This window comes from Mytilus galloprovincialis, chromosome 3 (assembly GCF_965363235.1).
Source record: "Mytilus galloprovincialis chromosome 3, xbMytGall1.hap1.1, whole genome shotgun sequence".
NCBI classification, from domain to species: domain Eukaryota; kingdom Metazoa; phylum Mollusca; class Bivalvia; order Mytilida; family Mytilidae; genus Mytilus; species Mytilus galloprovincialis.
This window is the reverse complement of record NC_134840.1, coordinates 81,807,154-81,951,332: the sequence shown is the minus strand read 5'-3', so window position 1 is coordinate 81,951,332 and position 144,179 is coordinate 81,807,154. Positions and strand designations below refer to the sequence as shown.

The following is a 144,179-nucleotide window of genomic DNA, read 5'->3' as shown; positions in this document are numbered from 1 at the left end:
GTTTTTTCATGATTTATTCCGTTTGAAATTGGAGTTTACAAATAAATTATAAGGAATGACTGTAACATTTTTCTATCTATTCGAAATGACAAATGAAAATGTGGTGCACACTTTGAAATAAACCGCTACGCGCGTTATTTTTATGTGCACCAATTCTTATATGCTACTTCTATGTATAACCTTTTTCTTAAATAGACAGAAAAACTATAAAAGTCATTCCTTAAATGCATTCAATTGTTTGATTTTTAATTTCCACCGGTTCAGTCATGTCCTAGTATTTTAAATCTAAAAAGGCTGTCTTAAATCTTTGTTTCATTTTCATGTATTAACAAAGCTCCTCTGTGAAGATTTTAATTTATTGGTTAGATAGGCTTTTATTCTCCGTTGCACTGACAAGCCTTGCATACCACTGTGCAAAATGTAAATATTATTAGTAAACCATCATTCATGTTTAGTACGATTAAAATGATATTTAATGTATAAAATCTGAAGTAATGTCGTGATAGGGAAATAAATCTTGGTAAATTTAGTACTGTTCAAATGCATTAAACACATAAAAATATCCATATAAGGCTAATTTATGGCATGGTGCACCAAATTTCGATATTAAAACACATAAAATTAAAGGAACAAAACGTCAGAATTTAAATACCCATATCTGAATGTAAATTATGACTCAAACCTACAAATGCTCAATATAAATAACACTTATTTTACATTCGGCAGATGTCCAACATCTCATAAAAGAAGAAAAATCAACAAAAGAGAAAGATGTATGGTCAATTTCTCTTCTCTTTGATTCACCTGCATGGAGAATTGAAGAAGGAAAGAAGGCGAAACATGTTGAGTATTAAAATGCGTTTGAAAGAGTTTAATCGCTATACGAAAACGATTTTTCAACAAACTTTGAACTATCAAAAAAATAAGAACGTTATTCAACGCCATAATGATACAAAATTGCAAACCATATGTGTTTATATTTGTAAAAGTTTGCATCAAAGGACAAAAATAAGTAAAAAAAACTGTTTGGTATCTGAAGAATAAAATAAATCTTGTCTCTCTATATCACTTTGCTTTGGTTTGGAACAAGGATGCCGGTCTTTAATATTTTTGGACACTTTTTTAAGAGAAAAATCATTTTAACTTCAGATTGGGGGGGGGGGGGGGTACAGTTTTTTTGTCTGTCATGTTTTGTTGCCATCTGCTTGACCACAATATTTTTTTTCTTCATCAAATTTGGGATCACAATATTATTTTTCGGACAAAACCATACCCCCTCCCTTTTTGAAGTTAAATTAAAGGCCCTGATTTGAAAAGTCAAAAAGTAATAAAAAAATATGAAAAACAAATCCTCCCTTAGATGTTATATCATACATGTATTTACTTGTATTTAATTCTTTGTTTCATATTTTTTCAGGGCTTCAAATTTCTTTCACTTGATGTAAAACAGAGGTAAAAAAAAAAATACCAAAAATAGCCTCGTTTTACTACAAATCTATCAAAATTTCAGTTTTAACCATCTTTGTTTAAAAATCATAGCATGGTCATAAATACGTCGTAATGTTGTATAAGAACAATAAAGTATGTATTTAAGTAAATAGTAAAAGACTTTTCCAAAAAGGCGCGGATGCGAAATAAAAAAGGAGGTAACATTGGTCTCTTAAAGTCCATTAATATTATTTTCAAAATTCGCTTATGTGTTAGTGTTTTACTCTGCATTTTTTGTGAAGAGCTATTGTAGTCACCTACAATCGATACAGAATTATAAATATGACAGAAATCAAAGGCACTACTAAAAGTCGTTTGACCGACACTGAAAATGTCTTATGCCAAAAATCATTAAAAGGAAAGAAGCCAAGTAAAAACTATTAAATGTGCAACACATGCATGCTTGAAGTATCAAAATGTTTAAAGTATTTTATCTACAAAAAAAAAAAACCAACATGCAAACAGCTAATGCATAAATATGTTATTCATCCTTTAGAATATGTTTTAAATTCGCAACTGCAAACCTATCTATTTTAGATAATAAAGTAAATATCAATTCAAAATCAATCCGTGTAACCTTAATATTTACAGAATTGAGTTATGAATTGATCATTTTAATCATCAAAGATACTTCTCCGTGTGCATTCAAGCTATCTCTTTATGATTCTACATAAAAATGCTAGTCATATAACCAATTTAATGCGTTTCTTTCACAAAAAAATAATTAAACGCAAGCATTACATTGAAAAAGGGGAAGAATTACGAAGACCCATACCGAGTCCATTACAGTTTTCTTTCAAACTATTATAACATTTAACAATACCTATCTTCTTTACAAAGTTTGCATCTATCAAAAGAAATATTACCGTCCCCGAGAGCAAGAAATGAACTTATTCAATCAGATTTTTAATTCCCCCTTTTTGTCTGTCTTTGGTTATATTTACTCAGCGGCAAATTACTAGTTACTTAAATGATATACATTTTTTAACAGAAAGGCACATTGTTAGCAACTTTAAAGCGTTTAAATCGTCTGGCTGCCAAAAGGCATTTTCGATTAAAATTCCAAATAATAAATGACTTATATTTATAACGAGAGCCTCACTTTGGTTTTCTCATTTTATTTATGTTCCGTTTTCAAGTTTTCAAAAATCGTTATTCCCCCCCCCCCAAAAATTAACGTCTGCTATTTTCAATTAACTGTTAATCTAAAAAGATGTTGTATTATTGCAAATGAGACTTCTCTTTACAAGAGACCAAATGACAAAGAAATTAACAAGTTTTAACTATAAGTAGACTATTTCTATGGGGAGGTATAGGCGTTTCAATAGTAAAATGTCAAAAATAACAATCGTCAGGTCAAGCACATTTTTATAGGGGAAAAACACCCCAAAAAAAATATTAGTTCATCGGTCCACAACAATCGAGGAATCCACAATACATTATGAGATGCGTTTTGTAGTATAACTATAAAGCATATAATCTATCAACATACAAATGTTTAGAAAACCATAGCAAATGGCACCAGGGAGTGAACATTTGAAATATTGCCCTTAGTAGCGACGTCTGTCTAGACTCTTTTCAGTTTTGTACTCTCAAATGTGTTTTTGTTGCGACTTGTCAATCTTTTTGTCACACTTCCTAAATCAAGTATGTAATATGCCATTCAGAAGGCGGGAAAATTGTCTACCCACAAAATAAAATGTGAAAACAATGATATAATTATTTAGAACACTTAATGAAGTATTTGCTGCTGGACATTAATGCATTAAAACCAACCAATCCCAAAATCAAACAACTATTGTCAATCATCCTACAAATAGCGTCATGTAATTATTTTAACCTGTGGTATTTTAATGATATGGAATTATTGGGCAACAAATGGAAGTAGAAAATTTAAAGCTTAACGAGGGCTATGTAATTTATAAAATATGTTGACATCTTTTTCTTTTTCACCCATAAAATATGTAACAATTTCAAAAAAATTTGTAGCTTCAATACTCTAAACTTGATCCGTACATTCATTCAATTAATTTGCAAGTCGCCCTGGTAGAAAATAACAAAACAAAAGACTGGTCCATCCGTTCTCTATCTGGCTGACCTTACTTGGATGAATTTAATTAAAGGTTGGTTTAAATCGTTTATTTTACTTTCAAAGAGACACAACTCTAAAACCGCATGTATCTTGTTTTTTGTACTTATTTAAAATCCGGCTTTGTCCATGGTGTCTGCATGAGCTATAATTATGTTTTAAATAGAAAACCTTTGTTCGTGCCAAATCTAATAAAAAAAAAAGACAAGACTTACATTAGGGAGGTAGAACACGCCTCAAAATCAATTAAGTTGGAACTCAGAACTCCGAAATATGAATGAATGAATACTTTATTCTCTTAAACAATTGTTACAGAGAACATATACATATTAACAATATACAAACTTATATAGCATGTGTGAATTACATATACATATATAAAGTGATACTAAGAAGTTTTAACCTGGAGGAACGACTTTCTCTTGGACGTTCTTAATAAATTTACATAGTTTTTCTAATACAATTACATTGTTGGAAGCAAATAGCTGTTCAAACTTATAAATGTTAACATTTTCGTGACAAAAAGGGGGAAGCAGATTTATTCTTTCATTGATAAAGTAGCTACATGTCATTATATAGTGGTATTCATCACCGATATCCATAGAGTCACACAGAGAGCACACTATTTCGCTTCTTGGCAAATTGCGCCATCTCCCGGTCTCGACCGGTAATCTGTGACTACCACATCTAAATTTACAAAGGATGTACATATAATAGGGTGATAACTCTGAGATATATTTTTCAAAACAAAAATGAGTTTTAAATAATCTATAGCACAATGCCTTAGGAGACTTGAACATTTCTGAATACCAAAATTGTATAAATTGATCCTTAAGTTTCTGTTCAATACACTTTGAAATCCATAAAGACGAAAAAACAGTTTGGTTTTGCCAAACATTTGACATACCACAATCATCTAAAATATTCTTTATAAACTTTAACCACTTAGATTCATAACCATAATCTGTGTAGTAAACATGTAACAATTTATATAATAAGGATGAAAATTTTGTTTCATTTCCTCTAACAAGTCTACACCAGAAATTTATCATACGTATCTTTATTTGTATCGATATAGGAAATATTCCTAGCTCACCATATACAATAAAGTTGGGTGTAGATTGCTTCAAGTGCAATATAATTTTAAAAAATCGCAACTGTATACTTTCAAGAACATCTAAATTTTCAAAACCCCAAATTTCTGATCCATATAATATTACAGGTTCTACTAATTTTTTAAACAAATCAATTTGACATTCAATAGATAAGTTATTTCTTCTACATTTCTTCAATAATCCAAACATAGCTTTAGTTGCCTGTTCCTTTAGATACTTTCTTGTAGACAAGAATGATCCACTTTTACAAAAGAATATACCAAGATATTTATAATCTTTAACTATTTCAAGCTCATTATTATTCAAATAAAATTTTGTGTGTTTTGACATCCTGCCTTCTGAAAAAACTAAAACTTTAGTTTTCTCTACATTTACTTAAAGTTTCCACATGAGACAATATTGTGAAAAATTATCAAGCATAAGTTGCAGATCTTCAACCGATTCTGCTAATAAAATGGTGTCATCTGCATATAAAAGCAAAAATATTTTTAAATACACTGTAAGTTCGTTTTCAGCATCTTTGCTGATAGATTCTAAACCTTTAATATCTTTTGTTTCTAAATATGATTGCAAATCATTTAAATATAGTGAAAATAATACAGGCGATAAATTTTCTCCCTGTCTTACTCCAATTTCAGAGAAAAAGATCTCCGAAGTTTCATTGTTATGTTTAATACATGATTTTACATTTTCATACATATTTTGTATAATTCTTAAAAATTTGCCAGTAATATTTGTATGAACAAGCTTAAAAAATAATGAGTTACGGTGAACAAAGTCAAATGCTTTTTCGAAGTCGACAAATGCACAGTGTAGCTTTTTCTTTCTGAGAGAGAGTAATTCAAATAATGCATACAATGCAAATATGTGATCATTTGTTGAGTAACCATGCCTAAAACCAGCTTGGTTTTCATGTAATAATTTATTTTCTTCTATAAAAATATTTAATCTATCATTCAAAATGGATGTAAAAACTTTTCCTAAACAAGATAAATATAATTTCAATCGTTTGAATTTATGAATTAGTATGAAATTATTTTCTTCTGAATTGTCTGCCCATAGGTGGCGTTTTTAGGTTATGTGTTTCATCTGATTTGGCGGTTAAATCATTCGGCACGACAGGGTCCACTCGATCGGTCACGTTTATTGTTCTAGTTGTGTTTTGTCGATTTAAGTACATTCGAATTTAATCATGGATACTGAAGGTGAGGCAGATATTTCGTTGAGAACTGTCTTAACAGATGTAAACCAACAGAGTAAAGATATCGAGGCAATTATTGACGCCAAAGTTACGGAGAAAATTGGTGGATTAAACTTTGTGGGCTATAGACAATGGGAAGGTAGATTACGCACGAGATTTGTTATCAGCTACCGTAGATAAAATCAAGCATCGTAACAAGCTGATCAAAATTGCTGACACTTCCGAGGGAGGTTGGGATACCGCTAGGCAATATGATGCTAATCCTATTGCATCTGACTCCGAGGATGAAGCAAAGATTATCCGAGCTGACAATAGAGCTGTCCGCAAGAAGAAAGGGAAGTCCAAGCAGGTTAGAGGTAATGGTTCCAAAACTAAGGCTAGTAACCAGTCTCTATTAGGACAGGCTCCCAACTTCGTTCCGCAGCCCTTTCGTGGGCCTCAGCAACCTTGGTTCAATGGAATTCCCCTTCAGCAAGGTTTCAACGCTGGAAAGATGCAGAGGGGACAATGCTACTCTTGTGGGTCTTACGCACACTACAGGTCCAGCTGTCCATATGTCAACAGCAGTAAACCAGCAACCCAAACCAGGCCCCAGTGAATTTTTAAAAGATGAGTATTTAAATTATCTTGCACTTTCACATGACAATTTAGTAGATACTCATATTGATGGCAATTTGACCAATAATTATTTTGAATACGAACTAGGTCAATCTGATATAATTGTGAAAGGTAGACTTAGAAAAAACATTCAATTTTGGATAGATATTGGTGCTCCTAAATTTATTATAGATACTATTAGACATGGTTATATTTTACCTTTCTATTCCAATCCTATATCGACTTGTTTATCTAATAATTTATCAGCTTTGAATAATGCAGATTTTGTAAAATCGGCTATTAACGATTTATTAGCTAGAGGTTTAATTGTGGAGACATTAGATATTCCATTTGTTGTGAATCCTTTAACTGTTGCTGTTCAGTCAAACAACAAAAAACGGTTAATTTTAGATTTGAGAGAAATTAACAGACATTTATGGAAGCAGAGTGTAAAATTTGAAGATATGCGTATTGCAAAACATTATATTAATGCACATTCATATATTTTTAAGTATGATGTTCATTCTGCATATCATCACGTCGATATCTTTCCGCCTCACACTAAATATCTAGGTTTTGCATGGGAATTAGACGGTGTTAAAAAATATTTCAAATTTCTGGTATTACCGTTTGGTCTCAGTACGGCTTGTTACATATTTACCAAACTAACTAGACCACTTACTAAAAAGTGGAGAGGAGAAGGCAAGCAGATTATTATGTACTTGGACGATGGGCTTGGTGTACATGATGATAAGGAATTGTGTACTCAAATGTCTATACAGGTTAAAAAAGACATAATTAGTAGCGGTTTTGTACCGAAAGCCGAAAAGTCTATGTGGACACCTACTAAAAATCTAACTTTTTTAGGCACTCATATTGATACAGATAAAGGCATTTTTACTATCCCTGACAATCGTATTGATAAGATTATGAGTACCATTTCAGATATTGATTTGTGTTTATCCAAAAGTGGTAAAGTATTTGTAAGGAAGGTAGCTTCCTTGGTAGGACAGATTATATCTACGTCTCCCGTTATAGGCAATTTAGCACATACTTACAACTTCTCGTCCAATCAAATTGCTTGAATTTGCCTTCTAATTTTCATAGTACATACTTTTTCCGTGTACTAAGTAACTACGCATGAATGACCACAAGGGTAAGATTTCATTGTATTGTAATCAAGTTATTAGAACAAAAATTGCTACTGGCTATTTTGAAATAAATGATGTGTTCCAAATTTAACTAAATAGTTTGTAATTAGTTTTCAAACAGATTTTTAACATGCTACTAAGCAATCTTTTGATCTATATTTCGTTTTGACAATTAAAAAAGTTTCTTTCATTTAAATAAAGAGTAATAATAATGGTGCCTTATACCTTGATTAAAGTACAACTCAATCTAAAATGTGTAATCCTTTATCTTCCATGCAATTACTTTGTACACAAAAAGAGTCAACCATGAATCTTTTGAAGGGAAATTATTAATAAAGCAATTTGATATATTTAGTCATAAATTGGTCGATAATTGGTTGCCTAATGTCCAGTGACAAATATTTCATGCATATAAACTATCTACTAGACTACCTATGGGTACATACCAGGGGCAGATCCAGCCATTTTTAAAAGGTGTTTCAACCAAAGATGTGGGAGGGGGATCCAACTGTTTGTACTCATTCAAAAGCTAGTTTTAGGTTTTATGTGAAATTCAAAAAATATTTTCAAGAATGTAAAGCTTTCACTGCAATTTAAGAATTGTCTGCTCTTGGTCAATTCATTTTGTTATCTTACCATGTAAATAAGTACATGTATAGTAAAACAACGCTTCGTTCATATCAATAAACATACTTACACCAGCAGCTACCTTCTTTACATTCTAAAGACAAGGGCCTTTTGAAATCCCATTTTTACAATGATATTATAGTGAGTAGATTTACAAAACTACGTAAATGAGCTACATCCAGTCAGCCAAAACATATCAATAGACTTATTACAGGATTACTCAAGTTTTAAATATGTGCTAAATTGGATATTGTATAGAAAGGTATATACTATGAAAATAAGAGCTTGGGGCAAAGCCCCTCGCTCTAATTTTCATAGTATATACCTTTCTATACAATAACCGAGACGTATGGTATGGGACGAATAACTGGACACTTCATTGATGAGTTTATCCAAAAACTCCTGCCTATAGATGGACTGGTCTAAAATGAGAAAACTCCTTAAACCCCGCCCAGTTAAGTGAAATAAATCTAGTAATATATATACACAAAGGAGGTAAAGAAGAAGTTTTACTAAGCGAGACAAATGAGTAAGAGCCTTTGTTAACATCTCGAGACCAACTGAAGGTGTTGTAAAACTAAAATCAATCCCTAAAATTATAGCCAACCGATGGTTAAATTAAATAAAAAACTTTTTACTCCTCATTGGCTGGCAGCAAAACAAACAACCATTTTCTAAATATCTCATAAAGTCATGCGGACATTTATAGTTAAATGGTCAATATCAAAATTAAAATTGAACTCGTCTATCTAGCTAGCATTTTAATAATTGCTTTAGAATACACCAATGTAATGGGAACAGTATGACATGAAGATACATTTTGATATTCTAGTAATACAAAAAGACAAAACTAACTAACTTTATTCGTGAACATCAACATTATAACTTTGGAAGGAATTAATGCATAAAGCACATTCACGAAAGTGAAGTAGCAACACAGGAATATTAAGTGTCAAATGGATATCATGTCGTGGAAAAGGGAACTTATGTATCACCAGAGGAGAACTTGGTGACATTTTAAATGGTGAAATATTGCTGGAGATTAAAGGTCTGTACCTTCTGTCAAGTGGACACAATTGAATGAACAATTCACAGATAAAAAGTATGATCTTCAAATGAAAAAAACCTAATAGTGTTTTACTTCTAAAAGCGAAAGGAAATCGAAGATTTTGTATATGAATTCAGTGTAATATGTTTTGCACTGGACTAATTAAATATAAACTTTTAATTGTTGGCTCTATACTGATGAATTTCAGTTCAGTTCATTGATGTTCCTTATGATGAAGAATATGTTTGTGAGCATGTTGATGTATGACTGCGTACTCTGTATTTCAAGAAAATGATGAATATTGAAAAGACAGTGATTAGTTTTTAAATATGCGGTTGTGATATCATACACATTTGATCAGGATTTAAGTAATATTCATAAATGTTTGAAGTCTTTTAGTGTGTTCATTATGTTAACTACATGTAGTTAATACATCGGCTTTTTAAATGTTTTACTCCAAGAGTTGTCTAGCTTTGAACGCTCTTCTTTTTACAAATCTGGATCCGTATCTAAATTTTTATAATTAAATGTTGCTGTAAAAACCTAGCAAATTTGAAAAGTTATTTGTAAATCAAATTCTAGGTAAAAGGGTCAATGAAAAATATAGAGTAGCTTCCCTTTACCCAACAAGCTAGTTCTGTTCTGAATCACAATAAAAAGAAGAGTGAACCACACCAACAAACGACAATCACTGATCAACAGGCTCGTGTCTTGGGACAGGTGCATACAAATGCAGCGGGGTTTAAACGTCTTAACAGGCGCCAACATTCACCCTAACAGGAAACATGAATATATAAATAGATGTATAGGAAAAATTAAAAGGACTAAAAGTGATTACATTTAACAATGATTCAAATTACCAAGGACGTATAACTAACATATAATATACGTCCTTGAAATTACGGAATAAAGAATTATAAGTTAAGTTAAATTAAATTGAGAATGGAAATGGGGAATGTGCCAAAGAGACAACAACCCGACCATTGAAAAAAATAACAGCAGAAGGTCACCAACAGGTCTTCAATGTAGCGAGAAATTCCCGCAACAGGAGGCGTCCTTCAGCTGGCCCCTAAACAAATATATACTAGTTCAGTGATAATGAACGCCATACTAATTTCCAAATTGTACACAAGAAACTAAAATTAAAATAATACAAGACTAACAAAAGCCAGAGGCTCCCGACTTGGGACAGGCGCAAAAATGCGGCGGGGTTAAACATGTTTGTGAGATCTCAACCCTCCCCTATACCTCTAGCCAATGTAGAAAAGTAAACGCATAACAATACGCACATTAAAATTCAGTCCAAGAGAAGTCCGAGTCTGATGTCAGAAGATGTAACAAAAGAAAATAAACAAAATGACAATAATACATAAATAACAACATACTACTAGCAGTTAACTGACATGCCAGCTCCAGACTTCAATTAAACTGACTGAAAGATTATGATTTCATCATATGAACATCAGGCACAATCCTTCCCGTTAGGGGTTTAGTATCATACCATCATAACATATATGAGAAGAACATAACCCGTGTCATGCCAATAACTGGTTTTTGAATAAATGTGTTTAGTTCCGATGCAAACTCTTACAAAAACTGTAATAAAATTACCGATGCAAAGATTTAGTAATACAAAACAGACATAAAACAAAGCAAATAAGCGAAAATGAAACGCAAGAATACAAAAATTTACCATAGTATCAACTTCACAAATATTGCAAGATGTTCTTGAAGTATAGATTCTAGGTATTGACGTTGTTTATCATTTTAATAACGTGATAAAGTATTCTTTTGTTTGTCTTTATGAAAATTACTTTCTATGTTTAGTCTGTTTTTGGTGATATCTCTTTGACGTGACTCCGTAATTATACTTCTGATCATTGCGCTATTGCACTATGATAATATTTGTAATTATGTATTTCATTTTTGCAAATGTGATTTGTCTATATATGCCTTTTTGTGTGTTTTTATAGTGATTAAGTTGACTGCTGTACCCCTAAGTTTGACATTTTTACATATTACGTTTGTTTTGTTCACGCAGCGTTGTCAGTATAATGGCATTTGATGCCAATAGTTAAGATTTTGACAATTAACCAAGAAAAGTCAAGAAAATACAGGGTTTCATATATTGGCATACAAAAGCAGTGATAAGATATCAGTTTGATGACAGAAGAATAGACGTAATTAAGTGTTACTGCATCTGGAAAATTTGAGAGGACACTTTTTCTGTTTTATCAAACCTAATCTCATATAACACAAAAGAAAATATAAAATGATTATTCATTACTAAAAAATCTGATGTACTAGTAATCAACTCATATCTAATATTTAATATAAACATATACTATCTCTTCGTATCTATTCTCTCTCTCCCCCCACCACCACACACACACACAGTGTATTTAAACTTCGATTGGCAAATTATGATAAAGATGTGTGTCAAGTTGGTTCATTTAAGCTGGAACGGTTATAATTCATATGACGTAAGGATAATGGAATTTTTTTTTAGCTCACCTAGCCCCAAGTGAGCTTTTCTCATCACTTGGCGTCCTTCACTACTTTCAAACGCTGACCCAGAACCTACATACCCCGTCAACTGAAGTGCATTCCTTAGAACATTCAGGAATAAATGTGAATATGTATGGTGATATTCATACGCCTTTTCATAAAACTAGTATATATTGATAGGGGTTTAAATGACAAATTTTTTATTTTCGTCTCAAATCAATGCTTTAGATATGAAAACAACGCACAGTAAATTTGGAACCTTTCGGATTAGTTTTAAGATTGTAACCGCTTTTTGAATTTCACTTTACACATACTGTCTATGGTAAATCAGTTGATAATGTATACATTTTAACGATTTCTCGTGGGACCGAACAAATAAACGAATAAACTGTATGATTTTTAAAAACAAATTGATGGCAAACATTGACTTTACCTTTAAATGAGAGGTTGGCATCATTAGTTGAAACTTCTGTTTTTAAAATTGTCGTTTTATGTTCATTTTGTAAAAAAAAAAAACCAAATCCCTAAAAAACGTCACGAAAGCAAAAAAAAACTACTTTTTTTTAAACGGATTTATATTTCCATAACGATTAAGTATTATTACCTTCAATATTCGTCCTTTAAACGGAAACTTTAACTTTAATTTAAAAAAAAATCGTGAATCGTTTCTTTTGTTGACTAGTATAGTTGAATATAAAATATTTATACGTGCATATATGCTTTGCAAACGTTTATTCGAAACAACATACTATTCTATATGTGACTGTACCAAGTCAGGAGCCTATTCACTAGTTGTTGGTTCAAGTCTGTCAAATTTGTTTTTCGTAAATTACTTTGTAATGAATTAGGCCGTTAGTTTTCTTTAATTTATTGCTTCATATTTTTCATTTCGGCGCCTTTTATTGCAGACTATATGGTATGGGTTTTCTCATTCTTGAATGCTGTATGGTTGCCTATAAAATTAAAAAACCATTTTATTTGAACTTTGGTGGATAGTTGTTTTATTGGCAATCATACTACCTCTCCTTATTTTTATAATGCATCAATGATAACTGTCATCAAACATGAATGTGTGCCTGTTCAATGCTGTGGAACTATTTCATAGACTATTCGTTGTTGTCTACGCTTTGCTATTAGTTAGCAATTTTTTTGTACTAGAAATGTGAAAAGATTCAACAGGGTGTCTGCCAATATATTTTAAGTAGGGTAATTTAAGGAGAAGGATATGAGATGTATAAAAACATGAAGCACCAATCCTGTGTAAATAAACTCATCATAGATACCAGGACAAAACTTTTAAACTTACGCCAGATGCGCGGTTACGTCTACAAAAGACTCATCAGTGACGCTCGAATCAAAAAATGTTTAAAAGGCCGAATAACAAATTCCTAAAAGTTTTTCCAAATACAGCCAATGTGATCTATTCCTGAGTTGGACTAGCCTTAGTATTCAAAAATTCAAAGTTTTGTTAACAGTTAATTTATTTTTATGCACATATCAATGATAACTCAAGTCAACACAAAAGTGCTGACTACTGGGCTAGTGATACCCTCGGGGAAATAAATCTCCACCAGTAATGGCATCGACGCAGTGGTTGTAAATAAACTCACTTAAGATACCAGGACTAAAATTTTACACTTACGCAAGACGCGCGTTTCGTCTACAAAAGACTCATCAGTGACTCTTGAATCAAAAAATGTTTAAAAGACCAAATATAGTACGAAGTGATAGAGCAATGAGGACCAAAAAGTCCTAATGGTTTTGCCAAATACAGCTAAGGTGATTTATTCATGAGTAAGACAAGCCTTAGTATTTCAAAAATTCAAAGTTTTGTTCACAGTTAATTTATTTTTATGAACATATCAATGATTACTCAAGTCAACACAGAAGTGCTGACTACTGGGCTGGTGATACCCGCGGGGAAATAAATGTCTTATCGCTCATGCATAAAAAAAATTTCATAGATTTTATTTTTTTAAATATAAAAAAATAATAATGCTCGCTTGCATAAACGGTTTTCATAGATTCTTTTTTTTTTTAATATTTCAAAATTAATATCGCTCGCTAGTATAAAATACCTTCTCCTGCAAGAAAAACATTTCTCGTTAACTGTTTTTACGAAGAACTAGATATTAATTTGATGTGGCCTAATAGCCACAATTAAAGAAACACACACCAATTTGTGAGAAACATAACTTAGTACTCTTCAGAATTTAGTAAAGATCATTATCTAAATAGATTGATTAGTTAATAATCTCCTTGTTCCAAAAAAATCTAGACTAATTCGCTATACATGTATATCCATACCACCATTACATCCATCTGTCAACATTTACAGAAATGATAAGTTACTAATTATTTTCTACACAAATGTTCATTTAAGCCTTTTTTACGTTTTTTTTGTTTCGAGCGTCACTGATGAGTCTTTTGTAGACGAACCGTGGTTCTGACACAAATACAAAATTATAATCCTGGTCTTTATGATGAGTTTATTTCTCTAGACGGACAATAATGTTATAATATTTTCGTGCAGGTATTTAAGGTATGTTTCCTGTTGTTCGTGTCTCAAACGGATGGGATCTGCTAAAGTTGATAAAGACTTAAATTTAAAGATAGACTACAGAGCAAATGCTTACCATCTGATGAAAGAAAACCATATTTTAAATTAGGCTGAACACATGAAAAACAAATGACATCAAGAATTTTTCTGTTCGTTCTGAAATGAGGCATTCTAAATTTGTTCAGACGGACATAAACATTTGCTACCAATTTGCAATTTCATGATGTCGTCACTCGCAAAATGTAAGCCAAGGTGTTTTTGTGAATCTTCATTTTTTTTTTTATTATATTACTTTCCGTAATCAACCTAATGTTCAATAAGGAGATTATAAATTTGTTATTCATTAACATTCTAAAAGATTTGACATTGTTCTGAATAACGTGTATGTGTAAAACGTTTTTCTCTCTCATTAGATTCGAAACAGTTGGTAATAGCATTTTAATATAAGGCTTAAAACATTATGCTATTCAAGACCTAGACATAATATTATATAGTAGGTTATCAGAAGTGGAAAAATATGCATGATATTTATTCGTTCATAGTGTGTTAATTTACGTTTGTTGATTGAGTTAAGTCTGCCAATTGATATTTTATCGTGTGTTTTTCTATGTTGTGATGTTATGCTATTGTTTCAGAAACAGTGAAAAGGTTTGGTATCATTAAAACCTTTAATCCCGCTGCAAATGTTTGCACCTGTTCTAAGCCAGGAATCTGATGTACAGTAGTTGTCGTTTGTTTATGTAATTTGTACGTGTTTCTCGTTTCTAGTTTTTTTTATAAAGATTCGACCGTTGGTTTTCCCATTTGAATGGTTTTACACTAGTAATTTTGGGGCCCTTTATAGCTTGATGTTCGGTGTGAGCCAAGGCTCCGTGTTGAAGGCCGTACATTGACCCATAATGGTTTACTTTTATAAATTGTTATTTGGATGGAGAGTTGTCTCATTGGCACTCACATCACATCTTCCCATATATATGAAAAAAATTGGAGAAATGCAATGTCCTGACTAGGGACTATATTTGTCAAACCAAAAACAAATGAAAACGAAAGTCAACGGATGACACCTTGGGTCAAAATGACATGTGCAAATTATCATGTCTTTTCACAGTAGATATGATAGCTTATCCTTAACTTGAAATAAGAAAATTTATGATAAAAGTAATTTTCTTTCTTTTCATGTTGTTTGTTTTCAAGCCAATTGTTTCACTCCTGTCTTTTGGGTAGTAGTGCATAATTTAATGATTTATTTGGCTAAAGATGTAAGGTAAATGTTCAGTGCTAGAATATTCCCAGTCTCATTACCTCGGAACTGTCCATTACAATTTGGACACACTGCTTTTATTAATGTACCAGAGTACGTTGAAACAGGCGATACAACCCAGCAAAGTGGACATTCATAGACAGAATTTTGCAAACCTTTAAGATTTGTTATCATATTTTCAGCAACTAATGCTCCATGTTCTTTGAAATGATCTTTCTCTTTTCTAAACAGGTCATCCAATGTCCAGAACACATCAATGAAATCAATGTCAAGTACTTCTGAGTTTTGTACCCTGAAAAATCCCATATCTGCCCAGGTATCTCCCCATGAGTTCATGAAGCGGAGGCATTTGCTATTAAAACTTGTGAGAACAACGGCGTGTCCTACACATTTGTCCTTCAAATTTCGCTTCCTGATATTGATTTCTTTTTTTGTAAGAATACCAGTAGAATTCCGGTCATAAAAATCTGAGAATTTATCCCACTCAGCTTCTGTTAGACGAAATGTGGCGACAACTGGTCTTTTGGCAGTGATTGCAATCATGGCCTCCGTCATGCTGATCCTCTCACAACGCAGACGGAATGAAGGACAAATTGCCTCCAGAACCTTTAAAGTATTAGCACCCTTGGAACCAAATTGATGTATAATTTCACTTCGTAGATTATTAAATTCTGGGTAACCATCTACTCGACCAATAATTCGTTTCATTGCCAGGTGAAGGACAGCAGCAGCGGCATTTGCATAACAGGTAGATTTTTCTTGCTCTTTTGCAGTAAATTCCTTTCTGCTTTGGTTGATGTATATTTCTAGAGACACATTTGTCAAAATATCTGATAACGAATCTTGACTAAACATTATATTTTTTGCTAAATCACAGGCATCATGAATGTTTTCTGGATGATTCACATGAAAAAATAACTTAGTTTCGTTATTGTGAATGTCAATTTTCCAATCACGTTTTACGAATAAAGTTCGCGGGATTAAATCTGTTGAAGTAGATGAGCTTAATTGGAATAGAAACTTAGCTCCATCACACCATCCGCATTTTTCTTCGTTGTATAATCTTTTCGGTTCAGTATCTGCTGATTTGTCGATAAAACAGCTTATAACAGTGATACCCTCTTCTTTTAAGTTAGCAGTTATATCTGCAATGCTTCCCTCATCTGTCGGTAGACCATCAGAGAGAATGATCAAAAACCTTTCATAATGCGAATCCTTCTGGGAAAACAACAAACGTGCCTTATTTAATCCTGCATATATGGGAGTTGTACCATAAATGAAAGGTCGTACAGTATTCATCAATTCTTCTATTCTTTCATCATCAAAACAGTTTTCTCCATCGGAACCTTTTATTATTTGTGATGCCTCATGAATGGAAAATATTTTAACTTTACGTTGTACTTCGAGATGTTCTGGTTTCAATAGTTCTTTTGCTTTTTCTACAACATTTTTAATATCCTCATCGTTGGCAGGTTTAAATGTTGAGACAAGATCACTCCAGCCAGCCTGAACGCAGGTCTGAAACAATGATACAATATTGCTAGTTTTCTCTAAATTTTCGAAAACATTCAGATGCGGATTTAAAGTGTTTTTCAGGGTGACCGGGTCCCCCATTTTGTGTGGAAAATTTGGTTGATTACATTGGGAATCACTGACGCATGACTGGATCGGTACCCCTCTTAGGCAGTCAGTTTGTCCCCCCTTATGAAAATTTCCGGATCCGCCACTAACAAGGGCATCATCTCGGCTTGGATTGAATCCCCAGTCCCGACAAATTGAAGGAAGACATTCAAAAACAAATTTGCATAGAAAAATGTTATCATTTGTTAAGTTGTCTAGTATATAAACAGCAGTATCATAGGATATTGCGTTTTTTATGACTGAAGCTGAAGCCCATTTTCGAATATGTTTAGCTCCGTTTTCTTCCAATAAGTTAAAGAAGCAATTTATAATCTCGTCATAAGACTTGTTATTTAACTTTCCACTAGGTATATATATATTTTCTGACTCCTTTATTGTACCTAGTATGTCAAAAGTTCCAGTTCCACTTTTTTCTCCGATACCAATAGCAAAAACATAATTGTCTTTAGAAATGTCATAGTTAACAATGTCATCTATAACTTGAAATGCAGAACGTGCCCACTCAACCTTCTTTTCATGGAATTCTTCACCAATGCTTTCCTTCATCGAACCTGATACATCAAGAATCATACCAGCTATTACAGGCATCTTGAAGAATTCTACAATAAATTACAATTCATTGAATATATTTGAAAATCATAAATAACCAAAAAACATTTAGAAGTGAGGCATCCTTCAACAATAGACAGAAGACTTCAAATAAATGCAGACAAAGCTAAACACACACCTATTGCGTTCAGATATTGTGAATGCTTGCTGCATGTTCATGGTTATCATTTGTATTATAAGAAAAACTATCGTGAAAGAATAAATGATCGGCTTAAGTTCCAATACATTTTAAAGCTGTGAAAAAATTTGTAGTATTTTCAAAAGTTGGGAAAATCTATAAAAACGAAATAAGCTTGTCAAAATTATTCAAAATTAAGATAAGTACATGAAAAATACACTAGCAAATTTCCAATGATTATAACAATTAAGAGTTAGTTGGCTGTTAAATTATTTTTTTTCTGATCATTATAAGTCACTTATCTTCAAACTTAGTTCTAGCAACTTTATAGTTATCAACACCGAAATGTAGACTACTGGGCTGCTAGTACCCTCGGGGACGAAACGTCCACCACCAATGGCATAGACCCAGTGGTGTAAATAGTTATCAAAGGTACCAGGATTATAATTTAGTACGCCAGACGCGCGTTTCGTCTACATAAGACTCATCAGTGACGCTCATATCAAAATATTTATAAAGCCAAACAAGTTCCAAGTTGAAGCGCATTGAGGGTCCAAAATTTCGAAAAAGTTGTGCCAAATACGGCTAAGGTAATCTATGCCTGGGATAAGATAGATTTGAAAGCATATCTCGTTCTTAATGATAAGTCTCAACTATAAACTGTTTTCAAATTCACTTGCTCATATTTAAGATGCCTTATGTAGAAATACTTTTGTTAATTTAAATTATATACGTTTTCAACATTTATTCACAAGTGAACCCTATTCCCTTTTTTGACGTTCTATATCTACGTATTGAAAAAATGACATATCCATATTAATTCCAAATTTACACTTTCGAGGTCAGTTCGACAGCATTTTTACATGAACAATTATCACCCTCCAGCCTTGTGTGATTCTCTGTCACGACAGAAGGGGTTTTCATAAATTAAATTTTTGAAAGATTCGTTCATATTGATTTTGTTTAACCAGATTTCAATATATGCTAAAATGTCAAAGTATAAAAAAAAATAAACGCAAAAACTTTTATGTACATGAAAGTTCAAACAGAAGAAAAAGGACGCATACGTTCATGGATGGAATTAAATAGTTTGGAGGAATAGCGGCGACGGGGGCATGATTGATCTCTGAAAGGATAATACGAATGTGCGGGGAACTAGGAGAAAATAAAACATGAAACATTTTTCTAGACTCTTGTTGACGTGGTGTAGGTTTATTGTGTTACGATGAAATATGGTTGTTTTGTCCGGTGTTTGTTTTTGTGTGAAGTCGAGAACAGTATATCTAACAATATACCTGTATATGTTCCTGAAAGAAATACACGATGATAATTCAGAGTTATCGGTCGAGTAAAAAATAATCCAACTGCGTCGTAAATAACAACCATGCATGGTTTGTTTATATAGACATGATGAGATATGGCATGATTCCAATGAGAACGCTCTTCCAAAGCTCAAATAAAGTGGATATAACCAGTTGAAGCAACTATACGGCCCGGCTTTTACAATTTGAAATCCCCAAACAGTATCGTCGGAAATAAGCATATGAAATACATTAAAAGAGTTACAATAACTAAACAATAATCTTTTAGCTAGCACTAAGGAGGCCATTTTCCATAAATCTAATATTCTCAAGTGGCATAACTCTTTCAAAAAAGTCGATCGTCAACCATTAATGAACTCGTCTGACATATTGCTGATGTTAACCTGTAGTGCAGGTTTGATAAAAATCTGGCTAGAATTGTGCCCATGAAATCGTAAACAGGACAATTTCCATAAATTTATTAATTCCAAGGAACATTAATTTTTTTTTTAAAAGGTCGATCGGTCACAATCATAGAACTTGCCCGATATATTGTTGATATTAACATGATGATAAGGTTTATAAAAATCTGGCAAGAATTCACTACAAACCAGTAAGAGTCTGAAATTGCCCATATCTGTTCTCGACTGGACTGATTTTTACTCGCCCAGACAGAATTGGTATGAAATTTACTTGATAATACTAGATTGTAGTCTGAACCATACCTAACAGTCTGAACTTGTACTCGAACAGTACTTAACAATTTTATACGCGTCTGAACCATACTCGACCTAGTCTGAACCATAATCGACCAAGTCTTAATAACAAAATTAGTCAAGTCTTTGTATCTATCAATTGTATTTCATCAATTTAGGAACTGTTTTAAAAAATATGAAATTTAAACAAGAGTTTGTAATTAAAAATGTATTCAATATAGCATTGAAACTAAAACTTCACAACAATTAATCAATCATAATATAACTTTAACACCATGTTAATCAACACTATGTATCACCTTAAAAACAAAAATAAAACTAGCTGATCAAATAATCCAAAAAATGAATTGGAACTAATCTATTGCAGTTTTTCAAATTTTGTTTAATGTTCCAGAAATATTTTGTGGTAACTGGACTATTTTTACCATTAACTAAAGATAAAATAGTATAAAATGCAACTTAATAAATTTAAAAAATGACACCTTTGTTTTGTTCTATTAAACCAAGAATTTAATTATCTCAGAACATGTGTGTTTAACAGGTAAAAAGAAAGCCATATTTTCTTAAACTCGTGTATTACATATCTAATGAATTCGAAGGGCCTTGTTATTTAAGTTGAACAGGATACTGAAATTTTGAATAAATGTTATTTAGATATTATCACCTCTGACCAGGTGTGATCTTATTAATGAGTTTATCCCCAAGCAGAGGTAATACTTTATACTTCACAAGTAATCAGAAGAAGAATTTTATTAATTGTTTTCCCTTTTTGATATAAATCATATATAATATATCCCAAATTATAATACAACAACAACAGAAACAACAACAAATAATTTTATGAGAGTCTCAACTCTTTAAAACATTTGATTTAAATCACAAGACAATATTAACAGATCAATTTATAAAAGAGCCACTCTAAAAAGAGTTATGAGAGACTGTTAAACCACAGATTAAAATACATTTATATTAAATCTATAACATATATCAATATATCTTAACATAAAACACCACACTATTAAAAATAATTATACAAATGAAAAAAAAAACATTATATACACTAATAATATATATTACGAGTATAAAATACAATTCTCATAAAAAGTACTTCATGGCAGATTTTGGCTGTAAAATAGCAAACTCTATCATCATGAAACGTAAATATTGTATTCACCATGTTCACTCTACAGTTCCATTTTTTTACCCTATTAAAACTGATATTATTATTCCAAAGAAAAAAATTCTTGTTAATTCTACAATTTGACATCTTATTAAATCGTGACCATGGTCCTTAATATGGAAGATTCTTGTTTAATAAAAGATATATTTCTAATATAAGGCAAAACAATTCAGTGATTTTGTTGGCTGTTGTTACCTCATTAAAAAGATAATTATAAAATTATTGTATGTACATTTTAACTATGAAACCTGAATGATATTTTTATTAGTTGTTAGTGGCTTTGTACTAGCTGTCAGATAACTGCGAGTACTCTCAGATCTGTTCCTACTGTCTTTTTGTTGGCGGGATGTATAATTACCCGGCCACGTCTACTTATATTTTTGTCCATATGATGAGTTAAGCCTATTTCAACTGATTTTATAGTTCGTTCTTATGTTGTACTGTTATACCACTGTCCCAGGTTAGGAGGAGGTTTGAGATCCCGCTAACATGTTTAACCCCGCCAGTATTTATGTATGTGCCCGTCTCAAGTCGGGAGCCTGTATTTCAGTGGTTGTCGTCTGTTTATGTGTGACATATTTGTTTTTTCGTTCATTCTTTTATACAAATAAGACCGTTAGTTTTCTCGTTTGAATTGTTTTACATTGTCATATCGGGGCCTTTTATGGCTGACTATGCGGTATGGGCTTTGCTCATTGTTGAGGACCGTACGGTGACATATAGTTGTTAAAGGGAAACTTCGCAAAAAAATCAAAAATTGATATTATGTCCATTCTGTATAAAAATGCTCAAATTTATAGATATTAAAGTTTTATTCCGCTAAATAAGAGATCACCATCGATTTTAAATTTTGAGTATCAGTTCTCTACTCTCCGCCATCTTGTCACCTTCTCCGATGAAAAATCACGATATGTCAATAAACCACAAAGGAACAAAACTACAGTAAACGATGTAGTCGTAATTGCGTGTCGATATCTTGTCAATCGTACGGTTGTTTTATCTGACTGACTAACTTGATACGGAAAATGGTCTTATATTTTTAAATAACCATATAGTCTGTTATTTTTAAACTGATAATATTGTAATTAGTTAAAAAGTCAAAGTTCAAATCATAAAATGATAAATAAGTGTTCCGTGGAAATTGTTTTCGAAAATCTAATTCGTTCATAATTCTTTCAAGTAATAAACTTTATTTAAATAAATTCGGATCTTCCCTCATCTGATCACCAGCATGGCTAAACGTATTACTCCCAAAGGTATTGGAAGGGGTGTAAGGTGACACGTCCAGGTATTCAATCGATTTCCTGTCCGGCGGGCTTGCAAGTTCATGCATCGTTTCACTTCTGTAGGTATTGATCAGTGTACACGACCGTTACTTATAACTTTTCATTTTGAACTATCAGGTGCATGTATAATACACATTTTTGTCTTGCGTGTCCGAAAGTGATATAATATACTAGTCATTACTGAACTCATACGCTTGTTTATAAATAACATTTCTGGTGTAAAGAATATTATTTATAAAAAAAAAATAATACAAAAAGAAATAATTGAAGAAATACAAATCTATTTACATATTTTTCCAAGGGTTAATTTGGGAAAATGTAATATATACTCGTTGTCAATAGTTTAGGACAGATTGGAACATACCAGAATTATTGATCTAAAAAAATGTGCGCACTTGTCGACGATTCGTGTATACATACGCCTGGTAGAAAGTTACGGAACTATAGTCAGTAGCGCTATTTAAAATATGTATACATGTATACATTGAACATAAGAAAGAAACATACATTTTGTGTAAATTGTGATAAAAGTTTTGTAAATAGACTAGTCCACGTATGCCAACAGTATGTAATCAACGAATTCGATAGACTATTGTATACCAAAAGAAGAAGAAGAAAAAAAAAGAAACAATTTGATTTAAATACAGGTCAATTTATAACTTGCTTTGGTTCATCGAAGTTAAGAACATAGTAAACTCACAGATTTATATATCAATTAAATTGTTCTCGAATAAAGGACGAAATTCGTCATCATCACAATTGTTCCAACATTCATGTAAAATATATGCAACTGGACGTACACTAATAATTTCCAAGGAATGTGAATATTTTCTAGGAAAACTATTGAGTATCAATTTCGGGATTTATTTTCTTTCTTGATATTCAATGACAGCAATTTAAAGAATAAACTGCTTGTCGGATATTTGTCCGCTTTAGGGGTATTCTTGCAAGTTGAACAGACTTATAATAACATTCAAAAATAGGGAAAGATAACATTAAATTCGTTGTCTTTTAATTTTAAACATCGTTGATCAAATAGTTATTTAAGTATATATATACGTTGGGAGACGACGATTATTATAGTTGTCTCAGATTTTAATAAGGACGTTCCCGATTATGAATAAATTTGGTTGACGTTTATCACACTTGAAAAGAATATCTATTCGTAATTTTTCGATTCCATTACAAAAATATTTTTTTCTTTATTCGTACATATTATATTCCGCTTCGGTAGAGTTATCTTCAGATAGTTTCATATATTAATTAATACATGGCTTTCAAAAGTCTAAATGTAAGTGTTCTCGTACATTTTTTCGCCTAATAAAGACAAATAAAAATGATTTAGTAAAGCTATTTCTAATTTCTAAGTCCCCCTTTTTTATGAGACATAAATCAAGGACAAGACTTGTATATCATTTCATTCTGACATATGAATTAAGTTTCCCGTCTTTAACCTAAAATTGTGTATTTCTTAGTAAATTAACTTATTTGAATTCAAATAAATAATAGCACCAAATATAATTAAATAATTCCACGGCGACCAATTTTTATTTGTCACCAACTTGAATATGTATTTTTAATGTGTGTATTAAATGCTACCACTGATCCGAATAGACAGTCACACCTGGCAAGGTGTGCCCTAGAGGCGTGGTTAAATACCGAAGTGCAAATAACAATTTACCTTTCAACAAGCCATCTACGAGTATTGCCACAGAACCGTGAATACACATATCGTATAAACCTAGCCATAGCAGAGATAGTAAAAGGTCAATAATAGTACACCAACATATTGTCTTTACAGATTATTGTACTTTAATTTGTTCACCTTATCAGTCCGAAAATGCATTTATTAAAAATAAATTTATAACTTTTTGTGTTGTCTACAAAAATAATTCGAATATATACGTTTAACATAGATAATTTATCTCACGAATGAGTACAATTGAACGTCTGTGCGTTTTATCTTCTTATTATCGGATGGTTATTAGATAAAGCATAAGTCATCGGCGCGCTTACGATTACGTTAAAATATGATTAAAAACCAAGACTTTTAATGATTGTATTTTAAATCCCGGCATGCAAAAATCAGGAGAAAACGTCACGACCTACAGGAAGTAGTTGATATTTTTTCATTAATTATTGAATTTCTCCTTTATTACTGCACATATAGCGATAAAACTTTGTGAATATATATATTATGTCATAATGAACATATTTAAACCATAAGTAAAAAATCGTGAATTTTCCCTTTAAAGACAATTCACCATCTTTACACGATCTTTACTCGACTAGCTAGACCAAATCATTTTTTTCACGATCTCAGTCTGATCTCGACCAGACCAGATCGACCTGATCGTATATGGGTCGTAGGGATAATCGGGAATTGGTCGAGAATGCACAATTTTAGTATAAAAACGTCCGAAACTTTTATTCCCCACCGCTTCGGAGTGGGCAATTGGTGTTACCCTTGTCCGTCCGTACGTATGTGGCCGTTCTTGAGTAATGACCCTTTATAATGTTATATATGCTAGCTGGGGTATTATAGGTTGCCCATGGACACATTTTCCGTATATTTGGTTATATTCAGTAGAAGGTCCGAATAAAATCATACATTTAAAATATTTATATAGAAATAAAGCAATTGGATTTATGGGCAAGGTGGTAAGAGCTCAGAAAGACAGGTAAATAGCTGTAACGGAGCTTGGAGAGTGAAAAGAAGACGAACAAGCAGGTGTAGACAGCAACGGGCGCCGATAAATCTAAGTGAGGCAGTGGCTGACACGCCGACCACGTGTGGGCAGTATGAGAGACTTGCACTTACTTAACAAAGAGGAACTCAATGCTTACAAAAAATGGTAGTTGTATTGGTCTTTTTTTTTGAGTAATTTTAGACAATATTTTGAGTTATGACAAGCAAGAACACGTTTAGATAATTGATTTAATGTTAGAGTTGGAAAGAAATGCATCGTTTGAACTAACAAAACGACAAACAGGAGACGCATTAGCAGCGAGTGTATAGTTTGCCAAATTTATGCAAACTTTGCAAAAGTATGTTTGAAACAAATGATCAAAACGTGTGCACGCTGAACTGTTTGTATCGTTAGTGTAAGAACGAAATTCACTCCAAATAAAAACTAGATGCTCTAAAGAGCCTGTGTCGCTCACCTTGGTCTATGTGAATATTAAACAAAGGAAGCAGATGGATTCATGACAAAATAGTGTTTTGGTGACGGTGATGTGTTTGTACATCTTACTTTACTGAACATTCTTGCTGCTTAAAATTATCTCTATCTATAATGAACTCGGCCCAGTAGTGTCAGTGGAAAATGTTAGTAAAAATTTACAAATTTAAAGAAAATTGTTAAAAATTGACTATAAAGGACAATAACTCCTTAGGGGGTCAATTGACCATTTCAGTCATGTTGACTTATTTGTAAATCTTACTTTGCTGAACATTATTATTCACAGTTTATCTTTATCTATAATAATATTTAAGATTAATATTCTATGTTTGACAGATATTGCCTAGAAATTAAACTGTTTTAAATAGTATTTTTCGCCAGATATATGTTTTAATGTAATTAATCGATTTTCAAAGTTTAATTTTTATTAACGGAATTTCTATATGTGTTGTACAAGTAGACATGGGTATCGTACATTTAGCATTAAGTCAACGGAGAAATAACGAGCAAAGACGGTACATGATTTTACGATTCTCGACTGACAGAATTTAATCAAAAATTAAACTGTTAAGACCAACGTTGTTTGATAGAAATATGTTTTAATATCAAGGATTGATTTGCAAAAGTTAGAAAACGGGTCAGGTTAATGAGAAATTTACTTTATTGAAGCACCTATGCATTTGATATGGAGCAATATAATACAAAATGGCAGCTAGTATACGTCACAAAAGTCACGTGATGTCTGACTTAGTTGGATAAGAAATTTAATATTTCCAAGGGCATAACTTTTATTAAAAAAATCGATCGGTATCCATTATAGAACTTGTCCGAGAAATTGCTAATATTAACCTATAGTTTAAGTTTTATAAAAATTTGACAAGAATTGCAACCCTTACAAGACCAGACGGACGGACACATAAACGGACGCCTGGTATTTCCAAGTCTAAGCGTTACGCGGTGGACGAAAAAATAAATTGAGAAAACCAACTAGTATGTTTGTTTATGTAATAACATACGTATCATTAGTATGTTTGTTTATGTAATAACATACGTATCATTAGTATGTGAATACCTGCAAATCGTTGAGAACAGTTACGTTTTTAAAACCATAAACAATCTTCTTCTAATTCCATATCAAAATAATGCTGAATATTCCTGATTGAAGATCATTGTCATAATATTTCACATTAACATCCCTTCTGTTAGTACTAAATGCACAGACCTCCGACTAAAAGAGTATTAGAAATCCGTTTTTTATTATGATATTTTAATTTCCTCTGTCGTCGAGAAACTACGTCCTCTCTTCTCAGCGCATGCGCACATTTACGTTTTCCAAAAGTGGAACACTTACCGTAGTTACAGTAAAAGATCTGTTACAAAGTCACGTATCGAGGACCTCTCCGTATATATATGACGAAATGTATATGAAGTGTTTGAGTATAAAATTATGCTTAAATGAGTATTTCATGTATTCGTAATATACACGATTTGTTAATCACTTGTCTTTTTATAAAGGAGCGAAGTGTGATAAATTCCTGAAAAGGCTGTTTGAATTCCATATCATCTATATTGAACTTTAAATAACATTGCTTTTTTGATATTCTTAGTTTATATCTATCTATACATGTATAGATAATTTATATATTGTGCACGAACTCTTGACATATTAATATCAGAATGTTTGCTTGAGTGTTTTCGTCGTCCTGTAACGTATCAGGTTTTATATAACATTTCTTAACAGTGTAAATAAACAGTTGATCGTGGCGGAAACTAGTCCAATGTTATATTCTTAATACCAAACAGAGAAATTTAAATATAAATGAAGATTATCGTGGTATTCCATTTGTATTTTAGTTAATGGTACTGCTAAGAACAAATTAATGGCTGTTGTGGTAAAACTGTTTAGTAAGAATGCATGACAGAGACCTAATGAATACCTTCATTATTAAAAGACAAAAAATTCTGACAGAATATTCGTACTTGTAGTAGTTCGTATGACAATTATAAAAAATGGAGTATAAAATTTAGCTTCATGTACCATATATGAAAATCTGGATGAAAAGAGACAATAATCCTTGTTACACAACAGGCGGGTGACACTAAGGGGACATTCAAAAGTTAAGTTTGATAGAATACTTTCTTATCTAGTATAGCTCTAGTCCTGCTTGACATATATGTATGAAATAAATATACTGCCACCACAGCTTATATATTAAGAGATATATTAATAAAATAAACATAATATTTCACATTAACATCCTTTCTGTTAGTACTAAATGCACAGACCTCCGACTGAAAGAGTATTAGAAATCCGTTTTTTATTATGATATTTTAATTTCCTCTGTCGTCGAGAAACTACGTCCTCTCTTCTCAGCGCATGCGCACATTTACGTTTTCCAAAAGTGGAACACTTACCGTAGTTACAGTAAAAGATCTGTTACAAAGTCACGTATCGAGGACCTCTCCGTATATATATGACGAAATGTATATGAAGTGTTTGAGTATAAAATTATGCTTAAATGAGTATTTCATGTATTCGTAATATACACGATTTGTTAATCACTTGTCTTTTTATAAAGGAGCGAAGTGTGATAAATTCCTGAAAAGGCTGTTTGAATTCCATATCATCTATATTGAACTTTAAATAACATTGCTTTTTTGATATTCTTAGTTTATATCTATTTATACATGTATAGATAATTTATATATTGTGCACGAACTCTTGACATATTAATATCAGAATGTTTGCTTGAGTGTTTTCGTCGTCCTGTAACGTATCAGGTTTTATATAACATTTCTTAACAGTGTAAATAAACAGTTGATCGTGGCGGAAACTAGTCCAATGTTATATTCTTAATACCAAACAGAGAAATTTAAATATAAATGAAGATTATCGTGGTATTCCATTTGTATTTTAGTTAATGGTACTGCTAAGAACAAATTAATGGCTGTTGTGGTAAAACTGTTTAGTAAGAATGCATGACAGAGACCTAATGAATACCTTCATTATTAAAAGACAAAAAATTCTGACAGAATATTCGTACTTGTAGTAGTTCGTATGACAATTATAAAAAATAGAGTATAAAATTTAGCTTCATGTACCATATATGAAAATCTGGATGAAAAGAGACAATAATCCCTGTTACACAACAGGCGGGTGACACTAAGGGGACATTCAAAAGTTAAGTTTGTAGAATACTTTCTTATCTAGTATAGCTCTAGTCCTGCTTGACATATATGTATGAAATAAATATACTGCCACCACAGCTTATATATTAAGAGATTAAAGATCTTCGTGCAAGTATTCAATGACGACAAAATGGTTTAGCGTCAGAGTCATTGTAGTGTATTAAATTGATTCAAAATAGTTCACAAGTAGATATATGATTTATATATCAACTAAAATCTAGGCTTACGTTTATGATTACAGGAGTCTATTGAGAAAATGGAAGGAAACTGATACAATGTTTATTACTAGGGACTAACTTGCACAAAACCAAATAAACATAATATACTACATTCACCGCCACTAAAAGTTAACAAAATAGTTCAATACAAATTTCAGTTGATCGTCAAATCCATATCTACATGGTTTCTTAATTTCACGTGTAGAACGTCTTATAACGGAAAACGTTTCAAAAGGGTTGTCCAGGTTGCTGGTATACATACTTGTGTTGTATTTTCAATATCGCAAAAAAACGTATTCATCAATGTCCGTAGTTCTATCGGTCAAAACTGAATGATAAAGATTGTCATTGTATATTGGTTGTCCCCTTGACGCTAGATGTCGGATAAATACAGTAGTTTCGCGTCCATCAGGTAATCTAACATGAGCATACTATGGGTTAGCTTCCAAAAGATCAACTTCAATATTTGTTTGTAAAAGATACTAACACAATGTCGACTGCTGTACCCCTAATGTTTACTTCTTAATCCCTTATGTTGGGTTCACACATTGCCGATTATTGCTCCCGTTTGAGATCAGACAGCGATACGACTCGAAAAGTGAAAAAGTCGGATTAATATCCTCAATTATCTGGAATGTCCTATTATTGTCTGAACGCAGTCGTTTAAGTTCGTAACAGATTCCTACTGGTCGGGAAGGGTCTGAATAGTTCGGCAAAGCACCCCGACAGTTAGGTGCGTCCCGTAACATTCGGGGAAACTCAGCCGATTTTGTCTAGTCGAATTACAATCGTGCCTATGTCGTGACAGATTCTGCTGTATCGGGTCGAATTCTTAACAATGTTCTGTGTATTCGGGACGGTGTCCTGTGGAACGGGAATGATCTGGAGAAGTCCCGACAATAACAGAATACAATACGACTGAGATCAGACAAAGCCGTTTGCAATGCGATAGAGCGGACCGTGATAGGATTACGTTCCGACAGTACCTGATCATCCCGATTATGCCGACAGTTTTCAAACGGATAACTTCCGTCAGCGTCGGTTCACTGTCTTGTCACTATCTGATCTCTGTCGGATAACATTCGGTAGAATCGGGACGCAGTCGTGACAGACTCGGTCGAATTTTACCTGGCGAAAGATACAAATCGAATTTCCATCCACGATTCACAGGATCTTGATCAGACTTTTGACAAATTTTAATCGGGAATGGTCCTGTCAAGGACGGCAGTAAAAATCGTGAATGTGTGACCCCAGCTTAATGTCGGTTTGTTTTGTTCACGCATCGTTGTCAATACAATGGAATTTGATGAGACTGTCGTACAAGTGAGGGGGTTAGCGCTATAAAACCAGGTTCAAACCATCATTTTTGACATAAGAAAATGCCTGTACCAAGTCAGGAATATGACAGTGGTAATCCATATGTTTGATGTGTTTGACCGTTTGATTTTGCCATTTGATAAAGGACTTTCCGTTTGAATTTTCCTCGGAGTTCAGTATTTTTGTGATTTTACTTTATCGCCTTCATGCTTAGTCGCATGCTCATGCTTTTTCATTAAAACCGTTCCAGGGTGGGCGCAAGACGACACGGAAGGTCTCATAATTTCGAAATATGCAAACTATAAAACAATATATTTACTTTATGATAATATAATACTTCCCCGTATTGCAGTGTGTGCACAGTATACATTTACATGTTTATACCCTGCTGCACATAACAAGTCTGTAATCTCGATTTACGACATCAATTTTAAAATTTTGATTATTAAAGTTAGAGCAAATCAATAAATATTTTCACAGTTTTAGGTTCATCCATTTCATTAGCCATGAGATGAATTTTGGTATCAGTTTAAAAAACAGTATTGTCAGTGTGTAATAGAAGTTCAACGGTGACCCCAATTTTCTTGATTTTTACTCGCAAACGTTCATTCTTGAATTTTTCATTGTGATACACATACTAAACAATTTTAATTAATTAACATTAATAAATATATTTGTGGATTTGCGACCCTAAGAAGACAGGATGGGTACCCTGTGCTCCTAACATATGCATAAACATGTATTTGGCAAATATTTGACATGAGAACATATACTAGATAGGGCCATATACAAACAAGAATGTGTCCAAAGTACACAGATGCCCCACTCGCACTATCCTTTACCATGTTCCATGGACCGTGAAATTGGGTAATAATCTAATTTGGCATTAAAATTAGAAAGATTATACTATAGGGAACATATGTACTAAGTTTCAAGTTGATTGGAGACCAAAAACTTTAACCTGAAACTCCCACTTTCATTTCTATGTTCAGTGGACCGTGAAATTTGGGTCAAAAGTCTAATTTGGCTTTAAAATTAAAAAGATCATATCATAAGCAACAATATTACTAAGTTTCAAGTTGATTGGACTTCAGCTTCATCAAAAACTACCTTGACCAAAAACTTTAACCTGAAACTCCCACTTTCATTTTCTATGTTCAGTGGACCGTGAAATTGGGTCAAAAGTCTAATTTGGCTTTGAAATTAAAAAGATCATATCATAAGCAACAAGTTTACTAAGTTTCAAGTTGATTGGACTTCAGCTTCATCAAAAACTACCTTGACCAAAAACTTTAAACCTGAAACTCTCACTTTCATTTTCTATGTTCAGTGGATGGTGAAATTGGGGTCAAAAGTCTAATTTGGCTTTAAAATTAAAAAGATCATATCATAAGCAACAAGTTTACTAAGTTTCAAGTTGATTGGACTACAGCTTCATCAAAAACTACCTTGACCAAAAACTTACCTGAAACTCCCACTTTCATTTTCTATGTTCAGTGGACCGTGAAATTGGGGTCAAAAGTCTAATTTGGCTTTGAAATTAGAAAGATCATAAGCAATAAGTGTACTAAGTTTCAAGTTGATTGGACTTCAGCTTCATCAAAAACTACCTTGACCAAAAACTTTTAACCTGAAACTCCCACTTTCATTTTCTATGTTCAGTGGACCGTGAAATTGGGGTCAAAAGTCTAATTTGGCTTTACAATTAAAAAGATCATATCATAAGCAACAAGTGTACTAAGTTTCAAGTTGATTGGACTTCAGCTTCATCGAAAACTACCTTGACCAAAAACTTTAACCTGAACGGACGGACGAACAGAAGCACAGACGGACGGAAGAACGGAGCCACAGACCAGAAAACATAATGCCCCTTTACTATCGTAGGTGGGGCATTAAAAGAAGTAGGTCCAATAAGAGCCGATTTTGCCCTCAAATTTCATGTTCATTTGTTGAAAGAAATTGAACACTTTTAAGATACTTAAGTGTATACTCCGATTAATTCAATTAGTTTATGTCAAAGATTGGAACTGATTAAGTTATTAAAGACACTCAAATTCAAGCTTAAATATGAAAAATCTATCAAATATCATAATATGTCACTTTTCAGATGGTTTAAAATTTTGTCAAAAATGAAAGTGACCGCATCCGTTTTCATTCTCAACCTTTATACAATTATGTTATTATCATCAAATACATTTTACATTTAATTGTTAAGAATGAACACGAATGCGGCCACTTCCATATAAGACGGAAACCGTCTAAATTTAAACTCAAATGCTAAAATTGTGAAGATTTCAGTAGCATGACTTAATGATACTATAGTACCCGAATCGATATATGTGCATTGTATTGTCAAAAACAGCCCACATGTATGTAGCAGAAGTATTTTACTTTCCAATAAATAGCTAAAAGATTAAATTTTAACAATTTTGTACAACTGCTATATTCTGGGGCTAAAAAGGGGTCTTACTGGACCTACTCCTTTCCTATAAATCATCTCGGCCGATTAGATAAGTTTATCCCCCTCTTAATCCATGCTATGATCCATGTTTAGCCGATCAGTCATGCCATATTTCGTTCTACAAAAGCAACAGGCTCTTTTGGAATGAAATCCTTTTTTCTAAATATTGTTCAAGTTTAGTTAATGTATTCTTCCTCTTTTCCATGCGATATTACTATAACAGTAGTTTATAAATTTGAATCCTCCTTTATTCATGCATTATTTTCCACTAATGATAGATGATGTTTTACGTAATTAAGAAATTCTGTAAAATATAAATACAAAAATATATGTATTATACTTACTCTTTCAGTGCATTATAATTGTGTGCTGTTATCTAACAAACTGTCAAACAAAATGTAATGCATGTTTACTTAATGATATTCAATCTATACTTCCCCATATTTTACCTTGTTTTATGGTTATTTATATAAAAAAAAGAAAATTATGCACTACTACATGCAGCATGTCTACTGAAATATTTTCTATATCAAAAACTTCCCGTGATGGCAAATTTAGAAAGGATGCAATTTAAATTTATTTAGGGAATGTGGCGCACACTGAATAACCCGCGTAGCAAGTTATTTTAAAGTAGGCACCACATTTTGTTAGTTATTTCAAATAAACAGAAACAATATTAAAGTCAATCCTTATAATTTAATTCTATTTCCACTGGAGTAAAACATTTAAAAACGTTGATGACGTCACGGTCACATGACGAAATTACGTCTATGAGCTGAGAGACAAAACACTGTCAGTCAATCAGAAGACGTGTTACATCCAAAATTAAATGATTTCAGAATAAATGTAGCTTTCTACTCATGGTGATTATGTTTTCTACCAAAGCAGTGGCATGCCGTTGGTCTATAGCGGAGAGTTGTCTCATTGGCAATCATACCACATTTTCTTATTTTTTGTAAGATGCGCTGAAAAGGCTACCTAATGACCAATCAAAAGATATGTCGAAGGAATTCTTTAAGGTGGTACTTAAAATTTCATTGGTTATATAAGCAGCTCGAGATCGACAAACACTAATTTTGATCATGGAGTAGCTTAATATTTCCTAAGAACATAGAACGTGGTTAAAACATTCAGCTGATTTTTACAGAGTAATGTACCACCTTAACGCGCTGTCTCTTCATAATAAACTCATCATAGACATCAAGCATAAATGTTGTGCATGCCAGGCAGACGCGTTACGCCTCCAATAGACTAACAGAAACGCTCGAATCAAAATTGTTCCTGATGCAGTCCAATAAGTGATAGTCTGAAAATATCTTTAAATATAAGAAATGAAGGTATGTGACCGTACATGGCATTGCAGAAGGGCTAGGGTAGACTTTTGATGCTGGCTTTGAATGTCTTTCTGATATATACTCTAAAATTGGAAAATATTTCAAACTATCAATAAAAAATTTAAAAAATCGTCGGTTTCTGACATTTTCAAGAAGTTTGTTTATCTTTTCAATATAGATGAAGTTATTACAAACGCAAATCGAACTACTCCAGTAATACTCACAGACAAGCCAAAGGACAAACTTCAAATCAGCGTATTATTAAAAACTTAATATGTACGGCTTTCAGTCATCAACTTTTAAAACTATCGGTTAACCGGTTAATCGGTCGAACCATAATCCGAGTAACCGGTCAGTCAAAACTATTCGATTCGACAATATATGAACAAAACTAAGAGAAATAAAAAAAAACTATGCTAAAAAAATAAAGAACAGAGAATAATGGAATGGTAGAATACACGGTAAAAAGAATAGAAAAGGTGTGCAAAAACAGAAAAAATGACCTAGTTATTTTTCCTTTTAAATACAGAACTGATCACGAAGGACCCCTATCCGAACACTTTTATTGTGGGAACTTGTTGTTTGGCATCCCATCAGTTTAAAATATTTACCTATATCGACCATAAATGCAGAACAATTTCCAAATTTACTATATTAGATGACCTTGATGAAATACAATGTAATGACTTCATATTTCCTCATAAAAATCGAAAGAAATTTATTAACAAATCAGGTGGTATTGCCCTTGGGTATAAAAGTTATTTGGAAAGTTTTATCAAACCAATTACAACCGACTGTCAATTTGTACTTTGGTTCAGTATCGATAAAAAAAATTTTGATTCACCGGAAAATGTTATATTTGGTATTGTTTATGTACCGCCTGAAAATAGTTCATACTCGTCGGTTGAGGCATTTAATGATATTGAAAGAGAATTTCATAAATTTAATGAAAATACAAACCTGATTTGTTTAGTTGGAGATTTTAATGCTCGAACGGGAAATATAAGAGATTATATAGAAGATAATGATACAGAAGATTATTTTGTCAATAATGTTATAGATATCACAGAACTTACTGATACTAAAATTTTAGACGAATTGTGTATTCCAAAACATAGAAATAGTCCTGATTTAGTTGTCAATAATTTTGGGAGAAAACTTGTAGATTTTTGTAAAAATAATAATGTATTTATATACAATGGCAGAATTGGAAATGACAAAGCTGGGAAATCAACCAGAAAAAACTTGAGTGTAGTAGATTATGCCTTGAGCACAGCTCATTTATTAAAATTTGTAAAACATTTTGAAGTGCTAGAATTTAGCAAACTGTACTCAGATATTCATTCGCCACTCTCACTTGTTTTAGGAGAGATTAGGCCTGAATGTATACATCAAAACGAATGTGATAGAAACATTCCAGTAAGAATTAAACCATGGAAATTTGAGAAATCATTGGATTTTAAAAATAGTATTGATCTTTCACGAGTTAAAGCAGTTCTAGAAAATTTAGACATTTTGAATACAAATACGACGGATATTCAGAAAGACAGCGTGAATCAAGTTGTACAAGAAATTTCTAATATACTTTTAGAATCTGCAAAAAAAACTCTTGGTTTAACTTGCGGAAAGCAAAATTCTGAAAATTCTAAAAAGCAACCAAACAAGTTATGGTTTAATTCTGACTGTTATAAAGCTAGAAAAGAGCTTAGGAGAGCTAAGCGGCTATATAAACATTATAGTTAAAATGTATTTAAACATAGAGTTAAAATATCGGAAATGTATTATAAAAATATTATGGATGAAAATATAATTAAATTTAATCGTGATATGCGTAAAAAGATGAAATATATGAGAGTAAAAAATTCGAAAGAATTTTGGAAAATTCTTAATCAAGATAGAAAAAGAGAGAAATCAAAAATTTCTCTGGAAACATTATTCCATTTTTTTAAAGATCTGAATAAAAACAAGCATGACAAAAGAGAAGATTTTAGTATACAAAATAACATGGATCCAGAAAACTCCAATGACATTTTAAATGGGAAAATTACTAAAGATGAGATAAAAAAAGCTGTAAAAAATGCCAAAAATAATAAAGCACTAGGAGAAGATAAAATAATTAACGAATATATTTGTTCTTCTTTGGATAGTATGATAGATATTTATGTTCAATTATTTAACTTAGTTTTTGATTCAGGTATTTTGCCTGAAGCATGGCTTATAGGTCACATGATACCAGTATACAAAAACAAAGGAGACAAGATGAATCCTAAAAATTATAGACCTATTACATTGTTCTTCTTCCGTTAATACACATATATCAAAACCACATATTATTCTCATAATAATAATAACAAGAAATAGTAAAGTGCAATACCACACGACAGAGCCGATGGCTGGTTTAATTACCATTTAATAATAATATATCTCATGTACATAATATAAACATCTTTATAATGTCCTCGTATAAATATGTAAATAGTTCATTCAGTGAACCCACTCATGTAAAGCAAAATAATCTCTTAATGCATGATACAAAATCTATGAAAACCGTAGTATTAAAAAATAAACGTGACCGATCGAGTGGACCCTGTCGTGCCGAATGATTTAACCGCCAAATCAGATGAAACACATAACCTAAAAACGCCACCTATGGGCAGACAATTCAGAAGAAAATAATTTCATACTAATTCATAAATTCAAACGATTGAAATTATATTTCTTCTTCCGTTAATACCCATATATCAAAACCACATATTATTCTCATAATAATAATAACAAGAAATAGTAAAGTGCAATACCACACGACAGAGCCGATGACTGAAACACAAAGAACGGGAAAATTTTAAAGAAAGTTTTATATCATGCAATAAAAGAATTCAAAATTCAAGCAATAAATCTATAACCCTAAATTTTTGGAGACTTCAAGCAAATCTTCTAACGAGTCCTTAACATAACCATCTTTGGCCGTTTCAGAACGCCATCTACCGTGCCTCTTAAAAAGGCGGTCTGGTAAACCCAAATTAGCACAAACACTAGCACCCCCAGACCTCAAACTGTGCAATCCATATCGCTTTATGTTATGAACAAAAGGCTTGAAAGCCTCAATAAAGAGCTCACGCATCCTTGAATACGACAAAGGGGTATTTTCTTTACGCAAAACATAGGCATCTTTACATTTTGTTAGATTTCGAAAAATAAACTCATCAGAATCACATGAAATATCAGCCCACTGCAAATATAATTCCATGTTTTTAACGGGACACTTATTTGAATGTGTACGAGCGATTAATACTGAATTTCCATCTCTATATACATCTGTTTTACTATGTTGTATTAGAATTGACATATAACACTCTAAAATAACTATATCACTACTTCTAATATTAAGCATCTCAGAAACTCTTAAAAAACAGCAAATGCAGTGAAACACGCACAAATTATATGTTGATTATACAAGTTACCAAAAGAAAACATGGCATCATACATTTTATGCAGCAATTCCATCGAAATAGGTTCCTTTTTATTCGTAGGAGTAGCCAAACTGCGTTTCGCACCTTCTAACACATTAATAACTAAAGACGAATCAGTCGGTGAACATAAAGATCCAATTAGTGAATGTATCCACTTTAAAGAATAAAACGCCTGAACAACTGGACTAGCAGTATTGCTCGACTGTGTCAGAGAAGCTAAATATATAGCTACGTGAAAAGCTTTAAGCCCCAGTCCCACTAGACCACGATCGCACCACGCTCACCGCGATCTAAAATAAATTTAGATCGTGGTAAGGTCGCGGTATGAGCGGCATGAAAATGTAAATTTTCGTTGCTTTCACGATGCTACTACGTCCTCTCTACGCTTCTACAAAGATCCCGCTACGATTATACCACGTTCTCACCGCGCTTATTCTGCGACCTCACTACGCTTATCAAGATCTTTCTACGTTCTTCACGTTCTCACTACGACCATACCACGAGTTATCCGATTGCAACACGATCTTACTGCGATTATTACACGTTCTTACCACGATTATACTACGTTCATACTCATAGCGCGATCTTACTACGTTCTCAGCAATAACGTCAACATCGTGTTCCATATCAATACAGTTCAATTCCTTCTATTTCTGATTAAATCGTAGATTTCTCGGAAACAATACAGTCATGCCACCAAAATCTACCAGAACACGTGGGCATAGTGGTAGGAGTTGATGTAGAGGCAGAGGGAGCAAAGTAACGAATCCTGATCAAGCAGAGATGTCGGACCGACCAATCCAACCTAAATTACAACCTATTGCTGGTCCATGAAGCTCAATGACGATATTTTAGTGAACGATAACAGAGATGACATAGATGTATCAATATATATAGGAAGATGTGGTATGAGTGCCAATGAGACAACTCTCCATCCAAGTAACAATTTATAAAAGTAAACCATTATAGGCCAAGGTACGGCCTTCAACGCGGACCCTTGGCTCACATCAATCAGCACGTTATATTACTAGTGTTAAACCATTTAAACGGGAAAACCAACGGTGTAATCTATATAAAAACGAGAAGCATGGTTGAGCCGTTAGAGCAAATGGATAATTACATTCAAACAAACAAAATCTAGGGAGCTTTTTTATATATTTTATGTAAAAATGACAATGAGAATGATGATCGTAGTGTGAACGTAGTCAGGTCGTAAGAAGAGCGTGATGAGGACGGCAAGGGCGTACTAGAATCGTACTATGGTCTTGAACAGCGTGGTATAGTCGTAGAGGAAGCGTAGTTGGGTCGCAGTGAGAACGTGATGGTCGTAGTGAGGTCGTGATAACGTCGCTGTGCGATCGTAGCGCAGTCTCTCCGAATAGAATCACGCTTTCGCTACGCTCTCGCTACGATTGTACAGCGACCTTTGCGATCTTACTACGATCTTAGTGCGCTCTCACTACGCTTCTACTACGACCTGATTGCGCCACGACCGCACCACGATTGTTTTGAACATGTTCAAAGTTGGCCACGCTCTTCGCGATCTTGAAGACCTCACCACGACCGTGATACGACCTTACTGCGATCTACACGATCGCACTACGATCATCAAAATTTGCATTTTTTTCACAGATCGTAGTGCGATCGTGGCCTAGTGGGACTAGGGTATTAGCTGGTAGAATATCACAATTTTCAATTCCGTTCAATATAGCCCATTTTTTCCATCGTAAAAAACTTTGATAATACCCTTTTGTTGTAGATGCTGCTCGAGATTCCGAAAGTAATTCTGGAAGTAAATTCACTTTACTAAGTAAAGAGACAGGTAGATTCTGCAATTCTCCAGCGAATGCCTGCAAAAATATATGTGTAATTGAAAGGAAACATTAATAATGAAAATCATTGAAAATCATTACAATCATCTTAATACTACAATCTAAATGTCACTGTAATATTCGCCACTGTCAACACAAACACACAAGAAATACATGTTAAACAACATTCTATAAGAAAAGATCAAGAGAGATCTATAATACATGCTCACATCAAAATGAGCTAACTGGATGAAAAATCCATCCGTAATGCTAACATGCGAAAAGTTAAATCAACATTGCCAAATATGGCCTTCTTACTCTTACCAGCTATATAAGCATTTTTGTAAGTAGGAAGATCTATACAATTTATCACCTCAGAAATAAACCCATCACCAAAAGGACAAAGCATTGGCCAAAAACTGGCAGAGGGCCAGTAAGGTAAAATTAAAGTACCAACAGCTTTACACTGCCGCATATACATCAATACACGTGGGATCAAAGAAACAGATGGAACAAATAACCCGTTGATCCCTCGCCAATCAACCGTGAACGCATCAACACCTGATGAATCACATTCCAAAATCTGGAATAAAAAAACGTGCAATTTAAAATTGTCGTCAGAGGCAAACCAATCAACCTCGTGAGGTCCCCAAAGGGATTCAACTATCTGAAATACAAATTCAGAAATAGCCCAATCATCTGAATCAATAATTCTACTTAGATAATCAGCTCTCTCGTTCTCAGTACGTGGGATCCATACCATATCTATATTAACATTGTGTTTAATACATGTGCTAAAAATGTCTAAAGCTAACTTTTACAGAACTGATTTAGTGCTCCCTTTACTAACAATGCTAACAACATTTTGATTGTCAGTAAACCATTTTACATTCTTGCCATTTAAAAGGTTTATAAACGACAAAAATACATTTTTCACCGCAGTCAACTCCTTCCATGTAGAACTAGTAGAAACTTCAGATTCTAACCACGTACCATAAGCAATATTATATGGGTTTTCCACGATATAACCACCGTAACCCGTATTACTTGCATCACTATATACAATAGTCTGCCAAGATACATCAGTCTTAAAAGGTTTAACATTGGCTTCATGTAAATTAAACCTCCAAAAATTAATTTGATCAATTCTGTCTACAGATAAATGTATATAACTGTTCCATGAATGAACACTATTAATGTCAATAGACAAATGTTTAGTCATTAAATATACTAAACTGATTTCATTTGTATATACGTTTGGTGACACTTACAGGTAATTATAATTCAATATCAATTATAACGGCAATCATCCTTATCACACACATCTTCAAATAGACTGTCCTTATGCATATTAAAACATAAGCTCCGCCCGATCAGTTGAAATAACATTGGTAATACCTAACCTTTTTTCTAAATATTTGAAAACAAAGATACTCATCAGCTGTAATCAACAAACATAATTGATAAATTAGGATATACTAAAAAAAAACCACTTACAACTCCTTTTATGAATGTGGAAAATATACTGAATTCCGAGGAAAATTTAAAACGGAAAGACCCTTATCAAACGGCAAAAGGAATATAAAACAAATAATGATAGCTGTTTTAGGAAGTTGGGATTATAGTGTCTAGATTATTTGAGGGTTTCATAAACGTTAGAATTCTTGTTTAGATCTTATTTCTTTAAAGCGCTGCGATAAATATATTGAAAGAATATTATTATTTCTAAAATGAATTTGAAATAACACATTCTGAGGAAAAATAAAACAAATAAAACAAATTGTATGTAACAATTATATATAATTTAAATCAATTAAAATGAACTAATATGATAGCAATATGTTGCAACAAAAAAAACAAAAAAAAAACATGAATTTATCCAGAAAAACATAGATTAAATAGATGCATGAAAACATTCACAGTTAGGGGCATTGAATAAACAAGTTGTTTTTAATTTTTTTTTATAAAATTACTTTTATTAGAAAGAGGGACGAAAGATACCAAAGGGACAGTCACACTCATAAATCTAAAACAAACTGACAACGCCATGGCTAAAAATGAAAAAGACAAACAGAAAAACAGAAAAACAATAGTACACATGACACAACATAGAACACTAAAGAATAAATAACACGAACCCCACCAAAAAACTAGGGGTGTTTTCGTACGTTTAAAGCACTGCATATTCCACAATACAATTGGTTATACAGAGCAAACTTTAATAAATGATGACACCAGCAGAGACCCTGGCTCTTATTAAATGGAAATACAATTAAAGCAACACAGCTAAAATATGCTAACACGAGTTATTTTAAATTGCAACAGAAGTCTGGATTATGTGTTGTTTGTATTCTTATGATTCTAAGGATGTCTATTATAAAGGTGTGAATTTGTTTCTTGTTGGTAACAATAAGTTCGCATTTTCTTATAATAAAACATAAGGTTAGAATGTACCAATTGTCTTGTGTCTCGAAACCATAATAGATAAGAAATATGACAAAGGAGTCAAACATGTTAAAATCCAAGATATATTGGCCGTTGTTATCTAATAGTTCGTTTCTATGAATGTTGCATTGGCGTTTGTTTTTGTTGCTTTTCAGTGTTTCTGTTATTACGTTGTTTCCTTCTTATAGTTGACGTGTTTCCCTCATTTTTTTGTAACTCGGATTTGTTTTCTCTCAATCGATTTATGACTTTTGAACACCGGTATAATACTGGTGCCTTTGTCTACCAGTGTCGTCTTTCAAGTAATAGAAAGCAATGTCTATACTCGAAGATGTTTGATATTTTTTCCGCTTTTGCCTTTAAAAACTATAATAGTGAGGTACAAATTTGAATGCCAAATTGTTTTAGAAATTCGAGATCTACAAAACAATAATATGACTGAATCAATCAACTGACTTCTTATTGTAATTATTGTTCTTTAATAAAAAAAAAATTACCTGGTTTAGTTTATCTTGAAATATTAACGTTGATCGATAACACAAAATCTACAGCAAGCTAGAGTAACATAAACCAACTGCCTAAATCGAGTAACTTTCATCGAATGATGTTTATATTTGAAAAAAATGTAAAGTAAAAAAATGAAATAAGCAAGTTGAGATCTAGAAATAATTTCATTGTTCTTTGGTATAAGGATGGCTACATAAAGAGACAAGGGGAATTCAAATCTAAAATATAATGACATCTCCCCCTCGATATAATTTGCATACCTTCAGATAAAATATATATTTCAAAAGGACAGCAATAATTGATGACTTAAAAAAGTGATGCACAAAAGGTGAAAATCAATTTCAATTTGCAAGACTCAGAATTCAACCAGTCAATATACTGGATTTGTAGTTTTGAGGAGTGGTAGGATCTGAAAGTAAACTCTTGTTCTATTATGTAAAAGGAATGTGAAATTTATTATTTGATAAAATCTGATATCATCAATAACAATTTGATACTTGTATGCCAGTATGGAAGCGTGTTCGATTATTGTATTCTAAATAATTGAATATTTTTTTCACCTTTAAAGTTTAAGGCGCATGTGTGTTTTTAAGATTGGGAAGACATGTTGAATTTTGAAATCTATTGACAAAGAAAATACCAAATAAAGCAAAGTCATGTTGTTTGTTTGGTACTACTGTCTTTTCTACGAAAAATGAGGACACTATGATTTTTTAGGTAGCAACCAACTAACTTCAAGAAGAGGGGTGGTTTTTAGTCTGAGTCAGAAATTCTTTAAAGGATCAATTCTATTTAGTTTTCAACGCAATCACTTAAATGTTTTTTTTCAATATTTAACTCTATATGAAGCGGGGAAAATCTGGGATCAGATTTTGTTTTGTCATCTGCGTGTCAACAATATTTTTTCATCAAATTGGGGATCAAAATATAATTTTAGACAAAAAAAAAATCCCCACCTCCCTCAAGTCATCATGGCCATTCCCTTATCAATGGAGGCGGCCATTTGTTCTGATGACCCATTTCAACTTTGATTAACTTTGTTTATCATTATTATATTACTTTTAACCGTAAAGTACTTATATTCAGTATGATACAATATTTTTAATAAATATAAAATACAAAGTGTTTTAATCCAGATATCACATTTTAGTCATCCACAGTTCTGGATTTATGATTTAGAATGTGTGTTACAAAAATTACTGAACTGCAAGGAAAATTTAAAAAGGTAAAAGGCTATAAAACTTTTGAAAACACCAAACGCTAAACAATTCGACTAAAACAACTTTCAAATTCCCAACTTAGTTCATGCCTTTTCCGAAGATAAAATATGTTTATATTTTGATCATTTCATTAAAAAAAATATATATAAATAAATTGTAAAGAAAATATTTTGAAGAACGAATTAATATTTATTAAGTAAATACATGATTCATGATGTAAGATTTCACGTCTTAACATCATCAATAAAAAAAATCTTCGGCACCATGTGTACGTGATAAAAATATTTTTCTCAGCAGTTTTGTATTGACGCATTACACTGTACTATCAGTTGACGATGAAAAAACATTCGAATTTTTGTCCATGATGTTACTAATTGATCAGGAAGTTAAGTGAGAGGACTCATATTCAAATTTGTCAACATTTGATTGGATAACTATGATAACTATGATATTTGTTATTTTTTTCTCAATATTTCTTCCAAGTATATAAACTGAAATTCTAACGATTGAAACAAAACAGAAGTCAACGTTCAAAACTACACCAGTAGTAAAATGAAGATACAAGTTGTAGCCGCATTGCTCTGCTTAATCGTTTTTCTACATTCTGAAGGTAAGTCTTTAGTTTGAAGGGGGAAAAAATGGGTTTCAAAGATATTGTTTTAGTGACGTTAAAATACTTTTGAGTAGTAATAAAAAAAAGAAGGTAAAGATTAAATAACCAATATAGTTTATATTCAGTCGACTTGACATGTTGTTTAGGTATCAGTATGTTATTAAAGACTGTATGGTAACCTTTGGATGTATTTAGTATGGTTATAACGGTCTGGGAGAGAGATCAGGCAATTAATGGCGGAGGGAGATAAGAGAATTCATGACGGGATAAAGATCAGATATTTGATGACACGAAAGTGATCAATTTATTCTAGTGATAAGACAGTATCAGATCTAACTTAATTTATAATCGTTCTCTAGAATCTCCTCTTTTGGTATGAAGCAAGGATACGGAAATTTGGTCAAATTTTAAGACATGTTATGTTTGAAACAGAAGAAACTTTTTTATTTTAAAATTCAAAATTTTTGCCTACATGATATCTGTTTCCCTCTCTAGGTTTTGTAAATCTTTAATTCTTCATAAGACGGTAATTTGAAGAAACTAAACTGGACACAATACAAGTAATTATAACTTCAGAAATAATACTTGATCATTTGAAGTTTGCAAATATTTTTTGAAATGTGTTATCTTTAAAAAGTCGTTTGTTACAAATAAGACAGCACATAAATATATTTTGTTTTTTATTTAAACATTTAAGTAGAATATTGAAAAAAATATTTCGCTTCTTGTAGTCAGTTTGGTTCAATTTGTCAAAATAAGCTATAACAAAACATCACTGGTTTATCATTGATTTGTAAGTCAATAATTCAACCACATTTGAATCCGTTTTCATGCAACCTTTAATTTGATCACTCGAGATTGGTTACGCATTTGCTTAGCGTGTTCAGAAAGTTATCAAAAAATAAATAATGTCAACATTGAAAAGCGAAACATGAAAGCTACAGGAATAACCATTTCGTTTTTTTTTTAATTTAGCACTGAAAAATGTATTCATAAAGAGGTAAAACGATGATTCCAGTTGGGATAAAATAACATGATATCAAAAAGACATGAGTATACGACTGCACATGCGTGATCGTCCATCTTCTATATTCATTTTGGTTCGAATGGCCATCGCAAGTCTAGAGCTGGCATGTCAGTAACTGCTAGTAGTCCTTTGTTCAAATATGTTTATAAATGTAATTTTGAAATTTATTCTGTAATTTATTCTAACATCGGAATCAGACTTCTATCGAACTAGGTTTTATTGTGCGTTTGCTATATATTTGTGTGTTTCACATTGACAAGAGGTATAGGGGGAGGTTTGAGATATCACAAAACATGATTAACCTCGACGCTATCAACGCTATCCTTTGTAAGACTTGTGTTGGTTATTTTTTTAATTTTTGTTCATTTATGTTTCGTATTTAAGTTAGGCGTCCATTTCCCTAAATTAGTGTACATTATTGTTTCGGAAACATCTGAAGCCCGCCTCATGCCAGCTTCAAAATTTTCTTGTTTTATTAAAGACCCATCGGTGGTCTTGTTCTGTTTTCTCCCCGTTGGTTGGAATGTTGTCTCTTTGACACCATCCTCGTTTCCATTTTATCTTCTATTACACTGTTTTTGCTGTTAGATCATAATTAATTGTCACGTTAACCTATAATGTCTCTTAAAGTTACTCACCATTTTTTTTTCAATATAAGGAAACTATAAATCACTGGCATACAAGTTGGAGGTTTAGCTAGCTATAAAACCAGGTTTAATCCACTAGGGTTTTTTCTCCAGAAAATACATGTTCTAAGTCAAGAATATGATAGTTTTTTCTTTTACTTGTTCCATTGTTTGATAACGTTTGATAATGTCAGTTTTATGGACTTTTTTTTCAAATTTGCCTGGGAGTTCTGTATTTTTATTATACTTTTACATCCAGGAAATTGCTAAAACGTTATAACGAGTCTATTGATTTAAAATTGTTTGTTTTGATTTTTTCGAAATATTTTGTCGGATTTTCTACCCAAGAATTAGATTCTATACTATTTTACCTATTATATCTGTTTTAGTCACGCACCGTTGTAAATATAATGGAACTTGATGCGACTGTTATACAAGTGAGAGGTTTAGCGCTACAAAACCAGGTTCAATCAATCATTTTCTACATACAAAAATGCCTGTACCAAGTCAGGAAAATGATAGGTGTTGTCTATTCATTTGATGTGTTTTATCATTTGATTTTGCCATTTGATTAAGGACTTTGCGTTTTGAATTTTCCTGGGAGTTCAGTATTTTTGTGATTTTACTTTTAGTTGTATTTGGAAAAACCGTTTGGAATATTGGACTTTAAAATTCTCTTAAACGTCGTACTTCATTTGGCCTTTTTTTCTGATTCATGCGTCACTGAGTCTTTTATACTTTACATCTCGTATCTATGGTTAGTTTATTAACCAGCTGTATTAAGCAAAGAGTGGTCTTCCTTATATTAGAACAAAAAAGTAACACATAAATGTCAGACTAAATAGTTATCAAAGGTACCAGGATTATAATTTAGTACGCCAGACGCGCGTTTCGTCTACATAAGACTCATCAGTGACGCTCATATCAAAATATTTATAAAACCAAACAAGTACAAAGTTGAAGAGCATTGAGGATCCAAAATTCCAAAAAGTTGTGCCAAATACGGCTAAGGTAATCTATGCCTGGGATAAGAAAATCCTTAGTTTTTCGAAAAATTTAAAGTTTTGTAAACAGGAAATTTATAAAAATGACCACATTATTGATATTCATGTCAACACCGAAATGTTGACTACTGGGCTGGTGATACCCTCGGGGAAATATATTTGTTTTAAGTTCAGAATGTACAACTTTGTAGAGACAATTGATTTTCAGGACTTAAATCACAATCAATGTCTTTTTTTTTTTTGCCAATACATTTATTTTGAGCATACGATTCTTTATAGGTAAACCCCAAGGCAAGGACAAATGCAAAGGCAAGGCAAAGACCAACTACAAGTTAAGATATGAGAAAAATGGGTATCATGACCAGGAAAATCCGTGCAAAGGATGTTCAGGTAAACTATAAACAGGTCTTAACTAATGATATTTTTATTTATCAAGTTGATAAGTGAAGAATAAGCTGTCGAGGAAATTAATGTTTATTAATATTGGGCCCATTAAAAAGAATTAGTTTACAGTCATTTATTGAAGATTATCCTGTTATTCCTACTATAATATTTAATTTTTTTTCTGTTATGTTTTTATATTCTTGCTATAATATGGTTATGTTTACTGTTATGACTTTATATCTTAAAACATTGCATTAGCATTAGTTTTACGCCATTTTGTTCCCCCCGTTCTTCAAGATATTCTCGTTACATCTATTTTTACCAGTTCAATTGAACAAAATTATCCCATATTTGAACAGCACCTCAGCACTAGTGAGTTGTAACGTGCGAGGCACATCTAGTGTTCTGTAAAACACATCCTTTTTTGAAGATGCTTTTGATTTTTCAATGTTAAGTCGGATGAACATAATTTTTAAGTCTAACATTTCTCGAGTTATTTGAAACAGAAGAATGACTTCAATTTTAGTCAAGAGCTTTAAAGTGAGTTGAAACCATTGGAAGCCATTTAGACCTGACAAACATCAAAGGAACGTTTGCCGATACATTGAATTATTAGGGGATTATGATAAGCACAAGAACGCATGCATTCTTCCAATTTTTGTTCCGATGGTAAATTTATTCATGGATTTAAATTGATCATGCATGTTCGGACCGTCTTAAGCATGGAGATTGTTGAACAGTTGAAATTGAATGGTCAATCTATTTTCAATATTACATTTATGCACAATTAAAGTTACATTATGATGACAATGTTTTTTGTTTAAAGTTTATTCTTGTGCATGTAGTTCTTGTTTGTTGTTAATGCTGAACTGCCTAATATAATTTTTTTAACAATATGGTGAAAATTTCAAAAAACAAAATTATCCACATTATGGAAATCAAAATTGTATGTTTGTAAACGACGTATCTGATCAACTTCCAGTGCATAATTAATAAAAAAATTGAACTGAGATGCATTTTTTTAATCATTAAGGCTCTACTTGATTGATATGTAGATATGTTTGTGATTAAATTAGTGAAGTTTTTGGACTAGATCATACTTCATACTAGTATTGAAAATACACTTCATGAATTTCGTGCGTCAAAATGGTCTTTTGGAATTTATCTTATAAAACTGTAATGCGCACTGAACTAGTTTCTGTTATTGTTGATAGCATTACTAAGGGTAATCATTTATAGGTTTATAGGTAGCAACAAACAAATAAAAACCAAAAGGATATAGTATTAGCTAGTTGATAAGATGTTTTGCTTCACTTTATGTTTATAGCCCCTTGCAAAACTCTTCCAACTACATGTCCAGAGGGTTATACGAAACTGACTAATCAAAGCATCAGCCCGAATTGTTACCTTTTTGGAGGCTACAATAGGACGTATAGAACAGATTGGCATGTAGCAAATGTGAGTTTGTTTTACAACAGTATGTTAAGGAATCTGGTTTCTCTTATTTGAGAACTTACGCTCGAACACAAGCATACGGACCCTTCATTTTTGTAGGCTTCTTTGGTCTCTTTATTTACATACAATCAATGTATAACTGTTACAGTCTTTTATAAAGCTTAATTTTTTAAACAAAGTAGTAAACATCATTAAACTAAATAAACTTTTACATTACATCGAAAATTTAGACAAACGTATATACTATTTATATATAACCTGGAGGTACAATAATATAATGTACTAGAACACACCAGTGATATCGCGGGTTCGTGACTGAATCAAAGTATATATAACTATGTGCAAGCCTTATTTTAGTTTTGGTATTGTCATCTGATAAAGTCATGCCGATTGTAAGATACACAGTTTTCTCTGCTTTTAAAATACTTCTGTTTGAACCCGTCGACCTGGAACTTATCAATTATTGGTAATATTAATTATTTGGAAAACAAAAGGTCCTGGAATGGAGTATTTTTTAACCAACAGCGTTGTAAATGAAGTTGAATTCTTTTATTCGCTGTTTTACGTCATGCCCGCTAACAAATTGAAAACTGACCTATATGGTCCAGATTTTTAGTATTCGTATTGTTATCTTAGAAAGTCTTAATGATTAAAATACTACAATAGGGAACAATTTGACAATGATTGAATTTAGTAGTGTCAACCATGTGATTATAACTTGTATATATAGCAAAATCCTAAGTACACCGTTTGGTGGTGCGCCTGTCAGATGCGGAACGTACAGATAAGGTAATAGGTAACAGGTGAATATACTATTGGTATCGGCATCGGATTCGACCCGGAACTTAACTGTTAATTATTGGCAATATTAATTATGTGGAAAACAAAAGGGTCTGGAGTGGTGTAATTTTTAATCTACACCATTGTCCTATATTAGTTATATATAAAGTTGAATTCTTTGAATTGTTGTTTTTACCGGATGACGGCTGACAAATTGGACCTCGTTATTTTAGTATTATAGATATCATAAAAATTATGATAATAATATATGAACACTTTGTGATAGATAAGAGATAGCTAAGGATATCAACCAAGGAGTTGGGGGTATACATTAAGTGAAATCAGCCGTATATGTATTCAAAAAAAGCTGACTATACGTATGGGCTTTGCTCATTGTTGAAGGCCGTAAGGTGACGTCTGGTTGTTAATGTCTGTGTTATTTTTGTTTCTTTTGGTGAGTTGTCTCATTGACAATCATACCACATCGTCTTTTTTTATACAAACTAAAAGAAGATTGAATTGCTCACTCTCTTTTTATATAACAAAATACTTTATATAAAACCTCTCTAGGTAGTAAAAGTAGTAGAAGGAGTAGAAGAAGTAGTATACTTTTGCTATGGCAGTTAACAATTACATAGATACTATCAGCATTCGTAAATTAAAAGGTTACCTTTTTTTTAAACTTCACCCTGTGGTTATAAACATTATAACACAATTTCGCAAAGACGAGACATAGCGATCCTACATTCAATCGTGGGCGTCGTCGTCGGCGTTAACATTACATATAGTTTGCAGATAAAGTTTTTAAAATATTTATTACATTCACAGTCGATTCTAATTTTTAACCAAGCTCGGACAGAACCTTCTTACAATCAAAAGATAGTACATGTATCTAGAGGAAATTTGATCATTTTCCCCATTTTTGTTGTTAAAATATCTTCATGTTCATTTGTTCATTTAATAATTGCATACTGTATTCATTTTTAATAAGCATAACCTTTTTCATACATTTATACGAACGTTTTATGTCATTAACTGTAAATTTGTTTTGTGCATTCCCCTATTACACTGAAAACATAGACAACATCAAAAGTAGGCGAGACACTAGGTTCCGTGAAATCCTTGCAATTTTTTGTTGTTAGTCATCTATTTCAAGTAAAAGTGGTAGCCATGTTTGAAGGTAGTTGGTATCATTTCAAATTTCTAAATAATGATCATGGATGTGTTAAGTGTTTGTTGTTTATTTATGGGGTCAATTGACAAAAAAATATTGATATTGTATAAATGCATTACATTCCTGTAGTCTCGATATAGTGATATACATATTAAAACGAAGATATGGTATGATTGCCAATTAGATAACTCTTCGCAAGAGGCCAAATGACACAAAATTTAACAACTGTAACATGTGTAAGTCATTCTGAAAGAATGATAAGGACAGTAACATAACTTGATGGAAAAGTAATACCATTAACCTATTTTTTCCAGATAACGAAAAAGTAACGCATCAATGTAAAAATATCGGAAATTGATGAAACTGTCATTAAAGTGAGAGGGTTAGCGCTATAGAACCAGGTTTAATCCACCATTTTCTACATTTGAAAATGCCTGTACCAAGTTCTTGTCCATTCGTTTTTGATGCGTTTTGTTATTTGATTTTGCCATGTGGTTATGGACTTTCCCAATTGATCTTCCTCTAAGTTCAGTATTTTTGTGATTTTACTTTTTGATGCAATCTAATTTATGTTTAAATACAATGTCATGAACAATTATAAAATATTAATAAATAAAGATTAAATTCAAAATATTTTATTGCTCAAATATCAAATGTACATTTAAACAAAGGGATTGGACAAAAAGGCAGTGCCTATACAAATCCTTTCCCATACAAGATGGATTGAATAACATGCATGATAGTATATAATTTTCTGATAAGTTAATAGATCATACGTTGTTGCAGTGAGTCAGGGGAGGCAATTCCCCCACTTCTTGAAGTATTTTATTGTGTATATACATATATAAATAACTATGTTAGCAAAGTCAAAGCAAGACCTACTGAAGGTGGTGTCGAATTTTATACCACATTAATAAGTGTTGGTTAGGAATCAAATAGATCAGTAAATAAGGATGACAATTTAAGATGTTTCTTAATATTTGTTATCCTTTATGACGAGTGGGTGAATGTCAACAAAAAGGTTTGAACAGCTCGCAGTTGCTCTGATTATTTGCAGTTTTGACTAGAATATCAAATACAATTGGTCATCTTTATCAGCTATAAAAACATCATATATGCAGTTGACAAACAAGAAATACATTTGAAAAGTTTCACTCCGCTTAAGTCTAGCACATTTTATAATGATATGCATGTGCTTTGAAACACATTTTAATTTCTTTTCTGTCTAGGCGATATGCACCAGTACTCCTGGTGCTTACTTGTGGATTCCAGAAACAAGAGAAGAGGCTGTAGCAGTTTTAGTCAAATTTGATGTATTTAGTAAGCAATTGTTACATTTTTTGTCTTAACGTAAAGTCAACTTTGGAGCAATTGTATTATGAATGTTTTTTTCTTTTTTTTCTTTCAATTTTTTTTTTTTATTATTGATACTGAAGTACTTAAAGGACATTATGAGGTCATATTTTTAAAATGCATTGTAAATTGGCAGTCAGTTTAATAATTAGAATAATGTTGTGTTGAAATGGTAGCCTCGGTTTAAACTTAGTATTTTTGACCCAAGTTAAATCCATAGTTTACTCCTATTAAGGTTATGCACTACTTCAATATAGTTTTATTGTTGTTCCAAATTTGTGTGTTTTACAGCTAGGAAGATTATTATACAATTTTGATTACTGTTCACATAATTTTAACGTGTTTACCTATTATGTCTGTTTGTTTTGTTCACACATCGTTGTTAATGAAATGGATAGTTTACAAGAGGTTTAGCTAGCTATATAACCATGTTCAATCCACCATTTTCAACACACAAAAATGTCTGTACCAAGTCAGGAATATGACAGTTGTTATCCATTCGTTTGATTGGTTTCAGATTTTGATTGTGGCATTTGCTTAAGTACTGTTCATTTAGAAATTCCCTCAGAGCTCTGTATTTTTGTGACATTACTTTTCATCGCCCTAATTATGCACAAAAATGTATCTTCAGAAATGCTAGATTTATTATAACTACTAGATATTATATTTGATATGATAATTAAGGCAGTTGTATTTGTATATTCTCATTTCCAATAGAAATTTATTTTTGGTATAAAGCCAGAAATATTTATACCAAACAAAATGTGTGGTCAATTTTTATTACGAAGCCACAAACAAAAGGTGAACGGACCTCAGACGCAATAAAAATGGCTAAATTACATTTTATACTATATTTTAATATTTGTTTAAAATCTGGATCCGTTATGTAAATGAGGTTAAGATAAATAATTATTAGAAGTCAGTATATTGCTATCTTAAACAGTCCACAAATTTGACGTCCACACTGGAGCAAACAATCTAGCTGACAACAACACCTATGTGTATGCAGTAACAAATGAACCATTTGACCAGAACAATCTTCCATTTGGTACACGTATGTATATTAACCATTTTAAAAATGTAAAACCATTCATAAGCACATTATTTATATTAAGGTAAAAACACAAACTGGGAAATTAAGGAAATTAGCAATAATTTCATTCATGAATTTACATCTGATGGTCGTTAAGATGAATCTAAAAATATCTTGATATTTTTTTAATGCACCAGGCGAAAAATAGTTTTGTATTTGTTTACTGTTATTATCAATTCGTCAATAAAAATAACGATGCAGAATATCATCCATCTTAAGATCAGATGACAGAATTAAATTTTTTTTCGAGGAAAGAACAGAAGAGGGTACAATCTAGTATTTATAAGACATTTAAAGCATAAGCAGAAGAAGTACAAACATTACAATGGCAAAAAAACAAAGATAATAAACATGACTTTTGTTCAACCTCGTCTTTGTTTCAATTTGTTAATATGTCATGTACTACTTGATTAACGCTCATCATGGCTAACCTCTCTAACTAAATGTTGACATGACATGTTTTTGTTTAAGATTTCGTCGAATCATAAGTTTTCTGATTGGTCTGATTACTTTCCATGTAATTGATTTAATTACAATAACTCTGTCAATTGTATGATTAAGTTAAATCAATGATAACAGTTCTCAAAGTAACTGATTAATTAAAGATAACACTGGCAAGTTATCATGAAAATCAACTGATTACAATTCATTGTTACCAGAATGCAATCAAAAAGTAATCAGGATGACGAGATAATTTGAAAAACTAATGAATTGAATAACAGTTACATGTAATCAGATTTTTGGTTGATAACATATGATAATACTTCAGATGAAATTATAAACACATATCTTGTTATTCAGTATTTTAATAAATTTTATATAGATGAATAAGAAAGTAACTTTTTCGATCAACTTGATGCTTTTGACATTCAATGTTTTTACTTTTGTTTAAGTATTCACAACCGACGATAGTAATGGTTTAAGTAATAGTTGTTTAGAACTCAATTGGGATACTGATGCAAATGAATTTTCATGGGACGCTGATCTTTGCACTGGTGATAGTAAAGAAGGATACATTTGCGAGTTTCCAATTGTAAGTTTTGCGAGGGACAAAATCTAATAGAACACATATCATATATTACAATGTTCAAAGAGTTCTTAATTGACAAATGTAGAAAGATGTAGCCGTAAGAGAACATGCATGCAAGTACAACAACCTTGAAAATGTGTTGGAAACATAATCCTGATAATATTTCTTCTGTGTTGACATGATCGAATATCAATAATGTGGTCATTTTTATAAATTTCCTGTTTACAAAACTTTGAATTTTGCGAAAAACTAAGGATTGTTTTTATCCCAGGTATAGATTACATTATCTCTTCAACTTTGTACTTGTTTGGATTTATAAATATTTTGATATGAGCGTCACTGATGAGTGTTATATATGTAGACGAAACGCGCGTCTGGCGTACTAAATATAATCCTGGTACCTTTGATAACTATTGTAACATACATTTCCTAACATTATTTTGTGAAAGTCATACCACATCTATATATGCTAATACTAAATCCTTTTTGTTGTATGTACTCTTAACTATATACATTATTTTAGTATACAGGTACTTTAACACCCTAAATAATATGTAAATGTTCTAGGTTAAAGGTACAAGTTTACGGAACAAACCATATATCAAAGTTCAAGTTGTATTAAAAATGTATTCGTAGATATAACAGTGAAATAATCTTTTTCCAAGTTTCTAAAGTATCAAAATATTACATATGTATAAATATATTTTATTTCGTTTGACATTGGGTTTTTTGGCTATTTGCAGTAATCATATATAGATGGGAAATAGTTCTGCAACAGTATGCACTATTTATAAAATAAAATTATTGTTAGGTGCATAATTATAAGGCATGCGAAAAAATTTGGCAGCGACTACGGGTCGGGTTACTATGTTACAATATAAAGTTTGGCATTTAAATGTATCAGTATCGAAGGTGTTCGCAGGCACGTCGAATCAAAGTTAGTCACATTAGAAAATATACAGTTGCCTATGTTACTGCGAGCAACTAATCCTATTTCTGTGTTTGTCTCGTTTATAGCCTATTCAATTTAAAGTAGAAATACTTTAAATTGGAAGAGCAGGGTGAGGGAGGATTTAAAAACGCTTATATGTGTTACACACATTTTTTTCTCTTTTTCAGGCCCAGTCATGCAACTAAGCAATGCAAGTTCGTAGAAGGGTTGCCAGTTGGACATCTTCTATTAAATAAAATAAATTTCGAATTTCACAATTCGTCTATTTCAAAAGGAAGCCCTATTGTTTAACAAGTCCATGATTAAAGAAGAAGTGTCACTCCTTCAGACCAACTTCGCTCTCACTCCATATGGAATTTACTGACCCCATGTATATTGTATAAGGTCACTAACATACCATGTTACGATTATTATCTATACCTCATTAATTTTTATAACTCAGGAATAGATTACCTTAGATGTATTTGGCAAAACTTTTAGGAACTTTGATCCTAAATGCTCTTCAACTTCGTACTTTATTTGGCCTTTTCAACGTTTTTGGATTCCAGCGCCACTGATGAGTCTTTTATAAGGCGGTGAGGTCGTTAATACAAATCAGAATTAAGAAACTATATAGGTCTATCAATGCCCATGCTACGTCAATCTTTAAAGACCGACAGGTTGCAAAACACTTATCCTACCTCTATGACAAATATGTTGTTGTCCCCGCAGATAAAGCCCCAAACAACATCGTTTTTTGTGTGTAAAACTCATTACATTAACTGCTTAATAAACGAGTAAGGTATTGACACTTCACTTGGAAACTCAACTTATACCTTCACGACACTTACCAAAGAGGAATTCCTGGATAATTATAGGTCTGTTCTATGTTCCTTTGGAATTTCAACCAAAGATGAAGAACTGGATCTTCCATCGCTGTATTGGATACACAAACTACATAAGTGTCCTTACAAACAACGGTATATTGCTGGGTCTTCCAAGTGCTCCACGAAACATCTTTCTAAATTATTAACATCTATTTTATCAGCAATCAAAGAGGGCTTCAAAGTTATTGTGAAACTGTCAAGACTAAAAATGAAAAACACAAATAGACAAACAATAGTACACACAACATATAAAACTAAAGAATAAGCAACACGAAACCCATTAAAAAACTAGGGATGATCTCAGATGCTCCGGTAGGGTAAGAAGATCCTGCTCAACATAAGACACCCGTCGTGTTGCTTATGTTATAACAAATCCGGTAAATAGTCTAATTCAGTAGGTCACATTCATGAAAGGGAAGGAATTGTAGTTACGACGTAAGGAACATATCCGATATCATTTGTGAAACGGTTATTCCATAACGGTCAACCAACTCGTGATAGCGTCCGTAAAATTTACGAAGGGATGATTTCAACTTCACCAATTGAAAATCTTGGTTTAATAGCTTCCTTATGAGTGAGTAGCAACCCTCTATCAAGAAAATAATGATAGGAAATGCAAGCACGGGAATATTGTATAAATTGGGAGATACATACCCCGTATGCAGGTGCTTCTGGAATGTTTCTACTTAGAAATGGAAAGTTCACAATTAGAGCTAAAATCATCTCTTTTGTTGTAAAGTTTTGTTTTCAACCAACCCTCATTGTCAATTTCTAGATGTAAGTCAAGATATTAGAACGACTTAATTGTAACTGTTGTATCGATTATCTGTCTGTTCAAATTCAGGAGGCTGTAATTCCGTGGTTTTCTTCTACTGTTTTGTACATAAATTAGGCTGTTAATTAACATGTTAAATTGTTGTTTGGGTTACTTTAGATTTGCTTTCAGTAGCTTTGATACCTTACCATTCGTAATGGTTTTTGCTCATTGTTAAAGACCGAATGGTGACTTATAGATATTTAAAACTTTTAACTTTAATAGAAATTATATTTTACCACTTGCCCATTGTTGAAGTTTGTACGGTGGCCTCATTACAAGTAGGTTACTGTTTCATTACTGTACAAATCATTCAATAATAAGGAATCCATCATCTGATTAGAGATCAACGTTAACAAGCGTTCTGTGAGGATTTCATTGCAATTCAAAGTCCTCTACTGGTTAAAAAATACTTGCACTTGAACAAAATTCTTACTTGATCGATTACTTGTCATCGTGTAAACTTTAAAACAAATATAAAGTTAATATCTTCAAGTATGATGAAAAAAAAGTGTTGGAAAACTGATTATTTATTAAGTGAATTTTCTGAGTCAATGGACCATAACTCTGCACAAAATTCGTACTTGGACCTTTATCTTGTCATGATTAAACTATAGACAAATTTTCAAATCAATATCTTAAAGCATGACAATATTGTTTAAGAAAATTGATTATTTCAGTGAAGTTTCTAGGTCTAAGGACCATAACAATGCACAAAATCAGAAGACTGGAACAAAATTCGTACTCGGATTTTATTTTTTGTCTTGACAAAACTATAAACTAATTTTCTAATCTATTTCTTCAAACATGATCAAACTAGAGGATCTTAAGAGCCTGTGTCGCTCACCTTGGTCTATGTGCATATCAAACAAAAGACACAGATGGATTAATGACAAAATTGTGTTTTGGTGATGCTGATGTAGATCTTACTTTATTGAATTTTCTTGCTACTTACAATTATCTCTATCTATAATAAACTTGGCCCAGTAGTTACAGAGGAAAATATTTTGTTAAAAATTTACAAAAATTTACAAAAATCAACTGATAAGGGCAATAACTCCTTAAGGGGTCAACTGACCATTTTGGTCATTTGACTTATTTGTAGATCTAACTTTGCTGAACATTATTGCTGTTTACAGTTTATCTCTATCTACAATAATATTCAAGATAATAACCAAAAACGGCAAAATTTCCTTAAAATTTACCAATTCAGGGGCAGCAAGCCAACAACCTGTTGTCTGATTCGTCTTTTTACCCCTATGTTCTATTTTTAGCTATGGCGGCCATCTTGGTTGGTAAACTGGGTCACCGAACACATTTTTTAAACTAAATACCCCAATGATGATTGTGGCCAAGTTTGGTTAAATGTGGTCAAGTAGTTTCAGAGGAGAAGATTTTTGGAAAGAATACAAAACTTTAAGAACAATTGGTAAAAAATGACTATAAAGGGCAATAACTCCTTAAGGGGTCAACTGGCCATGTTTGTCATGTTTTCTCATTTGTAGATCTTACTTTGCAAAACATTATAACTGTTTACAGTTTATCGTTATCTATAATAGTATTCAAAATAATAACCAAAAACATCAAAAATTTCTTTAAAATTACCAATTCAGGGGCAGCAACCCATCAACCAGATGTCTGATTCATCTGAAAATTTCAGAGCGGATAGATCTTCACTTGATAAACAATTTTAATCCCATGTCAAATTAACAAAAAATGCTTTGGTTTCACAGTTATAAGCCAAAATCTACATTTTACCCCTATGTTCTATGTTTAGCTATGGCGGCCATCTTGGTTGGTTGGCCGGGACACCGGGATTGTGGCGAAGTATGGTTAAATTTTGCCCAGTAGTTTCAGAGGATTTTTTTGTAAATTATTCATGTTATTACAAATATTTACGAAAAATAGGTAAAAAATGACTATAAAGGGCAATAACTCCTTAAGGGATCAACTGACCATTTTAGTCTTATTTGTAGATCTTACTTTGCTGAACATTATTGCTGTTTACAGTTTATCTCTATCTATAATTATAATCACAAGATAATAGCCAAAAAACGGTATAATTTCCTTAAAAATGGCAATTCAGGGGCAGCAACCCAACAACTGGTTGTCCGATTCGTCTGAAAATTTCAGGGCAGATAGATCTTTGCCTGATAAACAATTTAACTCATGTCAGATTTGCTCTAAATGCTTTGATTTCAGAGTTATAAGCCAAATTCTAAATTTTACCCCTATGTTCTATTTTTAGCCATGGCGGCCATCTTGGTTGGTTGACCGGGTCACGACACACATTTTTTAAACTATATACCCCAATGATAATTGTGGCCAAGTTTGGTTTAATTTGGCCCAGCAGTTTCAGAGGAGAAGATTTTTGTAAAAGCTAACGACGACAGACGCAAAGTGATGAGAAAAGCTCACTTGACCCTTTGGGCCAGATGATCTGAAAACTGCAAAATTTTCGTAAAATTGCCAATTCAGGGACAGCAACCCAACAACTGATTGTCAATTTTGTCTGAAAATTTCAGGGCAACTAGATCTTGACTTGATGAACAAATTAACCACATGTCAGATTTGCTCTTAATACTTGGGTTTCAGTTATAAGCCAAAATCAACATTTTACCCCTATATTCTGTTTTTAGCCATGGCGGCCATCTTGGTTGGTTGGCCGGGTCACTGGACACATTTTTTAAACAAGATACCTTAAAATTACCAATTCAGGGGCAGCAACCTAACAACCGGTTATCCGATTCATCTGAAATACCAGGGCAGATAGCTTTTGACCTGATAAACAATTTCACCTCCTGTCTAATTTGCTCTAAATGCTTTGGTTTTTTGAGTTATAAGCCAAAAAATGCATTTTACCCATATGTTCTATTTCTAGCCATGGTGGCCATCTTGGATGGTTGGCCAGGTCACCGGACACATTTTTAAACTAGATACCCCAATAATGATTGTGGCCAAGTATGGTTAAATTTGGCTCAGTAGTTTCAGAGAAGTAAAAGTAAATGACGACGGACGCCAATGATGAGAAAAACTTACTTGGCCCTTTTGGCCAGGTGAGCTAAAAACTGCAAAATTTCCTTAAAATTGCCAATTCAGGGACAGCAACCCAACAACCGATTGTCAATTTTGTCTGAAAATTTCAGGGAAGCTAGATCTTGACTTCATGAACAAATTAACCACATGTCAAATTTGCTCTGGTTTATATTTCAGGGAATTTTCTAGGTCAAAGGTCTATAACTCTGCACAAAATCATCCCACCAGAACAAAGTTCGATCTTGATCTGTAATTTGTCATGACAAAACAATACACCAAATAAGTAATCAATATCTTCAAGCAGGAAGGAAAAAGATTGGAAAACTGATTTGCCAGTCTTCGGCAAAGTTCGTATGGGACTCTTGTCTTTATCATAATCAAGTTTAGTCTGATGAGTTTTCATGTCCGTCATTTTATTGTTCTCTGCTATATGTGAACGTAAGCTAGATGTTATATCTGCCAAACGATTCCAGACTTAAGAAAGTCAATCTCGTTTGGGAAAATCTCTTAAAAACTGTTTGCAATGATCTGTATTCAATACCTATCTTCCAAAGGTATAAGTGTATTTGAAATCGATATATATCATATATGGTTTAGTGTTTGAAGTCCAGTGGCAAATATTACTTGGATATCAGTTAGAGAACATTGTGACGTGAATTGATTTTGATCCTTGTTTTGTACTAGACTAGATGTTTTACATGCTAATTCATAAGGTAACAGTCCTCAGAAAGCCAAACACAAGATAATCTGACAGTTAGCTACCTAGTCTTTGCTCTAATTCCAAATGTTATATGCTTAGACGAGAAGCAGCAAATACAAAATTATAAGTCTTTAGTTTGACCTTGCCAGTGATTTAAAATACAATCCAGGGTTATCTTGCTATCTGTGAAGCTCTTTCTGTGACAAATACAACAAAAGCCTGATTTCTCATAGAGATCACTAGAAAATACAAATTTAGGTCCGACACCAAAACAAATTTTTGTGTGCTTTTATTATTGTGTTTTGTTTTTTGTTTCAAATAAACAAAAATAGATTAATGATATCTTTTTTTAGGAAATGACTTCAAGTTTTTTTTGTGAGTGGGACCAACTGTGTCATTCAGACACATTAAGTTGTTTTATTAAATCTATCCTGTTGCAATTTTTGCAACATTAAAAACATCACAATAATTTCTGAACTTCCATTAATCTTCTATCTGTGATGACAAGTTTATAAAGAGATGTTTCTGTAAAAGTCGATTCATTATCATATATATATATACATTGTATTTCATTCATGTCTTTTTCGGTCAGAACAAGCCTAGCTTTCATATGGAAAGATAAAAAAGACTTTCAGACCAAAACAAAATTATGATCCTTAGCAAGGACAAATCGTTAAAATGATATAAGCCTTCTCACCACTTGAGTCAATATTTTTTTTATTCATGTAAAACAAAAATAATTCACAATTCCAACTCATACAAACTTTGTGGCAATAGATAAAATTTTAGTAAATTCGCCACTATGCTTTTCTCCATATCTCTTTTGTCGCAAGCAAGAAGGTAATGGATGACGTATTCTGGTTCCTGTCGGAGTGCCGCTATCCTCTACTAATACTACATTGTTCGTGTCAAATCGTGGTACATTTGTTTTTTGTTTCTGTCTACATCCCACAATATATCCCTTCTTTTTCTGGCCCATTATATTTATCATGACTTTGTCACCAATTCTTCCTACGGCAGCTACGTTATAAACGTGCATGATTTTTCCTGGTTTTCCTGCTGTTGCAGCGGCTTTTCCTATTGGACTGTTATCTATGACTCTCACTCTTGATCGAAGCCTTAGTTCCATAAGGCATTGTGATGTACTAAAATAGAAATCAGATTTTGCCATTCATTAAGGTGGTACCCAACACTTTTACTAAAATAAATTTGGCTCATTAATTTTCATAAAATTTTGACAAAGTATTTACCATGTTTACCTTGACCCTTTTACAAAAATTCAAAAAATTTAAACCAAGCGTTTAATTAGAAATATTACACTGGTTATATAGCAGTTTGACAAACACTAATTTTGATCATTGAGAAGCTTTATGTTGCCTTCAAAACGCAGCGTAAGTAAAACATTTAGCTGATATTACAGAGTTATCTCCCTGTAGTGTTAGGTACCACCTTAATTAGAAAAGAGAGGTGACAGATACCAAAGAAAATTCAAACTAAAAAATCGAAATTAACTGACAATGTCATGGCAAAAATAATTTCCTTTACTGGTATGGAAACTTGTACAATTTTATAGAGATCCATAGTCTTAAACTCAAGTTATTGTCAAGAAACCAAAATATCCTAGCATTTTTGCATCTACTTCTGAACAGTTTAAATCATAACCCCTAAAAGCAATCCCAACCTTCCTTTTGAGGTTTGCAACTGTGTGGTACAATTGTGTAGAGATCTATACACTTTTAATATACATTTGTAATTATGTACACACGTTATTGTCCTATTATATTGCTAGCCTTTGCCTCATTTAGGCTGTAACTTCTAAACAGTAAGGACAATTACCCCCAAATTAAAACCTAACCTTTCTTTTGTGGTATGGAACCTTGTGGTTCAATTTCAAAGAGATTCATACACCTTCATTTTTGACCTTTACACAAGTTACGGTCTGAAAACCAAATGTCTCTGATTCAAAATTGCGATGCTGACATAATCATAACATAATAGTCATAAATTTTGCGGTCGTACACGTTTTAAAGACAAGTTGGACAACTGAAGTATTTAAGAATGGCATTATGATGGCTCTGGGTTCAGCTAAATTATCTGCCTTTGAATGGCTATTTGTGTTATTTAGAGTTTTATTTTCACAGAAAGTAAACAAACCTGAATAGTTTATTATGACTGAATGTTGAGGTCAGACATGTTAGCTTGGTTAATCTATTTGCTATATTCATACTGCTTACAGGAAACATTGTTCCTCTTCTGAAAATATAAATGATAACAAATTTAAACATACATGTAGCAATCAGTAATTACATCTTAACTTTAGTACAAACAAATGTATATATGCATTAAGCAAGCTGAAAACATACATGCACATGTACTTGACAAATAAACAATACAAATTTCTTTTATAAATTTTGCCATTGAATATAGGGTATGATCATGATGATACTAAACATGATAGCACATCAATAAGACAATCGTGATATGACAGAACATACAGTGGATAATTTCAAAAATAACATTGGAAGAGAGACTGACAACATTTATACTCGTAAAAGTCAGGAGTCAGTTTCACCAAAAAACTTACGACTTAGATTTATTGTAAGTTACTGAAGTGTTCATGACTGATGATTAATCTTACTGGTAATAAGTTTTTTTGTGAAACCAGCTCCTGGTCTGTGGATCCCTCAACTTTCAAAAATATACATTTTGTAGCTTTCAATGATTAATTTTGCAGTTTATACATTGTTATAGTACTGCCTTCATGTATCTTTAAAATTTTCATTTAATATAATAGTAAATAATAGAAAGTGTTCATGCAGCCTTTGATAATTTTCAATTCGTAAGAAATACAAAATGTCAGAATGCAGATGCCACAGACATGACAGACATACATGTATTACTCATTTTTTTAAAATGACCTTTTGTGAATGTTGCATGCCACGTTTCTGTAAAACTTCATCTTTTGAATAATTGGATCATTTAATTTGTGTTTATTTAAATATACATGTATTTAGCTTAAATTTTGGATTGAAGGCAGGCGGCCATAATGCAGGGAAGCATAGCCAAATTAGGCTTCATAGACTATGCATACCCGGTTTTATAATTTAATGTCATCGGATCAGGAATAAAATGTGAAGTAAACTTAAAAATTATCGAAATAAGTGAGAAAAAAAAAAGATTACTCACAGTGATTTTAAAATTTGAAATGTTTGAAAAAAATGTTCAAAGCCAATTTTATTTTTACAACATCCCTAAAGCCAAAAAAAATATATGTCTGTTTACGGTTACCCGACTGTCCTTGTTTTAGGGTGCCGACCCTATGTCATTTTATTCAAAAATGAAATTGAAAGTGAAAATACAAAGTCCGAAACACCTACTTTCAGTTAAAACAAAAGAGAAAGAAGTTGCATGATCATATGTGCTTTAATTCAAAATCATGTACTCTATATTGAAGAGTTTTTACGATCTAGATCTCAATGGCAGCCTTCATGGCCAAAACAGGCTGTCAGAGGCAGCAAGCGTAGTCACATTAAAGTTTAAAAAATGCAACTACATGCTTGCAAAATCTACAATGTATAATGACAATGGACACCGTTAACAAACAAATCAACAATTGATACCAATGTGTTTGATCTTTACTAGAGTAAACAAGCTGCAAAAACGTACAAAGTACCAATGATTTGAAAGACTGAAATTCAACAAGGTGTTGGTTTTATTGTTGACGGTAAGTGTTAGTACTTGTAGAGGTTAGCCAAGTACTGACTGATAGATAATTTCAGACTAACCTCTCATAAATAAATGTAAATACAGATTTAATAGTAAAAATGTATGGTCTGCAGGGATGTCACAACTGTTACACTAAAATTTGCAACATGTAACAACATCACACATCTCGAAAAAAATATAATGAAAAAATAAAATAAAATGGAAATACCTAATTACCTACCCTGTTTTATTAAAGGATGTAACCTTAAACAGACATATTATTTTTTTTTGGCCAAATAAGCATTTGGGGGCCATTTCGTAGAAACGACCCTGCCATTAGTATTTTAATATTTTTCTTTAAAAATTAATTATTCACATAATGGAACATATTATAGATTTTTTATATGATAATCAAATTAAAAAGGCATTACAAACAAGATGAACAAGTGAGAAAAACAAAACAAAAATAAGAACAGTTTGAGTAAAAAAAAAAAAAAATTATCATACATATAAAATAAAATAGATTGTCTGTTCATATACATGTATATAACACATGATTAATTCAAATAAATTTATTTATCATACATAACACTTTTGGATTTATAATTTGCTACAATGTGCAAAAATGTGCTTCTACAGTTCTACTGTTACTGCACCTGAAATATGATAAAATAATTTAGGTGTTCATATATACATCATGTTTTGTACATTGTACAAATGTATAGGTTAAAATGAAACCAGAGTTCTGAATGGATATATAAATGTATAATTAACAAATGCATCTAGTTTTAGACAAATGGAATCTTATCTTATTAATTTAAATTGTGTATACATGAACACTACAAAATGCAGTACTCAAACCTTAATTTTTCATTGTTTTTAGATGTTTAAAATTTTTTATTTCTGTTTCTAATTTTATTAAAGAGTTTTATTAACATATACTTATTGGCATACATGTACAGTGTATTTGTATTCCTTTAATGTGCATTTATATTTAATTTCTATTTTTCTAACTAATACATTAACAATGATTAAACATGTTAAATACAAATTAAAAAATATTATTTGCCATTCTCTTCACCATGTTCACTGAATGATTAGTCTGAATCACAAAATCAGGAAATAACGAATAATTTTTGTGTTTCGTTTACATTTCATTCACCATCATATGACAGTTTCTTATAAAATAGGTTGCAGGTACATGTACAATGTATGCGTAGTCTACAAAGGCAAATTTGGCTATGAGTCCCCACATGCAGGAACGTGAAGACACTGCCAAACGTTGAAATGTTCAAATAATGAAAAATGCATTTGTTTACAAATTAAAGTCCAGATATGGATTGATTGTTGGTTGCTTAATGTCCAGTGGCAAAATTTTCATGCGTGGACCAGAACAAGTTAATAAATACAACATGTATAAGTAAGTAAGTAAATTATTTATTATAGTGACATGTGTTTTTCACAAAATATTATATAATACAGTGAGATATAAAAACAATAATTAGAACACCCGACCCTTTGGGTCTATAAGTCACTTTAAACATAAATTTCAATGGTACGACGAACAAAAATAAATAAAATGTTATCGAAAATTTTCATATAAAAAGTTTTTTCTCTTACTGAAAGCTTGCAATAGATATTTAGCAGTTTTTCTCGGATGTTGACATAGTAAATATTTAAACTGTTCTTCATTTGATAGTATACATAAATTGTCTATTTGTGAGAAATGTTGCAGTCGCAGATTGTTATAAAAGTTACAGTTTATAAGGAAATGAAATTCGTTTTCCACACAGTTATCGCTACACATTTTACAGAAACGGTCACATTCGTCTTCACCTACAAAACGACCAGTTTCTAACCTGAGAGGAAGAATGCCACACCTGAGTTGCGCTATTATGGATCTTTCAGTACGGTTAAGATTAAGTTCAATGTATTGTTCACAGCAGTATTCAGATTTTATGAGCCTGTATGTTCGTAGTTTCGGAAAGTTTATTAAACCTTTCTGCCAATCTGCGCAGCATTTATCTTTGAGCAATGTTTTACACATCAGTGAATCGCATGTGTTTTTTGTAATAAAATTGCTCTCTAGTCCTATAACTGACATAATGTTTTTCACTTCGGATGACCAATTGTTCATGCATTTTGCGTAGTCCCAATTGAAGACGCGTTTACATATACGAGTGTCGTCCATTGATATAAGTTTGTTCCAATACCTTATCATATTGCACCATCGTCATTCCTTTGAGTTCATCCAACCAACTTCACCGTTTATTGCCAATGTCGGTGCAAATTTATGGACGCCAAGAAAATAACGAATTGCTTTGTTCTGGATTTGATTCAAGCAAGCAAAGTCTTTGTATCCCCAGATCGAAGAGCTGTAGTCAAGCACTGGTACTACACAAGAGGTAAAAAGTTTCTCAAAAGTTTAATTCCGAAGTCTTTTAGATGATGAATCTTGGAGATAACTCCTCCTAAAGCTCTACCTCCAGCTTCTGATAGTCTATTTGCATTATCTCTAAAGTCCTTTAAGTCGTGACAAGTTACACCGAGGTATTTGTATGTGTCAGTTATTTGAAGTAGATTGTCACCGATTTTGAACTGGAATTCACTTCTTTTAGATCGAGACGGACGAAAATGCATAACTTTTGATTTCTCTGTATTTATCAAAACACGCCATCGCTTGCACCACTCATGAACTTTATCAAGCATCCATTGCATGTCAGTTTCGGATGATGCCAATAAGACTATGTCGTCCGCATATAAAAGTAATGAAAGCGTTGAGTCGCCAATATTTACACCAAGTCCGAGACTGTTTACTTCCTCTACCAGATCGTTGATAAAAATCGAAAATAGCGTCTGGGATAAATTATCCCCTTGTTTAACACCAGAACTGCATACAAACCACTGTGAAAGTCTGTTGTTCACACGAACACAAGCAGAAGTACTAAGGTAAATGTTTTTAATCGAGTTGTAAATTTTCCCATCAATGTTATTTAACAAAAGCTTATATAACAGCAAATCGCGGTCAACAAAATCGAACGCTTTCTTAAGATCAATAAAAGTTGCAAATGAAGTCTTCAGGTTTCTCGATACAGCATTAAGAGTAAAAACATGATCCGCACACGATCGATCGGAGCGAAAACCATTTTGTTCGTCTGCTAAAATATCGTTGGACTCTAAATATGATGATAATCGACTGTTTATGAATGCACTGTACAGTTTTGATATACAAGAAAGTAAACTAATTCCTCGGTAATTGAGAGGTACACGTGGATCTGAAGATTTGTCTTTTAGAATTGGACAAAGTATAGCCTGTCTCCAAACAGACGGAATTATACCGGTTTCAAAAATCAGTTGGAACAATGAATGAATTACGGCCACTATAGGTTCATACTTCAGTACTTCGTATGGAATACTATCTATACCACAACTTTTGCCGTTTTTTGTTTTGTACACAAGCCGTCTAACTTCTTCGATGGTTATAGTCGTATTTATTTCTTGATTTTCATTATAAAGCGGGTCAAGCATTTTGTCCTCTAATGACGATTTGTGTGTTGAAACTTGCCTATAAAATAGGTAGGTCTTGTAGGTCCAGCCAAACGGTAGTCTGAGATTACAAAACTAGAGGCTCTAAAGAGCCTGTGTCGCTCACCTTGGTCTATGTGCATATTAAACAAAGGACACAAATGGATTCATGACAAAATTGTATTTTGGTGATGGTGATGTGTTTGACGTTCTTACTTTACTGAACGATTTTGCTTCTTACACTTATATCTATAATGAACTTTGCCCATTAGTAACAGAGAACTATATTTGGTAAAAATTTACATAAAAATATCAAATTAATGAAAATTGTTAAAAATTGACTATAAAGGGCAATAACTCCTTAAGGGGTCAATTGACCATTTAGGTCATGTTAACTTATTTGTAGATCTTACTTTGCTGAACATTATTGCTGTTTACAGTTTATCGCTATCTATAATAGTATTCAAGATAACCAAAAACGGCAAAATTTCTTTAAAAATTACCAATTGGACATGTTGGAGGGCAGCAACCCAACAACCAGTTGTCCAATTCATCTGAAAAATTCAGGGCAGATAGATATTGACTTGATTAACAATTTAACTTCTTGTCAGATTTGCTCTAGATGCTTTGGTTTCATAGTTATAAGCCAAAAACTGCATTTTACCCCTATGTTCTATTTTTAGCCGTGGCGGCCATCTTGGTTGAATGGCTAGGTCATCGGACACATTTTTCAAACTAGATACCCCAAAGATGATTGTGGCCTAGTAGTTTCAGTGGAGATTTTGTAAAAGATTACTTAGATTTATGAAAAATGGTTAAAGATTGACTATAAAGGGCAATAACTCCTAAACGGGTCAACTGACCATTTTGGTCATGTTGACTTATTTGTAGATCTTACTTTGCTGAACATTATTGCTGTTTACAATTTATCTCTATCTATAATAATATTCAAGATAATAACCAAAAACAGCAAAATTTCCTCAAAATTACCAACTCAGGGGCATCAACCCAACAACCGATTGACCAATTCATCTGAAAATTTCAGGGCAGATAGATCTTGACCTCATAAACATTTCTATTCCCATGTCAGATTTCCTCAAAATGCTTTGGTTTTTGAGTTATAAGCCAAAAACTGCATTTTACCCCTTTGTTCTATTTTTAGCCGTGGCGGCCATCTTGGTTGGTTGACCAGGTCATGCCACACATTTTTTAAACTAAATGCCCCAAAGATGATTGTGGCCAAGTTTGGATTAATTTGGCCCAGTAGTTTCAGAGGAGAAGATTTTTGTATAGATTACTTTAATTAACGAAAAATGGTTAAAAATTGACTATAAAGGGCAATAACTCCTAAACGGGTCAACTGACCATTTTGGTCATGTTGACTTATTTGTAGATCTTACTTTGCTGAACATTATTGCTGTTTACAGTTTATCTCTATCTATAATAATATTCAAGATAATAACCAAAAACAGCAAAATTTCCTCAAAATTACCAACTCAGGGGCATCAACCCAACAACCGATTGACCAATTCATCTGAAAATTTCAGGGCAGATAGATCTTGACCTCATAAACATTTTTATTCCCATGTCAGATTTCCTCAAAATGCTTTGGTTTTTGAGTTATAAGCCAAAAACTGCATTTTTCCCCTTTGTTCTATTTTTAGCCTCGGCGGCCATCATGGTTGGTTGACCAGGTCATGCCACACATTTTTTAAACTAAATGCCCCAAAGATGATTGTGGCCAAGTTTGGATTAATTTGGCCCAGTAGTTTCAGAGGAGAAGATTTTTGTATAGATTACTTTAATTAACGAAAAATGGTTAAAAATTGACTATAAAGGGCAATAACTCCTAAACGGGTCAACTGACCATTTTGGTCATGTTGACTTATTTGTAGATCTTACTTTGCTGAACATTATTGCTGTTTACAGTTTATCTCTATCTATAAAAATATTCAAGATAATAACCAAAAACAGCAAAATTTCCTCAAAATTACCAATTCAGGGGCAGCAACCCAACAACCGATTGACCAATTCATCTGAAAATTTCACGGCAGATAGATCTTGACCTGATAAACATTTTTATTCCCATGTCAGATTTCCTCAAAATGCTTTGGTTTTTGAGTTATAAGCCAAAAACTGCATTTTACCCCTATGTTCTATTTTTAGTGGTGGGGGCCATCTTGGTTGGTTAACCAGGTCACGCCACACATTTTTTAAACTAGATACCCCAAAGATGATTGTGGCAAAGTTTGGATTAATTTGGCTTAGTAGTTTCAGAGGAGAAGATTTTTGTAAAAGATTACTTTAATTTACGAAAAATGGTTAAAAATTGACTATAAAGGGCAATAACTCCTAAACGGGTCAACTGACCATTTTGGTCATGTTGACTTATTTGTAGATCTTACTTTGCTGAACATTATTGCTGTTTACAGTTTATCTCTATCTATAATAATATTCAAGATAATAACCAAAAACAGCAAAATTTCCTCAAAATTTCCAATTCAGGGGCAGCAACCCAACAACCGATTGACCGATTCATCTGAAAATTTCAGGGCAGATAGATCTTGACCTGATAAACATTTTTACCCCATGTCAGATTTGCTCTAAATGCTTTGGTTTTTGAGTTATAAGCCAAAAACTGCATTTTACCCCTATGTTCTATTTTTAGCCGTGGCGGCCATCTTGGTTGGTTGACCGGGTCACGCCACACATTTTTTAAACTAGATACCCCAATGATGATTGTGGCCAAGTTTGGTTTGATTTGGCCCAGTAGTTTCAGAGGAGAAGATTTTTGTAAAAGCTAACGCCGGACGCAAAGTGATGAGAAAAGCTCACTTGGCCCTTTGGGCCAGGTGAGCTAAAAAAAGGAACTCTGACATCCAATGGATGCATGTTTTGCCAGACAAATTGGGGTCGTGGGACATCAGAGCTTGTCCCATATCAAAAAGTGGATATTTGCCCATCCAAAATAGATGCACTGCTTCGTTGCTTCTAGTGCCAACTAACGGACTTGGAATTATATAAATCGGGTATCAATTTGATCATTTTTCATTTATCTCTTCATTTATGTTAGCTTCACCTACCTGCCACTCTTTATTTTTCCATATTTAAACAGTTTTCACTGTGACCCATCGATTTAGACATTTTTACTTTTATTTTCAAAAGGACGTCAAGTTACAAGAGATTTCGCGACCTCGAGACTCAAATATGCAAATATTTATACTTTTTTCAACCACGATTTTAAACCTCCTTTACAGGAGATCGGTATTAAGCATTTAGTGCCAACTATGATAACAATCAGAAGCTCTCAAACATTAAGATTACGTGCATCGTAAATGAACGAGGTGATCGATTATGGTCATTTGCATAATTCATCACTTTATTCTCGTGGTCACATGAATATCTTGACTTCCTTTTGAAAATAAAGGTAAAAATGATTATGCAAATGACCATAATTAATCACCTCGCCCACAGCCCCAGCTTGTCTGGCAAAACAGCCGTTTGACGTCAGAGTAAATTATCTCGGACTAGCCAAATGGATGCCCCACTTTGGAAATCGTTTTACTGCTGCTTAGAAGACAACCAAGTGACCATATTTCTATTCCCCAGTCACCCTTGGGAGTAATAGTCCAGATAAAACTACATCGTGAAAATGAACAATTTTCTAAATTCATTCATATGAAAATTACTATCTTCAAAGAAATCAATAAATTTTGTGATGTAGTATGCACAAAGCCTGAAAGGGCCTGAAAAAGAAGTAAATGACTGGTGCCAGCCTGTCAAAATAACGAAGCATAACCTGGAAACTTATATCACTGTTTTTTATAAACAATAGGAATTGTTTTACCTCTAATATTAAGTCTTTTCGAGCAAATCGTTGTAAAATGATCTTGGAAAATTATTTACCGGAAACGTTTGATAATACGATAATTTTAGAATCTAGGCAGGCGTGTTTTCGCAATTTTTCCGTAATATATATAAGCATCGAAGAAACGATAACGGTAGTAATACTGCAGGTTTGATTCAGTGCTTTCTTGAGCAGATTTAAATCCAAAGAGGATGTATATGCAATCAACTTCCCAGGAAAAATGGTGTAGGATCCAGTCATTTTTTTTTATAAGGATAAAAAAGGAGAGGGTTCTAACTGAAAGAGGGTCTAAAAAGTAAAATCACAAAAATACCGTGAACTCAGAGGAAAATCTAATCGGAAAGTCCATAATCACACAGGGGCGTAGCTGCCGTTAGGCACTTTAGACACGTGCCTACACATAATTTTTTCACAAATTTTTTTTTTTTTTGTCAAAAAATAAATAATTATAAACAACGTTATATATAGATGAACTCCAGTGAAGTTGTCACAACTCGAATGTCATGTGTACACTAGTCTCTCGTCCTTTGTGAATGGAATATTTTTTATGCATTTTTCTGCCAAACTATAAAAGACTGGAACAAATTACCAGAACCAATAGCCTGCAGCACCACTACTGAGTGCTTCAAGGAGAAACTCACTAGAGAGATGCTCCTTGACGCTTACAAACACCTACATGTATAATATGTATCTTGTTTTTATCTTATACCAAAAATTAAAAATAAAAATTGAAAAATATTACTTACATACACATTTGTATCATAAAAATTGAAAAATTATTAAGAAACCAAAAATATATATTTTTAATCATTAACAATATTGTTAAACCAGGCATGCGCCGGAAAGTAATCATCAACCAGTTGATGTTTTTCTGTATATAAAGAAGAAGAAGAATATTGGATAGAATTAAATGTTTTTATGTGTGTACCTTATATAGAAACTATAAACTAGAACTTTGGATCAGATCATTTCAATTCTATCAACAAAAACTTGAATGAACCTCAACTTAGACACATGAATTTTTAATCAGTTGTTGTTAGTTTTCAACTAGCTTTCCACTTTGTCTTCACCCGACTTGCCAATGTTGGTCGTCCGTTTGGCTGTGCAGGATGCATAAGTACGTAGTCACGTCTGGTCAGAATGGGAACACTTAATCTTATGCCTAGTTGTAGAGAGAATGCCACATTTTGAGGAGTTCGTAGTTGGTCTACTGAAAGGCAAAGTTTCTTCTCCTATCCAATAATCCCTCATTTTCCAATGCATGGCATTTTCAAATTCCCAGATCTTCGTCCTGTACAACACTTATTACAGGACTAAGCTCCCTGTTGTGTTTATTGTAAATAATCATTTTATGTTTGTTCTAAACTTGCATAAATATTTTACACTGGATGTTTAGAAATCAATCTATCAACTAGCTTCCAGTAGTTTTGAGTACTCTCAGATCTACGAGTAATGACCACAATTATTCAAATTCCTAAGCAGGTAGGGATTTTACAGTAGCGCGGTATATAAAGAAATACGAATTTCTTGAATTTTGTTACGTTAGTATGAACAGAAGAGAACTTTTGCACTAGGCATCGACTATGTGTGTATGTGTTTGTGTGGCTAGGGTGAAGGTTTAAGAATCAAAATATTGATGGTTGATGTCTTTCTAGCCAAAAAGAAAGTGTTATTATATAGTATAATATCAGTGTTTACGTGCACGTGCGTATTTTTTTTTTAATGAAGGATCGTCAATATGTACTATCCATTAAGTTAAACGTATATATCGATCATAACGGAATAGATTTGAAAATACCAAACAGGGTGTACTGCTTAATTAAAGGGATACTCGGATCTATGATGGGCAGTACATAATAGTATTGTAAATAATGTTTTTAATATTTGATTTTCCAATTGTACTGAGTTATTTAATTCCCCATTCAGATGTTATGATAAATTATTCATAACTTTTCATCATGTATATTATAATTATCATGATTAAATGACCAGAAAATTTAATATTTTTGTGCATAAAATTTTGCAGCCGAAATGCTGAAATCCGTTTTCCGTCCCCCTGCCGATTTGTACCTACAGTTGAATGAATGCCTGGCTACGCCCCTGTCACATGTCATCACATGGCAAAATCAAATGACGAAACACATAAAAAACGAACGGACAAGAACTGTCATATTCCTGACTTGGTACAGGCATTTTCAAATGTAGAAAATTAAGTCTAACTGGGACTAATTAATATACTAACAGTATAACTAGTATATTAGTTCCAGGTTCAAATATGTTTCAAAACGGCATGGATAAACATGAGTATCTTTTATTTAATTTGTTCCCCGTCATGACAACCAATCTCACAGTAACATGCTATTCATGCGTTCATTATCACTGAACTAGTATATACTTGTTTAGGGGCCAGCTGAAGGACGCCTCCCGGTGCGGTAATTTTTCGCTACATTGAAGACCTGTTGGTGACCTTCTGCTGTTGTTTTTTTTTTCTATGGTCGGGTTGTTGTCTCTTGGCACATTCCCCATTTCCATTCTCAATTTTATTGCAATCATCAATAACTTTGTTTTAATTAAGCGTATACATTTATGTCTGACCTTATTTTGCTATAATTTAATATTTTGCCTATAACATTTTATTTCCTCCTCGCCGTGCGTGGGTAATAACAATCCCATGTTTAACTATTATTGGAATAGTGCCTTAATTGATTGCTGTTCTTCGTGTGCATGTATCGAATGGTTTTGTAACCGGAGAGCACGAATTTCATTACAAAATTGCTTGTCTCCACCGGGACTCGAACCCGGGACCTCTGTGTTACAAGGCAGCGCGGTAACCGACTGAGCTAAAGAAGTACTTCTCTAGCTCAACCGCTTACGGCTGACTAAGTATCTACTAAGTTTTCTAAGGGAAGCAATCCCGTCACAGTTTAAACAATAACCAAGCAAGAAAACTCAAAACTGCCAATGATTCAGAGAGTCAGTGTGTGTCTTGATTGCTGTTCTTCATATAATTATAACATTCTTCTAACACAATATATGATAAAACACTATTGAAATTAAACTTACTGACAAATATGTTACAACTTATTGGCCGTCATTACACAGAAAAGGAAGAGAATCGGAGAAAACTATGCGGCGGCGCTGCTATCATACTTGGACGTCATAAAGATCGCCAATGCCAACGTTATTGTCGAAGTATCGGCAATACACTGCAGAGGGTTTTTTCTGCAGACTAAAAACCAATTCTATTCAGCTTTTTGGAAGATTCGAATTCGAAAGATAAGTCTGGTGAGTACTCTTTACTTCACTGTTTTCAAGTCACATGTTTTTCATCCAGATGTTTATTAAAAAGACAACTTTAAACTAAAAACCCGTGTTCAAGAATTCGTTGTACGAACTATCAATATATTTTTGATGAAGAATTCATGTTGCCTAAACAATTGATATATGTATATTATTTTGTTACTTTTGGCTTTTAATTTAGATGCAGGTTATGACCGGGCTTCTTGAAAACGCTAAATTAGCAAAATGTGTTTTCATATAAGCGGTTTTTACTAAGTTATTTTCAAAAAGTTTAACTACACAAAATATTGATAGAACAAAAACCGAAAAGACCGAAAACTGAATAACAGAAACGATCACTTCGGTGAATGATTACTTTAGCGAGGCAATGATTTAAAACCACTTAAAAAAATCATCTTTAATGTATAATAACTGTTTTCAGTTATAACTATGAATCTATAAAAGTAAAACCATTCTTGATTGCATAATACAGCAGGTTCCAAAATTAAGAAAAAATTAAAAAGGGGGAGGGATGTTTTATAGAAATTTCATATTACATTAACTAACAGTTTGTTCAACAATTAATAGGTTTATAATGGCTATGTCCAATCAAGATAAAGAAAAGAAACGCCTTACAGTGTTTGGCTTTTGTGAGGCCATATTAAGTACAGCTGAATTTGAGTGTTCGCTGGAAGACATTCTAGACAAGAAGGCCGCTGAGGCAAAGAGGGCAGTCTGGAAAATGGAAATAAGTATGTCATAGTAACAGATTCTAAACTAATGCGAACAAGCCGGTTAATTGTCCAATAAATATAGTCCTTTAAATTCTGTCATTGTATATATACCTGCATCTTTTTTTCTCAGTTTTGTTAAGTGTTTCCTGTAGTGTTTGACTACGTTTGATTGTGTTTTTTTCCAAATTTAAGCTGACAATTTCACAATGACTGAAAAAACTGCAAACATCTAGAGGTCAACATACGACCTTCAATAGCAGACTAGGGTCGTTTACAATATCACGAATATATGTGTCGCTCAAATTCGCGAAAAATTTATATTCGATTATCAAACAAGAGCGTAACATGTACATATATATTAACGGTTCAATTAATTCTGTTGTTTCAATTGATTGAGAATAAATTTGTTTACCATCTTCATTATTTCGTTTAAAATTGAGTAGTATTCATAATGTAAAAAATAGCACATTTTCCTCATTTAAATATTCATTTGATTTTTTTTTAACAGAAAGAGAAAATAAGGAAGAGAAGAGATCAGAAAAAGATGAAAGTATGAATACAAAAGAAAAGAGATCAGAAAACGCTGAAAGTATGAATATAGAAGAGAAGAGATCAGAAAACGATGAAAGTATGAATATAGAAGAAAAGAGATCAGAAAACGATGAAAGTATGAATAAAGAAGAAAAGATATCAGAAAACGATGAAAGTATGAATATAGAAGAAAAGAGATCAGAAAACGATGAAAGTATGAAAATAGAAGAAAAGAAACCAGAAATGGGTGTGGATATATCAACAGAGAAAAGACGGGGTAATTTTTTTGTTGATATTTTTAACAAGATATAACTATTACGTTTGCAGGTTGTATATATCTTTTTATGAAAGTTTATCTGGTTCAATGTATATAGAAATAAGATGTAGTATGATTGCAATTGAGACGACTCTCAACAAGAGAACAAATTGCATAAAAGTTAAAACTGTTTTTCATGTACGGTCTTTAATAAGGAGTAAACTCCATACCGCTTAGTCAGTGTATATCTATTATGAAAGTTATCGTATCATCTAAGATCATCTAAGATGAAAGTTTTTATTTTTAAATCTAAGTTCTTTGTTATAACTGCTGAAACTAATAAAACGAAATGCCGAGAGAAAAAGCCAGTAATGTGAATATTTTATTCTTTCTAGAATTGAAAATAAGAAAGATCCACGTGCAGAGAATTGGAGAGAACCCATTGAAGAATGCCGTCGGACATGTCAATAAGGTACAATTGAAATTAAGGAGTGTTAGTATGGGGTAAATGTTAAAGATAGAATCTAATAATTATCCAACAGTTGCGGATCCAGAGGGGGGGTCCGGTGGTTCATTGCATTTGAATGGGAACATATTGTTGGAACCCCCCTTTTTAAAATGGACGGATCCGCCCCTGGTCCAATGTTATACTATTATCGGAACCGTGCTTTAATTGCTGTTCTTCATATTCACAGTGAGATGAAGGCCAGTGGGTCAATGTACTCACAATTGACATCAAGGCCAGAAATCCATTTTTTCCATTTAAACAAAAAGTAAGCTTGAAAGTTCATAGTATTAATATTCTACTCGTTTGATCTGGCTTTAAACAGAAAGAGAATAGATAGAAGTGCCCAATCTATCATTTCTGAAAGGTGAAAGTTGAGGTTGTTCCATTTGGCCAAACGATTGATTTCTCTGTGTTCATATGCTAGTGGGTTTCTGATGGTTCTATTGAAAATCACGGTATTTTTAAAAGGTCATTTGAATTTTATCATTGAAACTTTATATATGGCATCAATCTCGATTAAATTAACAACTAGTTTCAAATTAAAACAACAGGGTTTTTTTTAACTTTTTTGTTGAAAATATTATTATGCTCTTCGTTTTAAACCGTATTTTGAAATATATCTTAAATCACAAACCCACATAAAACTTCCGTTGTGTAAGTATGTTGCGTTAATAACATCACATTTGGTGGTGAATGAGCAGTATAAACGGCCGTGTAAGTTACAAATAAGGGGTTTTATTATGTTAATTGTCCTTTGATTGCTGAAATTATAACTCCTAAAATTTTAAATCAAAAGTTACCCACATCTGAAAATAAACTGCTTAGTTTCGATCAAAAAGTTACGGACGTCTTATGTCTTTTTTAAAGTTGGTCTTGCGCCTTAGTGAACTCTAAATTAACGAACTTATGGTAATTGTTAGTGATTTCTTTATTCAAGAATCCTATAAATATTTACATTCTGCATGGAAAACGTCGCAAAAGGTAGATTTTGTATAAATTGAATATCAACGAGTTAAAAGTCCGCCATCTTGGGCTGAGGGTAACTTCAGTTACCCACAGCTGTTTAAGCACAGTGTTAAATGAGTTATCAAAATTTTCGCAACGTTTTCAATATCTAAATAAATAATTTACTTATGTTGTATAATTTGATATATACATGTACATACAATCGTTATATAGGATCCAGTCCAGAATTCTGAATCGAAAGGATTGATTAATGACAAAGAAACGACGAAAGACGAAAAGAAAAGGAAAAGAGAAATGATGAAAAAAGAAGTAATACTGAAAAAGAAAGCCCAAGAAGAGGAAAAGAAAGTTAAAGCACAGTACAAAGCAATCGACAAGAGTATTCAAAAATACTCAAAAGATGTCAAGTCAAAATGGAAGAAGAAAGAAAAGAGGAATATAAAGATGAAAAAGATGGCACAAAGGATGTTGGAAAAAGGTATTTCATAACTATGTCCACTATCTCCAGTCTTTTTGTGACTTAAGGAATGTTGTTGGTCTGAATTCAACATTCACGTGTCAATAATGAAAAAATCAATTAAATTTCTTATTCAATTATCATATTTCACATTTTTATGTTATAGTTTATAGAAATTAATTAGTTAATTCTGATTAACAAGCACTTATAAAATTCAGGAATTTATTTGGTATAACTTGATATTTTTGATTAAAAGAGAATAAAAGCTGAGACTAATAGCGTTAATACGCAATTTTCGGATTAACATTGCGAAAAAAAAAAAGATTGCACTGAATTAAAAGAAAAACCTTGTATGAAAACATTGAATTTCTACATCTATCTGTTTATTTTTAAAGAAATAAAGAAGATCGAGAAAAACAGATTAAAGGACGAAAAGAAGAAACAAGTCCAAGCTATGGATGTTGTTCAGGAAAATCAAAATGATTTTAAAATAGTCAAAACAAATGAGGAGACAGAGGAAAACGAAGACGAAAACAAGAACAAGGATCAAACTTTCAATGGTGATGGGGAAAAACAAAATGATTCTAAAATAGTCAAAACAAATGAGGAGACAGAGGAAAACGAAGACGCAAACAATAAGAATGATCAAACTTGCAATGGTGATGGGGAAAAACAAAATGATTCTAAAATAGTCAAAACAAATGAGGAGACAGAGGAAAACGAAGACGAAAACAAGAAAAATGATCAAACTTTCAATGTTGATGGGGAAACACAAAATGATTCAGAGAAGACACAGAAAGAGGCAGGGATGATTAAAAAAAGGAAAACTAACTGCGATGTCATTGAATTGAGTGAAAGAAAGGAAAATGACAAAAATGACACAAAAGACATTGAAATGATAACCAACAATGCCGGAAAGAAAACCACATTTGTTGCCAGAATCAGTGGATTCTTCCGATCCTTATCGTGTATCAAAAGACAGAAGAAAAACAAAGATGTGTGTTGATAAACTGTTGTTATTCAATTTTATATTATTTTCGTTCTGTTTTCTTAATAAAAAACCAAAATTAATGTTATTTAGCCTTAAAGAACCTGTTTTATTCGCCGACTTGACCTTAGTCTAGAATTTTGTTACTGCGAATACAATACAATCTTATTTCGGTAATTTGTGTCTTTTTGTTTCGGTTTGCTATTTTTTTGTTTGCACTTCTTGTTGTTCTTGCAGATCTTAAAAGTCAATCCTTTTCCAAACTTAGTCTTGTGTTGATTAACATTTTTCATTCATCAAATGTATCTGAGCAAGTTCTTGCTGATCTTAAAAGTCAATCCTTTTCCAAGCTTAGTCTTGTGTTGATTAACATTTTTCATTCATCAAATGTATCGGAGCAAGTTCTTGCTGATCTTAAAAGTCAATCCTTTTGCAAGTTTTGTCTTGTGTTGATTAACATTTTTCATTCATCAAATGTATCTGAGCAAGTTCTTACTGATCTTAAAAGTCAATCCTTTTCCAAGCTTAGTCTTGTGTTGATTAACATTTTTCATTCATCAAATGTATCTGAGCAAATTCTTGCTGATCTTAAAAGTCAATCCTTTTCCAAGCTTAGTCTTGTGTTGATTAACATTTTTCATTCATCAAATGTATCTGAGCAAGTTCTTGCTGATCTTAAAAGTCAATCCTTTTCCAAGCTTAGTCTTGTGTTGATTAACATTTTTCATTCATCAAATATATCTGAGCAAGTTCTTGCTGATCTTAAAAGTCAATCCTTTTCCAAGCTTAGTCTTGTGTTGATTAACATTTTTCATTCATCAAACGTATCTGAGCAAGTTCTTGCTGATCTTAAAAGTCAACCCTTTTCCAAGCTTAGTCTTGTGTAGATTAACATTTTTCATTCATCAAATGTATCTGAGCAAGTTCTTGCTGATCTTAAAAGTCAATCCTTTTCCAAGCTTAGTCTTGTGTTGATTAACATTTTTCATTCATCAAATGTATCTGAGCAAGTTCTTGCTGATCTTAAAAGTCAATCCTTTTCTAAGCTTAGTCTTGTGTTGATTAACATTTTTCATTCATCAAATGTATCTGAGCAAGTTCTTGCTGATCTTAAAAGTCAATCCTTTTCCAAGCTTAGTCTTGTGTTGGTTAACATTTTTCATTCATCAAATGTATCTGAGCAAGTTCTTGCTGATCTTAAAAGTCAATCCTTTCCCAAGCTTAGTCTTGTGGTGATTAACATTTTTCATTCATCAAATGTATCTCAGCAAGTTCTTGCTGATCTTAAAAGTCAATCCTTTTCCAAGCTTAGTCTTGTGTTGATTAACATTTTTCATTCATCAAATGTATCTGAGCAAGTTCTTGCTGATCTTAAAAGTCAATCCTTTTCCAAGCTTAGTCTTGTGTTGATTAACATTTTTCATTCATCAAATGTATATGAGCAAACTCGTATTTCGGTACTTTGTGTCTTTTTAGCCATTCAAAGCATGCATGCATAAATTCTGAGCAATTAAAGGCATTTGTTATGTTGGTCTCAGAATTTCTTGTGAATCTTGTAAATTTAGATATTTATACATAATTGCATATTAAAAAAAACATCTTTCAAATTCTTGTTTACAGTAATTGTGTGGCACATAACCTAAGCTTCGTGACAACAAGAAATTTGAGAAGAAAAATATTTTCATAATTATATCATACATAATATATTTATATGTGTTTAATTTGTACCAAAAATTACTTAAAAACTTTTCTAAGTTCTTCTATATATATGAAGATTTGGTTTCGAAGTTCGGTTGTACCTGTAGGAAACTTACTTCAAACGGGATCTCACATCTTCAGTTTGACGGTGATGTTGTTAACCGAGCCTTTAAATTTAGAAATGATTCGAGTAATCCTTCAAATAAACTTATTCTAAAAGGTTATTAATCTAAAACTGTATTATAGCATTGAATATTGTTTTTATTGGTATTAATATAGATTTTGTTCTCAGTAAATCAAAAGCAAAACTAACTATTGTTATATACATTATGTACATTCACTGTTCTACAATCTACCTATATCTAGGCATTGCACAAGGTCATGTTTATGACGTCTTTACACTAAATCCATTGAGTATTGGATGATAATACAGTCTTAGTTGGATGATTTTTATAAGTTGTTATTGGCTTTGAAGTTTGAACTAGCTGTCAGTGACTGAATGCGACTACTCTCAGGTTTGTATTTGGTTTCTTTCTTTTGTTTGGATGTACATGTACCCAAGCCCACTCTGAATGTTTGTTTGATGTATTTCTATTTGTATCCATCTGATGTGTAAAGCCTTTTTCAACTGATTTTTATCATTCTTTTTTTTGTATTGTTACACCACTGTCCAAGGTAAGGGGGCGCCCGCAAACATGTTTAAGACCACTACATTCTGGATATGCCTGTCCCAAGTCAGTAGCATGTCATTCAGTAGTTGCTTGTTGTGATATATAATAGAATTTAGTGTTTTTTTTGTAAATAAATTAGGCCGTTTGTTTTCTGATTTGAGTTATTTGACATTTGTCATGTTGGGGTCTGTTATAGCTGACGATGCGGCATGAGCATTGCTCATTGTTGAAGGCAATATTTTTGCAATCATTCATATACCATATAACAATGGTGAAAACGCTAACACCAAACTTCAAATAAAGTGGTTGTAAGCAATTATATGGAACCGTACGGCCATCAACAATGAAAAAAAAACCATACAAAAAGCTGGATCCACTATTGATACATTGTATATGTACCGGTATGATAACATGGCAGAAATGGAAAGCCACATTGGAAAGAGGTATGTTGGGCCGACCAACATGATAAAAATTTGCCCTACAAGAGTTCTCTTTTTAATCATTTTAAGTAAGATTTATGACAACGGTCCTGTGACTTAAAAGTTTAAACCCTCTCTTCACACCATGTATTGGGATAAAAACTCATTCCAAAGTCTCTGTATATAGTTATAATTTCCGCAAAGTTAAGAAATTGTCCTCCGAGCAAGAGTCTCTATTGGCTATTAACAATCAGAGTGAAATTAGGAAACTATATTACTTTACTTACCAACATGTCGTATTTTTCTTAGTTCAACTACAGACGCCTTTGTGACGTCATTGATTTTAAGAGTCATTGTGGCAAGTCTGTATTTTATAGCCCTTGCATCTTTGACAAGAAAGCACAACTATCGTCCTTTCTCATGGAAATTTAAAAATGAGAAAGAGGAAGAAATATGTCATTTTTTTCAATTTATTAACTTCTCGTATGGTTTTAGTTTTTGTATGAATTGTCAATTTTCATTTGTAAAACAATAAAAGTAACATTGACTTGGACTTATTTTTGTTCAATAATAAAGCGATCTTCCTTAAAAGTCACTGGCCACTAGAAGATCGGTAATTATTTACATGATTACACTGCAACTTTCGTTTCGATATCATGTTAGTCTTAATATTGGGTTGAATCAGGGGAAAAAATGGATTGTTCTGCCATCACTTTATACCCCGATTTACATAGTGTGCGTGTGTGGCGGGATATAATGCTTGACAATGCAGGGATAAATATCTGTTTAAAAGTCATTTTTTTTTTATTCTTCGATTAAACAAGAATAAGGATGTTTTATTTATGTTTTACTAACACCAACTACGCTGTTTAGCAGACGTGAGTTTTGTAAAAATAACAGATATAATTCAAATTTGGTTCAGTAGCTTAATAAGTGATTTGGAGAAAAGGAAACACATAGAATTTGACATATACATATACAAACGTGTTGGTTTATTGGACGCACTTGTTCAAAAGGTTACAAAATATAAACGAAAGCAAGAAAATGCCAATCAAGTAACAACACATATTTCAAATTCATAGAGGGACAAACACCTTGACCAAAAGAAAAACAAAACTGTTAAAAGACAATAATTAACTTTATATATGTGCCTGTCCCAAGTCTGGATCCTGTAATTCAGTGGTTGTCGTTTATTTATGTGTTACATATTTGTTTTTCGTTCATTTCTTTTTTTTATAAATAATCCGTTAGTTTTCTTGTTTGCATTGTTTTACATTGTCATATCTGGGCCTCTTATAGCTGACTATGCGGTATGGGCTTTGCTCATTGTTTGAGGCCGTACGGTGACCTATAGTTGTTAATGTCTGTGTCATTTTGGTCTCTCGTGGACAGTTGTCTCATTGGCAATCATACCACATCTTCTTTTTTATATCAAATTAGCAAAAAGTAATATAAAATATACTGAACTCCGAGGAAAATTCAAACGAAAAGTCCCTTATCAAATGGCACTGGCACAATCAAAAGATCAAACTCTTGAAACGAATGGCCGGTCATATTCCTGTAAATTCGAATATATTAAAAAAAAGATTAAACAACATTTTTGTTAATGCTCCTAGAAAAACAGGAAAACTCATGCTTCGAAAAACCACATCGAACAGTTGTGCAAGTTGTAGAACTAATGTAATTTTATATATCGTACTTGATGTTTTCAAAAAGACCTCCAGTGGATTCGTAACCGGAGAGTAAAATTACATTGCAGCTAATATTCTAATTTACTGTACCCAACTTTGTAGCAAGTATTTAACTTTGAATTTCTGCAGGATTTCTTTTACGTACATGTTACTGGATAGAACGATGATCCACCAGTTTAATAATAATGTACTTTTCCTTACAGACTATGTCAAGACAGGAGGTGTTGATGAAATAGGATCTTTTGTATATATGATCGACAAAGTCAATTTGTTGCTATTTGAAACACCATAAAATTATAATCATAGCATCCATAGACCATAATGTACTGAACATTTTCGGACAGTTTTATCAAAATGACACGGGTTATGTTCTGTCATATATGTTACGAGGGTATGATACTGAACCCCTAACGGGAAGGATTGTGCCTGATATTCATATGATGAAGACATAATCTTCTAATCAGTTTAATTGAAGTCTGGAGCTGGCATGTCAGTTAACTGCTAGTAGTCTGTTGTCATTTATGTATTATTGTCATTTTGTTTCTTTTCTTTGGTTACATCTTCTAACATCAGACTCCGACTTCTCTTGAACTGAATTTTAATGTGCGTATTGTTATGCGTTTACTTTTCTACATTAGCTAGAGGTATAGGGGGTGCGTTGAGATCTCATAAACAAGTTTAACCCCGCCGCATTTTTGCACCTGTCCCAAGTCAGGAGCCTCTAGCCTTTGTTAGTCTTGTATGCTTTGTAATTTTAGTTTCTTGAGTACAATTTGGAGTTTATTATGGCGTTCATAATCACTGGACTAGGATATATATTTGTTTAGGGGCCAACTGAAGGACGCCTCCGGGTGCGGGAATTCCTCGCTGCACTAAAGACCTGTTGGTGACCTTCTGTTGTTGTCTGTTTTATTGCCGGGTTGTTGTCTCTTTGACACATTCCCCATTTCCATTCTCAATTTTATGAAGATTTGATAGTAGAAATGCGGTCAAACGGACGAACGAACTATCGAACTGAAAAATTAGCACAACTATCCTTATGCTAAAATTCATGAATATAAAAGTATGAATCTTGAAAAGAAATTTGTTTGATAAACTATATGTGTACATTTTATTCAAACTTTCTTAAGCTGTAGAGTCAGTTGAAATAAAACATCTAAATCGACCAAAAAATCCCATAACAAGAACAACGTATCTTTTACGAACAATGAGACGTAAAACAAATTATTCCTTGTGCATGTATTTTCATAATTATAATTTTTTTCTAAAATATGATCATTTTTAGAAACGATTATAATGGCTATAGTTAGAAGTCCATGTGATCCATATGTATTTAGAAAAATCTGACACCCGATGATTTCGTTTCCTCTTTTTTCTTTTGAACCGATGCAGGAGTTAGTGCCCTTTTACGACCTGCAAATACACTTCTTAATGGTTCTTCTATACTTGGGTCACTTCCTCGATTTACTTGTGTGTAAAGAACAGCAAATTCTCTGAAATGGTAAGATATCATTGTCGTTTGTTTTATTTTACAACATTTTTCATTTAATTAGATCTTAAATTTGCATTTAAAATTTCAGACTTCAGATATTACAAATCCGTCTTCCTGTGAAAAAATACAAGTATCAATTACAAATTTTCAAAGTTAAATTATGATAACTGTAGGAAAGATAAGTTCATGGCCCTGCATCGCCAGGAAAACTGTCTGCATTTGCGCCTGTCAAATCTCAATTGACGATGAAAATAAACTCATCGTAGATACCAGGACTAAATTTAGTATATACGCCAGACGCGCGTTTCGTCTACAGAAGACTCATCAGTGACGCTCGAATCCAAAATAGTTAAAAAGGCCAAATAGAATCATATTCAAAACAGTGTAGCTGTGGCCATTGATTGACAACCTTAAATTATCCCATTGACTGGGGCAGATTAGGTGAACGTGTGTCTGTAACGACAACTGCTCACTACTTACTTATTATAGAATTTAAACTGTGGGGTCACCAAAGGTTCTTAACGCCTTTAATATTAAAATAGTTCGAAAAATTAATCAGGAATAACTTTATGTTTTGATTTATATTATTGATATAAATCAAAACATCGTGTTATTCCTGATTAGTTTTTCTAATTTCTTTATTTAGGTGTTGAGAACCTTTTGTGACCCCACAGGTTAAGTGCCTTTAACAGGTACATAGTGAGCAGCGGTTGTTACGGAAAAAAGTTCACATAATCTGCCCCAGTCAATGGGATAATTTAAGGTTGTCAATCAATGGCCACAGCTACACTGTTTTGAATATGATTCTAAAGTACGAAGTTGAAGAGCATTGAGGACCAAAATTCCTAAACGTTTTGCCAAATACAGCTAAGGTAATCTATGCATGAGGTAAAAAAGTCTTAGTATTTCAAAAAATTCAAAAATTTGTAAACAGTAAATTTATAAATATAACCATATCAATGACAATTCCAGTCAGCACAAAAAGTGCTGACTACTGGGCTTGTGATACCCTCGGGGAAATAAATTTCCACCAGCAGTGGCATCGACCCAGTGGATGTAAATAAACTCATCATAGATACCAGGACTAAATTTAGTATATACGCCAGACACGCGTTTCGTCTACAAAAGACTCATCAGTGACGCTCGAATCCAAAAAAGTTAAAAAGGTCAAATAAAGTACGAAGTTGAAGACATTGAAGACCAAAATTCCTAAAAGTTTTGCCAAATACAGCTAAGGTAATCTATGCATGAGGTAGAAAAGTCTTAGTATTTCAAAAAATTCAAAAATTTGTAAACAGTAAATTTATAAATATAACCATATCAATGACAATACATGTCAGCTCAAAAAGTGCTGACTACTGGGCTTGTGATACCCTCGGGGAAATAAATCTCCACCAGCAGTGGCATCGACCCAGTGGTTGTAAATAAACTCATCATAGATACCAGGACTAAATTTAGTATATACGCCAGACGCGCGTTTCGTCTACAAAAGACTCATCAGTGACGCTCGAATTCAAAAAAGTTAAAAAGGCTAAATAAAGTACGAAGTTAAAGAGCATTGAGGACCAAAATTCCTCAAAGTTTTGCCAAATACAGCTAAGGTAATCTATGCCTAAAATACAGTACTGTTATTCCTTAAGCTTTGGGAACAACAATCTTTTTTTATAACTCGTATACGATATATGATTGTCAAAAAGACCTTTGAGTGTTTAAGGAAAAAGTGTATAGTTTCTTATTTTCTGGATATAACTTATGTCAAAACTATCCATTATATTCCATCAAAATTGAGATGCCAAGTAAGGAATGAAGTATTAAGATATATAAGCAGTTATTATTTTAATGATTTACTTAGATACGTACTTTAACTGGAAATTCCTATTTCTCGTATCTCTTATCAGCCGTTTTACATTTTGGATCTTCTTTTTTTCTGGAATCCGTTCACATTGCTGAAATACATCAATTGGATCCCACTTGAAAAATAGATGATAATTACTTGGGAGATTTCCCCCATTATTTTGAATCTTTGGCTTATCTCTCTTTACCAGGTCAGAGACAATTTCTTTCTCAATTTTTCTAACTGAATTTTATTTGATATTTCGTTTAAACAGTAAAAATTGAACTAACCTGAATAAAGGTTATACGTTCAAAGTAATTCAATTTATGTATAATTATATCAAAAAAATAAAATAATGAATTATACCATATTGAAGCTTATGAAGTTGATATAATATCAGATAGAAATGAAACGATATCGTTAATAAGGAAAAAGGCGTTTTTGCAACTCTTAAATTCAAGGACATATCATAGAACTACTTGACAAAAACCAGTTTGTAGGTCATGACTAAAAAATATTTTAAATAAGCCATACCTTCAATATCACATCTGTATTCATACAATTTTGGATATTATAACACACTTAATAACTTTTATTTTATGCTTTTCAAGAATATTATTATTGTTGCTTTTGGTTTGATTTGTTCTACGTTTATAAAATTGTTTGGTCGATTGAAGGAAGATTGCATGCATTTCTATTTTCAAATTAAGGTAGCAAACCTTTTTTTAAACATCTTGATAATTTATAATTTTTTGCATATTTATAGAATAAACAAAACGATTTTAAAATTAAATGTATGATACGAAACTTTTGTCCAGAAAATGCATTTTAGACTGACATGTCATTTTCATCTTTGATTCTAAAGAATCTGAGCAATTTTCAAATGTGTTTTTGGCTATTACTCCAGTTATGTTTTATATTTCGCTTGCAGTCACTCCTGCATTGTTTTCTCACTTTGAAGTATATTTCTTTTTGCGCAGGTAAATATATATCGAAGTTCTGGAAAATAGCGACTAGACGGATCTTTGATGCATTTAAACCAAGTGTATTGATAAAAAAAACAAAATTACTATAGGAAACAGACCTGAAATTTATTGAACACGTAAACATTTCTTTAAGACTTGAATGTTTCATTTTGTTTAATTTTATTGGGGTGTAAAAACAGTGACCGAAGCAAATTTTTGTATGAATGTATCAATGCTTTTACAACCCTTTAAAATTACAAATACGCGATGGTACGAACAGAACCATTCAATTATTTTAATTATTATTTAAACAATTTTAATTTTAAACGATTGGTTTAAATAAAAATGACCATTTCAGATTAAAATTTATTTACTGTTTAGAACAGCTTAAAATGATGTTTACAACTATGAACGTTGTATTAAAGTATTGATTCAATCATGTTTCTATTTATCGTTTTGCTTTAAAGTCATAAGAAACCTCAAATTAAAAAAAATAATACATATGTTTTTTTATAACTCAATGGATAGTTTTCATTATAAAACTTATGTACATATACTTTTTTCTGAAGAAAATTCTTTAATTTAGTCATATTTAGAGGAAGTTTACTTTATTTTATATTATATCCCCCGACATATTTTCCGTTTGCAAAGTGACCTCAGTGTGACCCGTCTCGTAAAAATCCGGTGATCGCAATACGCATGGATGTCCTTAAAATAAACTATTATCTGAATTTACATGTCAAACACGTGCTCAATTTCCATGCTTCTTTGTTGATTTTTTGTTGATTGTTGACAAACAGGTGACAATCGTTATACTTCGGCTTCAAAACACGAACTTTAATTACCTGCCATATTTTCACAACAACACTGACCGATTGAAAAAAAAATTGACGATTATACGAAATGTTTGCGAAAAAAATGATAAATTCGTGCACATAAGACTAAGTTTATGATGCTTGTATGAATTGGTTCAAGAATTGGAAGAACATTATTTTTCACCGGTCACTCGTTTCTTATGACTTTAAAAAGTAATTCAATTCTGGATGATGTTCAGATTTCTACCTTCATTGCCGCTATGATATCGTCAGTGGTAATCATTTCTTCTCTTTCTTTTTCATAACCTGGAAACAAGTCATATACGTCTACTTCAAAGTCTTTCATCAGTTCGACGATCTTTATTAAACTGTAAGTCAACTGATCGCTAGTTTTCTCGCGACGAGATGGGGGTCGTGATATCAGTACCGTCATGCCACGTTTATTCTGTAATGTGTTTACGGCATCTATCAGTTCGGCATCAACGTCAATTCCCTGAAAAATATTTTTGCATTCCTTCAATGAAGATTTTGTCACATGGATATACAATTCATTGTTTTAACAAACCGTTTATTGTTTACATGCTTTTTTAAAATAATATGTTCATTTCGATGACTAATCATTTACATATATGCTTATATGTTGTCACATGGATATATAAACCATTGTTTGAAAAAAAACCATTTTATTTAACCGGTTGAACACTAACGAGCAAACACAATCAACGTCAATTCACTGAAAAATATTTTGCATTCCTTCAATTGAGATGTTGTCACATGGATATACAATTCATTGTTTAAACAAACCATTTATTGTTTACATGCTTTTTTAAAATAATATTTCGATGACTAATCCTTTACATATATGCTTATGTTGTCACATGGATGTACAAACCATTGTTTAAAAAACCGTTTTATTTAACCGGTTGAACATTAATGAGCAAACTCACAGTTTATTGTCAAGATGTTTTTTCTTTTAAATATCCTTATTTCGATGACTTATCATCTACATTTATATGTTATTCAGGTCTGAGACAGGGTATATACTGTGACATTCCCGGCTTAGAGTTTATATCCCCTGAGCCGAAGGCGAAGGGGATATAAGCCCTAAGCCGGGAATGTCACAGTATATACCCTTTCTGAGACCTGAATTACACATATATTACGGATTACCCCTGACTTAATGTTATTTTCCAGTGCAGGTATTTGTTGACAATATGCACATATATTGAAAAACCCAACCTGATATGTTCGGCATACGTGAAGGATTTTCTAATTTGCTGTGAACATAATTTTATCGTGTATGTGATAATTTATAATAACACTTTTAACATCAAATTAAAGTATTAAAAGTGTTAATTGCGTGATTTTGTATCAAAATGTGTTATTGACTGAAGCACGTCATTATTTTCCCTCTGTGAACCTCTGACAGTCTGATAGCTTATGACTACGTCACATAGTAACCGGTGTTATAATGACGTTTTTGATGTTCCAATTGGGGATAAAAAGGTCGTATATACCCCGGCAGTTTCCTGAATATATACTGACATATCTGTGTTGTTATCCAATCAGAAACCTCGACATATTTGTAATCCGTAATATATATGCGTATGTTGACCCTATGAGTAAACACAATTAGGGGAAATTCATTGTTCCTATATGCTATCAAAGCATCTATTATCTCGACATCAAATTCAATTTATACACGTAAATCAGAGATGTTGCAGCATGAAAGTACAAAATAAAGGCAACAGTAGTATACCGCTGTTCAAAACTCATAAATCCATGGACAAAAAACAAAATCGGGGTAACAAACTAAAACTGAGGGAAACTCATTAAATATAAGAGGAGAACAACGACACAACATTAAAATGTAACACACTCACACACAGAAACGGACTAAGCATTAGACAAAATCCTATGAGAATAACAAATATAACATCAAAACCAAATACATGAATTTGAGATAGATAAGTACCGTGACACGTCTTATAGTAATGTGAATTCACACTCAAAAATAAGAGAAAACAAACGACACAACGGAGACACAACATTAAAATGTAACACACACAGAAACGAACTATAATATAACAATGGCCATATTCCTGACTTGGTACAGGACATTTTTAAAAGAAACAATGGTGGGTTGAACCTGGTTTTGTGGCATGCCAAACCTCCCTCTTTTATGGCCATGTGAAATATAACATTAAAATGACAACACAACATTACAGGACTACAATATAAATAAATAGGAGAACACAATTGACAAAGAAATACACGAATAATAGCTAACAAAAGGCAACAAGTTTAAAATTTTTGATACGCCAGAAGTGCATTTTGTCCACACAAGACTTACTAGTGACGCCCAGATACAAAAGTTTGAAAGCCGAAACAAATCATTGTTATTTAATAAAAGCGTAGGATCTTGTAAACATGGGTTTTACAAGTTTTGTATTTCATAACAAGGTCATAAACAGTTGTGTGTCATCTTTGATACATTCTTTATCAAAAATAATATTCTACGGTTATTAATAATTTTCATTTCAATACGTGTTAATAACAGAAAGAAACGTAAAACATATAAATATGTTTATATAACCAATGATCATGCATAATTCTATGATATTCTATACAAGAATTATAACAAGATAAAATGACAGATGATTTGTCGTTATTTATAACCTTTTAATGATTTTTAATATACTTTACCATCTGCCCATGATAATTTTTCAATTAAGATGAATCTGATAATAGAATGAAATTCAAAACAGTGTGGCTGTGGCCATTGATTGACACATTAAATTCATCCATTGACTGGGACAATTTACGTGAACGTTTGTCTGTAACGACCACTGTTCACGACGTACCTACGATAGACTTTCAAACTGTGGGGCCACCAAAAGTTTCTTAACGCCTTTAATTATAAAATAATTCGAAAAATTAATCAGGAATAACCTTTATGTTTTGATTTATATAATTGATATAAATCAAAAAACATCGTGTTATTTCTGATTAATTTTTCGAATTACTTTATTAAGGTGTTGAGTACCTTTGGTGACCCCATAGTTTAAGTGTTTTTAAAAAGTACACAATGAGCAGTAGTCGTTACATACAAACGTTCACCTAAATTGTCCCAGTCAATGGATGAATTTAATGTGTCAATCAATGGCCACAGCCACACTGTTTTGAATTTCATTCTATGTAATATGTGATTTGGTGCCAATCTTAGTTGACTAGATTTATCAGTTTTTTCCTACCGAATGGCGATGGTTCTCTCAAAGCACTGTGGCTTGCTCCACAAATTGACTGGACGCAACGTTATAGCCAATAATGTTAAGATTGGCGCAAAACACCGAAAAATTCATAGATTAATCTTCTTTTACATTCTCATTTTACAGATATTGTCTATGAAAGCACTCTATTTAGTTACTTAGCTAAAAGATCTTTATGTTACCTGAAGTTCAACAGTCGCAAGTCTCTTTTTCATGCGAGAAGAGTATGGTTTTAACAACGTAAGAGCCCCAACTGAAGATATGTGGTTGTATGAAATCTAAAAGAAAGAAAAAAAAGTATTCTGATAATAAATTATATAAATTTTCTTTGACATTTTCAGGCATTTGAAATGAATATCGTGGATTCATTTATTTTCGTGAATATCAATTTTCGTAGATTGAGGAAAACTATAGGCTATGCAAACATTGTTATTAGTTGGATATTTGAAATCGTGGTTCACTTGTACCCATGAAACCCACGAATAATAATAAATCCACAGTATAATACGTGACATTACACAGTAAACAAATCAACAAGCAAATAATAATGTATTTTCATTAAAAAAAAAAAAGATGAAGTCGCGCACAGTTTCTTAGAAGTTGAGCTAATTTTCAATTTAATGTCTCTAAATCAAGGAAATTAGAGTACAAATTACTTCCGAGAAAATGATCAATCATTTGTTGACTGCATTTTACCACATCGTTTAACCTGCAGAACATTAAAGAGCAAATAAACCGTCAGTCATTATAGAAGAGTAATGTACCTTTAACGTTATATTAGATGGTTAGTGAAAGATCAATCATTTTCCTGAGCTTTTACTATTTTCCTTAGGAAAATTAAGTAAGTTTAACTTGTTATGTAATCTCATCTTATCCTCAAGAAGATATTATTAATGGAGATTTGGACGTCAAAAGCTTTAAAGGTTACATAATTTTCTTAATAATCTATAAGTACAGACACTTATGATTTCATTTCACTTTCTCATAACTATAAATGAGTGTCATTTCCTTTTAATGTCAGTTCCATCATTTTCATTTTTTTACAGCTTGACATTTAAAAACACATGAATCAATAAGCTTTTTTTCTTCCTGGTTACACTTTAAAGTAACACTAGATCAAGTTAATCACGAACTAATAAAGTTAAATATTTTAGTCAGGTTTCTTTTGTCCTTTAAATGATAAAAAAAAAGCAATAAGAGATCAGTTCTTTCTAATGAAAGCACTACAAGTGCTGCGGAAATGGAAAGCAAATAGTGTGAATGTGTTTGTCACAAGCTTAAAAAGATAACAGAAACCTAATAATATGATAAACGGATCTTTTTAGATTTGTTGAGTAAATTATAGAAAATGCCTATCTGCTTTTGTAAGACATGTCAACAATCTAAATTAAAATTAAAACGAATTGAAAAGACTTGATAAATCAACGTTAACGTTTCAGAATCTGTAGGATACTGTGTTTATCTTTTTTAGGGTCTTGATGGGGTAGTAGACTAGAGTATACTTATAAAAACACATACAGAAGAATGGACTGAAAAAAAATGAAAAGGTAATAATGAAGTACTAAATATGAAGAATAGAGCATTTGGACACATTAGATTTAAAAAAGAGAAAATCGGAATTAAATATTAAACAATACAGAAGACTTGCAACCACACCCTCATTTTTTGTTTGTACAAGTCAACTTATACGGTATGCCATTGTTTTTAATCAATTATTTTAGGATGTCGTAAATGTAGACAATGAATTAAAAATTTTACCCATAATGCATTATTTTTATAAATGGTTAAAAACGTACCTTGAGCGTCTTCAAATGACGATTATATGGTATAATTGTTGATATTACTCTGGCTACTTTGTCTGTTAACCTATTTGAAGTTATATCCAGCTCTTCAAGCGAATCTTGGTTCTTTAATGCTTCAAACAATGCTATTCCTCCATCTTCTCCGAAACCGTTCATAGCAACATTTAATATTTCTAACTGAGTATTTATCTAAAAACAAATAAATATTATAGGATAGATAAATAAGCATGTTTTGTTTCTATGGCTTATTACACGGTATATTCCTGTCCCACTTAGGATACTGTATTACAATTTTTGTCGTTTGTTGCTGTATATCACATTCATTTAGTTAACTTTTTTAATTGTTTGTACATAAATTATGTCATAAGTTAAATTGTCGTTTGAATTGCTTTGAGTTTATCATTCTTTGAGGAACTCAACAAATAGTTTTATCCTGCATAAAAATAAGATTTATTTTCTTATTTTATATTTTACATCATGTTTTATTCAAGATCCTCTGTTAAAATATGAAATTCGTCTCAAAATCAAAATATAGATAAAAAATAAATATTTTGATGTCTTGTTTTTGTGGAACAGTTCGGGTGCGGGAATTTTTCGCTACATTGAAGACCTGTTGGTGACCTTCTGCTGTTGTTTATTTCTATGGTCGGGTTGTTGTCTCTTTGGCACATTCCCCATTTCCATTCTCAATTTTAAAAAGTTCGTTTTTTCTGTGAAAGCACACATTATTAGAATTTCAGCTGTGTTTTGTCTTAAGATAGAAATTGATGTCCATGAACGCCATCAATCATAATTTTCTACTAACATTATTCGTTTAAAACAGAGAATGTGTGACGTAACATTGCACAAGAGTGCTATTGATGATGTTTATTTTCCAACTTTGTCGGTCGGAGTAATGTCCGTAAATTTTAAATTTGTGTAACTATTCTCCAAGTGATTTAGATTTTCATTTCTGCTTACTTGACTTTTTCCCTATACTTCAACTATTTCATGTATATTTCTTAGATTTTGATTAAAATCATAACATTTGGCGATGAACACATATAATGCAGCCTTCATAGACACCATAAATAATCATAGACAACCTCGGTCAATAATGTTATACATTTTAAGTAAGTAAAGTACATCAAACGTACTTTAGAAGAGACATGTATTGTCGAAATGCGCATCTGGTGCAAGAAAATTGGTACCGTTAATTTTATTAGAAAGACTTTTGATCATAAACACGACATAACGAAAACATCTTTATTAAAAATCTATAGAAAATAAAATACTACAAAATTGTATAGTACCTTTAAACCAGCAGCTAAGGCAATTGCACCCTGTTTTCCAATTTGATTCCAACTAATATCTAATAATTCTAAAGTGATATTGCTTCCTGAAAATCAAGCAATCCAATCATAAAATGAATCTTTCGTCAAGCAGGTTTTAATATTGGTTATATGTTTTATTTCGTTCTGTAGATGAATATTTATTCTAGATCTTATTTCTTGACTGTCCTCATTATTTAATCAATATATGTCAGTCCAAAGAAAGGAAGTTAACTGCATGAACTGCTTAATTCATTCATTTCACTTTTTAAAAGATAAGTATGGTAAAAAATGAGTTGATAACAATTTATTTTCAATGGAGTGGTATCGTTTTAGGTGCATAGAGGTATTAACTTGTTCGTGTCATCCAGCATGATCAGATTAATATCGCGTTCGTACTAACATTGTAAAGGTGAATTAACAAATGTCGAATATTTTATCTTTTTAAAACATGTACTGAAAGGTATTGATTGATACTATTATCGGAAGATTGTTATTTTGTTTGTTTTCCTTCTATAGTTGATGTGTTTCCCTCGGTTTTAGTTTGTAACCTGGATTTGTTATTTTCTAGATCCATTTATGACTTTTGAACAGCGATATGCTCCTGTTGCCTTTAATGCTTTAATTGTCCCCGGAACGTAGCTCCGTTCATCGGTACTAACATAAGAATGTGGATATTTTTAAATGGAATTCCTGTTGTAAAACTTTGGAAAATCTTTTTTATAAATTAAAGAATGTATCTCCCTCGTGCATTGCTCATTCCGTGTGCGTAATTTTTGCAACACTTTGGTCCTCCTTTTTGTTATTTCGATTCTTCAACGTTTTAGATAGGTATATTATATAGTTGTAATCTTATAGCTCATATCATGCAAGGCCTGTATAGCCAGGCAGAGATGTTAAAAACTTCCATCGTCGATTTAATAGTTCGGTTCTGTATGTGTTTCATTGTCTTTTGTCTTTTTGTTGCACTTCAGCGTTTCTGTTGCTTCTTTGTTTTCCTCTCTGATAGTAGATGTGTTTCCCTCGGTTTTAGTTTGTAACCCGGAGTTGTTTTCTCTCAATCGATTTACCGGTATGACTTTCGAACAGCGGTTTATTGTTGCCTTTATTTATAAAGAAATGTATCTCCTTCATGCATAGTTTATTCATCATGCAGAGTTTTGCTACGCTTTTTGGTTATATCAACTCTTACATGCTTAAAGTAATTCCAAAACTCATTAAGTATTTTGAGCTTATTCATCACTGAAAAAAACATTCAAAATGGGCATCTGGTGTATTACAATTGGCATTGTTATAACATAGTTATTTGCTAACCTAAAGAATCTCCAATATACTTTGCAGCAGCATTGCCAAGGTTATTGCGTCTTAGATATAACTCCCGGAGGAAAACATTATTCTGTAAAAAGAACATATATCTAACATGTTTAGGTCAATTTAATGTAAGTCGATCTTAGTGAAGCGCACAAGGAATAAAAGCTTTGAGAAAAAAATAGAAAGGGTTAAGAACTTACACTGGTTGTACATTTATATTATTTAAAATGCAATAAGACTATGTCGGTGGAACGTGATTATCAACCAATGAAAAATATATTAACAATGAGGTAAAAAGTAGATGTTAATGTCGTTTTTATAAGTAATTCGTTTACCTCAATGATCTCTGCTAGATAAGGACCAGACTTTTCTCCGAGGCCACAATCTACAATTATGCATATAAAAATTAAAATCACAAAAATACTGAAATCCGAGGAAAATTCAATCGGAAAGTACCTAATCAAATGGCAAAATCAAATGACAAAACACACCAAACTAATGGACAACAACTGTCATATTCCTTAGATGGTACAGGTTTTTTCAAATGTTGAAAATGGTGGATTGAACCTGGTTTTATAGCGCTAAACCTCTCACTTGTACGACAGTTTCATAAAACTCCTTTATATTTACAACGATGCGTGAGCAAAACAGACATAATAAATAAAATAGTCAAAATATGGGTACAGCAGTCACCACTGTGTTACAATCTTGAAACATTTTACAAAAAAATCACAAAAGCATCTATCAAATTAAAAACACATTCATTGCTTCGCGTGTCTCACGTTAGAAAATTTAAACGTCACTAGGAAGAAATGTTGTCGTTCAATGTTTATAAAGGGTTGAAAATTTAAAAAAAAAAAGTGTTATAAGCATTGCATTTTTTTTAAAAGGTGTTAATGATAACAGCTGACTGACAAAACACGTACTTTTACCATGTGTTTTTTGTTGTGTGGTTTTTTTTCCGCGGAAGTCAGGTGATGGTTCATGGATGTATGTGGTAATGTTGTATTGTCAAGAATGATTTATGATTTCAGTAATCTTTGTTTGTGTAATATACAGCAATAGTCAAAACACCGTACTTCCTAACCTTAGAATGACTGGACCTGACCGTAAAGGTAAAATGTCGATTACAGCCGAAATCCTGGACCGCACTTTTACATCTGAGTTACAAATATTGTGTTCGAGTGTGTTCCTTGCATGAGAAAACATAAATGCGTCTAGTTACATTACTTCTAAGCTGTTTACTGTTTATAAATTTAGTGGCGTGGCTCAAGTACATTTATTACCGAATGATGTTCGACTTCTTTACAGTTAATCTGTGATTTAGTTTTGTAATAAGTTATTTTGCAAGGATATTTAAAATATAATTAATAAGCAGTATAACTATTTATCTTTTTCCTTCAAAAGGATGTCTTACAATCACATTGTCGTAAAACCCACGCTAGATTACGCCAAATTGATTGAGTGATATATATATCTGAAGGATCAACATACCTGAAACGTCAGCCTTCACCACGTGATAATTATTAGCCAATATATATTTTAGAATTTTTGCACCTTCTGGACCAATAGGATTATTTGATATATTCTGAAAAATATTTTTAAACAAGAATAAACAACAACGCACGCGTTGCTGTCCTAAGCATTTTCCACTAAAAATACAAAACAATGGAAAAAAATAATAAAAATTGTCTGATGAAAGATCCGAAAATACAAATGAGTAAAATACAGAATATGAAAATTTTTAAAGTTCTTACGATCTGACATGTCTACACAAAAATAACGATAATTTAGCCAGCCAACAACCAATCCGGTCGATCATAACCATTTACTAAGTACCCGGAGAACAAAAATACGTGCAGCATTTCTATTGGTTGGTTTTTAGTCAGTATACAATACTCTTGAGGACCGACAGACCAGGAAACGAAATACTGTGATGCTATCAACTATATAGGCGCCTGACTTTGGAAAGTCACAAACAGAAAGTCGCGAGTGTTTATGATCATTTAAACCTTCCCTAATGAGTACAGCTTTGCAAAACAAATGCAACAGCACAACACTCTGCAACGTGTTTGATGCATACATTTTATAAAGGTGTTTGTTTTGCGGAAAGAAGTGATGCATAGGGATCTGAACTAAACACACAAAACTTAGCCTAAAAAATGACAAGAGGACATTTGTACCTTAGAAAATCATAATTGAAATGTCGAACCATTCGTTTTCGAATCTTTCTTAAAAAAATTTAAGCCTTTGATTATAGCATTTGATGGAATATCCATTACAGCATACTAGAATGTAAATGCTCCATTATAGGATAATTTGTAGATTTATTTCACGAAATACATCGTTTGAAATGGATTATTTGCTAAAGAAGCTATAGATGAAACACATGTTAAAATCTTTATGACATACAAATTCAATAATGCTGTTGTTCTTTAGCAACATGTCTGCCATAGTCTGTAAATGTTTGTGAGTTATTCCATTATCTTCCAAATCAATACTTTGAAAAGCAAGATTATGCTGGAAAAAAAAAGTCAGATTTAAAATTCAATGTTTTTAAAGTTCTGCAATATGTTTCCTTAGATTCCACACTTGATGGGATAATTGTATAAATTTGTGTCGTCGAGACATTGTCTGATTGTTATTCATTTTCCACAAAATAATCTTCCATTTATTACAATTTTAAATTTGAAGAATGAGGATGCCTTTTTGATGTCTATATGTCAAACCAATTACAACAGGAAAACAAATAAATCGTTATGTTTGTACGTCTTTATTCTTTACTGTTTCTCTAAATTAGCAATAATATCCTATACTTTAATATTGATACATTTTCTTTTAATACAATTTGATAGAGAGTCCCATTATTTTCGAAATGCAATAGAGAAGCACATTTTAAAGATTTTTATGGGATCTATAATAAAATTAACGGTACCAATTTTCTGGCACCAGATGCGCATTTCGACAATACATGTCTCTTCAGTGATGCTCGTGGCCAAAATATTTGAAATCCAAAGCTTATATAAAAGATGAAGAGTTATAATCCAAAAGGTCTAAAAAGTAAAGCCAAATCCGTGAAAGGAATAATTTACCATTTGATGCAGACACACATAGACACACCGTTATTGTAAAAGTAACCAGGAACACAGATCCTATTGCATTTATATGCCACTATGCTTAACTCTTTTTATCTAAAGCTTGTGAACCACTGCTTGCATGTTTTCTTAACCAATGGTATTCTTCATCCTTCTTCCTTTTTTTCCATTTGTTTATCTTCGTATTTCAACCTTTCTTTTTTATTGACAAGCTAAATGTTTTTTTCGTTAAAACAATGACACAGCACGAATATTACACTGGCTGGGCTGCTGCCATTATCTATTTTACTTAAGTAAAGAAAAATTCATACCTCTACTTCCTTTGAAATAGTTCTGCAATCACTTGACGTCATGTATCGGTGCCTCATTTTGAAATTGTCCTCGGTAGCATGGCGTATCAAGAATGTATTGGGGACAACTTTGTGATCCCGGCATCGCTTTTTGTATTCAGGAAATTCACCAAAATCTTTTATTTGTTTAGTTTTTTCGTCCACAATAAGTTCTAAGCCAACTGCAAAAATATATAGAAATAATGTATGACGTAAATAACATAAATATTTTTGATTGAGAAAAAAATAGGTATTTTTTTATGATTGGAGTTAAAGACCGACCCTGACTATTCATTTGGCTTTTTGCATTTTTGTTATTTAAGCAGGATTTTAATATAGTCCCCCACTGTTTTATGAGTTCAAAAATCATTTAAAAAAGGGGGTAAAGAAAAAACAAATATACCTCTATCTTGATCTAAATCTGTATCATATGCGTCATCTTCACTGTCCTCTGTCTTTATGATTCCAAGTTTAGCATCAATGTTGAAATATACTCTTAATTCATCTTTCAGTTTGGAACATTTTATCAATCTTTCCTTCTTTTCGTTATACAAATCGTCACTGATTATTTGGGTGTTATCGAGCAAATTCAAAGGTTTCAGCTCTGATAATGGTGTAATCTGTTGACTTCTGCTGTCTGCACGCGCTGATTTTCTTGCAGACGACGTACCAGAGTTTGATTTTTTCCGGCGTCGTCGAGGACGTGAGCACGGGGATGAAACAGGTTCGTCGTCAGATGAAATATAGTTTGATTTGTCTTCAACATTTGGTAGTTTAACTATACAATTTTCTGGTGAACTTTGTTTTGATCGAACAGTGTTAATTTCCGGAAATCTGGTTGTTGTTTGAACATCCATCTCAGAAAAGATTTCTATTCTTTAGATATAAAGAAATTATAAAACCCCTGTAAAAAATCAATTTGTAAACATATGCTTCAAAAACAGTTTCATATGTTTGCACTTCTTCCTGCTTTTTAAAATTCAGTTTCCATGTTGGAATTATATATGTTTAGGGTACCAAGATGAGCCCTGCTCTTAATAATGTATTCTTGTTGCCGGTTTTCGGAATCTTTTGAAAATAAAGCTAAGGATGTTGAACTCGCAATGGTACTATTTCAAAACTTTTTGTATATAACATTTGAAAAAAAAATTAATTTGCATGACAATTCTAAGATTCAAATCCAATAACAATGTGACCTTGTGAAATATTTATTTTGAAAGGCTACGAAATGACAAATGTTAAACATGTACTTTTCCTACTAGGTGTATCTTTGTTTTGCTATTTTTGCGCCTGCTGCTGCCTCTTCGACGCTTTATAGTGGGGTTTACTCTTCATCTCATTTATCGATTCTGATTGGTTATTACAGAAATTTAAGTAGACTTGTACCAGAATTTCCCCATTCAAAACACGAATCGTGTTAATGAATAATAGAGATGAATTGCACTTTCATTCAACAGTCTGGTTATTGTTGGACATGTTATTAATAAACAAAAATAAAAAATATATCATATCGTTATGCATTAATACAATCCTAAATAAGTATGAATGAAGATGCGTTCAATTAATTATCTCTAAGAAAAGATTTTAACGGCTGTGGTATATTCTAGTCAATGAGAATGATCAATCTATCTTTTTATTGAATAACAAACTAATTTGCGAGGTGGCCAGTCATTATTCTGTATACTAATGGAAAGTTCTGGTCGTAATGTCAACAACTGTTCCCAAAAGTCACTAGTTGACAGTACTTAAAGCTAATCTTGAACAACATATTCCCTACAGAATGAAAACTTGTCAACTTATGACAGATAAAGATCGGGCTATTAAGTTAGATGATCCATTTATCACACATAGAAACAACACTTTTGTCGACAAATTCAATAATAAAGAAACAAGGCGAGGAAAAGGAATTTCCTATTGTCACTAACCATTTGTGGAGAAGTATAATTATAAAAATCGTTAAATTGGGCTGTCAAAAGGATTGGTTTTATGTAACGTTACGTAAACGTCATTTTTTTTGTCATATGATATAAGCAAATCGGAAAATTAAGCGACAGTTTTAATGAAGACAATAAAAGAAATTGCAAAATACTTTTAAATAACATACCTCCCAATTTGGATAACTGACATTCGTTAATTACTTTTGTCATATTGCCACGATAGTACCATTTGATCTTAACTACTTTAAATTAAACACTTAGTCTAATACTTCAATTATTAGAATTGGAAAATTTGACGAATATGTATATATAAAAATAGAAGATGTGGTATGATTGCAATGAGACAACTCTCCACAAGAGACCAAATGGCACAAAAATTAATAGCTACATGTATAGGTCACCGTACGACCTGCAACAATGAGCAAATCCCATACCGCATAGTCGGCTATTAAAGTCCTCGAAATGACAATGTAAAACAATTCAAACGAGAAAACTAACGGCCTAATTTATGTACAAAAAATGAACGAAAAACAAATATGTAATACATAAACAAACGACAACCACTGAATTACAGGCTTCTGACTTGGGACAGGCACATGCATATGGTTATTTGTCATTATATCTCATAAATGTTTTTTTTTCACATTTTCTAAAGATACATTCAATCCATTATCACTGCACTAGTATACATATTTTAAGGGGCCAGATGAAGGGCACCTACGGGTGCATGAGTTTCTCGCTACATTGAAGACCCATTGGTGGCCTTCAGCTGTTGTCTGCTCACATTCCCCATTTTCCTTTCTCAATTTTATTCAATGTTGGAAGCACTTTTTCTCTTAAATTTAGTGAGTTCCAGGATAAACGTCTAGCATTGCCAAGAGTTAGCCATACTGGAAGCCTATTAAGGTGGTACCTAACACTACAGGGAGATAACTCTTTAAAAATCAGCTTGACGTTTTAATTACGTTGTGTTGTTAAGAAAATATTAAGCTTCTCAATGATCAAAATTAGTGTTTGTCTTTTTTGCTGATCAAGTATACAGTACAATTTAGAGGCCAGCTGAATATTTCGCTGTATAGAAGACTCATATGCGGGCTTGGGTTTTTTTTTTTTGTTCTCTCCGGTTGTGATGTTGTCTCTATCGACACATTCCCCGTTTCCATTTTGTTTTAAACTATAAAAAAATTTAGTTGAGAAAGGAGCTCAGGAGTGGATCCGGCAATTTTTAGAGGGTGGGTTCCAACCATATGTCCCCATTACAATTGCTCAACCGCCGGACCTCCCCCCCCCCCCCCAAACGTGTAAAGACTCGTGGATATTTAAATTAGTAGAAGGCATTGTTCATAGATACATATAAAAATAAAAAGATGTGGTATGATTGCCAGTGAGACAACTCTCAATCAAAGACCATATGACATATTAGTTATATCAACTATAGGTCACTTGCGACCTTCAATAATGAGCAAAACCAATAGTAAGGCTTAGCTATCAAAGGCTCCGAAATGACAAATGTTAAAAATATACATTTCTAGTTGTAGGTCTATCTTTTTAGGTGTATCTATTTGTGACGTCTGCTGGTGTCTCATCGACGTCTGGTGGGTTTTACCCTTCATCTCATTTATTATCTCATACTGACTATTATAGAAATTTCGGTAGATTTTTACATGAAGTTCCCCTTGCAAATCAAATATATTGTGTGAATGAATAATAGAGACGAATTGCACTTTCATTCAGCAGTCTGATTATTGTTGGACATGTTATTGGTAATAAGTAACTCTGTCAATTCAATATGTCTTATTATTTCCTTTATCCGGTTTTAAAATTAGTGCAATTGTATACAGAACTCTACTAAATCGTCAAAATAATAATGCTACAAATTCATAAATCAATTGATAATATTGTTGTTAAATCAGTCTTGTGCTGAAAGTTATTAAGGAAATACTTAGCAAATGTTTGGTTTCGATGATAACCGAAAAATCAATAACAGACTGAAATGGGGGGAAAATGAATCTTTTACCTTGTAGTGATTCCATAATAATACTGACTGTTTGACGTTCACTCCATTACGACAATCCACTTCACATACACAATAAAAGATGGTATTGAACAAGATTTGTTTGCTTAAAAATCAAATATTTGTCAAACATTAAAATGAAATTTTATAGGTATTTAATTGTATCGCTTGTATAATATTTACTTGTTGTTGGATTAACGATTTTCATAACTAATAGATAATCCAGTATTAAATACTCGTTAAACAACTTATTTAATCTCTTCGAGTGCTGGTTTGAATTGAAAGTATTCTGATATTGTTTAAACTATCAAACATATATAGAGAGAGGGACAATAATTTAAAGTTCTCAAAACATATCAATAATATAAATCTAAATGGAAAATTTAATTTAAAGTTGGTCTTCAGACATAAACAAATATGTCAGAATAACTATTTTTATCAATAATCTGTAATGTGTTATTTTTCTTTCTTTACGTCTGAGACTAGTTATAGTAGTCTCAGTTTATGTATATGCTTGTTTATTGTTAAAATACAGAATATAGAAATAATATAGAAACTAAAGTCTTAGACCCTGTTCACACTAGCATTTTTTTTTCTATCGATCTAATTTGAATCGATCTAAATAAAACCAGTTAGCGTTCACATTATCTTTAATCATATCGATCTCTATCGGTCTAATATGAACCACTGCGTTCACAGTTACAATTAAAAACGCAATCGATCTTTTTGCCCGTAAAACTGTAAACACTGTGTATAAATAGAACTGATTTATCAAATTCCTGTGCTGATACACTGATACACACACTTGGAAAAACAAATTGGATAATGCTATTGTTTCTCTTGAATCACAATTTAAAGTTTTGATACTGGTGTTATTGCAGTTTTCTTTAATTTTGAAAAAAATAACTGTAGCAACGAAGTTACAACACGACGCCGGAAATACTGCGGTTCCTGCAAAGAAAAAAATTCAACATAAGAAAAGAAGACACAGATTTCGCAATCTATGCTATGGCGAAGACAACATGTTTACAGTTTGTTTTAAAGGTCTTTTAACAGAGAAATATGGTTTAAACAACGAACCTCTGAGATAGTTTTGCCGCTATACATGCGCATACGTTATTTTCGATTCAATCGTACTAGTTAAAACCGATCTCTGCATTCACATCTAAAGTAAGATCGGTTTACTTTAGATCGATTCAAACTAAACTACCTGTTTTTGGTGTTTTAGTTTAGACCGATTGAAGATCGATTCAATGCGTTCACATTAGCCCTTCAACCGATCTAAAGTGAACCGGTCTAGTTTAAATCGATAAAAATGTCCTAGTGTAAACGGGTTCTTATCACGTTGAAAGAAAACTAGAAGCTCAAAAGACCCTGTGTCGCTCATCTAGGTCTATGCATCATTTTAAAACATTGGACGTTTTCAAACATAGTGGAGTAGATTACGACAAAAAAAATGTTTTTTGATGATCTTGTAAACGCTGATAATTTTCTGTTTATAAATTCTATCTATCTTCTTTAGCTTTACCCATAAACACAAAACGGGCTAAAATAATTGTCATTTAAGGTTTATCAAAATACTAAAATGATGATTGCGGCCAAGTTTGGTTATATTCAATTAGTCTAGTAGTTTCAGAGGAGATGATTTGAAAAGTTAACGACTATGACAGACGGTTGACGCCATGGGAGAAAAGATAACTAAGAGACTATCAAAACAATTAGCCGAAGCAATTAAACTCATCATATATAGATACCAGGATTAAATTTTTTATTTACGCCAGTAGCGCGTTTCGTCTACAAAACACTCATCAGTGACGCTCGATTCCAAAGATGTTAAAATGGCCCAATAAAGTAAGAAGTTGTAGAGCATTGAGGACCAAAATTCCTTAAAGTTTTGCCAAATACAGCTAAGTTACTTTATTCCCGAAGTAGAAACGCCTTAGTATTTCAAAAATTCAAAAGATTTGTAAACAGCTAATTTTTAAATATGACCATATCAATGATAATTCATGTCAGCAGTGCTGACTACTTCGATGGTGGTTCCCTCGGGAAATTTAAACTCCACCAGCAGTGGCACAGACTGAACGTAAAAACGTCACAAAAAGACAAATAACAGTCCGCAAACACTGCACGGAACAACATGTATCACCACGAAAAACGTAGTTGGAACGCAAGCGCATTGGAAGGATCGATTGTTTCTGTTCTGCTTATGAAACTTGTTAAAATACGTCGATAAGTCATATATTAACGTAAGGGTATCCAAAATGCATCTATTCTGAAAGTAACTTCACCTATCTTTATTTATGATCCAGTGTTTATTTGGTAGATGTATTTGCTTTATATTTCCACCAATTTTATTTTGAATCCATATTAAATCATAGAAAAATGAGTTTGAACCATTGTTCATCTGTGTCATAGAAATGTAAAATGTTTAACTCATATCATGATGGCGTCCATAAAACGTTTTCTTTAGAGCGTCATGTATAACCCGGCCTCCTATAATGATGAGACCTACAAATAACTCCAGGTTCAAATGGAAATGATGTTGCACAGCTGTTCATGTAACTTTTGAAGCAGTAAATTCTGCACGCTTGTTTTTGGCGAGATTCCAATGGCAAAATGAAGTTTCCTTTTAGCAATGATGCTGTAATAAAATTCTTGCTAAATTTGAAATTCTTTTGGCGGTGTGTACTGTAAAAATACGTAGTCACGTCTTGGTGAAATTGTGAAGACAAATATGATGCCTCGTATTGAATCTACCAATTGTACTAAGTTTTAATATGTTCTTATCCAGATAATTGATAAAATATTTGCCACTGAACGTTATGCAAGCAACGAAAATGATGTGTCCATAGTACACGGATGCCCAACTCGCACTATCATTTTCTTTGTTCAATGGACAGTGAAATTGGACTTTACCTTCATAAAAAACTATATTGACCAAAAACTTTAACCTACAGTGGGACAGACTAACGAACGGACGGACGAACAGACGGACGCCTCTAGGCGGGGCATATAAAAAAAAGACTTACGGATTTCGATTGCTCCTCGGTATCTTCCATTATTATGTACATAAATGTATCTCATCGAATTTTCTTTAAAAAAAAAATACATTTCCAAGTGTACATTTGTTTGTTACTCTCTCGCCCTAAATAATTTCTATAGGCAAAATACAAAAATTCCATTTGTTTACTCTTATTTACTGTTCGCTCCATTTGAAACAACTTCATGAAATATTTAAATAGAAATGTATTCGATTGCTTTAAGTAATAAAAAAAAAAGATTAAACATTTTTCGAAGCATTAATATCTTGGCTCCTTAAATTAATTATGAATTTAAACAAAATTTAATTGTATTACCGCCTTCGCGCCTTCTTTTTATTCAAAATTTAAAGTACGATACAATAATTTGTTGATGTCCTAAGTGAAATTGTTCCTGTCCTTTTTCGGTATCAACTTTGACCCAATAATTTACAAAATGTTTGCGTCGGCGTTGATTCTACAAAATAAAGAGTTAATTTAATTGACACCAAAAGTACTTTTGAATTTACGCCGTATTTAATCTGCCATGACTTTATATTTTTCATAAAATTGAATTTAAAATGTACATGTTTGGGGGAAATACCAAAGTTACTGACATTTCTTAAATACCGTTGCATAAGGAGGGTAAATTATCGAAACTTAGCCTGTATGTCAGTTTGAATTTTCGACAAAAGAAAGCGATATCTAGTGATTTAATATTAGGACGTGCTTTCAGAGTGGATATTAAAATTAATTTAGGTGGAGGTTCCTTAATAGTTTAATTAAATAAACGAATCCTAGCAACAATATCGAAGTCTCTTCTTCATAATCTAAGGCCCATAAATTTTCTAATTTACCTCCAGGGTGACTGCATTGAAAAACTATCAATTTGAAAAAGTCAAAATGTCCCATCTGTTTACTTATTACTGTTGTAGTAAAATGTATCCTTATGTAATATTAGATGTGTCTTAGTAACCTTAGTTACAAATTAGTGTTTAATATTGTTTACTGTCATTTTCAACAAGGAAAAGGAAATATTTTCATGGCATATAAATTAGGAAGGAAACACTGCTTTGATGCAATACGATTTGAAACTTGAAAATGAAAACACTACTGCTGTTTCTTGTCTTTTTATTGTGTTTATCATGGACAACATCATTGGTGAGTACTTAATTTTCCGGACAACAATAATGAAAATTAAAAAAAATAAGTAAATAAATATATATATCATATTATATATAATAAACATTTTCTGCAATAATATTCTTTCAGTAGCAGCTTCCAGCACCTTAAGCTGTACTCTCTGGTATATAAGAGGTATTATGATTTCAATTTCAGTACGTGAGCCAAGCTTTTCGTGGAAAATATAAAATCACAAAAATACTGAACTCCGAGGAAAATTCAAAACGGACAGTCCTTAATAAAATGGCAAAATCAAATGATAAAACACATCAAACGAATGGACAACTTTCATATTCCTGACTTGGTACCGTGAGGGGAATAGTCAAATTTGAGGGATGCAAATTAATTGCAATTGTTAACATCCTACGTGGTATTTTGTTTTATTTCAGATTACCAATTTTAAGTAAATGTGTTTGTAAATGACGTAGTTTCGTTTTAACATTTCTAAGAGTCGATTTTTTATGAAACTTTTTTGTGTTTTTTTTTTTTGTGTTTTTCTTTTCGCTTTATAAATTAACATTAAACTTAACATGTGCAGCCATCATTACTGTCGGATTATTTGAAGAACTTGCCGCATTCTCCCCGACCACACAGAACAGAACTAAATGTACATCGCCCACCAGAAGAAGAAGGGACTGCGTTTGAATCTGATATTATTTTGTCACCGGAACAAGCTAATGAAATAGCTAAAGAGGTTCTGATCGGAAACAGGAAACGAAGACAGACAGTACAACAAGTTACCAAGATTTGGCCAAATGGTATTATAGTATATAGATATGACGATCAATGGCGTAAGTATAATTACAAGAGATCTTTATTTGGTTTTGCAAAAGATATATTTGCCCAGATAAACCTTGCTTTGCAAGTATTTCAGAAAAAGTGCATAATTTCCTTTTACAAACGTAATAAGGAGTTAAGCTATTTCAATTGATATTTTATAGTGTGTCTTTCTATGTTGCGATGTTACACTATTGTTTTAGATGAGGGTGAAGATTTAGTTCCATTAAAACGTTTAAACCCGTTGCAATTGTTTGCACCTGTTCTAAGTCAGTAATCTGATGTTCAGTGGTTGTCGTTTGTTGATGTGGTTCATAAGTGTTTCTCGTTTCTTGTGTTTTATATAGATTAGACAGTTAGTTTTTCCGTTTAAATGGTTTTATACTAGTCATTCCATGGGACTTTTATAGCTTGCTGTTCGGTGTGAGCCAAGGCTCTATGTTCAGTGAAGACTATATTTTGACTTACAATGGTTTAATTTTATAAATGGTGACTTGGATGGAGATTTTGCAAAGCTCGGTTTCCTTTTGATGCCTAGGCAAAACTTTTTGTCAATTTTATTTATTTTATCGGCTCTTTGATATTTTGATAAGTTTAGGTTGCTTGCTGTTTCACTGAATGTGTAGTACCACCAATAATAGCACGTAACATCCGGTTGCATACAAAAAAAGGATCGAAAAAGAATTATTCCCTTGAATTTGACAGATCACATAGGAAAATAATCCTACATTTCATTGCAGTAAAAATCTGATTCATTAACATCTATCTTGGCTGTTTCAAAGCTCGACAGTTTTTTTATTTGGTGTTTCTAAAGAATAGTTTAGAAACTTGAGGTTACATGGTTATTCAATCTTGTACGTTGGAGTTTGTTTATTTCCAGTGATGGTTATTTTCTTATAATTAAATTTTGAATGTAACGCGTCTTCTGATTGGCTGACGTTATTTTGATATGAGCCCATAGACATAATTTAGGCATGTGACCGTGACGTCATCAACGTTTTTTTCATGGTTTTCTACGGTTTAAAATGGAATTTAGAATTAAATTATAAGAAATGACTGTTATATTTTTTCTGTCTATTCGAAATAACATAAACAAGAGGCTCTCAAGAGCCTGAATCGCTCACCTGAATTTTTTTGGTTTAATCTCATATCAATGATTATTTTGGCTTTTCAATTTATTTAAATGTTCTTTGAATCGTCCTATTTTCTTCAAAAGCAAAAAAAAAATCATTTTCTCCTATGTTCTATTTTAGCCATAGGAGCTATGTTTCTTGACATACAAGGAAATGAAATATAAAATTTATACTAGATACTCTGAAACTCTAAAACTCATTTAGCCTATGTTTGGCTGAAATTGATACAGCAGTTTCAAAGGAGAAGATTTTTTAAAGTAAGTCAACATGATGAACAAATTGTGAAAAAAGTCTTTAAAGGGCAATAACTCCTTAAGAGGTCAATTGACAATTTTGGTCAAATTGACTTATTTGTAGATCTTACTTTGCTTAACATTTTTGCTATTAACAGTTTATCTGTATCTATAATAATATTCAAGATAATGACCAGAAACTGCAAAATTTCCTTAAAATTACCAATTAAGTGGCAGCAACCCAACAATGGTTTGTTTGATTCATCTGAAAATTTCAGGGCTGATAGATCTTGACCTAATGAACATTTTTACCCCATGTCAGATTTGCTCTAAATGCTTTCGTTTTTGAGATATAAGCCAAAAACTGCATTTGACCCCTATGTTCTATTTTAAGTAACGGCGGCCATGTTTTTTGACGGATCAAAAATCAAAGCACACACTTTGTGCAGGATAATCTAAGGAACAATCATGCTAAGTTTCATCCAAATCCATTCAGCAGTTTCAGAGGAGAAGATTTTTTAAAGTTAGCAAATATGATGAACAAATTGTGAAAAATTGTCATTAAAGGACAATAACCCCTTAAGGGGTCATTTGACAATTTTGGTCATATTAACTTATTTGTAGATCTTACTTTGCTGATCATTTTTGCTGTTTACAGTTTATCTTTATCTATAATAATATTCAAGATAATGACCAAAAACTGCAAAATTTCCTTAAAATTACCAATTAAGTGGCAGCAACCCAACAATGGTTTGTTTGATTCATCTGAAAATTTCAGGGCTGATAGATCTTGACCTAATGAACATTTTTACCCCTGTCAGATTTGCTCTAAATGCTTTCGTTTTTGAGATATAAGCCAAAAACTGCATTTGACCCCTATGTTCTATTTTAAGTAACGGCGGCCATGTTTTTTGACGGATCAAAAATCGAAGCACACACTTTGTGCAGGATACTCTAAGGAACAATCATGCTAAGTTTCATTTAAATCCATTCAGTAGTTTCAGAGGAGAAGATGTTTGAAAAATTGTTAACGACGACGACGGACGCCAAGTGATGAGAAAAGCTCACATGGCCTTTTAGGCCAGGTGAGCTAAAAATGTGGTGCACACTGTTAAATAACCCGCTACGCGCGTTATTCAGTGTGCACCAATTTTGTTATGTTATTTCTTCATAGACAGAAAAAATATTACAGTCATTCCTTAAATATGCAATGAAATGTTATGCGAAATTTTGTCTATAGTACTTGACAGGATAAAACTTTACTCATGCCAAGTATTTCTTTATTTGAAACAATGAAAGATAAATTCTGCACATTTAAATTTTTTTTTAACAAAAACTAATAGAGCAAAATCAATGGTGGTAAATACACCTGAAGATACATTCATTATCGAAATTATCGAAATGCGTGCAATTTGTACCGTTAATCTTACCATATAAGTTTATAACTTACGGGTTATTCAGTGCGCACTAGATTGTTTGGTATTTCATCATAGACTGAAAAATAATACAGTCATTCCTTAATTATTTTTTTTTTTTCATTCAACATCCAAAATAAAATGCATTTTCAGCTAGTGAAAAACATATTTTAATTCAAATGCTTTTTCAAGCAAATTTTGAATTCAAAATTTGATATATAAGTGTGTTTCTTTTCAACAGCTAATAACCAACTTGGTACTCTAGTAAAAACTAACGTAGAAAAGTCCATGAAATTGTGGGAGGACACTACATGCCTGAGATTTATTCGTCAGACACAAAACTCACCACGAATCGGTATCCATGGTGTCAACATACTCTTTGGAAACAAGTTTGTATACATTTTAGTACATGCTTTATTACATTTGTAGTAACATATATAGAAATAACCTACGAAAAGTATAATCATTATTATCTTTCAAGAATATTTTTAATTGAAAGGCGTAAGTAAATTTCATATTTTTAGTGAACATATTTATTTTTGTGCGTGTATGTGGAATGTCATAGAATACACACACAAAACAAGAAAATGTGATCAAAGTTAACCCCAAATTTTATCAAATCTAGTTTTTCAAAGACTTTGAAAGGATATAGTATACTACAAAACAAATTATAAGATCGAATACTAATATTTATGAATTTTCACAATTCACTTGCCAGACAATATTTCGAATGTTAAATGACATATATTCAGAAAAGAGGTATTCACTTTTGCAAACATTTTCTTTAACAATTAAAGAAATAATCTTTTTTTTCCCTTTAAATCACATTTTGTTGTCTGCATTAACCTAAAATATTTTTCGGGCACGAGACAAAATCAGATAGCATTTGCTGATCACTGTATTTTCATGCTTGGAAACATATTGACTCATTATGAATAATTATTAACTTTTGAGCAATGTTTTTTTCTGAATAATTTCTGTGTGTGGAATATGGTTTTCAAAACACGAAAAGCTATAATCGTCTCAAATTATTCATGCAGGTGTCAATCAATGATAGGAAGGTATGCATTTGGATTCCAAGACTTGGAAATTGCCCCATACTGTATAAACAAGGTATGAAATCTGTTTTCTATTTACTTTTATTTTTAATTTGTTCTTTTTCTAATATGTAAGATAATTTAACTGATATTATTATAACCAAGTTACAATTATTTTCGAATATTTTAGTCACATGTTCCTGAATATACTTTTAGTTATCTTGGTGTTACTAGGGGTGTTTCAGAATTTTACACCAATGTGGAAAAATCATGCACCCTGATGAGCAGCCAAAGGGTGTATGCATTTGAAACACCAGTTTAAAATTCCTCACAACACTGATTACACCAAAATAACGAATTTATTTATAATGAAGCGTTCTTTTACTCATTTTTATACTCAGTCGGAAACCCGGTTGGAATAGAACAAAAGAATCGAAGCTCTTTGTTAGAGAAGGCGATAAATGCTTACTGTAATGTTTACTATAGTGACAAAAAAATTAAAAGTTAATAGAAACAAACAAAATTACAATTTTCTTCTCAATTACGAAGTGTTTTATTTTAAAAACACCATTTGCATAAGTTTTTAATTTATCTAGTACATAGTTAAGCAGAACAATTAGATATCAAGTCGACGACATGGATATCTTTCAAGTTGGATGTAGAAAATGCATAACCTCCGATTTTTTTTTTTAAATTTACCACGGACGGAAAACATATCAATCTATTAGTTCAGTAATTTTCGTGTCTGCCCTTCCATTATGTGACTCAAGAAAAAAATCAAAAAAATGGGTAACAATTGTATCGAAAAGAGAGAATCGAGTGCACCTTTTTATGTTAGGGCGTGTTTGAGTTGAATATTTTGTCTTGATATCGTACAAAGCAAGAATATTTCATACATCTTTTGGCTTCAGATTCTATCATTTTTATATGAAAGCTACAGGTTGACTTTATAACATAAAAAAATCACAGTACTAAAAGATGAAATATATGGGTCAAGTGAAATACCTATCTAATGAATCACAAAAACAGAGTAGGTGTGTTCGAATAGCTATTTTTTTTTAATGAAAGTACTTGACGACAGTCTTTCAAGTTGGATGATGAAAATGCACATCTTCGAAAAATTATAATTTTTTGTGTGTGATAACCAGGGTTTATAGTCTTCAACCAGTAAAACAATCTAGTCTGCCCTTCCACGAAATATTTAATTAGAATTTTTTTTAAATGTTTATGAATTTTCAAACATTCCACCTGACAACCGATCAGACAATAGTTTTAAGTTGAATCAATGCAGACAAGATCATTAACTGATGCTCATTAGCTAGTTGATACATTTGTCTTTTAAAATACAACTGACATATAAGGATCGTAATGGTGCAATGTGGATAAATTTATCGGTTTCCGAGAGCAAAATTGGCAGCGCGTCATCCCTACAATGGCTTCTATTTCTACGATTGTGAAAATGAACTGGCGTAATGGGGAGATAATTTTGACGAAGTAGATTCCTGACTGTACTGGGATGTAATGAAGATTTTTCAACATTTTTCAACAGGGATGTTGCTGTGCAATTTCAAATACCCCTCCCCCAACCCCCAAAAAACAAAAACACAAAACTCAATTTTCTGGAAATTTGGAACTTTTTGTGTATTTGGGATTTGTAAATAAAAGAAAAATAAATTCTTGCACCCAAATTTTTTCATTATTTATCATTTATTCTTTTCTTTTTCTCTTCTTAATTTTGGATGTTTGCTGCATTAGAAATAAATATGTATCTTTATTCTTCAATTGGGTGCATACTTTTCATATGTAACACCAACAGATATCGCAAGCCTGCATTTGTTTACTAGTATTATACAGTTATCGTTTTAAAGCTTCGCCCCGAGCTCCGCACACTGTCGGACTTATTGTTGTTAATATCTGTTGACGAGTGTTGTATGAACTTAAGTGACCACAGAATGTGTATCGCAATCGCATTCGTATGACGTACTTCTCCGAATATGAATGTTCCAGTCCCTGAATCATAACCCACTTTCTGCTCATAGACAAACAGCAGGATTAACTCCATTTTCTACGGCGCCAATCTTAGATGTGTAAATCACAAAATCAACCATGCAAATGTCAATAATTAGTGAATGCACGGACAGTTCAAAATTCTGAAGCATAGGACAAATCATACACTTTCGTCTCAATTTGGACAATGTTTTGTTATTTCTTTTTATCCTGTAATTGGGTGTCCTACTATACAGATACAGCCCTACAGATATCGCTGTGCTGTATCTGTATACTATACAGATATCGCTTTAAAGCTCCGCCCACTGCCGGAATGAGTATTGTTTGAACCTGTGTGACCTCAGAATGTGTATTCCAGTTGCATTCCAATGACGATGACAATTGTTGATTTCAAAACTTGAATGTGTATGATTGTGTTACAAAATCAACCATGTCAATTTCAGCATGCATGTTTAGTGAATGTCTTGTCTGAAGCGTAGGACAACTCGTACACTTCTGTTTCAAATTTGACAATGTTTTGTTATTTGTATTTACTGTTGAAATTAGTTGTTATGTTAAGATAGATAATTATTCACCTTAAGCGATGTATTATTGTTGACCATTCGAGATTCTTTTTTGCGAATGTGTGATTTTGATATTACTACGCGGGCCTCAAGGGATTACAAATCGAAAATAAATGCTAAATATGTTAGTTTTTGTGTCTTTCAAAACACAAACAATATACAGAATTAATTGCAGGATAAAGACAATAACTGTTTAGTGTCTTTAAATATCAGCTGTATTTGTACTCGTCTCGAAACAGGTGTAGTAGCTCGCTAAAAGCTCGCATACACCTCGTTTCCTAGCCTCGTACAAATACAGCTGATATTTAAAGACACTAAACAGTTATTGTCTATTTACTCGTCTCTAGTGAAGCTCGCATTACTCCTGTTTCTTAACCTCGTACGAATACAGCTGATATTTAAATACACTAAAAAGTTCTTCACACGATTTATGAACTATTTTACAGATTGGCAGCTTGGCCCATGAATTTGGTCACGTAGCAGGCATGTTTCACGAACACTCGCGACCAGATAGAGATTCAAACATCACAGTGTTTTTGGACAATGTCAAAACTGGAAATGAACAATTCTTTAACAAACATGGGACGGACACAGAACGAACGAATGAACCATATGACATTGGATCTGTTATGCACTACGGCCCATTGGTAAAAATTAAGCAATATTTTTATTCCAAACAAGTAATCTGAAAACATCATTGGTAAAACGACTTTATTTTCCACGTGTCTTTTGTTTTAATCTTCATAGACGATATACGTATATATAAAAGCATAATATAGCTACATTTACAACCAACTGCTTTGAGTGTGTATGAAATTTATAAAATCCTTTTAATTAACAAAATAAATAATATAAAGCAATACACAATTCTGAAGCAGTGTAGATACACGTTACTAGTATAATTGGCCAGTTAGTCTACTACGGAGTCAAAATAATTGTTTCAAAGCAAAGACGCTAATTTTAGTTTTGTATTTCGTCTCCAAAATTTGCTATTTAAGAATCTAATACTTGTTTTATATGATTTTTTTTTCTATCCGCATACTCTCTTGCTATATTTCAGTTTTTTAGTAAAGATGCCAACGCCAATAAATATACTTTGCAACCACACGATAGAAGACTAACGGCTGCTATGGGACAAAGAGCACACTTGAGTTTTACAGATATAAAAACAATCAATGATTTATATGATTGCAATAGTAAGTAGATTTATAAAAAGATAAAATTCAACTTCCTTGTTCACAGTTCATGTATAGGAGAAGCCCTTGATTCTATTCCGAACATTTCAAACAAGAGACATCAAAGTGATCTGTTCTTGCTTACCCTGGTTCATATAGCAATTTAAAATAAAAACAAATACTTATTTACTCGGAGACAAACGTTTTCCCTGATACAGTAACATATCTTCTTAAACGCATATTAGTCACACACTCATTTGCTATTATAAAGCAGGGAATATTGCATATAATAGTTAACAAAGGTACCAGGATTATAATTTGATACGCCGGACGCTCTTTTCGACGCTCAGATCAAAAGAGTTATAAAGCCAAATTAGTATATATTTAGTTGAAGAGCATTGAGGACTTAAAATTCCAAAAAGTTGTGCCAAATACGGCAAAGGTAATCTATTCCTGGGATAAGAAAATCCTTAGTTTTTCGAAAAAATCCAAGTTTTGCAACAGGATATATGCATATTGGTAGATTGTTAACATGGTATTTGACTTAATATGCATATTATAAATACAGCTGGTTATAAAAGGACAAATCACCGGGCTTAAAAGGAGAAAATATCATCTTCATCATGAAATTCACATGTTTTAAAAAATATAAAATTATATGATACAGTCAACAGTAACAAGACCGTATCTATATTACATGGATTCACCGCTCGAACTATCATTTTCTATGTTCAGTGGACCGTGAAGTTTTGGATCAAAACTGTAATTTGACATTAATTAGATTAGATTAGATTAGAAAGATTACATCATAGGAAACATGTGTAATAAGTTTCAAGTTGATTGGCATCCACTTCATCAAAAACTGTCCTGACCAAAAACTTTAACCTGAACATTAACCAAAAGCTTTAACCTGAGGCGGGATAGACGGACAGACGGACGAACGAATGAACGGACGAACAGACGCACAGAACGAAAATCATACTAGTAATGCTCCTATAGATGGGGCATAAAAGTATATAATGTTCATTGTTTGTTATATGTATTCTGTCTTTTGTTTCGAAATGAAACTTTATTTCTATTCTGTAATGGCTATAGCAACGTTTAATAATGACTAAAATAAACTACGATTTAAAGAGGATATTCGTCTCAAGTTTTTTTGTAACAAAATACCTATGACATCAGAATGATCTAAGTAATGTCTTCTACAACAATCTTAAACAGATGTTGTTTTTTTTTCTTTCAGAAAACTGTCCAAGAGGTTTGCAATGTAAACACGGTGGTTACATTGGTCCGAACTGTGCTTGTACGTGCCCGTTGGGTTTAACTGGAAGAGAATGTACACAGGTTGTACATAGTTCGTCAGGTACATTAATAAGTATATTCTATTTAAGTTCAAAATCAGATTTACGTCATTATAAGTTGGTTACTTCTACCTTCTTTGATGTGGCGATTTACAAAGTCGTCCATTTGAGACATAAACGTCCGCCACTGAATTGCACACTCATGACTGTGGACAGGCACTGATATATTTTGGCTAGGTTGAAGATGGTCCTAACCTTACCTAGGATACTGGTATAATAGTACACAACACAAGAACGAACTTTGCAATCGATTGGAAATGGCAGACTAACATTTCATAAAACATAAAGATGTTTTCTAAACAATAAAGAAAGAAAATATGCAAATAATATTTTGTGCTCGACCTGCAAAAAATATTTTGTGCTCGACCTTTAACATTGGGTGAACCAAATGAAAATTAAACCCAAACATTTCAAGGTGCATTGTCAACTGTAATATACATATACTATAATACATACTAGTTTTGTATTTTAGTTTAATTCACTTATTATTTTTTTTTCCAGGATGTGGAGGAGTGTTGACAGGTTCATCAGGAAAATTCTCGAGTCCTGGTTATCCACAAAAATACCCAATCTCAACAAGTTGCACATGGCTGATACAGGTATTGTAATAAAAGTAATATGCTAGTAATATAACTTGTAAAAATGTATAATGTATACAAAAGTTGATGGAGAGTTGTTTCATTGGCATTCATACCACATCTACTTAAATCTAAAAAAAATAATTAAAATATACACCAAAGTGAACTTTTCGAATGAGGACAACATAGTGACAACACACAAGAAAAACCACTTGCGAACTACAAAATCAACCCTAACACAGGAAAAAATGTTGAGTGATATGATATTCTAGAGAACCAAATATACCATGAACAAGTGCCAGTAATGACGTAGGAATTCTGAGATCTAAAGGAGTTCATCTGACGCAGTCTTTAGTTTTTAGAATATCACTTCACGTGTGTTCCATTGAACTTGTTGTCGTTCGTCCATTGACTGGTGATCGAGATTGTTCCTGTGTATCTGTTACCATTGATGGTGATTCGAATACTAAGAATCTTGAACATTTTAGATTTCGATAAACTCTTTATTTAACAACGAAATAATAGGCGTTTGATACTAGTATTGCAAAAAAATAATTCTAATAGTTGATCAATTCTCCCACAACGAGAAAAAAAACCAGGAATCAAGTAGAGAAATAGAAAAGTCACTGAAAACTGTTATTCTTTGTTTTTCGTTTTGTTTCCATTTTATATTTGCACCATTATAAAGTTATATCTTAAAAACTCATATCTTAAAATTATGATTAATGATAACAATTTATTAAAACATTTCAGGGCCGAGCAGGATCTTCCATCAGCTTAAGATTTACCTCATTAGACATCGAACAGGATGTCAATTGTTTTTATGACCACCTCGAAGTAAAAACTTATGGACCAACTTTGGAAGGACCGAGGTAGGACAAATTGAGATTTTGTTTTCATTTGTGTCAATATTACATTTTTTTTTTAAATTGCAATCGTCTAGCGTAAAACTGAACAAGGGATAGAAAAAAGCTCAGTTATAGAACGAAATATATATTTTTTGGCTTATATCTTACATGTCAACATAATATGAAGTTTATTTTTTCGTTCGCTGCGCTCTCTAAAAGGTTTACATTGTGGCTTGCAGCTGGTATTTAACGATATAGAGAACTCGATAATTTATACGAATCGGGCGACTATATCTAAGATTAAGGGACATGAATATGTAAAAACGAAACGTACACAATGAAAAGTTGTCAAACTTCAAAAACATCAACAACAGTTTTGTTGGCATATCTGTAGCTACTTAAAGGAAAGACAATTACTGTGACTTAATCACCAGGAAACACTTAAATTATGGGACACGTTCAAATATATGAATTTTTGCATTTCATAATTTCAATGTAGTCAAAGGAAATATGATAATGATGTTAATGATAAATATGGTGATTCTACACAATATTACAAGTTATAAACACCTTTATTAAAAAGAATTTTATACCACAAAGTGATTATAAATACTTATCCATGAAAATTGAAAAGATATTTAAAAAGGTATTAACGCAATTACCGATCTCCGAGGTAATTTAAAAGGGGATTGTTAAAACCTGCTAACGGAACGAACGGAAAACATTTTTATTACGATGGTATTACTGACTGGGTATTGGCATTTTACAGAGAAGGTGGTTGGTTGAACTAGATGTTTTATCTAGGTAAACCTCCTGCATGTGTGAGATTCGTTCAAAACTCTGTTACATTGGTATAAATTCTTCATTTCCGTAAAATATCCCAGGTAAAGATTACCTTAGCCGTATTTGGCACAACTTTTTGGAATTTTGAATCCTCAATGCTCTTCAACTTTTTACTTGTTAGGTTTTATAAATATTGTGATATGAGCGTCACTGGTGAGTCTTATGTAGACGAAACGCGCGTCCGGCGTACTAAATTATAATCCTGGTACCTTTGATAACTACTATAAATTATAATTTCTTAAAAATGTAGTTAGATATGAAAGGACACACATATCATTATGATTAATATACTTTAATAACATTTCAGATATTGCGGTAACACCTCTCCAGGAGAGATCAGATACAACGGAAATGCTTTGGTTGTGAAGTTTGTCTCAGATCAACAATATACAAACTACGGATTTGAAGCACAATATTCTATTCATTAATACTTGTCAACAAAATTTGACTTTTTTTGTCATTTTGCACACACATCATGAACATATTTTTAATAAAAATCAAACACAATATTGTTTGTTGATTTTATGTTTGAATTAAATACTAGTTTGTCATTTGAAAGTTCTCCGAGAACATCCATTTTATACTTCGACTGTTGGTTCAAAAACTATGTTGTTGTTCTTAAACTAAGATTGCAAAACCCTTCGTAAAAGTTTGAACTAACAAGTTTTGTTTTGATCTAACTTTAGGTACTTTGGTCATGATGGACTCACATAATATACATGTGTGTGTGTTTGCTTTCAAAACTTCTGGTCTCGAACAAGTCTGATTAATTTTATACAAATAACATATGTCGTGTGCATGGGTATCGAATTATTGGTTTAATTTTCATTAAGTACTTTCGAGAACAATCAAATATTTGCTTCAGTTGTGTATTTCGGTGTTTTTTTGTCACATTAGTTGTCGTTTCAAAATATGTGTAGTTGTTAGTTAACGCAAGCTTCTCCGTTTTCCTATGGAAGGGAAAGGGTCTGGGATACAAGATGAACGCCCAAATCAGAATTCTCTGTAGTTGTTATTGATGTTGATATTGGTTTTCCTGTAGAGTTTGAAAATCAACTTAGGAATTTCGTGTTAATGGGAGACTCTGTTTAGTTCTTTCAGAACTAATGTAGATTCAAAGCAATATTAAAAGGTTGAATTTGGTAAGGACGTTAGTGTTTAATGGAGGCCTAATGTCAACGTCTACACTTTTCTGTATCCTTTTCCCCATTCATTTTATTTGGTTTTTTTTACCGTTTTCCTGTTATTAAGGTACGCCTGGTTGCTACTAACATTCTCTTTGCAATAACTTATGAACCGTTCTACCAATGCTTTTCATTTTAAATTTAATATTTTGATATGCATGACAAAAGGGAGGTAGAAGTGGCAATTTACAATTTTCCTATTCAGGAGTTGTGTTCCTTCATTTGTAGGAAAATTGCACAATTTATTGATTCCGTTCAATAAAGGCAACAGAAGTATACCGCTGTTCAAAATTCATAAATCGATAGAGAAAAATAAATCCGGGTTTCAAACTAAAACTGAGGGAAACGTATCAAATATAAGATAATTACGACACAACAGAGATCCAACATCGAAATGTAACTCACACAGAAACGAACTATAATGGCCATTTTCCTGACGTGGTACAAAAAAGCCTTTTTCGAATGGTTTTCACAAATATAATATGTTGTTACTAATCATGCTAATGGCATAATGAGTTTTAATTCAGCAACAGAAATAAAAAATAGTTGTAAAACTGTGCATATTTGCCTCTATATTATAAAACAAATAAAAATAAGCAGTCATAACAATTGGCATAATTATATATCATAAGGTCAATTTCTATTTACCTTGAAAATGTAAGACAAATCAGTCATCTGTTACGTCTAGTTCATAGATTTTGGCACATTTTATGTAATTTTCTAAATCGACAGGAAGAGCATTGTCCAATAAAAACTTGTGTTTTCAAAGTTCTTACTTGGTCAGGTAGAATTTCGTTCATTTTCATTTAGAATGTCCTTAGATTTTCCAAATGAAAAATTTGTTCTGTTGCACCAACAACAAATACAAAAATAATGATATTAATTTTAGATTCAAAAGATCGAGCAATTTTCCGATATTTTGAGCGATGCAGATAGAATGTGAAAGTGAACATTCCCCCTTTAAATGATAGTGACATGCGATGGCCGGTTTCAGATTCGGTATTTGCAGTACTTAAGCCAGCAGATAATTTCATTAAACACTAAAGCAAAAACAACCGTAGTATACCGATATTCAATAGTCATAAATCTGATTCCATAACCAAGTCTGGTTTTACTTTTAGTCCTTTTAGGTTTTATCAGGTGTTCAACTTTTGCTAAACTTTTATTTATTTTGCCCTCGAGCATAACTAAAGAGACACTGAAATTCACAATAAAGTTGGTTCCCGCAATATTATTGTCTGCATTATCAGCAACAACCTTTTTTAGATATTAGTATCTGAATACATTTTTTATCTTCAGGTTTTGATATTACTTTTTAAAACTCATATTCTAAGCATGACCCAGGTAAGGTTTTTATAGAAAACAAACTTCTTATACAAACCTGAATCACCTAGGCGTTTCAACATGAGCAAAAAAATCGTATTAATCACATAAAACGTTTTCTTATATTCATTAAGTTTTTAAAATAGGAATCAAAATCAGGAAAAAAACACAAAATTCCTTTTATTTAAAGTAGTAGTGATCTTGCACTCATTGTACCATTTTCTATATCAAACCATTCATTAAAAAATGCCAGGTTGCAATTAGTATATTAAAAATACTCTTCGATATTACAATATTTCCAATGCCCTCATCTTTTTAGACCTACAATATATGGAATAATGTATGTAGGTCATTATTGAACTAGACTTTCATTTTCATAGACAACTTCAATACTTTTAAATGCGTTTAATCCCAATGCAATTGTTTTCATCTGTCCTAAGTCAAGAATCTGATGTTCAGTGGTTGTCGTCTGACTATTTGGTTCATAATTGTTTCTCATTTCTCGTTTTTTTAAATTTAAATTAGACCGTTGTTTTTCACGTTTGAAAGGTTTTACACTTGTATTTTTTGGGGCCCTCTATAGCTTGATCTTCAGAACGATCCAAGGCTCCGTGTCGAAGGCCGTACCTTGACCTATAATGATTACTTTTATGAATTGTGACTTGGATGGAAGGTTGTCTCATTAGCACTCATACCACATCTTCCTAGATATATTATTTACGTAGTACTACATAGGCATTCTTTTATTCATAGTATAGGATAAATGTTTCATATTGTAGTGTATCAAAGTAAAATGTATGACAATTTTGCGCCTCATATACTTTAAGGTAGCACAAACTTTTTTTAGTCAATTATAGATTGCAATGTGAGTGAAACGACATATTCCTTTCGTGACATTATTGAAAATAGACTCAAAAGAAAGATACTGTCTGAGTGTTTATGAATGAAAGTAATATAAGTGTCAATATTGCGCTAAACATATATTGAGATAGCACTTACTTTTATTTTTTCAATAGATGCTCACTTTAAATTGCATTGCACTTGGAATGATATATCGCTATTGAGACAGTATTAAAAAACGATTGCGTAGACTATAGGTTTTAATAACAAACTGTCTGAATGTCTTTGGAAATAAAACAAAATTCTACTGCACAGGTCTTTATTGTATGTATACTTTAAGGAGGATATCATGGTTAACAAATATAAGGTCCAAAGCAGTATTGATGGTTTAATTTTTTTTTCTGCGTTTCGTTATTTGGATCAAATTAACATATTAAGTGTGTTTTCGATTTAACTGGCCATAAACACCTTTTTATTCGAGCATGCCTGTTAGTTCGTAGTAAAATAAAAAAACAATACTCCGTTTTTTTTTAATTTCGTTCTGTTTTTTCATGTTTAATGGAAATATTCTAGGTCAGTTTTGCCTCCTTCATATTATAATACAATTTCAATATATTATAATTTCTATTAATAAAGTGGAAGAGTTGGAAACCGGAAATTAGAAATAAAAATGACAACAACTCTTTATAATTTGCATGCGTTCGATGCACTTTTCTGAATTTCCTAACTAGTGAACGAATTTTAATTCGAGATTTTGGTCTTAGCATCAACTGAAAAGTCGGGAAAATATTATCAAGTCATATTCAGTATTGCAATAAGATTTCAGATGTAAGGTAGTAAAATCGGTACTTTTCGCTTCTAGTCAATTGTGACTCTTAACTGTTTTGGATTCGAGCGTCACTGATGAGTCTTTAGTAGACAAAACGCGCGTCTGGCGTAAATACGAAATTAAACCTGGTATCTATGATGAGTTTATTCAGTAGCTTTTCAGAAAAAACAGATTGTTGTTGATCTGTACAAATAAATACCACCCGAATAGCTTGACGAATATTGATAGTATTTGATTAACTACAAGCTTCATGTCTGAACAGCTTGTACCAATTTTAAAGCAGTGGACACAAAATACGAAAAATTGAAAATTATCGTTTACCTTTTATCAACCTTTATAAAGCTGTTCAGATCAAAATGATCACCATAGTTTCAAAATTCAAAAACGTATAATTCAAGAAAGGTCTGTTATCAATAGTGAATGCTGAGATGATTATACTGTCGTGGTCTAATATTCCACAAGCAGTGGTATCAGCGAAGTGATGTGAAAATTGAAGAAAACAACCTTTGATAAATTGCAGGTGTCCGAAGCACTTTTCTAGATTTTCCTCCATAAGTTACTATTAAGTGTCGGTGCAAGTTATAACTATTTTGACTTTTGAATCTAGTCAACTCTTATAGAAAATGACAAAAATAATCATAAAATACTTATGGAGAAATACAGACCAACAACACCATAGCCGAAACGGTAAACGACGAAGACAAGCAACAGTCCGAAAAACAAAACACAAAATATAATGATTTAGCAATACGAAACTCTATAATTATTTCAATAAACTATTAACATGAAATATAATCGCATATTGTTTGCTAACAAACCACCTAAATATTCAACACATTTTTATATATTTTATAATTGGTCCAAGGAACATGGATCATAAATGACTGCATATCTACGTTAACAAATTAGATTTCCTTTTGAAACACATACGGTATGTGAAAAATTTCATAAATTTCGAAAACTTGAATAGTGTTTTGATTAAAAATTGTTTTCTTATAGAATAGATATGTATATATATCTATTTGGTAAATAGGGACATGATTGATGTAATAAAAGAAGAAAAATAACAGAAAAAAAGTTTCCTCATCCGAAATGTTTGTTTTTAAAATATAGGACTAAAACAAGTTTACAGCTAAAAAGTAATTTGCATTTAATGCTGCAAAGCCCCCCCCCCCCTTTTTTTTTCCAAAGATAAGCAAAAAAACCCAAAACATTGATAAATTTTGGGCACAACAAAGTGCTGATAAAAATTGTCGAATGCTATGCTTTCTGAAATCTTTTCTACAAAAGCCATTTTCCCATCTCAGTCAAAATTCATGTTCAACAAATAATTGCCAATGTAGCCTATTAAGGACTTAAAAAACTTCTCAGTCATGTGAATAGTGAAAAGAGAAATTTAGATTAATGCATTTTTCTCAAAAAATATTTCTAAACTAATAGTTTGTGAGAAAGAAGGTATTCCTAAATCGAAAGATTTAATTTATAATTAATACTATATGTTTACAGGGTGGACATTAAAATTTCCTTGACTGAAGGCTAAATAGTTTATTTGAATAAAGGAATCCAGGCAACAATCTCGTTTTCGCTTTTCTTCGTGACCCAAGGCTAATAAATTTTCTTATTTTATCCTCATGGGGACAGTATTTTTGTCATTTTAAAGAGCACAACTTACAATCTGAGCATCGTAAAACGCGATCTTATGTAATGTTAAATTTTGTTTGTCATCCTAGTAACGAACTTGAATGTATTTAATGTTGTTATTTTCTCATTTTGAACAAGGAAATTCCGAAAAGGAGAATATTTATACAAGATAAATAAGTGCGGGAAAGAGTTGCACACAATACGCTCCAACACCTGAACATGAGAAAGTTATTGTTGATTCTTGACTTTCTTTTATGTTTATCACTGTCGACATCACATGTGAGTACCTTACTATTAGACAACAAGTAATGATAACGATAAATTAGTCGATATATATAGATTTTATTTATTTTGCAGTGGTGCTTTAAGTTGTCTATGTTATTGCTCTGTAACTCATTTAAATGTCTAGTGTCAATCTGTCTGAAACACACAGTGATGAAAACTTGACAATCAAAAACTCTTCAAGTTGACATTATAATTTGTTCAAATGTAAAATGATGCAGGAATATAACATTCGTTTCTTTTATGGGTTGATTGAAATAAAAATAATAAGTAAGCAACGAACGTGGTTGTCAAATTTGATAAATTCTTTGTTGTGCTTCTTTCTTAAACATTTGTTTGCTTTTGTTCTGATTGAGATTGTGACACGGTGATGACTGTTGTACCCCTATTTTGGCAATTTTGAGTATTCTATCTGTTTTGTTCACACATCGATGTATATATAATGGAATTTGATGCGACTGTCATACAAGTGAGAGGTATAGCGCTATGAAATTAGGTTCAATCCACCCTTTTCTACATTTGAAAATGCCTGCACTAAATCAGGAATATGACAGTTGTTGTCCATTCGTTTGATGTGTTTTATCATTTCTAACTCAGTATAAGGATAAAAACGATGGGTAGGTCGGAGGGTTTTTTCGGCCATGTTTTGAATTTCTATTTTATATTTCTATTTCTATTTATATCTTACCATTTATTTACATAGAATGTCTTTGATAAAATAACCTTTTTCCTTTCTTTTCTGGTCCATATAGGGACGTTGTGAAGCATACACGTTTTTTGAATATTCAAGAGTTCAAATGACTGCCAGAGTTTAATGGAAGCTAAATAGCATCCTTGAAAGACTGTTAAACATTTTACAAATATTTGTTATGTTGTTCATGAATACCTTCTGTAACAGACACCTTTCGAGTTATGTCCTTCACCGGAACTGTTTTTTTTTAATAATGTGCGTCTTTATGTTGTAATTTAGGGATCGCCTGAATCCTTGCACTATTAAGTTAATCAAGCGTCTTCGTGATCGTAATTGTGCAGGATAAACTAGAACTAAAATGTGTTTCGTAGGTACTTATCCAAATGCACTTATAGTGAATAGCGATGAATAAAGATATTATGTAGATAGTTACTTACGGATTTATTTGAATTTTTAATGGGAGCTGTCACAGTACACGTGTACCAAACCCATCAAATGCAACAATTCTTTGTATCAGACATTCAGAACGACGAGACCACTAATCATGTACAGTTACAATTGATTTGTTATTAATTGTAGTCTACAGTCCTCATTGCTGTACTCATCACCCCTTTCTTACGTTTCGATATCCAAATATGTTTCAACAGCTCCAGAAACACATGATCATTAAATAAATGGCGAATACATTTAAAAATCAAGTTTTTTTTTTAGTTTTAATAGCTTTCTGTAGGTGTGGTATTTAAACTACTTAGAGCAATACCTCCCATGTGTTTTCAGAACATGAGTCAAAGTCCAACTGGAAATGGCATGACTAAGAAGTAAAAACAACTAGAGACTATAAAGAGCTTGTGCCGCTCACCTTGGTCTTTGTGCATATTAAGGACACAGATGAATTCATGACAAAATTGTGTTTTTGGTGATGGTGATGTGTTTGAAGTTCTTACTTTACTGAACGTTCTTGCTACTTACAATTATCTCTATCTATAATGAACTTGTCCCTTTAGTAACAGAGGAAAATATTTTGTAAAAATTTTAAAGAATTTACAAAATTTATGAAAATTGTTAAAAATTGACTATAAAGGGCAATAACTCCTTGAGGGGTCAACTGACAATTTTGCTCATGTTGTACTATTTGTAGATCTTACTTTGCTGATCATTATTGCTGTTTACAGTTCTTCTCTATCTATAAAAATATTCATGAATATAACCAAAAACGGTAAAAATTCCTTTAAAACTACCAATTCAGGGAAAGCAATCCAACAACCAGTTGTCTGATTCGTCTGAAAATTTCAGGGCGGATATATCTTGACTTGATTAACAATTTAACTCAGTGAGATTTGCTCTACATGCTTTGATTTCAAAGTTATCAGCCAAATCTACATTTTACCCCTATGTTTTATTTTTAATCATGGCGGCCATCTTGGTTGGTTGACCGGGTCACCCCACACATTTTTTAACTATTTACCCCATTGATCAGATGATTGTGGTCAAGTTTGGTTTGATTTGGCCTAGTAGTCTTCAGAGGAGAAGATTTTTGTAAAAGTTAACGACGACGGACGACGGACGCCAAGTGATGAGAAAAGCTTACTTGGCCCTTTGGGCCTGGTGAGCTAAAAAAAATGTAACCACTTCCTCTAATAGAAAATGTGCACGAACATTTTGAAAATCCCCTTGTAAAGTACAAGAAAATAAACTCATCATAGATACGAGTGCTCTCCCTGGATAAGTAAGAATAAACCACAAGGACTTTAATATACCAGTAAAAATTCATATGTTGAACAAAGACAGACAACGCATTTTTTGGGCGTTTTTATATTATCTAACATTTAAATAAAGCATATTGTAAACCAACTTATTTTCGCGAGCGATTTATTTTCGCGACTTTCGCGAGGAGAAAAATAACGCGAATATAAATCGTCGCGAATAAGTAATCGTTATTAATCTACATCAAGTAAATAAGAAATTCGCGAATTTTAAAAGGCGCGAAATGGACTAGAATTGGTAAAACGCGAAATAAAGTATCCGCGAAAATAAGTTGGTTTACAGTATAGGAAATTGTAGCAGTTAGTAGAACTCATTCAACAGCTGATTAAAGTGTACATTTATTCAGCAATCAATTAAAACTTTATTTCCTTTGAACAGCTAATAGCAAACTTGGTAATCTTTCAAAAAGAAGTATGGAAAAGGCAATGAAGATGTGGCAAGACAAAACATGCGTGATTTTTATTCGGCAGACACCAACAACTCCTAGAATCGGTTCGTACGGAAGTGGTGTCAACATTGTTTTTGGACACATGTATGTAGAATTAATAATAAATTTAGTGGAAGCCAATTTTTCTAGATTGACTTTAAAAGGGAATTTAAAATTGAGAATGTAAATAGGGAATGTGTCAATGAGACAACAACCCGACCATAGAGTAGACAACAGCTCAAGTCTACCAATGGGTCTTCAATGCAGCGAGAAACTCCCGCACCCGGAGAAGTGTTTCAGGTGGCCCCTAAACAAATATGTTACTAGTGATAATGGACGCCATACTAAACTCCGAGTTATACATAAGAAACATAAATTAAAAATCATACAATACTAACAAAGGCCAAAGGCTCCTGACTTGGGACAGGCACAAAAATGCGGCGGGGTTAAACATGTTTTTTTTTATATCTAAACCCTCCCCCTTTACCTCTTGCCAATGTAGAAAAAAACAACAATACGCATTGATAAAACGCATTTTAAGAGAAGTCCGAGTCCGATGTCAGAATATATAACAAAAAAAAAACTAATTATAAACAAAATGACAATATTAGTTATACATACATTAACAATGGACTACTAGCAGTTACTGACATGACAGCTTCAGACCTCAATTAAACAGATTGACAGATTATGTTTTCATCATATGAATATCAAGCGCAATCCCTCCCGTTAAGGGTTTAGTATTATATTCCATCATAAAATATATGAGAAGAACATAACCCGTGTCATGCCAACAACTAGACTTTATACATTAAAGGATATATGGCACACAAAAAAAAGAAATCATTGGTGAAGATATGACTCACTTTTCTGAAATCTCTTTTTTTAAATCAAAATCACTATATATACCAAGTATAAATCTGCATTCTTAAAATAACTTCCGAAGTGTTCATAAGACCTCAGTGTAAGATTCATCCGTACATTTTATATCGATTTTTAACCATTTTGTCTTAAATATGTTAGCACTATAGTTGCAAGAGCTTCGCCAAAAACAGCATTAGTTTTAGATCAGGTTGTCACTATTGAAACAAACATAAGCAAAAGCACCCATTTAAGATATTGATACTAGAACTGTTTTAAAATCACAAATGACCGTCATACATCGCGTTGAGCCATCAATTCACAATGATCAAAAGCAGTTTTTGTCATGAAGGAAACCTAAATAAATAAATAAGGAATTGTATTTCAAAAAATGAATTCATACATATGTATCAACAGCTGACTACTTACCTAAGTAGTCAATGGAATCTTACAGGATACATCAAGAAAATAAAACCTTGGTTTCTTGAAGTAACTATGTAATAAGCATATTTGCTGAATAAATATATTAATGTCGTTAACATTTTGTTTTGATATAGGGATTGAACCATAAAGCATTGTCCTTTAATGCATTTGAAAATAAACAATTCGATCATTATCTAATAAACTGATAAACTTAATTACCGACATAGGATCTATTACTTTTGAAAGTAATTAATTACATTCAATTACAATTACAAAATCTTCAATTTAATTACACATTACATTTGACTTTTTTGCATGAACCCCCTGAGGGGTTCATGCTTATATATTGGCGAGTTTTGGATGTGTCTATGGGCCACACGATATCTCTCGGCCGGAAGTCAGAATAAAATTCTCGGAACGTCTCGAAAGTTTTCGGTCATTTATACAGGTCTTAACAGGTTGTTATCTACGTCTTTGATATGGTCCCTTGATGGCCCTTGACGACGCAATTATATTTGTTTTAAAACGACCACTGTGAACTGTGTGTATCTGGGTCAATTATAACGTGGTATTGTATGTTGTCTCGATAACATGTGAACTAATTATGTTTGAAGATTTAACCACGGGATACTGAGTGTGTATTTCATCATAGACTTACGGGAGAGAAGATTCTGGTTAAAATATTAATATTAGATCGGAAAACAGAAAGATAATATTCTTATCAAAAGTATTTAATTCAATCAGAATCAAAGAAATATATACAAAATATATACTGCATTTATGTTTCTGAAGAAACTAACAATGATTGAAATCAGAATATTTTCAGAGTTGCAATTAAGAAATAAGTCTTTTATATTACAAGATACTCTGCTTTGGTATATTAAATATTCTTTGGCGGATCCAGGGGGTTAGAACCCCCTTTTTTTTTGGCCGATCAATGCATTTGAATGGGGACATAAAGTTGGAACCCCCCCCCCCTTTTGTCATGGGTTGGGACCCCTCTTTTTTGAAATGGCTGGATCCACCCCTGATATTCGTTTGTAAAGAAAACATAAAAATTTAATCTAAATAAATTCTTGCATCCTAAAAAAAAATGTTTATAAACAATAATCATTATATTTCTACGTTAATTATTTCATACCATTTTAGTATTTAGGTTTTATGAGTAATTATTATTTATTTTTTGTATTGTAATATATCCAGAAACGGAAAGTACGATACATTTAGTAAATATTTAAATTTTAAACGGTCGTGAATAAAAATACTTGTGTGTTTTCAATTCATAAAGCATGATTTCAAATCCTTGCAACTCACAACAACCGTAAAAATAATTTACAATAATCACAACAAAATTTAATTACAACCATAATGTTGATTATTTTATACCGTTTTAGTATGGATTTAGAAGTCTTTGCTTATATTTTGTATAGTAATATATTCACATAGTGGAATGTTAGAATTGAAAAGTAGATTCATTCGATAAATAAACTGTCCATCCGTAAATACTTGACGTTCGTGCTTATTGATATTATATATATTCAAAAGAATTTGAAAAAAAAAAATACTAACAGGAACGTTAGTTTTTTATAAAATTTTAATTCAATTTTTGTTTGTTTGTTTTAATAGTTTAACCGTATAGCATCTACATATTTGTACTATATGGTACGGTTTTGAAAATTGTATTCATTGTGTTGACAAACTATCCTACACCTCTTGATTCATTCACATTATAGATCACATTTCAAAAGCACACTATCGGTTTGCGTTCTCAAAAATTCCGGATAAAATGTCAATAAACCCGAAGTCATAACATTTAATGTAGGCCGTTTGACATTCGAATGCAACTATAAGATTAAGATATGTGATGATGCAAATGCGTATTCTTTTCCTTAGTATCAGTGAGATGCTTTCTATTTACTATTTCGTGCGCTAAGATACTACTTGCATGCAATACGTGAAAGCTTATTTTCGTTTTTGTTATCTAAATTCAGGACACGGAAGAAAGAGCTTCACATATGACTTTCAAGCACGGTCATCATTTCTAACGGTATTCTGACCTCGAGTTGTTTGTCTTTTTTGAGTACTGTCCTATTATAAACTTTGACCTTTTCGAAAAGCTAAGGATTGTCTTCCCAAGGAATAGATTCCTTAACTTTGTAATGTATTTAGCCATTTAACTTTTTTCATTCGAGCGTCATTGGTGCTTTTTTTGTATCTACTGAACTCGTGTCTGGCGTACATCATTTTGATTCTGGTATCTTTTTATATCTACATACTTTTTTATATAAATTGATTATTTTGAAAGTGTGTACAGGTGTTCATAAACTTCTGAATTAAGAAATTCTGAGAAAACTAAATTTCCCTGTAGAATGTTTGAATTGATTTAAGTAAAATCAGGAAATCCTTAAAATTTGAGATGTTTTATGAGACCAAAATCAGTCTCTTCATAGAGGTCCCAATCAATTGCATGCCACAGGTTTCACCGCATAGAACATCTACCATGAGTAAAGACAGCTTCAAATACGAGTTGAGAATATAAAGGCATTCATGTAGGAAACAAAATATAAAGATAGGATAGATAAAATAAATGCATCCAGAATTCCACATTATAAAGCAATCTGAGTAAGTTTGTGCAATTTGCATAAGTCATCCGGTTAGTAGAAATTAGGATTTGCCAAAGGGTTATAATCGGAAAAATTATGTACATTCCCAAGTAATAAATAAAATAGTCGAGCTTTAAAATAACTATTCAAATAGAAGCTGTAAATATATACTTTCAACTGGCTTCTTATATTCACAGTCAATTATTTCAATTCAAAAGCAAACACAAATTCAGAAACAATCTTTTGGTGACCCGGCAGTCAGCGGTCTTAGGTTCATGTATTGCTTTTCATTTTTTAAAGAAAGCAACTTGTTTGACAATGTAATTAATTACTTTCCAAGTACTTGGCAAATGTAATTATTTACTTCAATTACTTTTAAATGGAAAAATTAAATAAAATATCGAAAACATGCATTTATTATATTATGATATATACATAAGTTTCATACATTGCTTCACTGACTATTGCAGAACATGTATTACTAGAGTGTACTCCTGATTACACTCTGCCTAATGCAGTAAGATAATACGAGGAGCTTCTTGTGTCCTTAATTGATTGACAAATAATTTGTCAATTCAAGTCAAAAGATGTCATTGACAATATTTTGTGAACCACGACGAACCGTCATGAACGTCAAATGGTGATTTAATGCTATGTACAGCAATACTTCTATTATTTTTTACCCCACTTATTGTGCTTATAAATTCCCCAAAGCGAATATATGACAGTGTTGTTGTTCTTTTATTATTCCACCTTGATCATAAGATTATAATTCAAGCTATTATTTCTATCTGGAAAATAATTTTCAATTTCAAGAAGTTAATTTCTTTTGTTTTTATTATATAACCAGGTGTCAGACGATTGCTGGAAGGTTGGAATATGGATTTGGGGATCTTGAAGTTGCTGGGAACTGTGCAGACAACGTATTTAATCTATTTTATTGTTTTCGTCCTAGTTTTGAGTTTTGCTTTCGGTTTTTTTTTCTAGATTTTTTTTTCTTGATTTTTTTTTTGTGGAAAAAGAGGGGGGTGTTGAAAGTGGTTTATTATTGAGAGCGAATAATTAAATAAAAGATATGTCTCATTAAAAACGACATTCTTGTCTTTCTCGACAAAGAAAGTTAACCTTTTTAGATAAAATTGCAGTGTATTTACCTTTGTACATTCTTCAAAAAGATGGCAGTTAAAAGTATAACTGCTAAACAATGCGATCATGGTCATATTAGTACAAGTTAGTGCGAAAATTTAGACAGTGACAGGTCAATCATTGACTAATAATATTTGTTTTAATAGCTAGGGTTGGCGAGTAGGTTTATACCTGGAGATAGAGGCTCCAATCGTCTTTTCTCCTTACTTTTTACGAAATACTGTATGAGAGTCTTTAATGAAGGGTAGATCTGACAACTTTCTTTAAAAGGGTGTCAATTCGTATGGTCATCCTGGAGAAAAATAGAGGTTCAGCTTTAATTGACTAATATGTGTGCGTGACTAATACCACATCTCTTTATTTATATATATATAAAGAAAATGACTGTTATTGAGCTAATACGTGCTTTTCATGTATGAGAAAAAATCTGTTTGCTTATGAATGTACAATGGAGTTTTTATAAAGATATATATAACGTTATATTTAACAGCCTGGAAAGTTGGCCCATCTACTTGGTCACGTATTAGGTATATTCCACCAACATAACCGACCAGACAGAGATAAGTACATCACTGTGATGTTTGAAGCTCTTAAGCAAGACGCCTGGAAATTCTTTATTAAAGCAAATGAAAATCATACAGAACAACTAAATAAACCGTATGATATTGGATCTATTATGCATCTTGGTGGACACGTCATGGTAAACAAGTCTGTTAATATATATCTGAAAAATAAATCAATATGCGTTTTAAAAGAAACAAAACCGAGTACACCTTTGTGTTAAAATCTATTGCTTTTTTTTGTTGTTGTTTATTTCAAAACAACTAGTGAAACTAGTCGTATTTATATCTTATCATCATGTTCATCTTTTAAACATAAGCGTATTCAAGGCAAAACGCAACGTCCAGAAAACCATATTATGTACTTTATAACATAAAAATGAATTATCAAATGGAGATGAGCTGGGTCATATATCGTTTATTTTGTCATGATAATCAAAATGAAATAGAAATTTAAAAATGTATTTTCGTTTAATGGTTTTGAAGAAAATCAGAAAATAATTGCGAAGCTTTTTTTTAAAATATCAATTGCATATAAGTGCGCTCTCGTGTCGTTTAGTACAATACTTAAACATAAGTCTTAGATTTAATTTTGTATTTCCTGGGTACGAGGACATAGCTGGTATTTTTGGGACATTACACTTGCTTTTGTCGGAATATCCAGTAAACAAATGTGTTATCAGAAAGTAGGGGGAAATGTTTGATCGAGTGAATAGTGTTTTGAAACCAACAACCAGTTAAAAGTCGTTTGAAGGGAATGTGTTTGCTTCAAGTGCTTGTTTTCGAATCTAGTAAGCGGTTTATAGTCCTTGACGGAAACATGTGTGCTTCCAGTGAATATGCAATAACTTGGAGATAAGTTTTGAAACTATTTTTTACTAGTGAATAGGCTTTTTCAGAAAATTTTGAAAAAAGTGTACATTTATTTAGAAAACAAAATACATACTGAAATCTGATAATATACACATATTCACTTATTATGATGGTTATAGTAAGTATCAAATGGACAAAACACTTGATATTATCCTCATCGCCCATTCATTATGTGTTTTTTATACCGAAAAAAAAACAACTTTCTAAAAAGTCTAAATACATCATCTGAAAAAACAAGATGAACTTCAAGTGTTTTTTTTTTTTATAGTCGTGTTGTATTTTTAATATTTCATTAAAGTAACTGTAATGAAGATCAGGAATACTTGTGTAAAAATTCCCGTGAATATTATCTATTTTACTAGACTAGCTGAAGTACTGTACATAAACTGTACTACACGTTAAACCCTTTACGATATCAGTTTGAGCGCAAAAATCCAGAATAATTAATGATAATTATGATATATTTAAAAAAAACTATTAACTGGGGTAATAGTCTTTAAAACTATTGACTGGCAAAAAAATCTGTGGAATGAAATAGCACAACTATTTCATTGTTTTTTATATAGAAAAAAAACATACTGAGGTATTATAACTTGTAGTGTTATGTACTTAGAGTAAATGACTTATAATTTTGACAGTAAAAAATATACCGCAGTCCCACTGGGCCACAATCACACTACGATCTGTGAAAAAAAATGACGATCGCATTGTGCAGATCACAGTAAGGTCGGAGTATGGTCATGGTGAGGTCTTCATGATCGTGATGAGCGTGGCCAACTTTAAACATGTTCAAAACAATCGTGGTGCAGTCGTGGCGAAATCATGTCGTAGTAGAAGCGTAGTGAGAGCGCAGTAAGGTCGTGGTAAGATCGCAAATGTCGCTAAACCATCGTAGCGACAGCGTAGCGGAAGCGCAATTCTAGTCGGGTATACTGTGATACGATCTCACAGCGACTTCACTACGACCATCACGTTCTTATCGCGACCCAAACACGCTTCCACGACGACTATACAACGTTTATACCACGCTTATATCACGCTATTCAAGATCATCGTACGATTTTACTACGCCCATGACGTCTTCATCACGCTGTTCTTACGTTCATACTACCATCATCATGCTCGTTGTCATTGTCATATAAAATTTATAAAAGCTCTCCAGCATTTGTTTGTATGTATGTAATTCGGAACTCTTGTCCTTTATCACCAAAGGCGCAATCATTCTTGACTCATCTGTGTCATCCCTCGTATCGTTCACTAAAGCATTGTTTTTTTTATCTTGATGGACCAGCAATAAGTTGTGATTCAGGTTGGATTAGTCGGTCCGACATATATTTTCTTGATCAAGATTCGTTACTATCAGATCTCCCTCTGCCCCTACCTCCACCCTTACCCTTACGTAGTTTTTGGTAGCATGACTGCGTTGTTTCCGAGAAACTCCACGTATCAATCAAAAATAGAAGGAATAATACAGTATTTATATGGGACGTTATTGCTGGGAGCGTAGTTAGATCGCGGTATGAACGTGTTATGATCGTAGTATGGTCATGGTAAGAGCGTGCTATAATCGCAGTAGAAGCGTGATAAGATCGTGATGCAATCGGATAAATCGTTGTATGGTCGTAGTGAGGACGTGATGAGCGCAGAGGGATCGTGACCATCTTAGTGAGATCGCAAAATAGGCGATGAGAACGTGGTTTTATCGTAGCGGGATCGTTGTAGAAGCGTGATTGGAATGAAAATTTACATTTTCTTGCCGCTCATACTGCGATCTGAGTCACAGTGAGAGTGGTGCGATCGTGGTCTAGTGACACTGGGTCTTTAGGTGTTTTTGAAAACTTTCAGAACTATGATTCTCCTATGATCTTCGATTTCGTATTTATTTTACTTTTTTAATTCGAGCGACAATATTGAGTCATTTGTAGATGAAAAGCGCATCTGTCGTACAAAAGTTTATTTTTTGTTTCTATGATGAGTTTATTCGTCTTTTTTATGTGTTTTTTTTAGTTTAACAAGTACAACATAACAATTCAACCAAAGGATAAAAGACTGATGGCAGTAATGGGCCAAAGGACACATTTGAGCTTCCTGGATATAAAAAAAGTTAATGATTTATATACCTGTAATAGTAAGTATTAGTTTCTTGTTCAATGTTTAAAAGACAATTTCAGACCTAAGGAAGCAACTTTTCTCTGCTGGATTCATAATAACATTCATAGTCACCAGTGCGTGGATTTGGGAGTCACTTAGCCCTTGCTGACTGTGTTTACTTGGACTTGATAGGAAGGTAACAAAATTTGTATTATCATCGACAAATAAAACCGAGTTTAAGTTTCTATAAGAAAAAAATATCATCAAGTCAGGACTACAGAAGTCAATCACAAATTGTTCGCAAGAGGATTGTTTGAAGAAGTTTTACAAATATCTGACACCATTCAAGGGACTTGGTATGTGTTATTATACAACAAAAGGCTAGCTTAATCCAATTCAAGCAAAACAATGTTAGCTATTCTGACCATAGTTATTTTCAAATCAATTAATTATCTTTCATTTTACCGCTCTTCTCCAAATGCGGTTTTCCTATAACTGCTTATACTACCTTTTAAAAGGAACAAATCTGAAAGTAAACATTAGGCTATTCACAATCAACTTTAATAAAAAAAAAAACACACACACTTGACTATTACTAAACAAAATAGGAGAAAGATACCATACTGTACTTATACACTCCGTCATTGTGTTAATGTGCTATGGTAAATTTGTGTCTTTCATTTTTGCTAATGTGCTTTGTCTTTATGCATTTTGTAGTTCCTTTTTGCTTATTTTTTTGTTCTGTTTTGTTCATACATCGATTTCATAATAATGGATTTTTTTTTTGCGACTGTCATAAAAGCGAGTGGTTTAGTTAGCTTTATAACCAGGTTTAATCCACCATTTTCTACAAAATAAAATGCCTTTGACAAGTCAGGAATATGACAGTTGTTATCCATTCGTTTGAATGTGTTTGAGCTTCGATTTTGCCTTTTGATTACGAACTTTCCGTTAAGAATTCTCTCGGAATTTGTTATTTTTAACTATTTTACTTAATAACAAAGAAAGAATAAAATTGAAAAGTGTAGAAGAAAGTGTATTTCATTACCTCTTAACAACAAGTTCAAGAATTGTTTCATTGAATGAGCATCTTGAGAAGGGCATTTTCCCTGTTCTTTTTTACCCATCCTTCTCTATCAAAACCAAACTGACCCTCTTGAATAAGAAGATATCAGTTAGCAATTGAAATTAATCCAATTTCGATTTATTAACATCTGTATGTTGAATTAAGTTATCTTAATTTATCATTTTTATCGAAGTTAATAATCATATTTCATGTATTGGTTATGAGAGGCAATCGGATTTGAGCGTGAATAGATCGCATTAGTAACAATTGTCATTGTGTTTATATAAACATTATTAAACTGATTATGATGCTGTTTTGTTTCAGGAAACTGTCCACGAGGTCCAAAGTGTAAAAACGAGGGTTACATTGGTCCAAACTGTTCTTGTACCTGTCCTTTAGATTTAACTGGAAGAAAGTGTCAAAAAGTTGTACAGAGTTTTTCGGGTATTTGATATATAAAAACTTTTCCAACGGATTAAGGGTAAACAGTAATAACAAACCATCTTAGAACATCATGGCCTTGTGCTATGCTAAAATATCTGCATTATGGAGGAAAATAACTGTACATAAATAATAGCAACACATATTTACTTAGTAGTGTTTAAATCTATTAAAACTACATCAAGGTAGGTAAAGATCGAAAATTGAAAACCTGTAAAAGTAAAATTATTTAAAGGATCTATAAGGTGTGTTATGAGGCCTTTTAACCTTTCTGGACATACTTCTTTACCATATATATATATATCTTTAAAAAATTTAGTTAAGGAATGACTGTAATATTTTTTCTGTCTATGAAGAAATAACATCAAAAATGTGGTGCATACTCAATAACCTGCGTAGCGGGTTATTTTAAAGTATGCCCCACATTTTTTATAATATTTCGAATAGACAGAAAAAATATAACAGTAATTTCTCATAATTTAATTCCAAATCCTTTTTAAACCGGAGAAAACCATAAAAAAACGTTGATGACGTCACGGTCAAATGACTAAATTTTGTCTATGGATTGATAAACAAAACAACGTCAGCCAATCAAAAGACGCGTTACATCCAAAATCAAATTATTAAAACATAAAACGAAATCTTTATGCAATAATTAAAAGTTTTGTCTGATAAAGTTCAGCTAAATTTTAAGAGACGGTTATAACGGAAGAGGAAGAACCATAGGGATGTGAAAGTCTAAACAATGAATAACAGTTCCGATTTTTCTTCTAGGATGTGGAGGCGTTCTGAAGAGATCATCAGGAACATTTTCATCTCCTGGTTATCCACAAAAATACCCAAATTCAACTAGATGCACATGGCTAATACAGGTATCTTTAAAAAAAAAATCGCGTTGCTCAATTTTGAGTTCTCTTTGTAACGTGTTTTTGTTGTTTCTCTTTTCCGATGTACCAAATCAAAAACAAAACTGGTATCTTTCATATTATTAACAACTGGTTCGATAACATTGATGGTAGATGTGTTTTTTTACCAGCACAGTGCTCAAAACTTTGTGTTGACATGACATATCATAAATACAGATTCGGGAATGGAGACGGAGAATGTGTCAAAGAGAGTAGAGCCTGGTCAAAGAGCAGAAAATTGTCCAATGCCTCCAATGGGTCTTCAACGCAGCTAGAAAATCCATTTACAATAATGTATACTTTTCAGCAAAATTGAAGCCACACTAAACATAGAAATATATACTTTGAAATGAACCCAAATTTATAAAACATCAAAGACTAAACAAGGTCAGCGGTTCCTGACCTATGACAGGAACAACATTGCGGTGGGGTTAACTGGTTCTGTGCGATTTCAACCCTCCCAGTACCTCTTATTTGAAACTATTCCACAATTTGTTTTTATTTCAATAACCAATATTTTTATTTAATCATTTCCTGATTTATGAATACCTATGTAGCCCAGGTATCATAATATGGGACCCCTCATATCACCAGGGAAAAAAATCAAAATCATATAAATATATCTAAATAACAAATACAATTGATTGTACCTGATAAGCAAATCACTGATACAATATGTGAATAAATAATCTCAGGAAGGTTTAGTTTTTCGTTGTGTCTACCCACAGGCAGATTTCATCTACTGTGGAATCACTTGTTTTCGTGAGTATCAATGTTCGTGGACTTCTGAAAACTTGCATATTCGTAGATATTTGATTTCGTGGTTTTGCAAATCTCAGTTTACAAAACCATTGAAAATTTGTTAGTCGTTGAACATTTGAATTCGTGGTTCACCTGTACCCACGAAACCCATAAAATTGGTATCCAACAAATGATATTGAATCCACAGTACCTTATTCACAGGCACATAATATTCATCAACTTTGTATTCGATTTGACCATCTTACTGGTTTGATTCTAATGCTTCTGATGATTCGTACGAAACAAAATGCGCTTTGGGCGTACAAATTTATAAGCATGGTCGATGCGTTATAAGGCACTGTCGTGATGTATAACATACATTTGTTAAATTTACCGTTGATGTATTTAGAGATTCAGAAACTGAGGTATAGAACTCCGGTGGGCAAAGATAATTTCATGTGGATTTAGCTGTTGGTTGTTGTTCCTGTTTTTATTTTATCATAAAACGCAATCGATTCAAAAACTACTTTTTAGTATTTTTTCATAGAATCCAAATTTGATTTATGTTAGAGCGTGTCTGATTAATGTCAATCCAGTTTAGAATAGCGCTACGGACGCTCCAAATTTAAAAGTCTTATTTTCAAGATTATGCTTAACTTACTCCTATTTTCTGATATAATGTGAATATGATATATGATGACAGATATTAATAATCTTCAGGGCACTGCAGGATCTTCTATAAGCTTGAATTTTACATCATTTGAAATTGGAGACGATGCTAACTGTTATAATGACTTCATCGAAGTAAAAACATACGGACTGACTTTAGAAGGACAAAGGTATGACTATTTCTTACACAAATATGTAAATTTGTTTATCTTTTTGATAATTACAAAATGTAACCGCTGTTTATAATTTTTTTTTTAAACTCATGGGTTTTTTTTTGTTTTGCAAGTTCTATTTCTAATTTGACTTTGTTGAAAGGACATCTTGAAAATGAGGCTTAAATATCATAAAGAAAGTTGACTTGTAAACCATTAAAAAAATAGTTAGGTATAGGTTACGTTGTATCTATCAATTACATTTGAATTCGAAATATTTTAGATTTGAATCAGGTGTGAGGTTAGCATTACACCCAAAAATTATGGGTTTTTTTCAATTTTCTTTTTTTCTATAATTTGTATTTAAACCAAACGTGCAACGCTAATAATAATTCAATTTTCCGTATTGGCAACACCTGAATTGAGGGAGTGTGTATCAAATTACGTTTGTTTATTAGGTTGTAGGACAACGAATGCCATGACATTCCTTATTTGTTACCAGATATATTTCAACTATTATTATATAGATTGTTATAATTAATCTATTTAACTATGGAATTTCAGATTTTGCGGCAGCATCGCTCCTAAAGAAATCAGATATAATGGGAGCACATTACTTGTGAACTTTAATTCAGATCACCTTTATGATAATCATGGATTTCAGGCTCAATATACTATTCATTAGTATCCGTCACTAACATTTGACTTTTGAGATCATTTTACACACACATTTTATATCTCAAATAAATATATTATTGACTCAATTTTCTGTTTTGTCAACATTATTGAATCCCTATCTCATTATTCATATTTTTATTACTAAAACTAAGTTAACAATGAAGACAAATCCAGAAAAGCGCTTATGACGCATGAAATTATTAAATGTGTTGTTTTCAATTTTTTAACAACCGTTTTAACATAGATAATATAAAAACGTTTAAACAGTGTTGGTCTTCAATCTGTTCTTGCTCCTGTCTTTCGTCATCCAAGTTTTAATTTACGTTATTATGTGATTGCATTGTGGGAAGTCCATTAAGTCGATAAGAGAAGCCGAAAAATTAGACGTCGATTTGGGAACAGCAAAAAAGATACTGATATCAATGCAATCAAACCGGGCAACGGTTCGAATTCCGTGCAACTAAGGTTGATTTATATAATATTAACTAACTTCCCTTAATAAAACTAATGCAGGCAACTAAGGTATCATTATCAAACAACAACTTACAGTTTCAATTGTTTTTAATGACTTTGCAATTAAGATAAAATCACAATAAAAACTATCGCAATGTGTAAATATCATCTTATTGTAGCTGGGATCTGAAAATAGCGAAAATAAAGCCTGTAAATTTTGTTTTATGAAAAAAGAATATGACACCTTTATGAAGAACCTTATTATCATAGATTTTGAAGAGCGTTGTGGAACCAAATTTTTCAGAAAGGTTTTTCCGAATACTGATATGGTAATATTTCCTGGAGTAAAATTTCCTTAGGTTTTCGAATAATTTAAAGTGTTGTCGCAGTGGAGATTGGTAGGCTCCTCGAAATACATTTCCTAGTTTATGTAATGACAAGATGCTAGGCTCTAGCATTATTCTTTAACTTCACGTCCCGCTATATAGATGATGTCCTCTCACTACTAAATCAAGTTTAATGACTATATCTATCCCATCGCAATTGACATAGGTTACTAAACGTACAGTTAAACATGTCTATTATCTGGACTTGTATCTAGAACATTACAATGAAGGTCGGCGGAAACAAAAAAAAATACCACAAATGAGATGATTTCAGCTTTCCAATGGGGAACTTTTCATTTTTATGTAGCAACGTTCCAGCAGCGCCCCCAGATGATCCGATATTATAGAGCTTGTATTTCATATGAAAACTCCCTTGAAAAATATCGAATTTTTGAAATGCTAAGGCTTTTCTACCTCAGGCATAGATTACCTTAGCTGAATTTGGCAAAACTTTTAGGAATTTTGGTCCTCAATGCTCTTCAACTTCATACTTTATTTTGGCCTTTTTAACTTTTTTGGATTCGAGCGTCACTGATGAGTCTTTTGTAGACGAAACGCGCGTCTGGCGTATATACAAAATTTAGTCCTGGTATCTATGAGGAGTTTATTTACAACTACTGGGTCGATGCCACTGCTGGTGGAGATTAATTTCCCCGAGGGTATCACAAGCCCAGTAGTCAGCACTTTTTGTTCTGACATGAATTATCATTGATATGGTTACATTTATAAATAAACTGTTTACAAAATATTGAATTCTTGAAATACTAAGGCTTTTCTACCTCAGGCATAGACGAAACGCGCGTCTGGCGTATATACAAAATTTAGTCCTGGTATCTATGAGGAGTTTATTTACAACTACTGGGTCGATGCCACTGCTGGTGGAGATTAATTTCCCCGAGGGTATCACAAGCCCAGTAGTCAGCACTTTTTGTTCTGACATGAATTATCATTG

At 32.3% G+C, this 144,179-nt stretch overlaps 5 protein-coding genes and 1 pseudogene across 6 annotated transcripts; 4 read left to right on the top strand and 2 right to left on the bottom strand.

Annotated features, from left to right (window-relative positions):
- Positions 1-36,569: 36,569 nt before the first annotated feature.
- Positions 36,570-37,829, bottom strand: LOC143069122 (uncharacterized; annotated as a pseudogene).
- A 6,176-nt stretch (positions 37,830-44,005) lies between these two features.
- LOC143066827 (uncharacterized) lies at positions 44,006-53,968 on the top strand. The gene is made up of 6 exons (XM_076239639.1): positions 44,006-44,260; positions 47,200-47,310; positions 48,632-48,762; positions 51,943-52,033; positions 53,010-53,120; positions 53,961-53,968. The coding sequence occupies exons 1-6, from the start codon at positions 44,203-44,205 to the stop codon at positions 53,966-53,968; spliced, it is 510 nt and encodes a 169-aa protein (XP_076095754.1). The 5' UTR covers positions 44,006-44,202.
- A 20,800-nt stretch (positions 53,969-74,768) lies between these two features.
- LOC143069120 (uncharacterized) lies at positions 74,769-79,462 on the top strand. Of its 2 annotated transcripts, XM_076243594.1 has the most exons (6): positions 74,769-74,940; positions 75,523-75,686; positions 76,177-76,476; positions 76,851-76,927; positions 78,143-78,407; positions 78,782-79,462. In XM_076243594.1, the coding sequence occupies exons 2-6, from the start codon at positions 75,530-75,532 to the stop codon at positions 79,390-79,392; spliced, it is 1,410 nt and encodes a 469-aa protein (XP_076099709.1). In that variant the 5' UTR covers positions 74,769-74,940; positions 75,523-75,529; the 3' UTR covers positions 79,393-79,462. The 2 variants fall into 2 exon arrangements, with proteins under 2 accessions (XP_076099709.1, XP_076099710.1); XM_076243595.1 differs by lacking the exon at positions 75,523-75,686 and having other exon boundaries at positions 74,833-74,940.
- A 5,474-nt stretch (positions 79,463-84,936) lies between these two features.
- Positions 84,937-104,170, bottom strand: LOC143069119 (uncharacterized). Its single transcript, XM_076243593.1, has 13 exons — positions 104,030-104,170; positions 100,479-100,979; positions 100,058-100,257; positions 99,064-99,171; positions 98,146-98,239; positions 96,987-97,036; positions 96,655-96,736; positions 95,323-95,408; positions 94,025-94,219; positions 92,411-92,506; positions 89,207-89,452; positions 87,206-87,291; positions 84,937-85,346 (listed from the first exon to the last, which is right to left on the bottom strand). The coding sequence occupies exons 2-13, from the start codon at positions 100,930-100,932 to the stop codon at positions 85,187-85,189; spliced, it is 1,857 nt and encodes a 618-aa protein (XP_076099708.1). The 5' UTR covers positions 100,933-100,979; positions 104,030-104,170; the 3' UTR covers positions 84,937-85,186.
- A 3,878-nt stretch (positions 104,171-108,048) lies between these two features.
- LOC143069118 (blastula protease 10-like) lies at positions 108,049-120,705 on the top strand. Its single transcript, XM_076243592.1, has 10 exons — positions 108,049-108,207; positions 108,767-109,019; positions 112,028-112,175; positions 112,827-112,899; positions 115,840-116,040; positions 116,454-116,589; positions 117,812-117,931; positions 118,431-118,528; positions 119,261-119,379; positions 120,506-120,705. Exons 1-10 carry the CDS (start codon positions 108,148-108,150, stop codon positions 120,624-120,626), a joined length of 1,329 nt encoding a protein of 442 aa, XP_076099707.1. The 5' UTR covers positions 108,049-108,147; the 3' UTR covers positions 120,627-120,705.
- A 5,460-nt stretch (positions 120,706-126,165) lies between these two features.
- LOC143069117 (blastula protease 10-like) lies at positions 126,166-142,474 on the top strand. The gene is made up of 9 exons (XM_076243591.1): positions 126,166-126,294; positions 129,131-129,284; positions 133,917-133,989; positions 134,703-134,912; positions 137,653-137,773; positions 139,127-139,246; positions 140,018-140,115; positions 141,610-141,728; positions 142,275-142,474. The coding sequence occupies exons 1-9, from the start codon at positions 126,270-126,272 to the stop codon at positions 142,393-142,395; spliced, it is 1,041 nt and encodes a 346-aa protein (XP_076099706.1). The 5' UTR covers positions 126,166-126,269; the 3' UTR covers positions 142,396-142,474.
- Positions 142,475-144,179: the final 1,705 nt, after the last annotated feature.

Bases quoted from the DNA above. Each gene is read 5' to 3' on its own strand.
- LOC143069120 (XM_076243594.1), top strand. From the start codon at position 75,530: ATGGCTATGTCCAATCAAGATAAAGAAAAGAAACGCCTTACAGTGTTT. The intron at 76,477-76,850 runs GTAATTTTTTTG...TATTCTTTCTAG, and splicing joins ATCAACAGAGAAAAGACGGG to AATTGAAAATAAGAAAGATC. The intron at 78,408-78,781 runs GTATTTCATAAC...TTATTTTTAAAG, and splicing joins ACAAAGGATGTTGGAAAAAG to AAATAAAGAAGATCGAGAAA.
- LOC143066827 (XM_076239639.1), top strand. From the start codon at position 44,203: ATGAAGATACAAGTTGTAGCCGCATTGCTCTGCTTAATCGTTTTTCTA. The intron at 44,261-47,199 runs GTAAGTCTTTAG...GATTCTTTATAG, and splicing joins CGTTTTTCTACATTCTGAAG to GTAAACCCCAAGGCAAGGAC. The intron at 48,763-51,942 runs GTGAGTTTGTTT...TTTTCTGTCTAG, and splicing joins CAGATTGGCATGTAGCAAAT to GCGATATGCACCAGTACTCC.
- LOC143069117 (XM_076243591.1), top strand. From the start codon at position 126,270: ATGTTTATCACTGTCGACATCACAT. The intron at 134,913-137,652 runs GTAAACAAGTCT...TGTTTTTTTTAG, and splicing joins ATCTTGGTGGACACGTCATG to TTTAACAAGTACAACATAAC. The intron at 140,116-141,609 runs GTATCTTTAAAA...AATAATCTTCAG, and splicing joins GATGCACATGGCTAATACAG to GGCACTGCAGGATCTTCTAT.
- LOC143069118 (XM_076243592.1), top strand. From the start codon at position 108,148: ATGAAAACACTACTGCTGTTTCTTGTCTTTTTATTGTGTTTATCATGG. The intron at 108,208-108,766 runs GTGAGTACTTAA...TAACATGTGCAG, and splicing joins TATCATGGACAACATCATTG to CCATCATTACTGTCGGATTA. The intron at 116,041-116,453 runs GTAAAAATTAAG...GCTATATTTCAG, and splicing joins TTATGCACTACGGCCCATTG to TTTTTTAGTAAAGATGCCAA.
- LOC143069119 (XM_076243593.1), bottom strand. From the start codon at position 100,932: ATGGATGTTCAAACAACAACCAGATTTCCGGAAATTAACACTGTTCGA. The intron at 96,737-96,986 runs GTAAACGAATTA...TTCTTTTTACAG, and splicing joins ATCTAGCAGAGATCATTGAG to AATAATGTTTTCCTCCGGGA. The intron at 87,292-89,206 runs GTAGAAATCTGA...GATGTATTTCAG, and splicing joins ATATCATAGCGGCAATGAAG to CAATGTGAACGGATTCCAGA.